This window comes from Coffea arabica, chromosome 11c, assembly GCF_036785885.1.
Source record: "Coffea arabica cultivar ET-39 chromosome 11c, Coffea Arabica ET-39 HiFi, whole genome shotgun sequence".
NCBI classification, from domain to species: domain Eukaryota; kingdom Viridiplantae; phylum Streptophyta; class Magnoliopsida; order Gentianales; family Rubiaceae; genus Coffea; species Coffea arabica.
The window spans coordinates 42,592,928-42,732,132 of record NC_092330.1 but is presented as its reverse complement, the minus strand read 5'-3'; the positions used below and the strand labels follow the sequence as shown (position 1 = coordinate 42,732,132).

General features: G+C 36.5%; 19 protein-coding genes and 1 long non-coding RNA gene across 31 annotated transcripts in view; 11 read left to right on the top strand and 9 right to left on the bottom strand.

The window, feature by feature from the left end:
* LOC113716558 (uncharacterized) overlaps window positions 1-1,258 on the top strand; it is a 2,032-nt gene extending 774 nt beyond the window's left edge. The window contains exons 3-8 of the mRNA XM_072070170.1: window positions 58-144; window positions 233-283; window positions 461-580; window positions 677-739; window positions 840-902; window positions 984-1,258. Coding sequence (XP_071926271.1) covers window positions 58-144; window positions 233-283; window positions 461-580; window positions 677-739; window positions 840-902; window positions 984-1,069 — 470 coding nt within the window. The 3' untranslated portion in view covers window positions 1,070-1,258. The remainder of the gene's footprint in view (window positions 1-57; window positions 145-232; window positions 284-460; window positions 581-676; window positions 740-839; window positions 903-983) is intronic.
* A 6,765-nt stretch (window positions 1,259-8,023) lies between these two features.
* Window positions 8,024-13,295, top strand: LOC140016833 (hydroxyproline O-galactosyltransferase GALT6-like). The gene is made up of 7 exons (XM_072070821.1): window positions 8,024-9,279; window positions 9,914-10,146; window positions 10,226-10,516; window positions 10,603-10,731; window positions 10,834-11,007; window positions 12,561-12,668; window positions 12,754-13,295. Exons 1-7 carry the CDS (start codon window positions 8,457-8,459, stop codon window positions 12,961-12,963), a joined length of 1,968 nt encoding a protein of 655 aa, XP_071926922.1. The 5' UTR covers window positions 8,024-8,456; the 3' UTR covers window positions 12,964-13,295.
* A 765-nt stretch (window positions 13,296-14,060) lies between these two features.
* On the bottom strand, window positions 14,061-15,537 carry LOC113715804 (wall-associated receptor kinase-like 20). The gene is made up of 2 exons (XM_027240107.2): window positions 14,488-15,537; window positions 14,061-14,380 (listed from the first exon to the last, which is right to left on the bottom strand). The coding sequence occupies exons 1-2, from the start codon at window positions 15,338-15,340 to the stop codon at window positions 14,328-14,330; spliced, it is 906 nt and encodes a 301-aa protein (XP_027095908.2). The 5' UTR covers window positions 15,341-15,537; the 3' UTR covers window positions 14,061-14,327.
* A 1,678-nt stretch (window positions 15,538-17,215) lies between these two features.
* Window positions 17,216-22,199, top strand: LOC140016856 (uncharacterized). 3 transcript variants are annotated; one of them, XM_072070896.1, is made up of 4 exons: window positions 17,216-17,347; window positions 18,495-20,939; window positions 21,317-21,516; window positions 21,845-22,199. In XM_072070896.1, the coding sequence occupies exon 2, from the start codon at window positions 18,591-18,593 to the stop codon at window positions 20,847-20,849; it is 2,259 nt and encodes a 752-aa protein (XP_071926997.1). In that variant the 5' UTR covers window positions 17,216-17,347; window positions 18,495-18,590; the 3' UTR covers window positions 20,850-20,939; window positions 21,317-21,516; window positions 21,845-22,199. The 3 variants fall into 3 exon arrangements, with proteins under 3 accessions (XP_071926997.1, XP_071926998.1, XP_071926996.1); XM_072070897.1 differs by having other exon boundaries at window positions 17,244-17,347; window positions 18,504-20,939; XM_072070895.1 differs by having other exon boundaries at window positions 17,263-20,939.
* A 1,114-nt stretch (window positions 22,200-23,313) lies between these two features.
* On the bottom strand, window positions 23,314-26,796 carry LOC113715606 (HIPL1 protein). The gene is made up of 7 exons (XM_027239849.2): window positions 26,442-26,796; window positions 26,192-26,349; window positions 25,026-25,823; window positions 24,659-24,875; window positions 24,286-24,464; window positions 23,904-24,145; window positions 23,314-23,801 (listed from the first exon to the last, which is right to left on the bottom strand). Exons 1-7 carry the CDS (start codon window positions 26,530-26,532, stop codon window positions 23,408-23,410), a joined length of 2,079 nt encoding a protein of 692 aa, XP_027095650.1. The 5' UTR covers window positions 26,533-26,796; the 3' UTR covers window positions 23,314-23,407.
* Window positions 26,797-30,803: 4,007 nt separating this feature from the next.
* On the top strand, window positions 30,804-32,074 carry LOC140016757 (glutathione S-transferase U17-like). Its single transcript, XM_072070501.1, has 2 exons — window positions 30,804-31,398; window positions 31,574-32,074. Exons 1-2 carry the CDS (start codon window positions 31,081-31,083, stop codon window positions 31,943-31,945), a joined length of 690 nt encoding a protein of 229 aa, XP_071926602.1. The 5' UTR covers window positions 30,804-31,080; the 3' UTR covers window positions 31,946-32,074.
* A 2,656-nt stretch (window positions 32,075-34,730) lies between these two features.
* LOC113716400 (glutathione S-transferase U17) lies at window positions 34,731-35,966 on the top strand. The gene is made up of 2 exons (XM_027240717.2): window positions 34,731-35,162; window positions 35,323-35,966. The coding sequence occupies exons 1-2, from the start codon at window positions 34,845-34,847 to the stop codon at window positions 35,707-35,709; spliced, it is 705 nt and encodes a 234-aa protein (XP_027096518.1). The 5' UTR covers window positions 34,731-34,844; the 3' UTR covers window positions 35,710-35,966.
* Window positions 35,967-36,469: 503 nt separating this feature from the next.
* Window positions 36,470-40,611, top strand: LOC140016782 (uncharacterized). 3 transcript variants are annotated; one of them, XM_072070602.1, is made up of 14 exons: window positions 36,470-36,697; window positions 36,812-36,964; window positions 37,060-37,158; window positions 37,852-37,953; window positions 38,145-38,288; window positions 38,787-38,881; window positions 38,956-39,085; window positions 39,160-39,264; window positions 39,546-39,652; window positions 39,736-39,787; window positions 39,923-40,012; window positions 40,086-40,170; window positions 40,239-40,303; window positions 40,425-40,611. In XM_072070602.1, exons 1-14 carry the CDS (start codon window positions 36,608-36,610, stop codon window positions 40,509-40,511), a joined length of 1,404 nt encoding a protein of 467 aa, XP_071926703.1. In that variant the 5' UTR covers window positions 36,470-36,607; the 3' UTR covers window positions 40,512-40,611. The 3 variants fall into 3 exon arrangements, with proteins under 3 accessions (XP_071926703.1, XP_071926702.1, XP_071926704.1); XM_072070601.1 differs by having other exon boundaries at window positions 40,224-40,303; XM_072070603.1 differs by lacking the exon at window positions 39,546-39,652 and having other exon boundaries at window positions 39,930-40,012; window positions 40,224-40,303.
* Window positions 40,612-52,876: 12,265 nt separating this feature from the next.
* LOC113716397 (uncharacterized) lies at window positions 52,877-57,084 on the top strand. Of its 3 annotated transcripts, none has more exons than XM_027240712.2 (14): window positions 52,877-53,171; window positions 53,308-53,460; window positions 53,556-53,654; window positions 54,316-54,417; window positions 54,610-54,753; window positions 55,208-55,302; window positions 55,377-55,506; window positions 55,581-55,685; window positions 55,928-56,034; window positions 56,118-56,169; window positions 56,305-56,394; window positions 56,468-56,552; window positions 56,621-56,685; window positions 56,807-57,084. In XM_027240712.2, the coding sequence occupies exons 1-14, from the start codon at window positions 53,082-53,084 to the stop codon at window positions 56,891-56,893; spliced, it is 1,404 nt and encodes a 467-aa protein (XP_027096513.1). In that variant the 5' UTR covers window positions 52,877-53,081; the 3' UTR covers window positions 56,894-57,084. The 3 variants fall into 3 exon arrangements, 2 of the variants coding, with proteins under 2 accessions (XP_027096513.1, XP_027096512.1); XM_027240711.2 differs by having other exon boundaries at window positions 52,905-53,171; window positions 56,606-56,685; XR_011822929.1 differs by lacking the exons at window positions 56,621-56,685; window positions 56,807-57,084 and having other exon boundaries at window positions 52,905-53,171; window positions 55,928-56,169; window positions 56,312-56,394; window positions 56,468-56,510.
* Window positions 57,085-57,318: 234 nt separating this feature from the next.
* Window positions 57,319-59,683, bottom strand: LOC113716396 (LEAF RUST 10 DISEASE-RESISTANCE LOCUS RECEPTOR-LIKE PROTEIN KINASE-like 1.5). The gene has a single exon (XM_027240710.2). It carries the CDS (start codon window positions 59,502-59,504, stop codon window positions 57,504-57,506), a length of 2,001 nt encoding a protein of 666 aa, XP_027096511.1. The 5' UTR covers window positions 59,505-59,683; the 3' UTR covers window positions 57,319-57,503.
* Window positions 59,684-65,367: 5,684 nt separating this feature from the next.
* LOC113717010 (uncharacterized) lies at window positions 65,368-70,103 on the top strand. Of its 3 annotated transcripts, none has more exons than XM_027241624.2 (4): window positions 65,368-66,145; window positions 68,153-68,746; window positions 69,046-69,337; window positions 69,727-70,103. In XM_027241624.2, exons 1-4 carry the CDS (start codon window positions 65,540-65,542, stop codon window positions 69,762-69,764), a joined length of 1,530 nt encoding a protein of 509 aa, XP_027097425.1. In that variant the 5' UTR covers window positions 65,368-65,539; the 3' UTR covers window positions 69,765-70,103. The 3 variants fall into 3 exon arrangements, with proteins under 3 accessions (XP_027097425.1, XP_027097424.1, XP_027097426.1); XM_027241623.2 differs by having other exon boundaries at window positions 69,724-70,103; XM_027241625.2 differs by lacking the exon at window positions 65,368-66,145 and adding an exon at window positions 67,871-68,028 and having other exon boundaries at window positions 69,724-70,103.
* Window positions 70,104-70,289: 186 nt separating this feature from the next.
* LOC113717009 (pentatricopeptide repeat-containing protein At1g59720, chloroplastic/mitochondrial) lies at window positions 70,290-72,706 on the bottom strand. Its single transcript, XM_027241622.2, has one exon. It carries the CDS (start codon window positions 72,603-72,605, stop codon window positions 70,776-70,778), a length of 1,830 nt encoding a protein of 609 aa, XP_027097423.1. The 5' UTR covers window positions 72,606-72,706; the 3' UTR covers window positions 70,290-70,775.
* A 1,799-nt stretch (window positions 72,707-74,505) lies between these two features.
* On the top strand, window positions 74,506-78,039 carry LOC113716752 (uncharacterized). The gene is made up of 2 exons (XM_027241173.2): window positions 74,506-75,509; window positions 77,268-78,039. The coding sequence occupies exons 1-2, from the start codon at window positions 75,022-75,024 to the stop codon at window positions 77,713-77,715; spliced, it is 936 nt and encodes a 311-aa protein (XP_027096974.1). The 5' UTR covers window positions 74,506-75,021; the 3' UTR covers window positions 77,716-78,039.
* Window positions 78,040-84,529: 6,490 nt separating this feature from the next.
* On the bottom strand, window positions 84,530-85,321 carry LOC113717150 (thioredoxin H2). Its single transcript, XM_027241818.2, has 3 exons — window positions 85,155-85,321; window positions 84,901-85,023; window positions 84,530-84,811 (listed from the first exon to the last, which is right to left on the bottom strand). The coding sequence occupies exons 1-3, from the start codon at window positions 85,260-85,262 to the stop codon at window positions 84,680-84,682; spliced, it is 363 nt and encodes a 120-aa protein (XP_027097619.1). The 5' UTR covers window positions 85,263-85,321; the 3' UTR covers window positions 84,530-84,679.
* Window positions 85,322-93,693: 8,372 nt separating this feature from the next.
* LOC113715442 (uncharacterized) lies at window positions 93,694-96,120 on the top strand. Its single transcript, XR_003453973.2, has 4 exons — window positions 93,694-93,901; window positions 94,014-94,118; window positions 95,671-95,748; window positions 95,853-96,120. It is a non-coding gene; the product is annotated as an uncharacterized lncRNA (long non-coding RNA).
* Window positions 96,121-96,808: 688 nt separating this feature from the next.
* On the top strand, window positions 96,809-98,163 carry LOC113716254 (F-box protein At4g00755-like; the record flags this gene model as incomplete). Its single annotated transcript, XM_072069917.1, has 2 exons — window positions 96,809-97,334; window positions 97,444-98,163. Coding segments are annotated over 2 exons (657 nt in total), but the record flags the coding sequence as incomplete, so codon positions are not given.
* A 4,964-nt stretch (window positions 98,164-103,127) lies between these two features.
* Window positions 103,128-104,193, bottom strand: LOC113717245 (thioredoxin H2). The gene is made up of 3 exons (XM_027241973.2): window positions 103,955-104,193; window positions 103,730-103,852; window positions 103,128-103,594 (listed from the first exon to the last, which is right to left on the bottom strand). The coding sequence occupies exons 1-3, from the start codon at window positions 104,090-104,092 to the stop codon at window positions 103,463-103,465; spliced, it is 393 nt and encodes a 130-aa protein (XP_027097774.1). The 5' UTR covers window positions 104,093-104,193; the 3' UTR covers window positions 103,128-103,462.
* Window positions 104,194-107,063: 2,870 nt separating this feature from the next.
* On the bottom strand, window positions 107,064-109,279 carry LOC113716338 (uncharacterized). Its single transcript, XM_027240631.2, has 4 exons — window positions 108,955-109,279; window positions 108,479-108,663; window positions 107,750-107,824; window positions 107,064-107,673 (listed from the first exon to the last, which is right to left on the bottom strand). The coding sequence occupies exons 1-4, from the start codon at window positions 109,262-109,264 to the stop codon at window positions 107,323-107,325; spliced, it is 921 nt and encodes a 306-aa protein (XP_027096432.1). The 5' UTR covers window positions 109,265-109,279; the 3' UTR covers window positions 107,064-107,322.
* Window positions 109,280-117,132: 7,853 nt separating this feature from the next.
* Window positions 117,133-123,223, bottom strand: LOC113717132 (uncharacterized). Of its 2 annotated transcripts, none has more exons than XM_027241794.2 (4): window positions 122,274-123,223; window positions 118,561-118,745; window positions 117,820-117,894; window positions 117,133-117,743 (listed from the first exon to the last, which is right to left on the bottom strand). In XM_027241794.2, the coding sequence occupies exons 1-4, from the start codon at window positions 123,007-123,009 to the stop codon at window positions 117,393-117,395; spliced, it is 1,347 nt and encodes a 448-aa protein (XP_027097595.1). In that variant the 5' UTR covers window positions 123,010-123,223; the 3' UTR covers window positions 117,133-117,392. The 2 variants fall into 2 exon arrangements, with proteins under 2 accessions (XP_027097595.1, XP_071927074.1); XM_072070973.1 differs by lacking the exon at window positions 122,274-123,223 and adding an exon at window positions 119,037-122,253.
* Window positions 123,224-123,575: 352 nt separating this feature from the next.
* On the bottom strand, window positions 123,576-132,239 carry LOC113716645 (probable AMP deaminase). 3 transcript variants are annotated; one of them, XM_027241036.2, is made up of 19 exons: window positions 131,586-132,238; window positions 130,680-130,852; window positions 129,621-129,834; window positions 129,208-129,383; window positions 129,021-129,072; window positions 128,759-128,886; window positions 128,462-128,641; window positions 128,233-128,300; window positions 128,017-128,159; window positions 127,496-127,557; window positions 127,059-127,172; window positions 126,459-126,599; window positions 126,143-126,295; window positions 125,637-125,690; window positions 125,439-125,549; window positions 125,019-125,192; window positions 124,870-124,950; window positions 124,242-124,340; window positions 123,576-124,082 (listed from the first exon to the last, which is right to left on the bottom strand). In XM_027241036.2, exons 1-19 carry the CDS (start codon window positions 132,067-132,069, stop codon window positions 124,014-124,016), a joined length of 2,676 nt encoding a protein of 891 aa, XP_027096837.2. In that variant the 5' UTR covers window positions 132,070-132,238; the 3' UTR covers window positions 123,576-124,013. The 3 variants fall into 3 exon arrangements, with proteins under 3 accessions (XP_027096837.2, XP_027096838.2, XP_071927073.1); XM_027241037.2 differs by having other exon boundaries at window positions 130,680-130,849; XM_072070972.1 differs by lacking the exon at window positions 126,459-126,599 and having other exon boundaries at window positions 131,586-132,239.
* Between the last annotated feature and the right edge of the window lie 6,966 nt (window positions 132,240-139,205).

Here is a 139,205-nt window from a genome sequence, read left to right as displayed (position 1 = left end):
ATGCCCATAGTATGTTCACGATAACCTGTCTATTTCTTTTACTTTGTTCATGGTTAGGTTTCAATGATAAACTCAGCCAGCCCATTGCTTCTCAAATTTCCAAACACAACCACAATGTTCATGGAATTATTGGTTGTAATCAAGGTTAGTCACAGTATTTACCAACTTTTCTTACAATTTAACCACTAGCTTTATGTATAGTGAACTGAAAATTTTACTGGATGACCTTCAGCTCATTCATGGAACGAAGTCTCATGCTCTCATTTTACAAAACACTTTATAGGTACCAATTCTATGTATCATGAATCAATAAATTCAGCGAAGCTTAGTTGTGTATATATCTGTGTTTCCTGCTACATTATAGTCATTTAGACTCTCCACTGTTTCTTATCCTATTTCAATTCCATTTGCTTTTTTATAATATTCATATCACCAGTTTCAACTCTATTTATTGTAATAGGTGCCTCAAAAGCTGGTATTCGAATTTCTCCCTCTTCAAACAACAATACTCAATTATCTTGTGCTAAGTTGGGTAAAAAATTAAAGCAACCGATTTCTTCATTCTCAAGCTATGAGAAAGGTACATGGTCTGCTTTGTTTTTAATATATCCCTCCTACTCAAATTATAAACTCTATTCTATTGATACAATGGTCCACCCCTAATTTTTATACACAGGATCTTCTTCTAACTCTGTTACACAACACACATGTGTAGCTATTGACATGATACAAAATGCAGGTGATTTAAGCTTCAAAGTTGATCATTGATTCTTGTTCATAATATATAACTATCAACATCATCACCATCAACTATATTAATATTCTTCTTTGCTTTTCAGATAAATCATTCATATGCATGAACTGCTACAAATTCCTGACAGAAATAGCTGAAGAAACTTCAGGTCATAAATCTTTTTTCAACTTTTTCAAAAAACTCCTGATCTTATTGTGTCTAACAATTTCATGAACTTTATCTCCAATAGATTTGTCAGCTATCCTTCCAACATACGAGGTGTATGAAGTTCCTCATAATCGTTCTGCTAGAAGAAGGAGAAATGCAGGTTACTAGCTTTGATGTGAATTTATTACCTTGGGCATAGAACAACTGATATCAGCATATCAGCTATTTGACAATTATCATAAGATTGTCATTTTATTCTCAATTTTGTTGTGTACCTAGAAATTGCTTATTTCTGACCATAGTTCTTTTATCACATCATAACCATAAATCCTAATCATTTTAAATATTGTTCTTCTACCCTCATACAATCTATTCCCCCAATACTACATTCTCTGACTAGTTGATAACATCAGCTTCACATGTCTAACTAACACTTCCATTATATAACCTCAAACCACTTCTGTTCATGCAAATAGCTTGATCATATTGGTAACAGTACGTATATAAAGCTTATGGTTTCTGCTTCTAATTATATATACTTGAATCATTCAAGGAAAAGCCATTAATCAGCCAAACAAGTGAAAGTTGTTAATAACAAAAAGAAAAAAAACAGAGGTACACATTACAAACCACTGATCGTTCCTCTTCTACTCCCTTATTTTCACTTCCAACCTTTACTTTACCTAAACTAATTGGTAATTCTATAGGTAACCAAGCTGTTGATGGAGTTCATGCACTCCAATTTATTAATGGTCAAGCAGATAGATTACCTTCAAAAGCTGATTGCCAATACTGTGGAGCAAAAAAACTGCACTCTGAGACACCTAATTTCTGTTGCTCTGATGGACAAGTAGTTCTACATGAAAATAAATTACCAGATATTCTTGTGGAATTGTTCACTGGTCACTCTGATAATATAATTGAACAGTAGGAAATCTTGCGCTTCCACTCGCCATCTGCGCACACTAACTATCTACAGACAAGTACTAAATATACTACTTCACACTATATAAGCTCCAACTACTTAAGCAAGAAAGAGTACTACAAACCCATGAATTTTCTGTACTTTTTACCTTGTTTTCAGCCCCTAAATTTCACGTCTCACACCACCTGCACACGCAAACAACTAGCTGCCACGCAAATGTCAACACCAGATATATTCTAACACCGTGAACAGAGATGAACATTCTGATACATCTATGCCATTTTACGGTAATAAAATTTAACATACCACCATTGGTTAATAAATTCAATAAATGTAATAAAGATATAATAATTGAAACTATATATAATATAAATAGTAATACTAATATATACTAATACTAATATATATAATAGTAATTTACTTATAATTTAATAATTCACAAATACACAATATTAATTCATAATTTATACTAATACCAATATATACACATACAAATTAAGCATTAATAACCCCCCTCCACGTACAAATAATTAACTATTAATCTTCCATCCATCTAAATCAAACCATTTTATTCAAATAATTCCACCAGCATTATACTCTCCCATCCAGCGCCTAAAAATATAATAATTGAAACTATATGTAATATAAATAGTAATACATAGTAATACTAATATATATAATACTAATATATATAATAGTAATTTACTTATAATTTGATAATTCACAAATACACAATATTAATTCATAATATATACTAATACCAATATATACACATACAAATTAAGCATTAATAATCCCCCCCTCCACGTACAAATTATTAACTATTAATCTTCTATCCATCTAAATCAAACCATTTTATTCAAATAATTCCACCAACATTATACTCTCCCACCCAGCGCCCGCGCATTGCGCAGGCCAGTCCCCTAGTATATATATATAAAGGGCAGGGAGAGATGGGGTCTGGGTAAACATTTTTTATCACTTTATATATTTTCCAATTTTATTCTCATGAATTGAAAATCATTTATTATTTACATAAATTGCTAAAATAACTGTCTATAACTATTTTTAACCATAACTCATCTAAACCCATGTTGAAAAAATGACTGACTCTAAGTATTATAACTACTAAAGCAGCCTTTCTTTGATAAAAAAAAAAGTTAAAATACCACAATTTGCTTTAGTAATGAAAATTTTATATAAAATTGATTCGCAAAAATGAGTTTTTGAATTACACACCACTCGTCGCATCACATGTGCCTTTAGGGTAGGGATGTAATCGAACCGAGCTGCTCGCGAGCTCGGTCAAAAGTTTGACTCGAACTCGGTCAAACCGAATTTGAGTCGAGTTCGAGCAGCTCGATAAGGCTGTCGAGTCGAGTTCGAGCATCCAGAAGCGATGCTCAAAGGCTTGACCGAGTTCGAGTAGCTCGATAAGGCTGTCGAGTCGAGTTCGAGCATCCAGAAGCGATGCTCGAAGGGTTGACGAGCCTTATCGAGCATTTTAATTTTAATTATTTAATATTTTTAATTTTAATTATTCAATATTTTTAATTTTAATTATTTAATATATTATTATTATAAAATTACCCTTATATCCAAAAGAATTATCGAATTTACGAAATGTTTCAAGTCATATAAAAATTTTAAAAGGGCAATAATGTCTTTTTGCTTAAAAAATATTAAGAAAATAAAATTTAATAACTCGAGCTCGAACGAGCTCGAGCGAACTAGATAAGGCTCGAATGGACTCAAGCCCATGCGAGTCGAGCTCGAGTACTGCGAGCAAGCTTCGAGCTCGAGCTCGAGCTCCAATAATACTACTCGCTCGAGCTCGAGCACTCCTAACTGTATGTCGAGTTGAGCTCGAGTATGGCGATACTCGAGCTCGACTCGACTCGATTACAACCCTACTTTAGGAGAGGCTGGCTCTGTTATGCATAGCCGTTGCCCCGTAACTTGATCTAAATTTTGCTTCTTAAACACATTGCCATTTAATTAGATAAAGTCATGGAAGTTAGGTCAATGGCAATCAGAGAATTAACTAGTAGAGAGATTATCAAGATTACTTTATTATATGCAGATAGCCAAAGTAGTTGATATTGTACTTTGAAACTTTTTAAAATGTTGCTTATAACCTAATTTTTTTCCCCTTCCAATTCTGTTAATTTGTTGGTAATAAAATAAGTATTTATTAGTTATTATATTGCAAATATTAATATTATGTTAGTGTCCTGCATCTATAAATGTTTCAAAAATCTCAATAGTGACTGAGTGTTAGGTAAAACCCATCTGTATAACATATTTGACTTACTAATATTAAAATGATTGAAGTGCATTTTGAGAAAATTACGTTGAATGAAATATGACTTTGCTATTCATAGTCTATAGTCCACAACCAAATTCAAGATTCATTTACAACCTCTAAACAAATGTCAATTTGGTCCCTAAATACATACAAAATATAATTAGAGAAAGTTTAGAAGACATATGGAATATTTTTTCACACCCTACACTCCTAGCCTCCTAAATTCCATTACTCATCATCATGAGGTCACCTCTATCTACACATTAAGAAATTGTAATTGTATTAATTGAAGGGACCTCGTCACCTAAAGCTTAACCTGGAACTAGAACTAATGCTTTAGTTAATCAAACTAACACCAAAATTATTGAACTGTTCGAATGGTTTTTGAAGTGTACTGGACAACTGGTTCTATCCTTTTTATTGAACTGAAATTTGGGATGCAACCCCCAACATCAAGGAAATCAAAGAAAGATAATCAGGGCTCAGAAAATAGAAAAAAAAATGTAGAAAACTAAAAGAAAATGGTATTGCTTGACTTATGAATATTATATAGTTCTAATCATTGCACTAAAACAAATGCGCTGAAAGGAAATCAAATTAGAAATATATACCGAATTTACAATACAATCCATGAACAGTAAGGAACTATTTGACAAAGCTACTTCTATCTCAAGGGAGCAAATTAAAATAGACTTTTGGAAAGTTTCCCTCTGAATTCTCGTCTAATAAAAGGATTTATTATTTTACAGTTGTATCCCTAAACAATAACCTGCTATTTATTAATATAGTTGAAAGACAGAGGATATTATATAGTTGAAAGAAACTTTTAATTGAACTTTTATCTGGTTTCACTATAGGAGAATCTGGTTCAAGGCTTCTCCATTTGAACTTCTATCTAGTTTTGTCCAATTATATAATTCTTACAACATTTGGTGCAAAATGGTACGATTTTGGTGTAAACATAAATTTTTGTTAACTCGTACATCTAATTCACGATCACACCAAAGATGTACAATTTTATGTTTAAAGTCCTAAGAATTACAATAATTGGACCAAACCAAACAAAATCAACTGAAGCAGGGTACGGCTATAATCGAGTCAAGTTGAATTCGAGTAGGATACTAGAGTTCGACTCGACTAACAAATAGAAGTATTTGAGTACGAGTTCAAGCTCATCGAGCACCTATTTTTTTTTTTTTTTTTTTTGAAGCTAAATAAAACTCAAATCTTGTCTTCTATTCCATTTTGCGAGATTTTTTTTATACATTACTAATTGTTGTGATGACCATATTTAGTTAGTGTAACATTTTTTATATTAGCACCTATTTATTGTTAATGACACGCCATCTATTTTTTACAAAAGAATATGAAGGAATAAGAGCGTCATTAACGAAACATTGGAGTAATCAGTAAACTTGCCTTATTTAGCTCCAAAGTTAAAAAGGTACCCAAATGATAACGGGCACTGAATCAGCCGAAAGCCTAAATCGCCTACTTAAATGATGGCCTCTTGATCTCGGTACATGCCCAAAGAATTTTTGGGCTAATCTACCCAGAGCTTACACCATGATCCAAATAAACCCAACCTCTCCGTCGGAGTTTAAGAACTCAACTCCCCGACGCCAAAATACCAAATCCTGTCCAAAGCCCAACTGTGGGCCAAAACTTTCACCACCGGCGTCAAAATTTTCTTTTAGAAATGCCTCTGTTTCTATTTAGTTCTTTACATGTTTTGGCTAGATTGCGAGCGGCTCGAATACGAGCTCGTCAATATCGAGTTCGAGCCAATTAAGTCGATCTCGAGCTCGAGTTCAAAAACATTAAACTCGTTGGCTCGCGAGCTCAATTATATTTTTATTTTTTATTTTAATAGTAAAATTACATATATATCCCTAATATTTTATTATTTGTTAAAAAAAATTATAATTTTATTTATTTTTAAAAATAAATAATTTAAAAAAAAATAAAATAATAATAATTTTTTTTTAAGCTTAAGGTTGATATTTTGAGCTCGTCGAGCTCGAGTTTCACAAAATTAACTCGAGCTCGGCTCGATTAGTCAAAGCTCGACTCGAGTTCGGCTCGTTTGCACCCCTAGTTTTGGCTAACAAATCATAAAACATGCTCATTGTAATACCTTCTTCGTTACTTTCACTCGTGGCGAAGGAAATAACTAGTCCCCAGCATTTTAGATCCCAAAGGGTTTCTATTATTGAGGTGAGTCCATTTATAAAAAGACCATTGAAAATTATAATATTTATAAGCGATAGACACAAATATGAAGTCTCTAAAATCAAAGAGATGGATAATTTTTTTGGTTTATCTCTATCGCTGAATCATATCATCGACTAGTATAAAATATTTTTTTTATTACAAGAATGACATTGTGGCGTGTTTGATAAAAAAAAAAAAAAAAAAAAAGAAGAAGAAGAAGAAAGAAAGAAAAAAGGCACAAGAATCGTTGCTAAAAGTCTTTAACATTTCAATTCCTAAAAAACGAGAAGATATAGGCTTCTAATGATTAAAATTTTAAAACGCCCTAAACCAAACGTCAATTGGCATGTGACGACTCGGTCCATGATTTTTCTCCAGTCTTCACTCCGTTTGGAAGTTGGAACAACCACACGTTTCCCAACCGTCTTCACACAATTCACCAACCCCCAGTTCCTGACACACCAAATTGAGAAGTGGATAAGCAACACGCCCGCTTAAAAGTTTCCAGTTCTAGTTACTTAGCGCATCATATACTACTACTCTTTAATCAATGTTGTTAAATTTGGACCGAAAAGTGATCCGCTAAACTGCTGAATCAAGGGTCAACTAGTCGAATCGATCGGACCGTTCTAAAAAATTCACTGACATCAGCATGATATTATAATTATTTTATATTTTTAGAAGGTTCAGAAATATTGAAATTAAGTTCTTGGTTATGTTTGGCCAATCATGAAAAATGTTTTAAAAATATTATACTTGCAATCAAATATAAACCTAATAAATATATATAAAAATATAAATTCATGGTTAAAATATGTCCATTCTCCAAAACTACTTGAAAAACTAAATTAAGACAAAATAATGCAAGTTGGAAACACTGATGCTAAATTAATGAGATCACAAGGATGAAAAACATATTGATTTAGAAATCATTTAGAAAAGCGAATGATTTTGATATTTACACTAAATGGGTGACATTCTCTTATTCCTATTAATAAATAAAAATATTACAATTTAGGTAACTCAAATTATGTTTGTGAAAAAGGAGAAAGGCAAGTTTGATAATCGGGGTCAATCAGTTGAATCGGGTCCTGGTCTAACCAATTTTTTATGATTTTAACTGATTTTTGATTAAAACGATGCTATACTACAAATCAATTTGAAAAGAAGGTGAGTTCACGATCGGTCCGGTCCAGGTATAATAACACGGCTCGTCTTTCATTTCCTCCTGAAGAAAATGGGATTCACCTGAATCAAGAAAAAGGGATTCACCTGAAGGCCACAGATGAGACCACGTGGGCACCCATTATTCCTCCCAAAAGGACCAAAACACCCTCCTCTTTCTCCAGCTCACACTTCAAAGTTCAAACAAAATAATTAACGTGGTCTCCTTGTATTCAAAATAAAAAAAGAAAAACAATAATTTGTCTCAACCGTCCAGCAGCCTGCCCAAAAAAGAGAAATGGGCCGTAAAAGTTACACCACGTCAAATTGATTGTATTAACAAAATGAATCTACTTAAAATTCAAAGAAATTAATCTCTTGCAAGATTCTTATGGGTAGATAATCTTATGTACTGGCATTTATGAAGTTACGACATCCAATTGATTTGCAACGCCGAACATGGAGGAGCGTAACCGGAAAAGCTCAAAATTGCTTCAGTTTACGAGCACAGTTATATGGTAGTGACAGGAGTGGGCCCCAAGTTGCCCTTTTCGGCAATTATTAACGCTTTCCACGTACAATACTAAAAACGCTTTCCTTTTCGTTCTTTTTTCTCTTTCTCATTCTTTCCGTTCCGAACTGCTGTCATGCATTTGATATGCATGTTTTTAAATCTCCCAGGACGTCCAGATACCAGTTCATCCCAGCTAGCCTGGTAAACTAACCCCATTTTCCCTCTTCGTTCGACTAAAATCTAGGGTTCATTCGGGTTTTTCGAGGGAAAGAAGAGACAACGCTAAATAAAGAAAGCAGCAGCTTCTTTTTTCCTTTTTATTTTTATTTTTTAAATATATATATCTCTCCCCTCTTGAATCTGACTCGAACCCAGAAAAAACCAGATAGCATTGGGGCTTTTTAACCATTTTTGGGGGATTTGGGAGAAAATGAAGCGAGGTAAGTTCGACTCACTGATCCCAGTGAGTCGAATCAGATCGATTCAAATTCTGATGGGTTTCTTGTTTCTTTATCTTGTGTTAATGAGCCTTGAAATTCCATTAGTTTTACGAAATGGGTTAGGCTTAGAATCGCCCGAGCCCGACTCTACGATCTCCATCAACACTTTGCCCATTAGAAGCCCTGATGCCAGTGAATATTTCGTCAAGGAAAACCCAGTTTTCAACTTTCAGGAGAGGAAAAAGGAACAGTTTAAGAAAGTTTCAGGGCTTACTTTCGACGAAATTGCTTTTGATAGTGTAAGCAAAGATGACTTTTCTGAGCTTCATACGACTGTTAGGGACGCATTTGTGATGGGGAAGAAAATATTGGAAGAAATTGAATCGGGAAATGTTAAGGCCGAGTTGCAAAATCGAACTCAAAACCGGACAGAGTCTTGTCCCAGTTCCGTGTCTTTATCAGGGGTAGAGATGCAAAAGAAGGGCAAGTTAATGGTTATACCTTGCGGATTGACACTGGGGTCCCACATAACGGTGGTGGCTCGGCCGCAGTGGGCCCACCCAGAGCGGGATCCGAAGATAGGATTGTTAAGGGAGGGGGATGAGACTTTGATGGTGTCTCAGTTCATGATGGAATTGCAAGGATTGAGAGTTGTGGATGGTGAGGACCCTCCTAAGATTCTGCATTTTAATCCCCGGATTAAAGGGGATTGGCGTGGAAGGCCTGTCATCGAGCAGAATACGTGTTACCGAATGCAATGGGGATCAGCATTGAGGTGTGAAGGGTGGAAGTCTAACGCTGATGAAGAAACGGGTAAGGGATTGCAATACTGTTATCGAGTATTTGATTAAGTGTTGATTGATGAGTATCTAGCTGCATCATTATTTTGCCATGTTGGTTGCAGGGAGTTAATTTTGGTACCTTTCTGTTTGTGACTTTTCAAACCTGGTGCTATGCTGGAGTGTACTGAATTAATTATTTAAGATTTTATTTGTGTTGACGTATTTGAGAAAGGGAGTCATTGTGGGCTATAATGTTTTGAATTGAATGTTAAGTTTACTTTTCAACGAATAGGAACAGTAGGAGAAGCCAGAAACAATGGTGTCTCCCTTTTAAAGATATATAGCGGCAAAGTAGGATTGTCAGAACCAGATACTACTGTACAATCATTGGTCGATTGCAATGGCATCTTTTTTGTCCCTTTTTTTGTGTCTTATAAGGTTTTCTCTCCGTTTCTGACTCAACAAAATCAGACTTTTGAATATGGAGGAAACTGGATGTGGAATATGTAGGCTTGTCTCGTTGTGTGAGTTCTTAGTTGTCAGTAGTTATATACTTGTATTTAGTTGCTTGTGGGTTTTGTTTATACAATGTGGCTTAGGGTGAGCATCGAGCTTTTGAGGATTGTTAGAGCTATTTATGTGTACAATCTTTGGATTGTCTGAAGTTGATGGACAGGTGAAATGTGAAAAGTGGATTCGAGATGATGATGATCGCACTGAAGAATCCAAAGCCACATGGTGGTTAAAAAGGCTGATTGGGAGGACAAGAAAGGTGACAGTTGACTGGCCTTACCCTTTTGTTGAGGGCAAGTTATTTGTTCTTACACTTAGTGCTGGTTTGGAAGGTTATCATATTAATGTGGATGGGAGGCATATTACCTCATTCCCTTATCGCCCTGTGAGTATTTATTGTTACAGCTGTTGAGAAGTAAAATCAAATGAAGTGCTTGGCTGAGGAAAGTTTTAAATATTGACAGGGTTTCACTCTAGAGGATGCGACTGGACTATATATTAATGGAAACATTGATGTTCATTCAATATTAGCTGCATCACTACCAACTACGCATCCAAGTTTTGCTCCACAGCAGCATCTGGAGATGCTGACTAAGTGGCAGGCTCCGCCTCTCCATGATGGACCCGTGGAACTCTTCATTGGCATCCTTTCTGCCGGCAATCATTTTTCTGAGCGGATGGCAGTAAGGAAATCATGGATGCAGTATAAATCAATCAAATCTTCGGAATATATAGCTCGATTTTTTGTGGCAATGGTAAAGATTAGGCATTAACTTGTAAAGAATGTTCCTATCAAGAATTTCTTGGAAGCTCTGATGCTTGAAATTTTGAATTTTGGCAGCACAGAAGAAAGGAAATAAATGTGGAGCTAATGAAAGAAGCAGAGTTTTTCGGTGATATTGTCATAGTGCCTTACATGGATCATTATGATCTTGTTGTTTTAAAGACCATAGCAATCTGTGAATATGGGGTGAGCCATGAATTATAGCAAATTTAGAACTTATTTTGCTGTTCCATAATTGTTAAATTGCTTTTCTTTTTCCTTTTGCTTATATAAGCTGGATGTTTATAGGTTCGGACGGTTGCTGCAAAGTACATAATGAAGTGTGATGATGACACGTTTGTAAGGGTGGATGCTGTCATGAAAGAAGTGAAGAAAGTCCACCGTGGTAGAAGCCTGTATATTGGAAATATTAATTACTATCACATACCCTTGCGACATGGTAAATGGGCAGTGACATATGAGGTATACTTTCTTTATATTTGGTTTAGTTCTGCAATCCTTACAATGTTACAATCTCTATGGCTGTGCTTCAATAATCTTTGCATCAACTTGAGGTGGATTCTCTTGCATTCCTCAAGAAGCTGCATGGCACTTGTAACTTTTTTTCTCCTTATTGTTTCAATGGTTGAAGTGCATTCAATTAAAGCTTAGCAATTTATACTTTTCCTTCTTTTGATTGGAATGTGCTAAAACACATTCCAGATTTAATTTCTACATACTGCTGGATTGGTCATGTTACTTGATGTAGGAAATTCAACTTAGTTAGTATATGTGATTTGTTACTTGGGCGACCATATGACTTGCAATACGTATCCAAAAACAGCAATTTGATGTGTTTGTACTCCTACATTTTGATTCCTTGAGTGAAAGTCACATGCTTTAGATTATATTGGTAAATTTATTACGATCTGAAGAAAATAATAGTATGTTTTCTTTTGTTCTCTTCTTGTTTAATGGAACTGTGCTGCTACAAAAGTCTTCCGGTGTTGTTATTTGTGAAACTAGACCTTTATTCTTTTGCATACAAATTGGACATAATGATGTCATAGAATTGTTCTGCCGTGGAGCTGAAAGCGTCTATGCCTTTGGTGGAGACATGGGGAAATGAAAGAGTTGGGAAGAAAATATTGTAGTTGTCAATTATCTGGGAGTTTTAGAAGGCAAGGGAAGGAGAAGAAATGGATTCTTCTAATGCTCATTGTATTTTCCTTCCAGATCTTAGAAGAAACAGAAAGATAGATTAACTTGGTAAATAAAATCTTTTATTTGTCAAATTGTCCGATATCGAAGAATTTGTATCCACACGAAAATGGGTGCATGTGTAACAAATAAAATAGACTTAATCTTCTGCTAAGTTATCTGTGATTCCCACCTTTCAAACTAAGTAAAAAAAGCTTAATTATTTCTTCTCTCCTATGCTCCCGGCCAGAGGAATAAAAAGCCTCTCATTTTTTTTTGTTGTATTTATTTTGCTCCTTGATAAATTTTCTTCGCTTCTTTCTTTCTACTGAATTCTTACACAAGTATTACTTTTCTGATTGTGGCTTAATAATGTCATTCAGTGAAATCAGTAACATATTTGCTAAGAATTAACTTTTTGGACACTTGGTAAAGTTTCTGAACATCTAATTGGCTACCTCAAGCACAAACAAAATTTGCATCTCTTTATGTTCTCATATTTTGTTTAAAGCAACAATTTTTCGTTTTTTCATTCGTTAGTAGCTGAATCATCAGATAAAAAGATTTTTTCATCCTTTAATTTTGCATAATTTGTCTTCCGGATGCATATCAAATGGGAAGTTGATTGAATTGATGGTACTTTTACATTTTAAGCAAATCAGCTTTTAGCTCTACTAGCCTCCCCCACAACCAAACCCCCCCCCCCAACAACAACCCACAAACAAAAAAAAAAGTCATTTCCTCTTTCCTTTTCTGTGGGTGAATCTATGTCAATTGTTGATAGCATGATCAAATGCTTATTTATCTTTTCATTCTGTTTTCCTTGGGAAATGCAGGAATGGCCAGAAGAAGAGTATCCTCCCTATGCAAACGGGCCTGGTTATGTCATGTCATCTGACATAGCAAACTCTATAGTGACGGATTTTGAGAAACATAGGTTGAGGGTGCGTTATAATACTTTTATTTTCTTCAGAACCTCTCTCTCTCTCTCTCTGTTTAATGCCTATTGACATAAACACTGTGCTGCAGTTGTTTAAGATGGAAGATGTGAGCATGGGAATGTGGGTGGAACGGTTTAATAGCTCAAAGCAAGTTGAGTATGTGCACAGCTTGAAGTTCTGTCAATTTGGATGCATTGATGATTATTATACTGCACATTACCAGTCTCCGAGACAGATGATCTGCTTGTGGGATAAATTACAACTGAAGGGAAAACCTCGCTGCTGCAACATGAGATGATGAGTCTCAGTCTCTCCTGATTAGATTTTAATGGTTAGACCCTGAGGATTTGCACAGAGAGAAGTGAGAGAAGGCTTTGCGGCTATAGCCTGTACATACGTGAGTAGATTTTGACTGTCAAAATGGAGCTGCTATCTTAAATCCTCCTAATCCATTGCTTATTCACTTTCTTTTTGGGGGCCTTGTCTCATGAGTTCTGATGTCTTTGAGATCTCATGTCAGTTGGACATTGAACTCGATGAGAATAGTTTTTGCAATTTCAGGTCCTGTAATGTAGACTAAAATGATACAGTTTATACGAGTAAAATCAACGAGCGAGTAGTTCCTGCTTATATCAGAATCCAATCTTTGAGGTAGGAGCACATGCTTTTGCACTTGCTCTTGTCTAATCTACTGCATAGCCTGTGCTAATTATTATTACGGTCCAAGCAGTCGGTGGGACTGGCTAGGCATCATTGGAAGGTCTTTTGTTGTTAGAGATCTTGCTCCAGGCGGTCAAATAGGCTTAGGGTTCATCATAATGTCGATGAACTCGGAACCCTTACAGCTTGATGGACACAATAGAAAAAACTTCGTCCTAAGTCCTAACTAAACTAAAAGGTTCCTTTATGCTATACTATACCGAACAGCACAGACATGGAAAACTTTAGCATCAACCTCCGGGGCCTAGCTAAAGCTAATGCAGTGGGTATCCCAATCCTTCCAGAAGCTGTGGGCGGAAAGCAGAATATATATATTCAATTGCTCTTTCACGTCCGGAGCTTTCCATGGAATTTGAGATAAAAGAAGAACAGTCACAACCAAAGTGATCCTCTGTTGGTGGAGGACCAGAGTTGCTCAAAAGCTGGGTGGGAACTTATTCCGTTAGAATTCCCCATTTATAGCCTTTAAATACTTGTATGATCGATTCCTCAAAACCCTACAAGCTCAACTTTCCAAGCTGTATCACATAGTACCCTACATTGGGATTGGGTGGTCGAGCTTTAATAAGGGGATTAACACTAAATTCCAGACTCTGGCGTGTTGCATTGCGGTTGGAATTAACACAAGGGGGATGCTGTTCTCTCGACCGTTGATCTAATTTTTGAACTAAGATGAAAACAGAATAATAATTACTGGTTTACTGATTTCAATTGCGTTCAGGCACTAAAAGCTTCTGGAGCACAAAAGGGAGACAGTGGGAAGAAAAAGGGTTCGCAATAAACATCTATCAACTAAGAATTATTGGTCGTATTTTCGATTCGCATCGAGGCACAATATGAAGAACTTTCTCTTGGAGAAATTTCGACAAGAAAACATGTTCCAATTAATTACATAAAGTGCTCAAATCGATCATTGGTACTCCGCTGCATCATCACTCGAGCTTAAGCAGCGCAAAGTATGGCAAACCATGCCAAAGAATACACCAAAACAATCCCTGCAGCAAAAAACGAAAAGGTTCGGAACTTATAATCAACTCACCAAGATTATATGCTAAATGACAGAAATTTGAAGCAAATGAGACGGAGAGAATTTTAGGGGTACCTGTCTGCCACGGATAAAACCTTAAACCATTGCTCCAAGCAGCCCCATAAAAACAATCAGTTGATGTGTTGAATCCGCTAGGACAGTTGCAGACGTAAGAATTGTAAGGTCCACCGTATCCACAGACTCCATTGCTCTTTTCACAACTAGCACACATTGCTGGATAATCATTATTTAAATTGAACTTGTAGTTCAGAGCTACCCCATATTTCCAAGCATCCGGATTAGATTCTTGGCCATTGAATCCATACAAGCCAGAATACGCTGTGCACTGCAATTTCTGCAAATCCATCTCAAAAGACGGCCCAAGATCCACAGGTGTATAAACACAACAAGTAGAAACTGGGATGTTTAGTCTACTTATGGCTTGACAAGAATACAGAACGCTGCAGACACTTGCACCCTGAGGATCACACAGTGGAAAAGTAGTCGAGTTGCTTGCACGAATGGATTTGTATATTGGAGAAGCAGAAGTTGAGCAGTCAAGAAGAGCAAAAACCACGTCGTCGCGAAAGCTGAAGGGAGCATTCCAATCCAGGCTGAAGCCTTTACTTGGTTGTGAACAAGAGCAAGTTGACATGGAGGGATCAGTGATGTACAAAACTTGGTTGTTGTAGTCAATGGATGTTACGGGGTAGCAGCCTGTGTGAGTGGAGAAAGTGAGTTGTTGCTGATTGCAAGTTACATAAGATTGGAAACGGGGATCACCACATCCAGGACCTGTGCCAAATGGGTATTTGATTGGTATACTGCCACAGGTTTTCTGGCAAGCTTGTCCCAAGGCTGGCTGGACATATACGATCAGCATAGTGAATGTTATGATAGAATTAACAGAAATTTTGTTGATCTTCATGTTGATCAATTGATTGACTAGGAAATATGACAGAAATAACCAGATAGGCAGACACACACACAAGACGACAGAGGCTTAAAGGAGGGGAGAAAGGAGGGGGTATATGCTGATTGTGGTGGAACACTAAATATAAGGATGTGCAGCCAGTGCTTTAAGTTGAAGTTTTTTATGTGCTTTTTTATTGCACGGAGATTGGTTCTTGGTAACTCTGGCAATAGTAACTAATTAGCTTTAGCCCTTGTGAACATTAAACTATTGATGCCCTGATTTTATGTCTCGGCTGTAAGATTTCTAGCTCCAAAAGTAGAATATTAGAAATAAAAAGCATACTGAGCTGACTTGCGGAAGCCTCCTAATCTTCATTCAACCGCATGCTGATGCTGCTGTAATTGAATAATTAGTTGAGGGCAATTAAGGGCCGTACCATGATTGATTTATAGGATTTTGATCTGCTATTCTATAATCGCTTTTCCTTTCCTCTCATATATGGGATGAAAAAGATATCAAAATAATAACTGCGTATGTGGAGAAATTTGCGCTTTTCTGTTTGGAATCTATGCTTAGAAGTTGGCTTATTAGTAGTGCTATGTATATTGGACTATTGAGCATGTGCAGTAAAGCAGGATCGGATGCATAAACCGCCGTGCATGCCTTCCGGATCTCGTTCTCCATTTCTTTACACTGGGAAAAATCCCAATGTAAGGCATATGCATGCACGGCTGGAAAAAATTCAAGAAAGTGAGTACCATAAGATAACCAAAATAGCCTTGAGGTCTAGGTCAAAGGATCAAATCCTTTAGTTTACATTCCAATATCCAAGATTTCCTTAATGTATGGGGTGTGGACCGAAATTCATCCCTAATATTTCAATAAAAACACATTTCATCCCTAAAGCATCAAATTTGGACAAATTTAGGACACTTGATCTTTAATTAGAAAATTTGGTCGGGAGTTAAAAGATGTGGCTCACATGCGCCATTAGAGCAATAGAGAAGAGACGCAAGTGTTCAATTAAGTATCCGGCCTTAGGGGTACAAACGAATCGAACCGCTCGCGAGCCGCTCGAGTCAAAGCTCGACTCGAGATCGATCAATATTGAACTCGAGTCGAGCTCGAACTGGCTAAATTGAACTTGAGTTCGACTCAAGCTCAAAATATCAAACTCATTAACTCGCGAATTGGCTTACAAACTCGAGTGTATATATACATTTTTATTATTTTTTATTTTAATAGTAAAATTATAAATATATCCCTAATTTTTAATTATTTATTTTAAAAAAATTATTTGATTCATTTTTAAAAAATAAATTTTTTATTTTTTATTTTTTCAAGCTCGAACTCGAGTTCGAGCTTTAGATTAGCAACTCGTCGAGTTTGAGTTTAATAAAACTAAATCAAGAGTCAACTCGTTTGCAGCCCTATCCGATCTAATACAGTAATAGCACGTGTGGGCTACCATTTTCACTCCTAACCAAAATTTTTAATTAAAGATCAATTGACATAAATTGATCCAAATTTGATGCTTTAGGGATGAAATGTGTTTTTATTGAAATATTAGGGATGAATTTCGGTCCACACCGCATACCTTATGGATCAATATGTATTTTTCCAAGCTTCAAAGCTGCAGAAAAATAAAAAACTTTCCTATTTATCAAGATGCAAATAAATCTAGGCTACGAAGCATGGGGCCGGGCATCTGAAATCTACAGCCTTCAAGTATCTATTATCCTTAGAACTATTATTTCAGTTTCTACCCAAAAATTAAAAAAAAAATAGGGGGTTCCAAATCGCAATTTAATTTCACCGCGGTGCCCAGTTGGATCATATGCGTTCTCTGTTGAAATGGACTAAGGCCCAAAGGAGTTTAAACTGAATGTCTAAGTTGGCCCAAAAACACTAACTTGGACTTACTTTCTACATGCCCAAGGATCAAACGCACCCAAAAAGCCTTCTCCTATGCTCCTTAGTCCTTGCTCCATGCTTCAACCTTCATCTCCATTACCACTGGTGAGGTTCTGAGTTCATCATCTTCATACCAAACATTTGTTAATTTTCTTTTCCCCATTTTCCATTAATTTATTAGGGCACTCATCATTTCCAGTTTGGCTGTTGATATTTCTTTCCTCTCTGGAATGTGTAAAAGGTTTATGCCATTAGCTTTAACTCATGTTACGTGAACGACAGCAGTTACCATATCCATTTTATCGCTTTAGTCTGCTTCTTCTTTGAAAATTTAGTATCTTGGCAACCTGTTCTAGTTGTGACGTTTTATGTTTTAATGAGAACACGGTAACATCTGTAATTGCTTGGTTGCTGTTTGATGAAATGCCTCAAAGAATTCTAAATTTCAGTTGAATTGCAGTTTATCGTTGCTTTGTGAATTTTTTTACTCGTAAAATATTTGACCTGCTTAAATCATTTCTTGAAATTTCAGGAACTAGAACGGACATAACTTTGGATTAGTGCTGGTTGTTACTGAAATGTATTTTTGTATGATTAGTCCCAAAAAGAAAAACATAGAAAGGGGAAAATACGTGAAAATGTGTTTGATGAAGTAAAATTACCCGGTACATAGTGTTCTTGCAAGCCGCACTTATTGATAAAAAGATAATAATAACTGGCCCAAGTTTTAGTTTTAATAGTATTAAGTCGGAACATCTTATTGTATGTGAACGGATGCTGGTTTTCTTAAGCAATAAACTTCTAGAATAAGTAATAGTGAACATGTAGGCAGAGCAAAATTTTGAATGGCCACTGAGTCAATGGTGAGGAAGTAAGGGATGCCTTTTTATACTGGGTTTGGGGCTACATAGCCAAAGTTTGCTTGTCGATACAAACTTTATGCATTTAGTGACACAACTATCCACTTTGCTCGTTAGCCATATTAGACTTTAGTCAAACTAACTACATCAAGAAGTATCAGAACCTGATCACCAACTGGTCAAATTCATAATATGGTTGTATTTGTAAGCAAAAAGAAAAAATTAATGTTGATAAAATTCTCACTGTAATTTATCATAAGAGCGTGAAGAGATCATCGACATGTACATGTATGTCTGGCTGTTGTTCTGGCAGAAAATTTTGAGCATCCGGATATATAAATCATTTTGTGCTTGAGCAAACTTGTTTAGAACCTTGTGTAATACTCTTCCAGGTGATGCAGTGATGAAGGGACTCATCTGCCTGGGTTTTTTCTAGATGGAGATTGGTGTATGCTGGGCATCTGTTTTGATGGAATTCTATTATAGATATGAATAAGTATTCCATCTTCCTGTCAGCTCATCGTTGTCAGGTCTTCTCATTTCATTTACACTTCGGTTCTGCAAAAAGCAGCTGCTCGTTCATCTTTTATGTTAATAGATTTTTTATCCGAAAGTTGTCTGCTTTTCGCTCCAGTACTGCAAGACCATTCCCTGACTATTGTCCAAAGAAACCTTCTATTAAAGACAGCAAGCTCATTCATCAAATCTCCATGACTCTTAAGCAGCGCCGATCTGAACAGCTTCGCCGTACTCTGAGACCCTTTGAATCCAAATTCAGGCCTGATCATCTCATTTGGGTTCTCATGAATGTAAAGAATGATTATAGATTAGTTTTGGACTTCTTTGATTGGTCTTGCTTGCGGAGAGACCCATCATTGGAAGCTCGTTGCATTGTTATTCAGATTGCTGTTGCTGCAAAAGATTCTGCAATGGCTCACAGACTTATGCATGATTATTGGACAAACCCCAATCTAGATGTAGATCTCTCTTTTCCACAATTCCTTGAAAAATTAATATACACATATAAGGATTGGGGTTCTAGTCCTCATGTTTTTGATATTTTTTTTCAAGTGCTTGTTGAAGTTGGGATTTTGGACAATGCAAGAAAGCTTTTTGATAAAATGTTATATTATGGGTTGATTTTATCTGTTGATTCATGTAATTTGTATCTATCCCATCTGTCGAATAGTAATCACGGGATACAAAAGGTACTAAGGACTTATGGTGAATTATCTGGACTGGGTGTTTGCTGGAACACTGCTTCATATAATATGGTGATCCATTGTCTCTGTCAATTAAATAAAGTGAAAGAAGCTCACGGTTTACTTTTGCAAATGGAGTTTAGGGGTTGTATACCTGATGTTATAAGCTATAGTACTGTAATTGATGGCTATTCTAAAGCTGGGGAACTTAAAATTGTTTTGAAGATTATTGAAGCAATGCAGGTAAAAGGGTTGAAGCCAAATGTGTTCACCTTCAATAGCATCATCCTAATTCTGTGTAAGGCTGGTAAAGTACTGGATGCTGAGAGAATATTGAGGGAGATGATTTCCCAGGGGGTTGCTCCAGATAATGTAGTTTATGCTACTCTTATTGATGGTTTCTGTAAAGCTGGAAATATTTCTGCTGCATATAGATTGTTTGATGAAATGCAAATTCAGAAACTTATTCCTGATTATGTGGTATATACATCTCTCATCTATGGTCTTTGTCAGAGTGGAAAAGTTGTTGAAGCCAATAAGCTCTTCCAGGAAATGCTTAGAAGAGGATTGGAAGCAGATGAGGTCACTTATACAACACTTATTGATGGATATTGCAAAGCTGGTGAAATTAAATTTGCATTTTCTCTACACAACCAAATGGTGCAACAGGGACTGATACCAAACGTTGTTACTTATACTGCACTTGCTGATGGGCTTTGTAAACAAGGTGAATTAGATGCAGCAAATGAGCTGCTTCATGAGATGCGTCAAAAAGGTCTGGAACTGAATATTGTCACCTATAACTCACTGGTCAATGGTTTTTGTAAATCTGGAAATATAGTGCAAGCAGTTAGTTTAATGCAAGATATGGAGGTCTCTGGAATTCGGCCTGATACATATACTTACACCACATTGATGGATGCATACTGTAAATCTGGAGAGTTGATCAGGGCTCATGAGCTTCTGCATGAGATGTTGAGTAAAGGACTTCAACCAACTGTTGTTACATTTAATGTACTGATAAATGGATTTTGTATGTCTGGGTTGCTAGAAGATGGTGAAAAGTTGCTACAGTGGATGTTAGAGAAAGGTGTAATGCCAAATGCAGCCACATATAATTCTCTCATGAAGCAATACAGCATTAGGAAAAATATGCGTGCAACGACTCACATTTACCGGAGAATGTGTGATCAAGGAATTGAGCCAGATGGAAATACCTATAATATATTAATACGAGGGCATTGCAAGGCAAGGAACATGAAAGAGGCATGGTTTGTGCATCGACAAATGGTTGAAAAGGGTCTTAGCCTTGCAGTTGATGCATATATAAGTCTCATCAAAGGCTTTATCAAGAAGAAGAAATATTTGGAAGCAAGACAACTTTTTGAAGACATGAGAATGGAAGGGCTGCATGGAGATCAAGAATTATATGGCATCTTTCTAGATATAAGGTACAAGGAAGGAGATATTAATTCAACGCTTGAGCTTTGTGATGAATCAATAGAACATTGCCTTCTGAATAAGAGCAGTGGTGGAGTTACATGATTTTAGTTGCAATGCTGGAAACATTCATGAAGCTAAACTTTTGGCTGCCATCTCATGTCATCCAAGAAAATGCCTATCCTCCATATGACGGTATGGGTTTTTTTATTGTTGTTTGTAGAGGGCAAAAAAAAACTTTGGAGATTTTGCATCCTTTATGGATCCTGCAAATGGTGCCTTCTCGTCTAATAGCCATTGGGAGTTTGCATGTTTGAATGTGTATATAGCCGTGATTTAGTTAACTGCTTATGCAGCTGTGTTTGTAAACTTGCTCGACTGCATCTCTATATCATATATGGACAAAGACTTGCAATTACAGTTTGTTTTCCTTTTGATATGAAATCTGGTTCCTTTTCCATTTGATCGGTCTTCTTTTTCTAAGTGACTTACTTTGCATAATGATAAAATTAGCATTCCATGGCAAGATGCTTCTGAAATTTTGCTGACGAACTCTGATGTCATTTTCTCAGGGTTGGCCAAGAATAGCGGCTGAAGGTTGGCGATATCTACTGGAAATTGAGTATGAAATTTTACTCAACGTGTCCCTTAAAAGAATCTGATGCTTCCAAGTGCCCTATAAAGGCAGACAATTTAAGAGACACAGGGATCTAAAATGTCATTCAAAGGTCTTGACCACTGAATTTTGGTTAAACCCTTTTTGCGGCTAAAGGTTTGTCTTGCAATTGGGGTTTGATTATGAACTTTTTCCTTCATTGTCAATCTTACCAATTATAGACAACAGTAAATGAAAAAATTGCACACATTCTATTGTTTAAAATATGCGGAAACGCAAGCAGTTTAAAACTTGTGATGATATCAGGTGTGATGCAAAAGTAGTTATCCCAGCTTGGAGTTTTAAATTGGTGATGAGGGAATTAAATCGAGAACATGCAAAGGAATCTTTTTTCCCTCTTTTGCCACCATGAATGGACAGTGGCCAATGTTGCAATATTGCTACGCCCCTTTACATAACGTAATTTCTTTTATTAACCTTGCAGGAAGTGAGCGCATGCAGAAGGAAGAGCTAGCAACTCTGCGGATGGAAATTCTGTCGCGCAAAGATATATTTATTTCTTTTCACACGTTGTATGTTGCTGTCCTCAGTGTTAGAAGTTTATGGCGCACAAGGCAGTCCTGTTCTTCGAGTACATAGAGAGCTTGACTTGGACGCTCTTCGAGTTTTTGTACAACAGTTTTTTTTTTTTTTGTTGGTGGTTTCAACATTTGTAGATAGGCATTTTTTTTGGGCAGAAAAATGGTCGGGCAAGATCTCCTGCATGTATGTATCTGTTATCACTTTTAATAAATCTTGTCAAAAGTTTTATATAGATAAAATGATAGCCTTTCTTTAAAGTCTCTCTTGTGTTCAAGTTTTCAACATCAAACAAACAATTATCGGAATATCCTTCTCTGCAATGGAAGTTATATAACAAAGGGTATAATTTACCTCCCTGTGATTTGGTGTTTTACTACATAATTAGAATTTTACTCGTGCCTTAGCACGGTCTTTTTTTATTTATTGTGAATTTATACAAATAAGAATAATTTAAATATAAAAATTAACAACAGTTCTACATGCTCATTCATATTAATTTAAAAAAATTATGTATTTTAAATGTTCAATTATTTACTAATTTTTAAAAATTTATTTACATTCTTTCACTATAATATGATAATATACATCAAATAATGTACCACATATCCAAAATTTGGTAGATATTCTCGTTAAAATGTTCTTTTTGCTACTTGACAACTCGCAATGGAAGTTATGTAACAAAGGGTATAATTTATCTTCTGTGATTTGGTGTTTTACTACATAATTCCCTTGTAATCTAAAAACTAATATATAACCCTCTCATGATTTGGATTAAAGTGTCACCAATAGTTTTTTCTGTTAAAACTAACGATTCATAATGAAAAACCAAAGTCAAACTAATAAATTAACAAATTCATCCTTTTACTACTCTTTTCTTTCTCTCTTTTATATGACAAATTCATCTATACTTTGGTTTACAAAATCTTAATTTTCTCCAAATACAAAAGAGATGGAAGGGAAATAAAAATAAATAAATAAGAAACAAAAAGATGGAAGAGAAATATAAAACAAATAAATAAGAAATAAAAAATACCAAATCTTTTTATATTATAAATATCGTTATAGGTTTTTAAACCAAATTAATTTTTAATGGTATTTTCTAGTTCTTATTCATCTATTTTTTTTATTTCAATTTCTTCTTTTTTATGTTTGGAGGAAAATAAAAGAGAAGTAATGAAAGGATAAATTTAACAATTTATTATTTTGATTTTGATCTTTTATTATTAACCTTTAGTTTTAACAAAAAAAAAAAATTAACGGTGACGCTTTAACCAAATCACCAGGGGTTGTGTATAGGACAGGAACAAGAGGTTTTTTCATCCCATGAATATTTAGACCTTCTCACCTTACATGCTAAAATGTTCAAGCCTCTGCAAGAAAAGGTAATTCCAGAATACATTAATCAATGAAGACTAATTAGATGTTGCCAAGTTCTCAAGATTTATCCAAGATATTCGTAATTATGTTACAAGATCAGACCTACAAAAAGCACAAAAAAAGACAGAGAAGGCACCAACTTTGATAGTGGAACAAGAAGATGACTGCATGAAGGAGGAGGAGGAGGACGAGGGGGTACGGCCACCTCTTTTTCCTTGGAGCAAGTGTAATTACAGCGACTTGGTCGAACTACTCTGTATACACCACTCTGAGTAAGGATGAAAACATCATTCCTATTATCCTGTCCAAAAGAGAATACATAACCTAAAGCAGGAAGAGGACTGTTGGGCACCGAGCTGCATGGAAGTGGGGAATCAGCAGCACAAGTGAAAGGAATATCTGTAGTTGAAAAGTTGCCGCTATTCTTGGGGTTTTCTGCAGCTGCCCAAATGTTTTTAGCATACAAATCTCCATACAGGTAACTGCACAGGCATTTTGGAATATCAGTTGACTGCTTTTAATCAGCTTCTATAGAGAAATCTATTAATGGTTTTTTTTTTTTTTTTTTTTTGGCAAAAACTTACCTTCCATACAGGCATGGATCAGTCTTGGAGCGATAAACGTAGCCACCTGATATTGCTGCTGATCCTTCCTTCTTGTTTACGTCAGAGTGACTGTATCCCACCACAGGGAAAATGGGATTAATTGAATCAATTGAAGTATTCCCTCCTGGAGTCTGTTGAGGTTGAAAAGGAATAGGCCCTTCAAAAACGCGCCATCCATAATTTCCTCCCTTTGTGATGATATCCACCTCCTCGTATTGATCCTAGAGAATTTTTTGCGAGCGCAGCATGGTCAGTGATGGGGATAATTGAAATATTCTACCAAAGTGGCTTACATTTACATGAAGTGAAGCAAGAAAGTGTAGAGAAAGAGCGAAAGCAAGACAATGTTTCAAGTTTGAACCTCCCCAGTATCTGCACAAAGGAAATAAGAAGGCCTTTCTACATCAAAGCTGCAGCGCCAAGGATCCCTCAAACCCAGGGCCCAAATTTCTGGCTCCAATTCTTTATCTTCAGAGAATGGATTATCGTGAGGTACAGAATAGTTTCCCCATAGACCAAGATCAACTATTTCTTCCTGACCTATTAACAATCATGCATTCAAAAGAAGAATAAGCAAGTAAAATTGTTTATTCCTTTATAATAAAGATTCATGGAACAAGAAGGAAGTCAATTAAGCTAATCTTTTTTTTTTTTTTTTAGGATTTTTTGTGACCCCATCTTAAACTAAGAAAACCAAAGGAAACTAGTGCGGATAGAGTTAGGAGAAGACTTACTAGGTATGTTATTTACATCAAGCCTGAGAATCTTTCCTAGCAAAGACTTCTTATTTTGGGCGAAATTGTAAGGATCACCCTTACTACCGCCATCTCCCATCATATAGTACAGATATCCATCTTCTGGGCCGAAAAGAATCTGGCCACCATGATTAGATCCAAAAGGTAGTCCCATTGTGAAAATTCTTCTAACTTCAAAAGGATTGGCATTTTTCGCCTGAAAATATATAGAAAACTCAGATAAGCAGGAAGATACTAATAATCATTTTACCCCCATTTCATGGCCTAAAATTGTAGTCCTCCAGAAACAACCTTAAGCGAAAGCCATATTTATGGTCTGTCATCCGAAAGTGAAGATTATTCATACCATTGAGGGGTTTGATGCAGTCCCATTAGCACTGAACTCTGCAACCACAACATAATCCTGGCATGGCTGAGTTCCCTCCGAAGAACCTATCTTTGAAGGATCACAACCAACATCAGAGTTACAGGCACACCTTCCGGTACAATCTGGCGACTTGGTCTTATCACAGTTATATGAGGCAAAAAAACGTCCATTCTGTGAAAAGTTTGGATGAAATGCCATTCCCATCATTCCAAATTTGGTATCAAAGTAAACTTCATCTGTTAAATCAACAAATGGGCTAGATACATCTAGTCCTAAAGCTTCCCCTGAGTCTTGCTCGGGAATTGTAGCCAACCAAACTCTACCAGGTTGATCAGAAAAAAATGCACGGTTAGATCCATCAGGATGTGCTGCCATGTTGAGGTATGATTTTTCACCAACTTTCTCCAGACACATGCCTCTTGGAGGAAGCAATGTTTCGGTTTTGTCCAGTGAAACTTGCTTACCACTAAAACAAATTGAATCTTCATTGGAGACGCCACCAAATGCATTACAAAACTCTGTTTTTGATTGCCAGAGATCAGTTAGCTTCGATTCAGTCGAATTCTGCGGCACTTCAGTCTTGGTTTTTAATGAAGGAGCAAAAGGGGAATCCAATATTGATATGTTTTGACAAACATCCCACACATTTGAGCAAAAACTACCATCCGTCTGGCTTTTGGATGATGAGCCTCCATCAGTCGTGGAGTTACAAAGAACAGGAACAGGCCGCGGCCCCAGTTTAACCTCAAATAGATCTGCTGAGAACTGATCACAGGTCTGCAAAGATAATGATCCAAAACTAAGCTTGAAGCAAGCTACCATGATGTAAAACATAGTCCAGCAAATCTAGTTGAATAATCATTTGCTGGCCAACTTTTAACAGCATACTAAGAGTCTAAGATCTGCAAGTCGAACATGTACAACTCGAGGATAATAGAAAAATTGGTTTCAGATGTAGACATGCCAGGGAAAACGTACTTTGTCTCAGTATTTGTCAAGGGGTTGAACAAAAATAACTAACATTCCATCCATGATGACTCGTACTATTCAACATTCATGTACTTTGCGAACTTCAGTTCACCCACAAATGAATGTGAAAGAGTGATAATGCAGATAAAAGAAAATTAGAAAAAGCAAACACTCACTGCACATAAAATGGATTTCACTGCAGATGCACAGGCAGCATCAGTTACGTTCATTGCATCAAAACGCTTCTGTAGTTGCAAATCCTCAGATGAGTCACAGCAGAGACTGCCATTGTATGGGCAAAAAGCCAAAGGCTTTTTTGGAGTGACTGGTGCCCCTGTTTATAATGATATCTCATTTTCAAAACAGAACCATATAAAATAAGCAAATCACAAATATGCAAACAAAGAAAGATAAAGGGAGGCTTACTCAAGTCTGTACACAAGGGGAGTGTGGATGACGGATGAGGTAACGAGAGAAGAAGACAAAAGAATGAGAGCACATGAAGGACATCAGCCATTGGCAGATAAGAAGAGAGGACAAGAACGTGCAACAAAGGGAGCTACCTTATTTTATATCTTCCACCTCAGAAAAGAAGGACTCGCATATGCGCACAAAGCTTATCATTTTCCAGTTTCCACTGAAGAGTCAACACTGCAAATGGGGTTAGAAATGTATCAAAGGCTTCCAGAAGGAGATGACTATTCCAATTTCCTGGGACCATTTTCAGTTGGCGAATGTTTGCTCAGTAAATTTGAACTTGTTACACGCTTGATTGAGTAAAGTACCCTCCAACTAGAAAGCTAAAAAGTTGATAAATGTGAGAAGACTTGAGGCAACCAAGTTGAGCAATAATTCAGGTCCTAATTTGACTTGTCCACCTGCAAATCTCAGTGGAAAGGGCGGTAGTTGAAAAGGATAGGAAAGCAACTTCTTCTTGTGAAAAAAAAAATGACAAAAATATAATACAGGCAAAAGTTGGCTAAAAGTCTTGGACACTAGTACTGGTGATATCTGTACACATTTCTTCTTGTTTTTGTTGCTCATTTGAACATCCAGATTGCAAGGAATCTAAACAAGAAGGGGTGTTGTGTTCTCCACTAGCGTACTGATCTGCGCTTACAGCAAAATTCGAAGATAACGGCTTCTCAGTGGAGAAATTTTAATCTGAAACAAGTGAATCGCTTGAGGATTTGGATCCTTGAATTGCTTTTTTGGCATGCATAAACAACTGAGCATAGTGGGCTGTTTCGTTGGGAGATAGATTTGGTTCATTGGATCAGAAAAACGTTAAAGGACATGGAGGGCCCTGATCACATGGTCACGTTCTTGTCAGAAAGCTGTTAGTATTATATAAACTGCTTTAAATATTAGGCGAAAATCAGAAGTGGATGGCTAGGCGCTAATGCTATCCATTGTGAGTAATTAGCATTCGAAACGCTATGTTAAAGAAATGATTCACGACACGATAATCACCACCAAACTTTTGGAATCACCGCCAAAAGAAGGGTAGAATAAATATAAAAAAAAAGCAAATTATTTTATGGCCACAAAACTTTTGGAATCGTTGAGTTTTGACCATTAAACAATTAAAAGTCTGGTTTTGACTATTAAACTATCTAATGTTTAGATTTTTAGATCATTTCATTAGATTTCATCGTTAAACATGACAAATCTGAGTACTCGCACGATTCACGAGACAAAAGAAAAAGGCATAGTTAATGATTAAATTTGATAAAATGGTTCGAACTCTAAGGCTTTGTTTGGACTACAATTTTTCAAAAAAAAATATTGCATTTATCGTGAACACATTTTTCAATCACTCTTTTATCTCATATATATCAACTCGTTACAATAGTCTTTCGATAGAAAATCCAGAAAACTACAATCACTAAAAGGTCTCTATGTTTTCATGAACACATTTTCAATCGTCTTTTTATCTCACATATATCAAATGGTTACAGTACATTTTCTACAAAAACTCCAAAAAATTACAATCCAAGCACGACCTAAACATTAGATAGTTCAGTGGCTAAAATGAGACGTTTAATAATTCAGTGATTAAAATTTTATGATTCTAAAAATTTAATGACCATTAGGATAATTTGCTCAATAAAAAATAGCGTTGAGTTGTTGAATAGTGACTAGCAGCAACGCTGTAGGAGCGATTCAGGGCCAGACCAATTATCATTTAGGATGATTTGGGGTTGCATTCCAAATCGGCCGATTCGATGTCGTTAAGTTCAACTTAGCTGGCCAAGACCGTACAAGGATTTGAAATTTTGTACATTGGGCATTTACAAGGGTTGCCCACAAGAAGATAACTTATGGGATGGGGTAGCGACTTTTTCAGTTTGGTTTTGGGCCCATTTCTTAAAGGAGGAATTTATGTAGCAAAGTTAGCTAGCAGCGGGGCGTTAATTAGGGTGCTAGCCTTATTCATTAAGTATCGTTGGACGAGGGTCGAGGAATTATTAATGGTCCAACATTTAATCTTGAAGTTTGACTGTATTGTACCCCAAAAAAAAAAAAAAAACTCTTGACATATTATCTTTCATATATATGTCATATGATCCAGGTTAAATATTAGTCTCAAATTGTGCACATGTAACATATATGATATATCCAAACCTATTTAATAAAGATTATTTGATAAGATAATGCATGATAAAAGCGAAATTCTCCACAATATACCAAAAAATCATAGAATTCTACTCAAATTAAACCAAAAAATATCAATAATAAAATATAACTGTACGCAATTTTACTAATCAAGTACTCAACAATACATGAAGATTTTTTCTTATCTCTCAAAAAAATTATTACACGATCCATGTGCATCAATTAATAGCACTAATATTAATTGTTGATCATCAAGCAATAAGAATAGTCATATCTTGTCTAGTGGGTAGTAAACAAAAACAAAATATGATCCACCCCCATAAAATAGAATTCCTCCCTCCGTCTCAATTATTTCATCCTGTTTCGAAAATCTAACTTTGTAATAATAGTGATTTGATATGCATATGGATGGTAACATACATATATATATATATATATATGCATATAATTAAAGAAAAGAAGTGTACCGGCAAAGGAGCTTAAAAGATATTTTTGACTTTTTTAATAAAAAAATATTTTAAAATAGAAAGTAGGGGACGTGGGTCCCTCACAAGATAACGTTTGAATTAATTTGCTTGGGAATCGAGCGACCGTAAAATGGTTGTCGTGGAAGGGTGCTTTCCACCAAACTAGCAAAATATTTTTGAATATGCCCAGTAAAAGTTAATAATGATAAAAAATTGGGCTTAGTTAGTTGTTAATTTCTTAAGGAGAATACTTTTTAATAGTATAATTCAGTAGTTGAAAATAAATTGCATACATGTTTTAGGCGTTAGGAAAGAATGAAGCGGTACTATAATGAAGCATCTTAGCAAAAGATGGATGCAACCCCTGGAAGCCAACAAATGGGTAAATGGTGGTATAGGCAAACGATTAACAAGAATGAAACTTGTCTAAATCCCTGTAACGTTCAATGGATCATTCTACATAACACAATTGAGCCATTGGATCTGGAATTAAATTGCCCTGTAACGTTGAATGGATCATTCTCCATTAACACAATTGAGCCATTGGTACTGCACACAACTCCACTGTTGCCGTAGTTGCCTCCATTTTCACCAGCTCTAGGCAGGATTTACCTTCAAACCTTTTCGCCATAACCACTCTATAAGCTTGCCTTAACAATCACATCAATCCCACAGTTAATAAGTACAGCAATACCCAAATCCGGACTGTATTAATTTGCTGAGACCACTGCTGACACATTCCACCAGTTCCACTCGCTTTCGTTAATTCTCCAAGTAACCTAATTCCGAAAGGAAACAGTCGCAAAGGATCCTTAGAGATGATGATCATGGCAGTGGGTCATAACAATTGTCTGGGGTTTTTAGAGAGGGAAAAATGGAGAGGCGTGAAGGGGGTTGAGTTGCATATGGTGATTTTTGAATTTTGACAAGTGAGAAAAGAAAGAGAAGATGCAAATGGCAAGAGAGGAATAAAACGAGGCTTTTGCCTCGGGCCCCTTAAAGCTAAAGCATCGTTCCTGTTTTTATGCATTTCATATAGACACACTTGATTTCTTTTGGTTTCCAAGACACAAAAAAGAGCTCCAAGACACAAAAGAATTTTACCTAAAAAAAAAACAAATTCTTACAAAATATGCATGTGCACTGCACATGGGAGGACCACCATGTTTTGGCAATCTCCATTCCCACTTTATATACATTCTTTAAATTTAAATAAAACACAGGAGAAAGAAATTAGAAAATGGGAGGAGGAGTCTGAGCCATACATTTTACCAACAACCTCGAGTTCTTCTTGACTGCTTCACTTATTACAATGGCTTCATTACCACTTACCAACCTCAAATTTGGCGGCTTTAGTTGGACGGTTTCCGATGTCAATATCTGGTTTTGATACCCTTTGACGTTGTAGTTCCGATTGACTTGCTAAATACATCTTGAACAAACTACACATTAAAACCTTGCAGACTATACATCTCAATTCAGAATGCAAAGATTTTGGAAATACAAAAATTTTAAAAGAAAAACAAAAGCAATTGGTGTTGCTGGTGGAATCAGAATCTATTTTCCTCGTTGAAGCATCTTTTTCTTTTCTTTGTTTTCTTGGTGAATAAACATCTATTAAGGAACATCTAGATTCCATAATATTTGCTACAAAAATAAAAAAGTGATTCGTGAATTAGCGTACCAATCAGCCTACCTCCCCCTTTCAAGTTTCAACCCCCTCAAAGGACCGGAAATCATCCTTCCGAGTACCCATTCAAACCTGACAAATGACCTTGCTTGGATGAAATTACACCGACTCTTCCGGCTTTAATGCTTCGCCGTCTTTCCTATGCCTTCTTGCCCAAGGACCTCAACTATAAATACAGCGCACATCAAGGACGACCACATCCTCTATTTCTTTCATATTACAGTCTAGAGGCCAGCCACTTCTAACCTCATCTCTTTTTTTTCCCCCTCCAATTCACAATTTTTGTCCCATGGCTAAGGATGATGTGAAATTGATTGGTGCATGGCCTAGCCCCTTTGTGAATAGGGCTCAAATTGCACTAAACATTAAGTCCGTTAAATACGAGTTTCTTGAGGAAAAATTTGGTTCCAAGAGTGAGCTCTTGCTCAAATCAAATCCTGTTCACAAAAAAATTCCTGTTATGATTCATAATGACCAGCCCATCTGTGAATCTTTGGTCATTGTCGAATATATTGATGAGGTCTGGAGCTCAGGCCCTTCAATCCTTCCCTCAGATCCTTATGATCGTGCCACTGGTCGCTTCTGGGCCGCTTACATCGATGACAAGGTATCCTGTTCTTGCCCTGCTTTCTCTGTTTTATATAAGACTGCGTTCAGCTCTGATCATGCCTGTCATCGTGATATTACAATTCCCTTTTAAATCGACAAATAGAAAGATGTAAAATTGTCCTTTTGTCTTGTTATATTTCACAAGATGACACTGTTTGGAATGGCTGATGCAGTTGTTTCCGGCTATCAGAGGCATAGGAACGGCTGACGGGGAGGAAGCCAAAAAAGCTGCGATAGAGCCAGTGATCGAAGGGTTGGCGTACTTGGAAGAGGAATTTATTAAGAGCAGCAAAGGCAAGAATTTCTTTGGTGGAGATAAAATTGGATATCTGGACATCGCGTTCGGCAGTTTCTTGGGGTGGATAAGGGTGACGGAGAAGATGAATAGTGTGAAGTTAATTGATGAAAGCAAGACACCAAATTTGTTCAAATGGGCCGAGAAATTCTGTGCTGATAATTCTGTCAAGGATGTTATTCCAGACACTGATAAGCTCTCGGAGTTTGCTAAGGTTCTGATGGCCAAACTCAGAAATCCTCAGAACTGAAAGTAGCAACTGCATCTGCATCTGCATGTGGTTGAGAATTGAGATGTGTCTGGATTTTATGTTATGTTTTCTTGTCGCGAGTCCAATTGATCAATAAGAAAGTGATGTAATAGTTAATTCCTCTTAAAACTTCCAAGTGAATTTCATTTTCAACCAAACAAACAATCTATATCTATATATGTATTAGAGAACAGGTTTTTGAGGAGGAGCTTCCACAAACGACAGAAATCTAAATCCCCTTTTACTATAATTTTAGATTTATTTTAATTCAATAACTCTTATCTTCTCCTTATCCCTTCTTGCTCTTCAATTCACGTGATCCACTAATTTACAAAATCAAAACTCCTAAATTTTAACTAATAGGCAATAATCACCCCTATAAAATGATATCTGCACAAACATATATAAACTCTTATAATATAAACTAAAATTGTAAAAAATTAAGATGACCAACTTTATTTTACACAAATATTTACACAATATGAATTAAAATTTTAAAAACGTAGGGGGGGCTATGGCCCCTATTAGCCCTCCTTAGTTCCATCATTGATTTTAATGGCATCTCAGTTTCAAACTTGCATAATTACAAAGTAAAAAACAACTAATCACAAAACAAATCCTACACTGTAGTGATCCCACTGAAATATTTTAAAAGGTTCAGCAAGTTCACTTCCAAGAAATACAAGTTTCGCTGAACATTTTTTTATAGTACGAACTCCACGAAATTCAATAAAATTAATTAAACCACCAATATTAATTTTCATACTAAAAGTTAATTAGTGTAAAAAATGTTCGCATCTTTGTACAGGATTATCAAATCAAATGCATAATATTTGTAAGTACGTCATTTTGAAATCAAATAAAATATGCAATTACATTTATTTCTATCCATATATCATTTATTTTCTAATATAAATTTTTATTATTATTTCAAGATCCATCTTTTATAAAAACGCAATTCTTGAATGATCTACACATTTTGTCATACTTTGAACTATTGTTAGACAAATTTTATATTTTAATAATGTTGGTACAATTTTTTTTTAACTTTTTTCAAAATTATCATTTCTTTTAATTTCTTTCAATAACGTGAGTATCGTGCATAGGTATTCATACTAGTTATTCATGTACGTGAAATATATAACACACATGGGCCTCGAAAATCAAAGCACAAATTAAGCTTCCCACAAGTACAAGCACCTATTACACTTTGCGTCGTATAATTAGCCATAGTTCGAACAACATTTTGGGTTAGAAAACATCATCAAGACATCTTAAAACCCGCAGAAAAATATGAGAGAGTGCTTGAGACATCTTCGAACAGCTTGCTAAATAAAAGAGAGAGAGAGAGAGAGAGAGAGGCCACTCTGCGTATAGCATGCAATTAAAAAAAATGGGATTCTTTCGTTTAAGAATCCATGGCATGGGAAGCAACCTCTTCAAGAAAGAATGAACAATGAAGGGATTCCCCCAGCTGCAGCCGAAAATGCAGGATCAACTTTGCGCCTGAAAGAAAAAGATTCCCCCAGCGGGAATGGGGGCAGGTTTTTTTGGAGGAGTTAACCGGCGTCGTCAAAGAGAGCACCCCAGTTGTCGCATCGCCTTCGACTTAGAATCTTCTCGCGGCTGACCCTACCATCCCCAGTCCCCACACTGAAGAAAACAGAACTGATAAAAAGGGCTGCCGCTTAGTTCTAACGAAAATGGTGAGTTGTCGTTCTCTCTGTCCGACATCAGTTACGACGGCGTAGAACCAGACACTCAAAAAATCCAAAAAAATATATAAATACATATATTAGCCACACGACCCAACTTTTTTTTTTTTAGAAAAAATAATGATGAGACTTTCACTATTATAAATAAAAATAATACGATGAAAATGATAATTGAAGTGGTCATTATATATTTTAAAAAAAGTGTGATTAACATCTGGAAGAAAAGAGAGAATTGGATCCTTAATTCACATACATGACCTGTATGCATACGTGACAAGTTTTCTTCTTTCAAAAGAAAAGAGAAAATTGGATCCTTAATTCACATGACATATATGCATACGTGCGTATCAAACTAATGATGATCTTACACGTAGAAATTCTTTATTCTTTTTTTTTTTATCGCAACGATAGGGTTTTTATAACCTAAACTAATCTATTTTAAGGGTAGGCGAAGGGAACTCAATGTGAATAAAAATTCTATCGAAAATGATTCAATAAGACCGTCACATATTATGATAATTTTTTGTGATAATTTTTCGTGAGAGACAAAGTTCAAACTCTTAGTCCTCGAAATTCTCCGTTCAAAGTTCCGCAATTTTCGACATGAAAAGCTGGTTTTACTAGATTCCAATCTTTTGGGCACGGTGCCGTACTGGTGATCAAACCAACCAAAAAAAAAAAAACAAAAGTGACATAAACTTCTCTGCCTTTTTGATATGATGAATAAAAATGAAAAAAAAAAAAAAAGAACCTGGGGAAGAAGCATCTCCGTTTTTTCTGTAGTACTACTACTCATCGTCATTGTCAACCGTGACATAAACGTAATTGCATTCGCATCCGCCAGCTCCTGATACCAATCGTCATTGCTGACACAATAGCATCCCAAAAAAAAAATTGACTGACCAAATCTTGACTTAAATAATACCAATACAATATGCCATGCCATCAGTAGTTGTTGTCCAGCAGGAAAGTCAAAATTTTCCTGAAACTTTAAAGAACAGTTACTCATCACCAATCCGACGTCTCTTGCAAGCTTCGTAGCTACTAGTATAAATATTACTATTATACTTCAGGAACTTCACCCCTAAATATTCTGCAAAGTGAAATTTTCAGCTTATTTTTGTGTTTGAAGGAGATTTGAAAAAAAAACAAAAAAAAAAAAAAGGCTCTAAAGAAAACTAGCCATGGCAGCAAGTGATGTAAAGCTTCTTGGTGCACGTCCGAGCCCATTCGTGAACCGGGTTCAGTTTGCCCTCAACCTCAAGTCAATAGACCATGAATTCATCCCACAAAACTTGGCAGAGAAAAGCGAGCTCCTTCTTAAATCTAATCCTGTTCACAAGAAGGTCCCAGTACTCATCCATGGTGATCAGCCCATCTCCGAGTCACTTGTGATTGTGCAGTACATTGATGAGGTCTGGTCTGGTCCTCCCTCTCTCCTTCCTTCTGATCCCTATGACCGCGCCACAGCTCGCTTTTGGGCCGCTTACATTGATGAAAAGGTACCGCTATAAGTTCTCTTGCTTCATCACTCACTCCCCTCCCTCTTTTCAACATCACATATATATATACACACGCGACTTTTTCTGCATATTCGTCAGTTGTCATGTACTTCTACTACATTCTAAGAAAAAGAGTCAATGGGTTTAATAAATGTGGCAGTGGTTTCCATTGGTGCGGGATCTTAGAAATGCAACGGACGAGCAGTCAAAAGCAGCTGCAGTGGAGAAATTATTTGAAGGCTTAAAATTGTTGGAGGATGCATTTGTGAATTCAAGCAACGGGAAGGGCTTCTTCGGTGGAGAAAAATTAGGTTATCTTGATATTGTTCTGGGTTGCTACCTGGGATGGGTAAGGGCTGGAGAAATATTTACAGGTTTGAAAATACTGGACGAAACCAAGACACCAGCCCTGGTGGGATGGGCTGAGAGGTTTGCTTCTCATAAAGCTGTGGATGGTGTTATACCCGAGCCTGAGGAACTCGTTAACCTTATCAAAATGTTCCAAGCTAGGGCCGCCGCTGCTGCTGCTGATGCTTCGACAAAGTGAAAAAGGCCCATCTTTTAATGAGCCCATGAATAAGGCCCAAGTGGTCATCATTTTTTCTTTTTCTTCCCTTGTTTTTGTTGTTGTTTGGATTGTGCGAGAATAATTGTAAGGGGGAAGCTTCCTTTCCCAAATGCAAGTTGTAATGGGCGAGCTTCCTTTCATAAATGGAAGTTCTCTCCTTTTTTTTAAAAAAATATTATTTCTTCTGATTCCAATTTTGTGGGATGACCTATGAAAAAGTTTTTTTCCTTTGGTTACATTGCTCCTTGCTGAAAGTTAAAATCAAATTATTTCCTTTCTTTTCTTTTTATAAATTGATAATCCAATCTGGAGGAAGATCAGAAAGGAAATTTGATTAAAGTGGGGAGGGGCTCAAGAACTCAGCACAGGGCATTAAGTGTAACTTCAAGTAGAAATTTGCAAGTAAACTGGCGTTGCTGCACTTTGTGGCCCAATTCCCACATTTGACGGTGTCCAACCGCTTTATGAGCCCTCTTCTGGGTTATTCTGCTCAATGTAACGCATTTGTCCATTAACCAATAACTGGTACAATAAAAGTTATAGCTTTGGATTCCTGAACGTCCACATCTTTAACATATGCTTTATTCCAAATTGCCAAGACTGGACAAATGAACAGGCGAAGTCTCGCGCCTTTTAAAACTAGGAACTAGGATAAAATGGGGACCCGGTCAAATATCACACGACAAAGATAACTGGCACGGGAACAAGGATACAAGGACAGCTTACGTTGTTGGAGTCCGCTCGCCGCTTCCACCTGTACCTAAGCTCCTTTTCCATAACTGTAACCCAACCCATCCAAACTGAAACTGGAACCACGCTACCCTGTTACCTTTCTAAGTCAAGCTGGCAGAGGAGAAAGATCCTCACAGATAAAGAAATGGAAGGTGTGAAACTGGATCAGTGGGGTTATGAAGTGAAGACTAGTTCGGATGCCTGTATAGCTGCTATCAACTCTTATTATCATCAGGTCCTTTGATTTTGTTTTTTTCCTATCTGGGTTTTTTCTCCTGGCAATTTTACATAGTGGGTTCTGCATATGTTTTACTATGCCATGATATGAAAGGTTGAACTGAATCTTTAGGTACTTAGCTATGGAAGAAGAAGGGATGTGATTTTGGAAGCTCCTAAAGCCGACCCGGATTGTGTTTTGGGAAATATTTTGGCAGCTAGTTTTCTCTGTTCCTTTGATCCTTCTAGAGTTCCTACTTTCCTTGATGCTGCAAATTCTTGTTTAGTATGACTTTCCTTAATTTATTTACTCTTTTATTTCTTTTTATCTTTCTTGGTTTTTCGTCAAAATTTGCATAGTTGTTGTTGATAATGTCGTAGGACAATGCTAGTGGATACGAGAAAGCAGTTTTTGATGCTGTTAGTTATTTCATTTCGCCAGATAGAGATGATGATGTTGCTGTTGATTTACATTCTACGGTACACTCCTTTTTCCTCAATCAGGTTCATTTTTTCTTTTAAGGCCTGGTTTCAGTATGATTGGTTGCAAATTATTGACGCAGGCCGTTGTAATTGTTCCTGTAAACGTAACTATTGAGCTAATGGGACTTTGCTTTTGAGTTTTTCATGAATGGACAATTCCTCTCCTAAGGGTGATTTTTGACATGCTAAATTTTGCAAGGAGATATTTGACTAAACTAAAGAGATGCTCTGCAACTTTTTGCTTGCATAATTTAGATCAGAAAGAATAAATCCAAATAATCAAATGTATGGAGTTCTTTTTACGTAGTGGTTACTTAGGAAGCTTATTTACCAGTTGGAAATGTTATTTGCTCTTCTTGAAACTGCAGTTTCTATGATTTGAAGTGGTTTCAATCTTTTCTCTGCCTGTACCTTTTCCAAAATGGAATGGTGTTTTAAAGTTATGCTCTTGTAGTTAAATCACATGTCTTGCATATTTTTATTGCTTGAATGGCTGTGCTGTAATGCATTTGTAAGAATCCATTCTGTACATAAAGAAGCAACGTTGTACAGGATGAAGGCTCATCAATTAAGTTTGCCTTTGATCAATTTAATATCTGGTATATGTGTGTATAGCACATATACCACGTTTGGTAAATAGCACGTTTGGTAAATACACGTTTGGTAAATACAGTCGATGTTGTTTTGCAGTTTTTGAAAGATTATCCAAGAGATCTATTATCTCTGAAGAGGGCACAGGTGCTGTGCTTCTATATGGGTCGACCTGATCTATCTCTGCAACTTGTTCAACAGGTTGTGCCCAATCAGCTTCTCTATTTTCTTTTACCAATGATAGTCATCAAGAATACCTTATCAACTTTGTACATAGAAATTATCACACACGTTTGAAAACATTGTTGCCAAACACGGGAAACATGGAAGGTGATTGAATATTTTGTAATGTCCATGTGTTGATTGAAACTTATCTCTTGTACGGTTAACAGGTTCTATCAAAAAATGAAAAAGCAAATTTCATTTATGGCATGCTTGCTTTCCCTCTGCTAGAGCTTGGTCAAATGGTAGATGCTGAGAAAGCTGCTAAAGAGGGATTTGAAATCAACAAGGAGGATCCTTGGACTCAACATGCTGTAAATAAAATATAATACATCTTTCTCTTTTCAGTCTTTCGCATGCATCAATGAGAAATCTACTGCCTTTAACATCTTGAATCCTCATATTCTATTTCCATTAATAATAAATTTTTTAATGAGTATCATTTTCACATCGTTGGCCTATTTTGCATTGCCAATCTTCATTAAACAGAAAGTTTCAATTTTCTGTCAGCTCCTTCCTGGTAAACTCCCATCTTTCCATTATGTTTTGATGGTAACTATTTCTAATTTTTGTTAATCATATGATTATTGACTCATATTTTAGTGCTCTTGCTGAATTGGGAAAGAATAAAAAATATACTGGTTTGGAGGCTAATATAATTTTAAAACTCTATAAACTAATAGTTTATTCAAGTGGTGTAGTATTTTGTTTAAGAGTTTCCATTTGTTATCATTTGCTTGAAGTTTGTTTTGTTGACATCAGACTTGACTAGTTCTTTTAATATGAACCTTGCTATATGGACTTTGCTGCAGCTCTGCCATGTTTATCAATATGAATGTCATTTCAAGGAAGCAGTGATATTCATGAAAGAATGTTCACAATCATGGAGTCCTTTGTCGTCGTTTATGTAAGTATGATACGACAGAATTCTCTACTTCATTGCTACGATTCTTTAGATGCCTGAAGAAAGTTGTTTGTCAGGCGCACTCACAATTGGTGGCATGTTGCTCTTTGTTACTTGGAAGGTAATTCCCCAATTGACAAGGTAGCAGAGGTCTATGATGAATGTATTTGGAAAGAATTGGAAAGAAGTGATGCCAGTCCAGTCGAGGTATGTTGAATGTATTTTCCTCCCCAAGCCTCTTCAATGTTTCCCAGATTCTAACTCTGATTTCATGCATGCAGGTCTACCTTAATGCTGTCAGTTTATTGTTGCGGATATATGTAAGAGGTTATATAAAAGTTTTTGAAGATCGTCTGAAGGTCTTAGCAAAATGTCTGACTAATAAAGTAAGGAAAAGTTTTCTGTAATCAATTTTCTTTTTGACTTGTGATTAAGTGCTTTTTTTTGCCCCCCTCAAATTCATGGGTGTTCAATATTTCGTTGTCAGTTATCCATCTTTATTTGCTTGATTTATCATCTCAGTTGTTAACTTAATTCATTTTGTCTGTTTCTCCTCTACTTAAATACGCATGTTCATTTTTGTCTGTTTCTCCTCTACTTAAATACACATGTTAACCTTCGAGTGGTTTGAACAACGTGTTATGATGTACTCCTGCGATTTATTTAGGCCTACTGGTATCTCGAGTGGCACCTTGATGTGTTGATAGTGTGGGCTTTAGCTTATACTAGAGAGATTTCTAAAGCAGAAGATCTTTTAACAGGATTGAAATCCAGGTTTAGGATTTCCTCTGATGATTTCTTGCATATAGTTTGTCAATCACTTCACTGCAACATCATTTGTTGCTTCTATTCTGCAGGCTCTCTCTGATGTCAAAGAAGAAGCAACAGCGGATGCAAAAAGGGATGCTGGTTTGTTCCCATTTCCTCCTCCATTTCACTCTCCGATTTGCTATGGTCTTTTTTATGTACATGCATTTGGAATCATGTACTTTTTGTCATATTCCTCTTTCAACTTTCATTTGTGATTTAATTCTCCTACTCTAGCTTGCAGAAGCACTTTACGAGTATGGGAAGGGTGAAAACGAAAAGGCCCTAGAATTGCTTGGACTTCAATTTGATGCAATTGACTGTAAGGTAATGTGGAGAGGGGGAGCCATTTGGGCTTAGCTTCATCTCTATGTACTTACAAAAACTTATTTATGATTAGGCTATTGGAGCATCAGATGAACAACTTGATGTTTTCAACGAAATTTGGATCATCTTGTTGATCAATGGAGGAGAAACTACCAGAGGTATGCCAATTTCTGACTGATCAATGTTTGTGGTGCCTCATTTCTTTAATTAGTGTTGTCAATTGCAGCAACTGAAGCAATTGAGAAGCAGTTAAAGAAGAGAGAAGGAGCCCCATTCTTGTGGCGCCTCTTGGTACGCCTCTGTTCACCACTTAAACCATCCGCTTGAGCAAAATTTTACCGAGTTGTGAGCATTCTCAATTCAATACACATACTGATCTTACTGTCTTTTTGGTGTTGCCTTGTTTTTCCAGGAAAAATGTTACCATACATTAGGAAGGCCAGAAGCTGCGAGCGTTGGAGAGAAAGCCAGTGCATTAGCGGTCGCGTACTTCACATAGATGGTTTAGATGGACGTACATCCTTAAATGCTTAGCATTGGCTGTTGAATATTGTCTTGGACAATTTTTTAAATGAATGCCCAAAAATGCTCTTGTGGAATGAGTTTGAATTTATTTCTATACAATTATAAGATTATTTAGTATAATTATAAGAAAAATGTGTCAAAATTTTCATATCCATATCTATTATTTGATAAAAAATTATAATAATAATTTTATTACTATGATATGATATTTTTTATAGTATTTTATTATATATTTAGATTTATAAGATAGAAAGGAAAATGTTGAAATAATTCATTTAAAATTTATAAGTTTTTGAAATAGTTAGATTATCATAATTTAGTAGTGCTTTTGGGTCATTTCTTTTTTATTTTGGGTAAAATACAAAAAAGTCCACTGTAGTAAATCTAATACAAAGAAAAGTTTCTCGTGATTTTAAAATATACAACACGACATCCCGTACTTTGAATTAAATTGTAAAGGTGACGGAATCCATTAAATTTAACGGAAATGACATATTGAAACTTAAAAAAAAAAATTATAACTAATTTATAACAAATATACATGTTCTATCTCTTAATTCTCAATTCTCTTTATCTAGAGAATAAAACAAATGGTTTTTTTGAGCTGTCTTTTACTTAATTATATCAAGGCATTTTGATCATTATGTCCATTTTCGTTAAGTTTAACAGATTTTGTCACCTTTACAATTTAATTCAAAATATGAAGTGTTGTTGTGACGCCCCCGCTTCTCTCAAGGGCAAACCCTAGGGTATCGGCGGGACGCCTGCTTAACTCGCGCCAGGACTCGAAATTTCAAAATAATAAAAATTAGATAAACCAAAAGCATACTATTCGCAATATAGTCAACTCCAAAAGAGTTCTATTTACATCCCCAAAAGCAGCTAGTCAACCCACTATATTACATTATGATAACAACCAGTAGAAAGTAGACCCTAAGGAGGGTCCTTATACAAACCACCAAAACAAAAACAACCATCTTAATTGTCCAACTATTACAAGTACACCTAACTATACTAGTGAATGTGCCAAGGAGTTCCCCGTGTCGTCCCCTGTTAAGGAAAACAAAGGAAACGGGGTAAGGTATATGCTTAGTAAGTAAATAGGGGTAAAAATATAAATTGTACATTCGAATAAACATTTAAATCCAAATATTTCACATCGGTACAGAAGTGTAACATCACAATGGTAGGATACGGATTGGCTCCAAATCCAAGTCGTTTGCCATGCGTGACCTCCTGCCGACGCTCCGTCGACCACAAATAAGGTCCGTAGAACTCCACTTGTACTCCCACCTAACACCTTATCACCCTCACTGGCCAGTTACCTCACAAACTTGCTTGAGCGAACAAAACGAAATTGAACTTGCTTCGCAAGCTCGGTTCACAAATTTGGTTCACAACTTGAACCTACAAACTTGGTGACCTCAACTAAGTTGGACTGGTTTCGACCAAACCCCGACTGACTCGAATAGTCCATCTAGGTCGGAAGATCGACCCCAACTCACAAACGTCACCCCGAGCTACAAGCTCAAGGGGTTCAAATCCAAAATAATTCATTTAGACATGTCATGTACAAATATACATGTAAATTAGGGTTTAAATCAAGTGCGATGAAATACACCCTCGCCTAGGTACCCTTTCATTCACCTTAAACACATAAGCAAGTTATATACAAAACGGCTCGAATACTTACTCAAAGAACCAAGATAGCAAAAGTACGAAAATAGCATTGCGAAGGATAGCTAGTAGTAGGCCCCACCGGTTCCGTTTAACTCACCACCGTTTGAAATAGAAGATTGTATCACATTATATCACAAACGGCTACTAACATGTCTAAAACAAGCAAAACGGCAAAATTGGCACATGCAAGTGCTGAAACGGCAAACGAAAACATGAACGGCCGACAACGGAAACGGCAGATTTGGCACCTAGAACCGTTTTAGTCAAATTTCAGGTTACGGTTATCGGATCGAAGTACATGAGGTACTGTTACGAAACTAAGAAGAAGGGCTACAACTTTCATGAAGACACCTCAAGCCAGATCTCAATGAAATTAGGACAAAAATATGCAAAACAGTTCCAGCCATTTTATTTCGGGTTACCAAACAGGCCCTGTTTGAAAAACCATAACTCACGACTTAGAGATCGAAATCAAGAAATTCCAAATGCGTTAGAAAAATTATTTATAAGGCTATAACTTTTGTGTTTTAAACAAAAGCTGAATCAGTACGGAGCATAGGAAAAAATGGGTTCAAAGTTCCTGTCAGAACTGTCCAAATTCAAAAGCAGTTCTGACAACCGATCTTGTTTTGGTCATAACTGAAGCTACGGAACTCGGATTTGGATGCACTTTATACCGTTTTGAAACTAAGACCAAGATCTATATTTCTCATTAAAGGATCAACACCCAATTCACACATTATCAAGACGGACAGAGCATGGTCAGAAGCAAAATTAAAAAACGTAACACAATCCAGTGTTCAAAATAGGAGTGAGTGTTTTGGCTATAACTCGGGTTACACTGATCCGTTTGAGCTAAAATTTTGCAGGCACCTTAAGGACTTAAGAGGCTACAACTTTTGTGTTTTGAAAAACTTCTGAATCAGCACGCAGCATAAAGAAAAACAGAACTTAATTTCGGATTTGTGGACTGCCCTGTTTCCAGTTTTGTCGGGTTCAAACGTCACAACCGCATGGTCCGTTTCCAAGGTTTCCATGCAGGTCTTCCAACCACTTTCATATCAAATAAATACACATATACTAACTTCTAAATGACCTACAAATGGTCCGAAACTTTCCCTCTAAGTCACTACAAAATTGCCAAAAACTAACCATAATCCCTAACATAACTTTATTTGCATCACTAAACTTAATCCAACAACCTACTAACCAAACCCTAATTAATTAAACATTAACCAAGCTAAACTAATCTAAGGAAGTCTAGGGTTTCTTAACCCAAATCAGTTTTTACCATTCACTCACCAAACCAATGAAACCAATCATCAAACATAACCACTACAAGTTCAATAACACAAGATTAGAGTTAACCAAAATGTTTAACAAGAAACCCTAATTAGGGTTCAATTAGGGTTCATATAGCCGAACATCAAGGCCCCAAATTTTATCAAATTAATCCATAAAAACAAGTGGGAAACATAAAAGGCACCATACTCAATCACAACTAACATCCTTTACCACAATAACCACTAGTTCATGAATCATTAACCAAGTTAAACCTTCAACTAGACTTTCTTACCTCAAAATAATGTATGTATGATGGCTAATGACCTTAGGCCAACTCCAAGATGGATTCTTTATACTTCAAGATGAAGATTTATGGAAAAATTTTGGTTGACCTTTGCAAACTTTCCCTTGTTTTCTTCTTCTTCTCCCACGGCTCCCTCTCTCTATCTCCCTCTCTTGTTTTGCTTTGTTTTGTCTTACTAAAGACTTGGTTAGATCTCTTGTGACTAATATGTGGTGCAAGACCACTTAGAAAAGATATTTCTTATGGCTAACCAATCACATAAAAGTACCTTATTTGCTTCTTAACTCTTGCACTTCAACTTAGCTTTTGTTCCACTCTTGCTCTCAAACATTTGGAACTCTTTCAATTTACTCCATAGGACTTAAACCTAATCTAGTCCAAAACATGTAATCACACTTAATTGCTTCACTAATTACTTTCCTATCCTAATCACCTATATTTAAACATACTTTCTTCATAATAAAAATAATTAAACAACAACCTTTATAACATTGGCAAAATTAAGGTTTTAACCCCAACTTAAACTTTCTAATCTATTGTAATACTAGAGAGTTTACTCATTTAGGGTTTTTAACCTTCTTAAACCTACTTAACCTTGATAAAAAAAATATATTCCTATACTTACCTGTACCAAAACACACACTAAAACACCAAACATGCAATACAACCCAAACTTATGAATAATACAAAACTAGGGTTTCAATCCTAACCCCAACTCAAGGTTTTCTAATTAACCCTAAAATCTCAAATTTTATCGCACAAATAATGAATATCACCTAATATCAAACTTAATAACTGATCGGGGTCTCACAACCTCCCCCACTTAGAATAATTTTGTCTTCAAAATTAATGCATTTATTCATGAACTATAATTGCAGGGTTTACAAGAATATGTGCCGTCAAGGTCTATTAAACACTTGCGGTGTGCCGATAAGAAAGGGCGTACCTTCGATGCCCGCCGAAGGGTCAATCACCTCTTGTTGACCATTGCATATACTCTAGCTGGTCCTCTGGATCGATTTTTCCTTGCATTTGATAGCTTAGTTGTGGTCCCTTCAGTCGGTGGTTTAGGTCTCTCTTTTTGCATCTTAGGGCATTGGGGCAATCAGATATTCTGTACTACCACATTTATAGCATTTTTGGGTCGAAATGTTCTTCCAACAGTTCTCGTCGGTGTGATTGGCCCCGCAGAAATCACAGGTTGCCCTAGTTCCTGCAGTCAATATTGCACGCTGAACACCCCTCTGGGGCCCTTACCCTACTCGACCTCTCCCAAAATTATCCTAGTCTAGGGTTCCAGCGGGTCGGGGACCATCTGTTTCTCGACCCCTCTTAGAAGGTAGCTCACTTCTCGAACTCTGTCTGATCGCAAAATTGCTCGAATCGGGTTGTCTCCTTTCCCGATCATGAAAGGCTTTTACCTGTCCCCTAACTGTCTTTTTCGATCATGAATCCGTTGTGTTTTTTCTAGTGTCTGGCTAAACGTGTCCAACTGAGCAGCTGCTAGTGCCTCCTGAATCTCCACATTCAAGCATTGGATAAAGCGGCGAATTCGCTTTTGCTCCGTTAGCACCAATTTCGGAGCGAAGCGAGAGAGTTTTGTAAACTGGATTTCATACTCTGCCACACTGGATGCCCCTGGGCGCAGGCGAATAAAATCATCCTCACGTCTCTCTTGTACAATGGGAGGTAAATATTTTTCATTAAATTCTCGTATAAAGTTAACCCATGTCCAGGGGGTATGTTCCCGCTCCCACTTGGCTCTAATCACATTCCACCAGGGTCGAGCTGCCCCCTCAAATTGAAAAACAGCAAAAGATATCTGTCGTTCCTCCGAATACCCAAGTGCGGCAAATATATCCATCATACGGTCCATCCAACCCTCTGCTAGGTCAGGATTAGGTCCACCTATAAACTTGGGAGGTGCAAATTTTTGAAACCGTTCTAAAGCACGGTCCTCTCCCTCATGATTGTTTGGATTATTTCCAAGATTTCCTATAGTATTCCCATGGCCCTAACCTTGTTGGTCAACCATACGTTCTAGCAGGTCAGCCATTCGCTGGATGGCTGTAACTACCTGATCTGGCTCATGTTCATTTTCCCTTTCAGGGTTTCGTTCTTACCCTCTACCTCTACCTCGAGTACCAGAGTCCATTTAGGTGCAAAAGTCTATAAATCCAAACATAACGTGTGATTAGTATTCAAACTAGAAACAAAATAAAGAACACAAAGTAAATGCACAAAAGACACGCAAAGAATAAGTGCAAAAGATTACACTCAAATATATACATTTATTTACAAAATCACACCAAAAAATATACAAGTTATCCGACATCCGGTCGGTACAAAACCCTTTAAATACATGAGCATTCGGGCTCCACAAATCTAGTTAGCTAGCAGATAACCAAAGAACCAACTATACTGGGTAGAACAAAAACATGTCAGATAGGCAAAATAGAATCCAAATAATGGCCCTACGCGCCTCCTCTAGGGCCCCAATCCCCAACGGAACCTAGAGTATCTATCTCGCCTATCAAATCGGGGCCGATAGCTCGTGGTGGTGCCTCCGCGGCCATATCTAATAGGAACTCACAGTCCAACGTAATACTCCGGACCCTCTCCCTAAACTGCTTCTTCAGAGTGAAGAGGTGCTGGTGTGTGTCTCGGAGGCCCTGCTCCAATTCTCTAACACGCATAGCCTGCCCGTGGGCAATTTCTCGAGCCTCCTCTAACTGTTGAGTCATGCGATCCCAAACCTTCCTCAGGCGGAATCATTCGTCGTCCACTGCCAAGACAACCTCATCAGGGTAGCCATACGTATAGCAACACTCACAGGGTCGGCGCAACACCTGACCAAAGGGAAAATACAAAATGTAGGGCTCCCTAAGCCCCTTCCGATATCGGATCACCCGCCTACGCATCACCCGGTCCTCCGGACCCCTCGTACTCGGAGGTCTCTATCCCGGGCCCACGCTGCTGGGTCCCGCACCGCTAGAACAGTGAGTGTCCATACCTACAACACAGTCATTCGTCAGTTCACCGGCATTTCAGCTCAAAATATACCATTCATTTTAAAGAAATCATAAGGGATCAAATATGCCTAGTGCCTATTACGAATATTCCAATTGCCCAAATTCTCTAACTTATGCGCTCTGATACCACCTGTGACGCCCCCACTTCTCTCAAGGGAGAACCCTAGGGTATCGGCGGGACACCTGCCTAACTCGCGCCAGGACTCGAAATTTAAAACAATAAAAACTAGATAAATCAAAAGCATACTATTCGCAATATAGTCAACTCCAAAAGAGTTCTATTTACATCCCCAAAAGCAGCTAGTTAACCCACTATATTACATTATAATAACAACCAGCAGAAAATAAACCCTAAGGAGGGTCCTTATACAAACCACCAAAACAAAAATAACCATTTTAATTGTCCAACTATTACAAGCAAACCTAACTATACTAGTGAATGTGCCAAGTAGTTCTCCGTGTCGTTTCCTGCTAAGGAAAACAAAGGAAACGGAGTAAGTTATATGTTTAGTAAATAAATATTGTGACAGCCCCACCTCACCCTAAGGCGAACCAAAGGGGTCGGCGGACTGCCTGCCCAACTCTCGCCAGGACTACTGAGTCGACTTTCACAAACCACGTATTACACGCGTTATGACCCAAAGAAAACGAACAGATGAAACCACCAAGCTCCAATATCACTTACCGAATCAAGCGGTAAAACAGGACATCGATTAAACACTCACCAAAGCCATAGAAGCGTAACATCTCACTGAATACACTTAATAGACAGGATTACATACTTATACATGTATTTACATCGGAGTCTTCAGCATTTTAACTTGAATTACAAGCCAAAGTGTTCATACTGGACAAAATACAGTTGGGGTTTCAGTTACAAAGGAGCTTATCAAAATAATATAGACATTAGCTCGACCCCTTTCTTCCGAAACCGTGGTTTCAAAATTTGTCCCCTGTAAGTAAAACAAAGATAACGGGAAGGGGTGAGTTTACGCTCAATGACGTACCAAAATAATAGCAAGTAAGAATCATGGAACTTCATTTTCAATTAGTTATATATACAAATCAAATAAAAAAATGAACAAACACCATAGATAGAAAGGATACGGGTGGCTCTCAAGAGCCAAATTTTCACTTGCTTCACCGAAATTTGATCGAAATAATAGTTGACACTCTGTCAACTTTCAAATAAAGTAACCGGTCCCGTCCAGTAGAGCACTACTTTACACCAAAATTCGTCCACCAAACTTACCCCTACCTGACCCGAACTCCAAACAGAAATAAAAATGATAATACTCGAGTATACCGGAATCAAGAGTTTCAATACCTAAAAATTCAAAGAACAAACTACCGTGGTTCGTTATCTAATCAACCAGACCCTTGCCGACTCGAGTCGAATAACTTAGTCACAAGATTTGAGCTCATACGTCATAGAAAAGTCGTTGGATACAGCTTCCAAACGACGTCAGAACAGATACAGATACAGATAACAGATTCAGATTCGCACCAAAAATTGACATACGAACAGACAAGAGAACGAGTGTGATAAAATACACCTTCATCTCAAACAGAGTAAACAGATAGTACAGTCATTCATATCACAGATTGCATGTACAGAAACTAAATTAAACAACAAGTGAGGGGAGTGGTACACTCACCAGTTCAAATACAGATATTTCAAAAATTTTCACGCCAAAGTGGCTTTAATCGCCAAGAAACCCTAAAAGAACCACAGTAAAACATTGAAGGTTCCACATCCAAAATCGAGTAAACAGAATGCACAAGTGAGACTCGACTACTAGTCGTATGCCTCGCCAAATAATTACTAATGCAAGGGTGCAAAACATAATTTTTGGGAACGAAAAGGTAACATGAAAACCTAGGGCTCAAACAACCCAAAAACCCTTTAGTTCTACCAAAAGGCAACTCAAATTTAAAGGAACCAAACGGTCTAGAAAATTGGACAGCATTCCCCCTAATTTTGCTTACTTTTCTGGCCATCAAGGCTTCCTTTTTTCCTCAATCAATCCCAAAGTCACACACAAATTAATCTCATTTCAATAGCCGTTCAATAGACTCCAAATAGTATAAGTACAAATTCAAGTTAGAGAAAAGTCCGAAAAGGAAAACAGGTTTGACATTGTTTTGCGTAACAGACACAAATGAGGCTACGCTTATCGGATTGGAATACAATTTATACTGTTTCGAAGCTAAAACAGAGAGCTACAACTTTGGTGAAGACCACTTAGTCCAGTTCACAATGTATCTAGGTAAAATTTATCAAAACAACCCCAAATTTTCCAGTTCGAAGTTTACTGTGGCAGTCCTGATTCATTCAATCATATCTCAGCACATACGACTCCAATTCAAGTGATTTCAAAGCCATCTGAAAGCTAAGATACAAGGCTATAATTCTTCAGAAGACATCGACAACCAAATCAGTAGTATTCTCCGTCAAACTAACCAATTACAGAAGCTGATTATCAATTTCGGACAGAAACAGGGCAGCAGGGGTATTTCGGTCTTTTCATAGGCTATGTTGCTCCGATTGGGCTGAAATTTTACAGGCTACTATGAAGCATCATTTTCTACAACTTTTATGTTTTAACCTAAGTCTGATTCAGTCTCTAACATGCCCAAATAAATCCGATCAGAACAGGGCAAAATTGAAACCTCAACCTGAAATTTTTCGTGCAAGCTGAAATTTTTCGCAAATAACCGCAATTGATTCACAAGAGAGCTATTTAACACCATTTAGAACCATCAATTCAAGACTAACCATATCCATCATACGAAAACAGAAAAATCCCAAAAAAATCAGAAATTTAACTAAATTCAGTTTAATCCAAGAAATCTTCTAATAAATCACCTCTTAAGCCAACACAAGTCACTAATATACCATCATTAAGAACAAAGAATGGATTGCTAGACATGATACCTTGAAATCTCAAGAAAGGTGATGGCTTAGAGTTCTTCTTCCCAAATTAGCTCCACAAACACCTTGGAATCTCCCTAGTAAACAACTTTTATGGAGAAATTTGTAATTCTATCAGTTAGAATTCAAGATTGGAGTAAGAAATTGGAGTGAAAGATGAAAGTTTTTCTCTCTCTCTTGCTCTCAAAGTTTCGGCTATAAGAAGGAGAAAATGGCTTGATTTTTTATCAAATTTTGATTTTAGTAAAGTTGAGGTAAGATGGTCAAAAGTCCAACTTGCAATAGGGTCATGACACTTGGCACCTTCTTAAGTTATTCTTATCCCTTTGTCTCTCCAAGATTAATCCATCTAAGCACTTCTAATTATCGCTTAACACTTAATATATTAATTTCGGTATACAAAACGTAATCTAATTGGTCGAATTTATCGCACTTAACGTCACTAGTGGGTCCTACGTCCAATATACACTCTTTATTTTTCATGAACTAACGTATACTAGAAAAATGATTTAAAAACTATGTTTACTTATAAAATCTCTGGAGAAATCGAGACGGTGGGTTATAATGAAGAAAAATGCAGGCGAAAAAATAAGATAAATAATATAAAATTAGAAAAATTTACGGATTCTCACACTCTCTCCCCCTTAAAGAAATTTCGTTCTCGAAATTTTCTTCTCTACGGAATCTAGCAAAATTTAAGGTAACCAACGGATCGTACCTTCCATTGGTCTAAACAATCTAGAGTCAAAGTGGAAATATGACATTAAAGATAATTATAGGCATCAGCACGTATCATGAGGGACACACAGATCAAAATATATATACATAGCACAACTGCACCAAGCAAGTCACACAGTAGTAGTCAACTAGATACAAACAAAAGATACCCATGAAGGTAGCAGGGTTATCCAAAATACTATAGACGAACTAGGTCAAAAGCACAAAAGCAACTAACGAGAACTATTATCCTCTAGACCTCCATCCATAATCTACGAAAATACCATAATGTATATCTCAATCCAGGTTGATCATGCTTAATGACACCCAAACAAATCACACGAAATTCCATAGAATCACATTTCTAATTCGCCTAGGTTCTTTCTAATCTAGACTCTCATCTCTTTCGTATCCAGGTACAAGAATCCCAATTACGATAATTCACCACTCGAGCCGGCCGGTCCCAAGCGTAAATCATCCATAGTAAAGATTCCTACCCAACATACATATCTATCTTCCTCAAGTCCCATGATAAAGATTTTTACACTTATGCCATGCACAGTTCATAGCTTACGCCCAAAAAGAGTACTTAATCCTTTAAACACATTCACAAAATCAGGACCATAACACCACTTGGTCCAAACTCACTCAGCGCAGAGACCACGTGAAGCAGCTCTGATACCACCTGTGACAACCCCACCTCACCCTAAGACGAACCAAAGGAGTCGGCGGATTGCCTGCCCAACTCTCGCCAGGACTACTGAGTCGACTTTCACAAACCGTGTATTACACGCGATAGGACCCAAAGAAAATGAACATATGAAACCACCAAACTCCAATATCACTTACCGAATCAAGCGGTGAAACAGGACATCGATTAAACACTCACCAAAGCCGTAAAAGCGTAACATCTCACTGAATACACTTAATAGACAGGATTACATACTTATACATGTATTTAAATCGGAGTCTTCAGCATTTTAACTTGAATTACAAGTCAAAGTGTTCATACTGGTCAAAATATAGTTAGGGTTTCAGTTACAAAGGAGCTTATCAAAATAACATATACATTAGCTCGACTCCTTTCTTCCAAAACCGTGGTTTCAAAATTTGTCCCCTGTAAGGAAAACAAAGATAACAGGAAGGGGTGAGTTTACGCTCAATGAGGTACCAAAATAATAGCAAGTAAGAATCATGGAATTTCATATTCAATTAGTCACATATACAAATCAAATAAAAAAATGAACAAACACCATAGATAGAAAGGATACGGGTGGCTCTCAGGAGTCAAATTCCCACTTGCTTCACCGAAGTTATGGCCCAAACTAGGACATTTAACGGTGTCCAATCGTTCTGTGAGCCTTCTTTGAGGTAATTCTGCGCAATGTAACGCATTTGCCCATTAACCAATAACTGATACAATAAAAGGTACAGTTTTGGATTCCTGAACGTTCACATCTTTAACATATGCTTTAATCCAAATTGCCAAGATTGGACAAATGAACAAGCGAAGGCTCAACCACGGAGCTTGGCTCAGTGGCTACTAAGGTAGGATTTAAGTTCCGAGGTTCCAATTTTACCTACAGCTAATAAAATTTAAGAATGGTGTCAAAACACCTCTTTGATCTAGTAAAATCCGTGTACCTGTTAGTGCCTAACACATACGGTTGTCAACGGGTTGAGTCCGAGTCAAAACTAATAAATTTGGATCTGAACCCGGACCCGACATACTATACCAGTTCTGAATTCGACCCGAATACCTGACGGGTCTTCTACCTAGATCCGGGTCAGGCCTACTCGAAAAGGGCCCATCAAAAGCCTATTTTTGCAACAACACTTGTCTTTGGTGTATTTGACTATATGGATAATAGTCAGAGAAGTAAATTTTGGGGTATTATATTAATAAATATTTTTTTAAAATTATTAATCAATTTATACCCGGATTCGGGTTCAATACGGGTCGAAATACCATATTTCTTATCCGACAGTGTGTTTGGATTATTAATTATTTGAGATATTTTTATTGTAGCACTTTTTGTAATGTGATGTATATGAGATAAAAAGTAATTGAGAAGATAGAAAGATGTATTAAAAATTGTAATGATGATGTAAGCAAATAAATTTGGATAAATAATTTCCTGTCCAAACACACTTATTTGTTTGACAAAACGGATTCGGATCCGAGTAACAGAATTATATTCCTACCCGCACTCAAAATTATTTGACGGATCGGATCCGAGCCCGGTCAAGACAACCCAGATCGTTGACAAGTCTACTGACACAAACCTCTTTAGATTTCTCCTCACTTCTTAAAAAAAAAAAAAAAAAAAACAGGCGAAGGCTTGCGCTTATTAAAACCAGGAATTTGGATAAATCGGGACCATCAAATATCACACGGCAGGGATAACTGGCACGGGAACAAGGATACAAGGACAGCTTACATTGTTGGAGCCCGCTTGCCGCTTCCACCTGTACCTAAGGTCCTTTTCCATAACTGTAACCCAACCCATCCAAACTGAAATTGGAACCACGCTACCTTGTTACCTTTCTAAGTCAAACTGGCAGAGGAGAAAGATCCTCACGGACGAAGAAATGGAAGGTGTGAAACTGGATCAGTGGGGTTATGAAGTGAAGACTAGTTCGGATGCCTGTATAGCTGCTATCAACTCTTATTATCATCAGGTCATTTGATTTTGTTTTTTTCCTATCTGGGTTTCTTACGTTCTTCTCCTGGCAATTTTACATAGTGGGTTTTGCATATGTTTTACTATGCCATATGTTTTATGCCATGATATGAAAGGTTGAACTGAATCTTTAGGTACTTAGCTATGGAAGAAGAAGGGATGTGATTTTGGAAGCTCCTAAAGCCGACCCGGATTGTGTTTTGGGAAATATTTTGGCAGCTAGTTTTCTCTGTTCCTTTGATCCTTCTAGAGTTCCTACTTTCCTTGATGCTGCAAATTCTTGTCTAGTATGACATTCCTTAATTTATTTACTCTTTTATTTCTTTTCATCTTTCTTGATTTTTCGTCAAAATTTGCATAGTTGTTGTTGATAATGTCGTAGGACAATGCTAGTGGATACGAGAAAGCAGTTTTTGATGCTGTTAGTTATTTCATTTCGCCAGATAGAGATGATGATGTTGCTGTTGATTTACATTCTACGGTACACTCCTTTTTCCTCACTCAGGTTCATTTTTTCTTTTTAAGGCCTGGTTTCAGTATGATTGGTTGCAAATTATTGACGCAGGCCGTTGTAATTGTTCCTGTAAACGTAACTATTGAGCTAATGGGACTTTGCTTTTGAGTTTTTCATGAATGGACAATTCCTCTCCTAAGGGTGATTTTTGACATGCTAAATTTTGCAAGGAGATATTTGACTAAACTAAAGAGATGCTCTGCAACTTTTTGCTTGCATAATTTAGATCAGAAAGAATAAATCCAAATAATCAAATGTTATGGAGTTCTCTTTATGTGGTGGTTACTTAGGAAGCTTATTTACCAGTTGGAAATGTTATTTGCTCTACTTGAAACTGCAGTTTCTATGATTTGAAGTGGTTTCCATCTTTTCTCTGCCCGTACCTGTTCCAAAATGGAATGGTTTTTTAAAGTTATGTTCGTGTAGTTAAATCACATGTCTTACATATTTTTATTGCTTGAATGGCTGTGCTGTAATGCGTTTGTAAGAATCCATTCTGTACATAAAGAAGCAACGTTGTACAGGATGAAGGCTTCATCAATTAAGCTTTACCTTTGATCAATTTAATATCTGGTATCTGTGTGAGAATATAGCACGTTTGGTAAATACAGTCGATGTTGTTTTGCAGTTTTTGAAAGATTATCCAAGAGATCTAGTATCTCTGACGAGGGCACAGGTGCTGTGCTTCTATATGGGTCGACCTGATCTATCTCTGCAACTTGTTCAACAGGTTGTGCCCAATCAGCTTCTCTATTTTCTTTTACCAATGATAGTCATCAAGAATACCTTATCAACTTTGTACATAGAAATTATCACACACGTTTGAAAACATTGTTGCCAAACTCGGGAAACATGGAAGGGTGATTGAATATTTTGTAATGTCCATGTTTTGATTGAAACTTATCTCTTGTATGGTTAACAGGTTCTATCAAAAAATGAAAAAGCAAATTTCATTTATGGCATGCTTGCTTTCCCTCTGCTAGAGCTTGGTCGAATGGTAGATGCTGAGAAAGCTGCTAAAGAGGGATTTGAAATCAACAAGGAGGATCCTTGGACTCAACATGCTGTAAATAAAATATAATACATCTTTCTCTTTTCAGTCTTTCGCATGCATCAATGAGAAATCTGCCACCTTTAACATCTTGAATCTTCATATTCTATTTCCATTAATAATAAATTTTTTAATGAGTATCATTTTAACATCGTTGGCCTATTTTGTATTGCCAATCTTCATTAAACAGAAAGTTCCAATTTTCTGTCAGCTCCTTCCTGGTAAACCCCCATCTTTCCATTATGCTTTGATCATAACTATTTCTAATTTTTGTTAATCATATGATTATTGACTCAGATTTTAGTGCTCTTGCTGAATTGGGAAAGAATAAAAAATATACTGGTTTGTAGGCTAATGTAATTTTAAAACTCTATAACTAATAGCTTATTCAAGTGACGTAGTATTTTGCTTGAAGTTTGCTTTGTTGACATCAGACTTGACTAGTCCTTTAATATGGACTTTGTTGCAGCTCTGCCATGTTTATCAATATGAATGTCATTTCAAGGAAGCAGTGATATTCATGGAAGAATGTTCACAATCATGGAGTCCTTTGTCATCGTTTATGTAAGTATGATATGACAGAATCCTCAACTTCATTGCTACAATTCTTTAGATGGCTGAAGAAGGTTGTTTGTCAGGCACACTCACAATTGGTGGCATGTTGCTCTTTGTTACTTGGAAGGTAATTCCCCAATTGACAAGGTAGCAGAGGTCTATGATGAATGTATTTGGAAAGAATTGGAAAGAAGTGATGCCAGTCCAGTCGAGGTATGTTGAATGTATTTTCCTCCCCAAGCCTCTTCAATGTTTCCCAGATTCTAACTCTGATTTCATGCATGCAGGTCTACCTTAATGCTGTCAGTTTATTGTTGCGGATATATGTAAGAGGTTATATAAAAGTCTTTGAAGATCGTCTGAAGGTCTTAGCAAAATGTCTGACTAATAAAGTAAGGAAAAGTTTTCTGTAATCAATTTTCTTTTTGACTTGTGATTAAGTGCTTTTTTTTGCCCTCCTCAAATTCATGGGTGTTCAATATTTCGTTGTCAGTTATCCATCTTTATTTGCTTAATTTATCATCTCAGTTGTTAACTTAATTCATTTTGTCTGTTTCTCCTCTACTTAAATACACATGTTAACCTTCGAGTGGTTTGAACAACGTGTTATGATGTACTCCTGCGATTTATTTAGGCCTTCTGGTGTCTCGAGTGGCACTTTGATGTGTTGATAGTGTGGGCTTTAGCTTATACTGGAGAGATTTCTAAAGCAGAAGATCTTTTAACAGGATTGAAATCCAGGTTTAGGGTTTCCTCTGATGATTTCTTGCATATAGTTTGTCAATCACATCACTGCAACATCATTTGTTGCTTCTATTCTGCAGGCTCTCTCAGATGTCAAAGAAGAAGCAACAGCGGATGCAAAAAGGGATGCTGGTTTGTTCCCATTTCCTCCTCCATTTCACTCTCCGATTTGCTATGGTGTTTTTTATGTACATGCATTTGGAATCATGTACTTTTTGTCATATTCCTCTTTCAACTTTCATTTGTGATTTAATTCTCCTACTCTAGCTTGCAGAAGCACTTTACAAGTATGGGAAGGGTGAAAACGAAAAGGCCCTAGAATTGCTTGGACTTCAATTTGATGCAATTGACTGTAAGGTAATGTGGAGAGGGGGAGCCATTTGGGCTTAGCTTCATCTCTATGTACTTACAAAAACTTATTTATGATTAGGCTATTGGAGCATCAGATGAACAACTTGATGTTTTCAACGAAATTTGGATCATCTTGTTGATCAATGGAGGAGAAACTACCAGAGGTATGCCAATTTCTGACTGATCAATGTTTGTGGTGCCTCATTTCTTTAATTAGTGTTGTCAATTGCAGCAACTGAAGCAATTGAGAAGCAGTTAAAGAAGAGAGAAGGAGCCCCATTCTTGTGGCGCCTCTTGGTACGCCTCTGTTCACCACTTAAACCATCCGCTTGAGCAAAATTTTACCGAGTTGTGAGTATTCTCAATTCAATACACACACCGATCTTACTGTCTTTTTGGTGTTGCCTTGTTTTTCCAGGAAAAATGTTACCATACATTAGGAAGGCCAGAAGCTGCAAACGTTGGAGAGAGAGCCAGTGCATTAGCGGTCGCGTACTTCACATAGATGGTTTAGATGGACGTACATCCTTAAATGCTTAGCATTGGCTGTTGAATATTTTACTTGTAAGTCCCGCATTTCTGTACCCTAATGATCTCCTAGTCATTCAAGTAAATGCTGCACGTTAAACAAAGTCATGAACATTTACGGGCATTCGCCGGACCTAAACTGCTATATTTGAGTATTTGTTGTTGGTATATTGGTTTACTAGTAGACAAGCAATCATTCAAACGACTCAGTAGCTTCAAACTGAAATGGAAGTGGAAGTGAAGCACGTGAAAAACTCGGGATATGATCCAAACTGGGTGAATATTTGGGTAGCCAAGTCCTTCTGAAGGGAAAAAAATGGAACACCAGTTAGCTTGTGGCTGTCACTGTGAGCAGGTAAATATGAAAAGTCACCAGGAGAGGGAGCATAAGCCAAATAGCACTAATCTGAAGGTAAAATTTTCTTACCGAAGCAAAGGAAGTAATTTAATCTATTAACAATAATATCTTTACCAATACCAAACAAAACGTCTGCCTACTTTTCTAGTCAGATATCCTCCCGTGCACGTACAAATACAATTTGATCAATCTCTCAACTCCACAATAGTCATAGCTCACGTGTCTTGTTTTAGCTCGTTAATCCAATACTATCTGGAACAACAACATTACTGGAGTTGGACGATCTGAAAACCCCAGCACCACCGCCAGCAACCACACGGGGGCGGCCCCTAATTCGCCTCAGTTCCGCCACCACTTCCCTAGCATCAGGCCTGTCATCCTTATCTGCTGCCACACATCGAAAAGCCAGCTCCGCAACAGCACCAACACCCTCCATTGCCTCAGCATCTACGACCAAATCAGGGTCCACAACCTGATGCAACACTCCCATTTGTATCCTTGACACGACCAAATCAGCCAGTGCCATTTCCCTCTTTTCCCTCCTCTGGTCCACGGCCCTCATCCCAGTTATTAACTCCAACAACACTACTCCAAAGCTATATATATCACTCTTCTCATTCAACAAAAAGGACCTATGATAATCAGGATCCAAGTATCCTGGTGTACCTTGTGGACCAGTCCAAACACCCCCCGAAGAATTATCCCTCTCCGTCGTGGTTTCTGAGCAAATCAGTAGCCTTGATAGCCCAAAATCACCAACTTTGACTCTCATATCCTTCTCTACAAAAATGTTTGATGAGGTAACGTCTCTATGAACAATTGGTGGCACTAATGAGAAATGCAAATATTCGATGGCCATTGCAGTTTGTAGCGCGATATCAACTCTTAGATTCCATGGTAACGTGCCCTTTGCATATAAATCCGTCGCTCCATGGAGATGGTCCGCGAGACTACCATTTGGTACATATTCATACACTAAAAGCAACCCTCTCGGATCGCTACAATAGCCGTGAAGCTTAACTAAATTGGGATGGTTGAGTGAAGATAAGATCAAGATCTCATTGCAAAATGACTTTGTCGAAAATGCTTTTTCCCCAGCTGCTCTGCCTGAATTGTGCTTGTGAAGATGCTTTACTGCCACTCTCCGGCCATCGTTAAGCTGGCCCAAATAGACAGAACCAAATCCTCCGTCGCCAATTTTGCGTTTTGGGTCGAAATGATTTGTGGAAGACTCGAGCTCCTCATAAGTAAACACTGGTGGAAGGAGACTAGCTGAGCGGTGTCTCCGAAGGAAGACAATAGTGGGATCTTCTTCTGAGGCCAATCCTTTTTGCCTAGACCGGAAAATAACAGTACCAACAAAAAATATGATCAAGAAACACATAAACAACAAAAGAATGCACAGGATTGCAATCCTGTTGGCCCCTTTTTCACGAATTTGTGCAGCTGGGGATTTGAAACAGAGGAATGGCATTCCAGGGTCCGAAGAATTGAACCCACAAAAGCCATTTTTAGCCCTGCAGGTTTTGCAGCTCGTAAAGTAGCTATCTTGGTCTTCATCCCACTCAACTTCAACTCCAAGTTTCAAGAAATTGTCAAGAAATCCCAGAACATCACCTCGGCATCCCTGTTGAGAGTCTTCTTGGTGTTCTGATCTACATTCAGGAAGAAGGTTTACGGGGTTCTTGATAAGTTTGCATTCCCAAGAACAATGGCTGCAGTTTGGAAGGTTTGGAGGTGGACAAGGTTTGACGACTGAAAGTCTAGAGCAATACGAGTCAGATAACCGAAATGGGGTGCCAACAAGGGAGATTGGTTTGCTGGGGATGGAAAACAGAGTATGCTGAACAGAGCAATTTTGTTTGGAGTGTGAAGATGGCGGCGGAACTGTTGCAGGGGAGAGGACGAGAGAAGGGGAGTTGGGCTCATAGTGGAGGAGGGAAAAGGTGAGGTTATTGATGGAAATGATGGCATGTGGAAGTGAGCATTTGACTTGGAAGGATGGATGACCACAGCCAGGATGCGAGGAGAAAGGAAAAGACGGGGCGTAAGTGAAAGGTGGACATGAATATTTGGCTGTTTCGGAGGGAAGTTCTGAGCAAATATGAGCTGCTGTCGAGGAGGGCAGGCGGAGGAGGAAGAGCAGAAAGAGAGAGATAGTGGTGGCGGCGGCCGAACGGGGTTGCAGAGAGAGTGGCTTTGGTGGTTTTAATGGTGGCGCGGGTGACATTGTGGAGCCCAACTGCGAAGCACAGTCATGAATGAGGAGAGGAAGATCTAAATCTTGATCTAGTTTTGGCCTTTTGGGTTGACTGCATAGGTAGTTTGTGGTGGCACCACCGATGTGAGAACAAGAAGAGAAGTGGGGAGGTCTCGAGGAAGGGAAGAGAGAGGAGTCGAGTGTCCTGAGTCACGTGAAGAGAATGGGGTGAAGACAAAACCCCAAAAGGAATGGTCACTAGCTAAGGAGACCAAAACCGTGAAAATTTGGCCAAAGTTGAAAATTTAACCTTTTCGCTTGTATTCTATTCTATTCTACGTGGAAGGAATCACAAATATGATAATAAAATGCTTCTTTGCGAGATTGTGCGCTTCACTTTGGAATGTACAATGGCTCAATAGGGGCAGAGAAGGATGAAGATGGGAGTGAAGCGACAGTTCTTTCATCACTCTATCTATTCAGATACTACTACTGTTCTTTCTGGTCATAAAGATCTAGTAGTAACAATTCCGTTGTGAGTAAATTCATCTGACTGAAAAAGCAAGAGCCTTTTAACTAGAGCATTATATTCCAGCAACAGTAGTGATCATTTCTACAGAAAACTGCTTAATCTGACAATAATATCTGTATCTGAAATCCGTATGATGTATTCAAGAATTAGCAGTAGTGTGTTCAAATCCTAGTTTTCTGCCCATCCAAGAAGACAAAAGCATAAAAGAAAACTACTCTTGTGAGCTCAAAGCATCAGCGTTAAGCAGACTATGCATCATTCATCATTTCGAATTTGGGTAAGATACAGATTACAGAGATTTGGACCTTGCATTAGCTTTGGAGCAGAGTCAGCAGACACATACTAATACTACTATGAAGCCATTTTGCTCAGTGGGATGTGCAAGGATGCAAATTTTCAACTCCACCAATCTAAAAGGCACTGGGGAGTGCGGAATGGTTGGGCACTGTGGTGAAAGACTTGCAAGCAAGAGTGGTGATTGTTTCATTATGTTATGAGAGCGACGGCTTGGTGTGAATAACTTTTCAGCCATATGATGATGGGATGAACATCTCTGTCACATAGATGGTTCATTCTCAGTGGCCATTTACATCTTAATTCCACAAGCTTTGGTCAGCAAATGGTTGGGTTTTCCATGCTGTAGCCGGGCCATTTCCCATTTCGTTTTCCACCCTTTTTCTCCCGAGGCAGCAGAGCTATATAATAATAATAATAATATCTGCAAAATTGCTTTCAAGAAGCTTATTAGATCAATTTTGAAGAAGCTGTCTTCGGCTTCCTTCTTTTTTTTCTTTTCTTCTTTATTTATTTTTTTTTTTCGAAACACTTTTCAGGGCTTCAGAAATGCTGGATTGAGTGAAATTTTCGGCTTGTGCTCTTCTCAAATCTCGAGGATAACGTGGAATCTTAAAGTGAGATTATCAAAATTTTATTTAGGAAAAAAAACATCGGTATCAGTTTGAAGCCTAGAATGTTGAAATCATCTTTTTCCCATTTATCTCTGTTATCTCAGTAGTCATATAATCAACCTTTTCCCATTTGCCTCTGTGGCTCTCTGTTTGTTTTATCACACTCCAATCTCAGGCTGCGTACTAAATCAAGAAAAATCACTTAACTGTTCCATCACTTTCACATAGAGCTGTTAAACGAACCGAGCTGTTCGTTAGCTCGCTTCGTTTTGGCTCGTTCGTGTTCGTTAAAGGCTCGTTCGAAAGCCTTAAACGAACGAACACGAACGAATTTTTGTGTTCGTTTAATAATCGAGCGAACACGAACATGTTCGCGAATTTTAACGAGCGTTCGCGAACAAGGACATAATTGTTATTTGACAAATTTTAGGGTTACTCATAAGAAATTCTAAAACTTTCCCCTTCCCTTTCCAACCTTACTTTTGTTTTCCTTCCCCATTGGCTACTGCCGAAAATTTGTACTTGTCTTATGGCTGAATTTTTATATTTGAAGGACAAATTACTTTGTTTTATTTGTTGTTTTTATGTTAATGTTGGTTATGCAGTTATTGAATAATGGAATTTAGTCATTTAGTATTTAATTATTTTTTAGGATGATTAATGATTTGTGTGGCATATTTAAGGTCTAGAATAATCTGGATTCGAACTTTTCGAGCGTGTTCGCGAACGGCTCGTTTATGTTAAACGAGTCGAACACAAACACGAACACGAACACGAACTTTACTTAACGAGTCGAACACGAACACAGATTTAGAGTTCGAAAGTTAACGAACGAACACGAACGGAGTTCGAATCGCTTAACGAACAGAGCTCAAACATGAGATACTCGATTCATTTCGGTTCGTTTACAGCTCTACTTTCACACTCTTTAGAATCCGATGAAATCAAATTTAAAAAAAAAAAAAAAGATTGACGGCACTTAGGGCTGCCTCTCGTTTGTACTTTTAGCAACTCGTATATTTCCATTCAAATTAGTGTATGACACATGTTCATTAATCATTTTTTTGGCACTTATCACTCCTTAATATAAAATGACTCGTGTTTGTTGATAAAAATATACATTAAATATGGACGTATTAGTAAATTAATAAATTAACTATCCTTTTGAATGAAAAATATGTTTATCTTTATTAAATGGACAGAGTAAGAAACATCAACAATCACTGCTAATACACCTGGCGGCGCTTTTACATCAAAAACATGTTTGTTTTTCAATAACTTCTTTTTTTTTATATTTTTAATTATCTTTCTATCTCACATATATCACATCATAATAATAAGTGCTACAATAATTAATCTTAAATAATATTTCCAACATCATTCTGTATCCCATTATTACTCAATGGTATTATGTTCATCATCTCATAGTATTTGTTATCAACATCCTAAGGTTGTGTTTGGATTGCATTTTCCGTCATTTTTTATGAAAAAATTACTGTAGCGATTTGATATATGTGAGGGCAAAATGTGATAGGGAAATGTGATTACGGAAAATAACAATATTTTTCGACGGAAACAAGCAATCCAAGCAAGGCCTAAGTTCACTTAGACGGGCCACACGCACATATAGCGGTGAGCGTGGGAGTTGAACTAATTTAGCAATTTTCATGTTTGTTAATTAGAGCTAATTGGCTGATTGCACTATTTAATTAAGATTAAGATACAATAATGCGAATGGTGGTTGCAAACATCGAAACCCGCTCTTGGCGCCTGGGAAAATCAGTAGTGTGAATTGCGTGCAATTTGGCAACAAACAATACGCATCATCAAGCATCCAATTCAATAGTCTGAACGCTACGACTCTCATTTGTTGAATTGTGGGCTCCTTCTAGAAAATTAGAATGCGTTCCAGAAATCTCAGCGTTCGACTGGGTCTCACGCGCATTATTTGCCCGTATTATTGCCTGGGCCTCAAGTTTCCAGCGCTCACCCACCAGGGCCGCAGAAGCAACAATATATATATATATATATCATTTTTATTTTTTAATAAAAAATATGGGTGAATTTGATTCTAATTGCCATCCATCACGGATTAGGACATGATTCTTTATTAATCGAGTCAACTTGAATTATCTTTTGTACTCTCTCCGTCCCACTTTGATAGTGCTGTTTGTTTCTTTTTTCGTCTATCCTAAATTGTCGTCCATTTTTCAATTGAACAATATAGTTATTTTTTAATTTCTCTAAAATACCCTTATTCAATGTAGGTTATTACTAGGATAAACTATCCTATTTAATGTAGATTGTTTCTTAACCATCAATTCAAGTTCTCATAAACCATTAATTTAAGTTTCTATGAATAATTAATATAAAATTGTACTCTATTTAATGTAATCGTATTTTAGGAAAATATCAATCTAAATTTATTTTTTTCAATAAAGTAGATTATTTTTTCTTAAATTGTGTGAAAAAAAAATTAAGATTATCAAAATGGATGAGAAAGAAGGAGTATCATTCATTATTTGATACCTACTCTGAGGCACTTGGGCCTTTTAAATGCAATTGCTCCAAAATGTCCTTTGCATTCATCATTAGTCTAGGAGGTTCAGTGCCTTATTCGTCGAGCAATCAATTCACAGCGGACTCTAGCCAGAAAAAGCATCAAGGAGATTTGCAATTTAGGAGCCCGTTTCTCCGTTAATTACTTTGACAAACTAACAATTACTACTGGAGAAAATATCCGCCTCACTCAGATTCTATCATCCTGATTTAATTAGCGAAGAAAATAAATGATTTGTTAATGCGGGGATAGCCAACCTTATTTGATTACAAGTCTAGAGATATTATACGAGGTCTATGAATTTATGAGAAGGATTATGCTATCTTCATTACCACGAAAAGCCATGAGAAAGCAATTAGACTCGTGTGCAGTGTTGTTGTTTTTTTTTTTTTTTTGTATATATCCCAAACTTTATAAAGAGAGAGGGGAAGGAGAGAGTTTGATAATCAAATCATAAATCTTATAATCAATTGACTAATATTCCTATTAATCAAAATGAGTCTTGGAAGGGACATGTGGAGCCTACTTGTATCTTCAACTGCTATTACGCTTCATGCTATAGACTGTAACCTAGGACGGCAAGGGGACAAGTGCTCGCGGGGTAGGCCTGGGTCAGGGCGGGGGTACGGGGAGAAAATTTCCCCCGGCTTGAAATGGGCCGGGGGTGAGGTAACAGACATCCGCTCCATTTCCCGTCCCTTCCCCGCATATGAAAAAAAAAAATGTATATATGTTTAAATTTATAAATATATATACATAATATAATAATTTAGTTATAATTCAATTTTTTATATTTAATAATATAATTAATAACGTAATTGAGATCATGTAAGGAGATCAACCGACTTTTACAACGTTTTCTTTAGTTTAGAAATTGAGTAATCAATCTAGTGGAAACCAAATCCATCACGTAAATGGCCAATCCATGTGAGTTTAGCCAAAGGAGGGGAATGGTAACTAATATGAATTTATTTGCTATCTAATTATTGGGGTTTGGAGCATATATTGTGAAAGATACAGCTGATGAGCTGTGCTTACCAACAAACAAAGTCTTATATATTTTATTATTTTCAAAGTCTTATATAATAAAGTTGTATTTTCCGTTAAAATTTTCAATCAATAAAGAGCAACTAGTGTTTTTACCTACAAAGATGGAAAAAAAAGTCCCCTTTTTCAAATATAACACTAACTTGATAACATGTATCCTAATGATGATCGGAGTTAAATTCATCTATACTTCTCCTTCAAAAAATATTCCTCAATGATATTAAGTTTGTTTGGATAGTGTATTATTTGAAATATTATTTGGAATAATTACTGTAGCACTTTTTGTGATGTGATGTATGTGAGATAAAAAGGTGGTTGGGAATATAAAAAGATGTGTTGGAAAATGTATCTATGATACAAGCGAAATATTATTTGGGATAATTGGGGTATCCAAACACACTCATTATTATTTGATTATGATTTATCATAAAAAATTTTTAAAAAAATACTAATACGATTATATATACATGTCACCCACACCCCAAAAAAAAAAAAAAAAGAAATCCACCTGCAGCCATAAATGAATTTACTCGCAGGATACATCTCGTATCAAAACAAAAAGACTTTTAAGACCTCGCACGCTTATTAGGGCGTGATCTTTGAGATTAGACGATGATGCCACCTCGAAATTTCCTTGTCAACTCCTAAATCTTCTTGGTCCTTCTTCCACCATGGATTTTTCTTTTTTTTCCTGGTAAAGCCAAGGAAATCCTTTCACTAATCACACCTCCAATAATTTCATTCACACCTTTTCCCAACCTTACGTATTAAGCTACTACAAAAATATATGACTATAAAATAGAGTACCATACTAGTATCTATCTATATATATATACTAAATTATTTTCTTAGCCTATTTCTTCATCACCAGTACTTTGGCAAGGGTACAAATACCATCCGACAAAGCCCTCTTTTCCACCAGTCTAATAGTACTTGGTTAATTAAAACCATCTTCAACTTCTCACCATCACTATATAGCAACACGCTTTAAGCTTCTGGTTCTTTGGAAAATTTTCTCATGGTCATGGAGTTCTTTCATAACACGAAAGCTGTTAGACTCAGAAGTCATCTGGACAAATATTTAGTGGCGGATGATGATCAAGAAAGCACAAGACAGAGCCGGAACGGTGGCTCGAAAAAAGCCCGTTGGCTAGTGGAGGTTGTCGACCGCGGTACTAGTGATATTATTCGCCTCAAAAGTTGCCACGGGAAGTATTTGACCGCCTCGAACGACCCTTTTCTTCTGGGGATGACCGGTAACAGAGTCCAACAAACCGTGCCGGAAAACGTGAAGGACTTGAGAATTGAATGGGAGCCGGTTAGAGATGGATTTCAGGTGAAGTTAAGGGCCTATGGAGGTACATATTTGCGGGCTAATGGAGGCACTCCGCCGTGGAGAAACTCGATAACTCATGATAAACCTCAGACGGGTTCAACTTATAATTGGATTCTGTGGGAGGTGGAGGCTGTGGATGTCCCGGAAGATGAGCATCTGAATGATTACTTGTCGATTGTTTCGAGTTTTTCATCTGTCTCTGATGAACTCTCCGGCTTGGAGCTCGGGTCCCCCATGTCAATACGTTCTAGTTTTAACTCTCCAAGGGCATCTACAACTCCAAGAAAGGTACGTTTCCAACTTCCCAAAATTACGTGGATTTGTTTGGATTGAGTATTATTTATCTAATTTTATTTGTTTATATCATCGTTACAATTTTTAACACACCTTTTTATCTTCTCGATTACCTTTTTATCTCACATATATTACATCACAAAAAATGCTACAGTAAAATATCCCAAATAACTTGCAATCCAAACAAACCCGGCCATTATTTTTCTTCCCAAAGAATCTTTTAAGAGTTGAGATTAAAAAATGTTATCATCTTAAAATGAGAAGTTTACAGCTTGATTGGGTGTTAATATGGTGATTTGCATTGAGGGTCAATTCAGTTGCATTAAGGGTCAATATGGTTGCAGTGCGTTGACGGTGGCCGGTTGCCTCCTAGACACTCATTAGATTTTTTCCCCCCTTTAAAGAGGTCGGTGGAGCAGTGGAGTTGAGTACAAGGCCTGAGGCCACTATGAGTGGGTCACAAAAAAGTTAGGAGCGCATATCGTCCGTGAGTACGTGGAGCAATTAGGAAAAATGGATAGAGGAAAAAAAAAACAACGAAACGGGATGCTGCTGAACATTTAGGACCATACCACCGTCTTTTTTTGTGCATAAAAAGGATAATTAAATTGACAACAAAAAGTTTAGGACCAATGTCGATACTATTTGTCATGACTCATGAGAACTACCGGAATGGATACCCCCAAACACAAAAAAAAAAAAAAAACACTTAAACCGGTCCGTCTTGTCTTTCCTTTCCCATTTTTTTTTTTTTTTGTGTCAAGGAAATGATGATGATAAGGTTTGACTCCAAAGTTGAATCTGAAAAGGAAAAGGCGCGTTTGCGTTTAAAGATTGCATACCGGGGAAATTCAGCATTTGATTACCAGATTCATTCGATAGTAGAAGACTAGGGAACGAATATGCAGAGAACCTTCTGCTTGACTTGTAAAAGTCGTGAGATTATATATATTCTTTCCTAGTCAGCGAAACTGAATATCACCTGATCTATCTAACACCCAAATTTCCACCTCTTCAATCTGACCTGCCAAATGGCAATTATGGGTGAAAGCATGTTTTATAGTATACGGTAATCCTCCTTTCTTTTTAAAATAATTGTCGTTCTGGGGAAGTAAATAAGAACAACATTACGCAACCACACATGTAAATCATGCAACCGCACCATAATATGCTTCTGAACCCAAGACTTCCTTCTTTCTTTGGCGTGTGATGATCAAAGATTGGTTCTTTAACAATAAACATATACTCATGCTACTTAGTTTCTTTTGTTATGAAACCTAAAATCTCACTCACTACTGATGTTTAGGCACGAGAAAGAAAGAAAGAGATCATCATTTTAAAGGCGTTGTTTGGATTGTCAATTTTTTTTTAAAATATATTTTATTTTATATATATCAAATCGTTATAATATTTTTTTTATATACATAAATTTCAGACCCAAACGAATTAGTCCATAAGAAAACGAGACTATTAGAGCAAGACTCAGCAGCAGCACAAAACTCGGGTACTACTATTTTGCCTTACTTGTATATTAGGCCAGGTGCCAAAATAGAATGGAGTCCAGGATTTTGTCAAACTTGGTCTAAGCCACGGGAAGGAAGAAAGATGAACGCGTTAGATTAACCATTGCTATTATTAGAGCTAGCTGGCGCCGACTTTTCTTGCGGAAATTTCCAGTAAGCCCACCCACCCCCAAATCAGACCAAGTACTAGTTGCTTTGAACAACGTATATGCTCGTAGTTATCCCCCCTTTCCCGATTAAAAACATGCTAGTAGTATTATTCATTTCCCACCCGCTTGTATTTAGCCACCTACAAAAGCAACCCTTCAGCCACCATTCTCCAGGACAGACACCAAAAATTCCAAGCATTCATTTGTTCGTCATTCTTTCTCAAGTTTCGATCCCATTAAACGTTTAAAAAATTTTTTTTTTTGATTTTTCGAGACCATTTTTTTACTCCAGTTCATAACTTATTTTGCTTTTTGGTGACGAAAAGCAGAGTCCTCTGCTCAAGATTACAGCGATGGAACTCTTTCACAACGCCAAGGCAGTGCGGCTGAAGAGCGCGCACAACAAGTACTTGACAGCTGAAGAAGACGAAGAATCAGTTACTCAAGGCCGTAACGGCTCATCCAAGGCGGCGAGGTGGACGGTTGAGTTTGTCGATAACGCAGAGAATATTATCCGTTTAAGGAGCTGTTACAACGCGTACTTAACCGCCTCTAACCAGCCCTTTTTGTTGGGATGGACGGGGCGTAAGGCGGTTCAAACGCACCCCAAGCGGCTTGATTCCTCGGTTGAGTGGGAACCCATTAAGGATGGGAATCAAGTGAAGCTGAAAACGAGGTACGGGCAGTTCTTGAGAGCTAATGGCGGGCTGCCCCCTTGGAGAAATTCGGTTACTCATGATATTCCTCATCGTACTTCTACTCAAGATTGGATTTTGTGGGATGTTCATGTCGTCGATATTGTGGTTAAGTCTCCCGCTCCTAGACCCCCTCCGCCTTTGGTAACTCATGTGGATTCCGTTGCTTCCGAATCGTCTTCTCCCTCCACACATTCCCCCAAATCTGCAAGCTTTTCTAGACAAGAGGTACTTTAATCTTTTCATTTCCTCAGTAGCTTGATTTATTTCACGCTAATTAATCAATCTCTGTGACTTTATCAACGGGATTCTTTGGTAATTCTAGCAAAGATGGAGGAGAAATTTCATACTATTGATTTTGGGGCCGTCGGACTAGTAGCTCTGTAGTCAAATGCCTGCTCAGTCGTACAGGCGAACGGAGTCCTAGTCCTGCCAATCCCCTGACCAATGATAAAATAAGTAATTATTATAAGATGAGAGAATTTCAGTATGAAATTTAACAGCAGTATTCTGTGAATTTTGTGCAGTCTGGTGATTCTTTGGGAAGTTCGCCACCTAAGGGAGGTGAAGGCAGGTTGATATATTATGGTGTTGCTGATGGATATGGAGAAGTTGACGAGGGAGTGGAGGAGCTTTGTATCTCGTTCAAAGGCAATGGCGTGGAGGAGTTGACAAAAAGATTGGAAGAAGAGACCGGGCTTGAGGATATTGTGGTGTGTACAAGGAGTCCGTTGAATGGGAAGCTTTATCCTCTTCGTTTGCAGCTTCCTCCAAATAATGCAACTATGCGCGTCATTGTAGCCCAATCCTCATCCAAAGGTGAGAACTTTGTTTAAACTTTATAACAATAATTTGTTAATCTTTCTGCATCCAATGTGCTTCTTTTCCGTCGCTGATTGCTTATATCAAAAATTTCTGACACTCAATTGAATCGAATTCTTGGTTTTAGATGTTATGATCTTGCATAATGTGATCTGAAGTTCCAAGCGTGGCTAAGTAAATTAGATAATTTTGATGGTTCCAAGTTGTGAGTGGTAGTTCAGATGTGCTGATCCTGTTAAATTTGTTCATCCTCCATGATCAGATCATTGGGCCGGCTGCATTCCTTTCAAAACTTGGTTTTAGATCATGCATCTACATATTATCTGTTAATGTATGCATAATCAAGGCATTTATTGACTTCTTCTCCTCTTATATTTGTGCAGCAGTGGCTAGAAGTTTCCCAAAACCAGTCCTGTCATCGTAGAACAAATTAGAGAGAAATACAATACTGGCTTAAACAGAAATGCCACTCCATACGTTTATGCCTGCTATTGCTGTAAGTTCGCCCAATGTTTGGGAGCCTTGGAGAGGATATATTTTTGAATTCTTAAAGCGTCTGTAAATATGTTAGACGTCATAAATTGTGCCTGCTAGGCTGTCCTTTCTGTTATTTATGGAGGAATGGAGGGAATTAATTTTGTAGTTTTTTCTTTTTTTTTTGTCAAAAGGGAATTAATTTTGTAGCAGTGGCACGTTTTAGTGATCTTTTTCTTTTTTTTTTGGGATTTTTTTAAAAAAGCTATAGAGGTTTTGTTCTGCTGGAGTTTTTATTCTTATTATTGTATTTGTATCCTATTCGTTCTACAAATATTTTGCTGTAAACGTCTTTGAGGTTAAAACTGAAATTTGATCTTTGGTAATCTCCAATACTTGTTTGTTTCGTTGATGAAGTTAGTGGAAGAAATGCAGAGAACAAAATGCCAAACGAGCTAGTAAACTTCAATGTCAATTTGATAAAAGCACTCACCTAACATTATTGCCATATACTCACGGAACATCCACGAGGATACAATTAAATAACGGGTCATGTCTTGTCTTCACTCTTCGTACGCATACCTTAGAGAAACATTTCCTTGACCCCTGTTACTCGTTTCATGTTCCCAGCTGAAAGGTCCCATGGAGTGATGGATCCTCCTCGTAGGAGTAGATAGGGTTCAATGAAACAAACAATAATGACATCGATTATGCCTGCCACAACTTTTTGTTTGTTCGAAATGCTACCTAATCTTGACTATCAGAGGAGGTCACTACAGCGCCATGACATCAATACATTGCCAGTTCCAGCAGCACGCGCGGGTCCTAAAGCGGTAGCAGCACCAGGGAGAGTACGAACAGAGCAATAAATGGTTAACCTCTCTACCGGCGGAATGCTATGCTAATGGCCTTGAGAATTCATCAGTGAGGTTTAGAATGTGAGTGCGCATTACAAAGCCAATTACCAATAATCCATGCACGAACACGACCCATTAAGAAAATGATGGAACCTTAAACGATCTCTAACAATTACTTCTACATTGAAAATTTTGGATATTAGCTTGATCACATTGTGGCAGTCACTGCAGAAACGGAGATTTTTAAATATGCGAATAGGCACTCCTGGTTTTTGGTTCAGAAGGCCGAATGCAACCGCTAGTCTCTCGCTGTGCAACCGAAGAGACCGCCCTTTTCCATCACCATCTTCATCTACCATAGCTGCCTGTGAAATATCAGGACTATAACCCATAGAAGTCAACTTTTCTTCAATCACATCTAAATGCTGGTAAATCTCCGTAGTTTGAGGATGAGATGTATCCCCAGCGAAAAATTCGTGAGCAATGCCATCAATTTCGACTATACTACAGCCAGGCTCTTTGTTAACACCCTTTTCTCCCATCAGTTTCCTGACCAAGCCAACCTCGTTCCAGCGATTAGCCAAGGCATACAACCTTGACAATAAGACATACGCACCACTGCAATCGCTGCCTTCACATTCAATCATATGCCTGGCCATTTCTTCACTAAGCTCTAGTCCTGCATCTTTCTTGCAACAAGCATCAAGAAGACTCCTCCAAATCACCGAATCGGGTTTCATTGGCATGCTGAATACAGTATCAAGTGCTTCGTTAATGAGGCCAGCGTGAGATAGAAGATCAATAAGACAACCATAGTGTTCCAAAACAGGGGTAATGTCAAACTCGTTAACCATCTTATGAATGTATTTGCGACCCTCGTCAACCAAACCTCTATGATTACATGCGCTTAAAACACCAAGAAATGTTATCGAACTAGGAACAAATCCATCCTCATTAACCATTCTTTCAAAGTATTCTATAGCAGCCTCAAACTTCCCGTGCATGGCAAATCCGAGAATAATTGAATTCCATGAATTTACATCACGATTCCTCATTCCCTCGAAAACCTGCACAGCCAAATTTACTGATCCACATTTACCGTACATATCCACCAACGAATTATTTACTAAAATTTCAAGATTTGCATCAAATTTACACTTCCGCAAAACATAAACATGAGCCCAAATGCCCAAAGACAACGCCCCTAAACCAGCACAAGCAGCTATTACACTCTGTACCGTATATCCATCTGGTTCAAACAGCATCTGCATTTCAGAAAACATTCTCAACGCACCCTCCAATTCCCCCACCTCAACTAGAGCATTTATCATAGCATTCCACGACACGACACTTCTATCCGGCATTTCCTCGAACACTTTCCTCGCATACTCCAAACATCCACAAGAAGCATAAAAATGAATTAAGCTGTTGTTAATATATACATCTGAACCAAACCCCCGTTTCAAAACCTGTCCGTGAACTTGCGTGCCTTCGAATAGAGCAAATAAATACGCACAAGCTTTTAGCACAAACGGGAAAGTATACTTGTCAGGTAAAACATTTTCCACGTTTAACATTTGATAAAATAGCATAATTGCTTGTTCTTTGCGGTCTGCACTATGAGCATGGGCTCTAATAAGAGTGTTCCAAGTGAACGAGTCACGATCTGGGAGCCGTTTAAACACGTTTATAGTGTATCTGAGGTCATGTAAAGACGAGAATTGGAGAATTTTTTTAAAGAGGCGGGATATGTCTGGGTCGGATTGTGGGGGAGTGGTGCGGAGGGCGTGAGCATGGATTTGTTTGAGCTGAGAAACGGTGGTGCATTGGGTTAACAGGTGGAGGAGATGGGCAGGGGAGCTGACCGAAAGGCTGGTTGGGATGATGGCGCCGGTGACAGAAGGTGGCGGACCGGGTGCGGCGGCAAGAATCATTGAAGCCTTTCTGGCGCGAACCAAAACTTCGATTAAACTGTGAACCCGAACCCGACCTTTTCTTGGTCGGCAGACAAATTGAACAACAGTTGGCAAAAGAGTTGGGCTTCTTCCAACTGATATGCACACGACCATTGATGAAGAGAGGAATGTGGGCCATTGAAATGAAAGGCAGATTAGAGGATAAGAGGACTGCATGACCACCGGCCCACACAAGCAATTGGCTAACACATACCCAAAGCAAAAAAAAAAAAAAAAAGAGTAAGAGATTATTTATTCCAATTTCCTCTTCAAAGCTCAGAGTTTTGATTATCATGTTTCAGTGTGGTCTTCTGTTATAATGTTAATTTTTGTTTATTATTAAAAAAAAGAAAAAAGTACAACTCTTATGTGTTGAAAAGAATGAATAAAAATCGGTCCCAAATTAATTTTTTAAAAAATCATTTCTTACTACAAAGTAGAATGTGTAGATTGTTGACAATTAAAACAAAGAGCTACATATTTGCATACGTGTGAAATTCTTTAGTGTGGTGGGTTTTTTTTTTTTTTTTTTTGGGGTAAGGAGAAAAGGTGCGTAGCAATAAGTCACAGACACATCTTCTAGACCATCAACTTTCCAACAATTCATATTACATATTCTTGTGTCTGTCCAGTGAGCTTACTTCCTATCTGCCTTTTTCAGTTTGTTGATCCCTTGGGTTCCAACTTGAACTAGACTGGCACTACTGGGTTTCATGTGGGCCTAGTACTATAATAATAACAATCATGAATCAATTGGCCCACTGGTTTGAACCGAATCATGCAGGTGGAGCTTTTTCCAACGCTGCCCATGGGCCTCCTCATGCTTCCTCGAGATAATGGAAATTTTAAAAAATATATATATCAAAAAAATCAATAGTAGGGTCTAAAGCCAAGAAAATTTTTTTTTCCATCGTCATTATTTTATCCACGTATCCTTATGGATTTTTCAGATAAATCATGTGTTGTGACAATTGATAGAAAACAAGGTTTAAACCATCAAATAGCTCAATATTTGATTTGTACTCATTTCGAATATTTGCTCGTCAACTAAGATAAGATTTCAAATTCATCTCAAACTTAACTCAATTAGTACTATCATATTTCAATTTTATATTTAAAATTGTCAAACTTTATTTAGTGAAATATCATCTGAGTTCAACTCAATAATTAAATAAAAATAAACTTTGAGTACTATTTTGAACCCGTTAAAACAAACAAACAAAATTCAACTCTAGAGTGTTGGATTTTACGTCCTATATTTGAGTGATTTTAACGCACTTCTTCTGGTTGAATTACTATTTTGAAGACTTTTTGTAAAAAAAAAATATATATATATATACCGTAATAATTTGATATATATATAAAATAAAAAATGATGGAGAAATGTATTCATAGAAAACATAAAAAAAATTTTTCTTGTGCGAAACCACAATCCAACGCAAGGACGGCAGAAGATTCATGATCTGGTTTACAAAGAGACGACGTCGTAAGAGGGCCCGGCTTCCAGTCGCCAAGTTGCCAACCAGCGACGCCAAAACAGATTCCGTAACGACCGCACACGCTTGAAATTGAAGATACTCTGTCGGCCCCACCCCACGCCTCCGTCTACGCGCCTGCACGTTCTCCACAGTCCATTCCTTTGCCTTACCACTCACTCGCCTTTCTTTATCATTTTCTTCCACCCCCACCCCTTCCCCACATTTCCCGTCCCTCACAGCCCCGTCACCCACTCCCCCCGCTCACCCACGCCCACACCCAACCCCCACGTGTCTGACGTCATCATGGATGGAGGGGCTAAAACACCATCCAAAGGTGGGACAAATCAAATGCGCCAATCAGAAGACATGTTTATCTATCTACTCATCACATAATCGCAATTAACCCACAAAAAGCAAAAGAAGTTCACAGCAACACACACAATTTACTGATTGATCTGAATCCCCTCTCACTCAGTCACTTGTCCTGTCCCCCCAGACATCTTGTTCCACTATCTCTCGCGTCGCGGCGCCACCTTCACTCACCACCTCCTCACCCACACAAATTCCCATTAAAAATATCTCGCTCTCTGCGTATCTTAGCGCATCATCCGCCGTTTAGCTAGTCTGCGCATTCGCGTACCTTCAGCGTTGACGACCGGCCGACTCGCCGGAGCTCTCCTCCTCCTCCTCTATTCTTTATCCAATCCAACCAATCATCGATATTCCCTCCCCTATATCTCTCCACATTCTTCTCGGATTTCTCAAGCCCAAATTTTTTAATTTACCCTATTACTACTACATTCCCAACCGACTCCCAGCAGCATCGAAGTTCAGCGACCTCGCTTTTTAAAACCCAGCGATCATTTCTCCAAGAACATTACCCAAAAAAAAAAAAAAACAAACAAGCACACAAAACAATGGGCATTGATTACTACCATTTATTGAAAGTACCGAAAAATGCAAGCGAAGAGGACCTGAAGAAGTCGTATAAGCGGCTCGCGATGAAGTGGCATCCGGATAAGAACAGCGAGAACAAGAAAGAAGCGGAGGCCAAGTTCAAGACGATTTCAGAAGCGTATGATGTCTTAAGCGATCCCCAAAAGCGGCAGATCTATGATTTGTACGGCGAGGAAGGCCTCAAGTCCGGTCAGTTTTCTACTGCTTCACCTACTAGTGCTGGTGGCGCTGCTAGTGGGAGAGGATTTAAGTTTAGCCCTCGGAATGCGGATGATATTTTTGCTGAGTTTTTCGGTGGATTCGACGGGAATTATGCTGTTAGCGGCGGCAATGGAGAGCTGAAGAAGGCTGCGCCGATGGAGAATAAGCTTCCGTGTAGCTTGGAGGAGCTGTATAAAGGATCTAAAAGGAAGATGCAGATTTCCAGGATCGTCCTTGATGACTATGGGTCCGTAATAATCTCTGATTCTCTAATTCTACATTTTAATTTTAAAATTTTACCATTTTTTGTTGGTCTTTTTTTATTGGAAAATGGCTGGAATTGGATGAATTCTCCAGAGAAATAGACGTTACTTTAGATGTTAGTTTTGGCACTTTTCTTTTTTCCTTTTTCATGCTATAGTTTTCTCTTTACTAAAGATTGCTTTTTGATGAAATCGAGTGTTGAAGAATTTGGAATTGATGGATGGGAGTTGAATTCTGTAATTTGCTAAATGTAGCTGGATTCCAACTTGTTAATATTAGCTTGACAGGCTATGGGCTGAGGGCCTCGACAATCGTGGAGAGAAATGTAAAACCAATTAGCATTTTGATGCCAACAAATCTTGACCCTTCGTTTTCAACTTAATCCTCGTCGAGGTGACAAATTATCTCTCATGGTTGAACTGTGATAGTTGAGGCTAGTCGCCCATCCCTAAGTAGACCTGATCCTTTTTGTTGTGCTGAAATCTTGTGATTGGTTGTGTCCTCAAATGTCTACAGTTGGAACAAGTTCTGGTGACTTTGTCGGTTCATTATCATGGTAAGGGTAAGACTTGAAAGTCCCTCGTCTGCACGAAGGCATGACTTGTGGAGAGAGATGAGATTAAAGTTAGTGTATTTGGAATGTGCAATGACCATGTGAAATGCTGCAGGAAGAAAAAATGATAATCAGTTTCCATGGTAGTCAGCACGGGTTTGTAAAAGATGTCTTATGGGTGATATCTAGTAATAGGAATCTTCCACATTATGAGTGGAAAGTGGATCTTTCTTATTTGTGCCTTGGAGGAGTGCAATACTGCAATATGTTAAGAGAGGCCTCACGAGGGCTGTAACTTGTTAGCTAAAAGCATATTTATGCATTGTTCTATTTTTATCCCTGGGAAGATTTTCACTTGCTGCTTTCTACGTTATTTACCAACAAACAACAGACCAAACTGTAGTTCCGGAGGTGATAATGTCCTTTGCCAGTGACGTTAAGTCCAAACCTGGTTTGCTGAATATGGCCCGTGCACTTCCTTGGAAAATTGCTAATCCTTTAGCTGCACTCTGTATTCACTTGAATATAGAAGTCTATTGATGATGTTGTACTGTATATCTCCATATAAAAATGACTTGATAGATAACAAGTGAATGTTAACAACACAATGGGTTGAAAGGCTTTTTCTAGAATATGTAAATATGATGATTCTATAAGGATATATAAATATGATAAAGTCCAACGATAATGAATTAAGGATGCCTTTAGTGATTGTGACAGGCTGGTAGTAATCATGGTAAGAATGGTCTCTACTTCCAATGCTTCATCATGTAATTTTCATTTCATTATTTGTTCTGTGTATGTAAGTTTTTCAGAACCATATGGCACAAGATAATTCACATTTCACCTACAGTGTTCTAACATATGGGCCATACCTTTTATTTTATTTTATTTTATTTTATAAACTTAATGTTGGGGATCCATATCCCCTTCTCTTGTAGAGTGATGCTTCATGCCTCTATGGGGAAGCATCCCTGACTCCATGTGTCAAATGTTATGAGTCCATAAACTAGTATTTGTCAGAGGTATGTTTGTGTCTGAAATGTGCCTGCACTGGAAAAGCTGTCCGTAAATTGGTTCTGTGAATTTTGACTCTCTCTGGTATACTTAATATCTTATATTAGAATAAAAACCACCAATGTTTGTTGTACTATTCAGTTTGGCCTGATGTTGTAGTTATCATTGCAGCAAGCCTGTGACCGTGGAAGAGGTGTTGTCAATACATATTAAACCAGGTTGGAAGAAGGGTACAAAGATTACATTCCCTGAGAAAGGGAACTACGAACTTGGTCGTGCTCCTGGGGATCTGATATTTGTAGTTGATGAAAAACCTCATGCTGTTTTCAAGAGGGATGGCAATGATCTTGTCATGAATCAGAGGATTTCCTTGCTGGACGCTCTCACTGGGAAGACTCTCAGCTTGACAACCTTGGATGGAAGAGAGCTGAGCATCCCAGTCAAAGATATTGTCAAACCTGGCCATGAGCTGAGGATCCCAAATGAAGGGATGCCCATATCAAAAGAACCTGGTAAGAAAGGAAATTTGAGGATTAAGTTTGATATAAAATTCCCATCCAGGCTCAGCTCAGAACAAAAATCTGAACTGCGGAGGGTACTTGGGAGGACTGCTGATTAGTCCAAAATGAAGCACTGAAGAATATAGCTAACCAGTTATAGTGGAAACGCACCTGGATGTAAATACATCGTGACTTTGCTTGGACTAGTAGGAAACACTGTGCATAATAGGAGTATAGTTTAATTCGGTCGCGTGCAATATATTTGAGTTGTGTCTGGCCCCAAGTGTAGCATATTGAGCTGGTGTTCTAGTGATCGATGTTAATTTTGGTGTTCAATGTTCAAATCTGTGGAATAGAAACCGAATAATGGTATTTTGGATTTGGTGGAGGTTGTCTGCCTCGTATTTTGTTGGCATAAATATCTTGATCCAGTTGTGTGAAAACTTGTGTTGACTTGGTTTCTGGGATATCTATCATCTGTGTTTCATAGGTGAAGACTTGGCTTTCCATTGCTTGATGGCGTTAAATAATCTTTAGGTCATTTCGCTGAGATTCACTTTGATTGAATACAAGCGCATCTGCATAATGGCTAATTTTATTATCACAGGTATTGAATTGCCAGCATAACGGGGATTGCAAAATCAAATCCTCCTCTAGTTGTTGCCCTTTATTCAGGTCATACAACTATGCTGCCCAGCCTGCCCCTAGGGTACTGATTCCATCGAAATGAGTTTTTCAATCTTCCTTTCTAGTTTTTTCCACAAGCCGATCAACTTCTTGTCCATCCTTCACAAGTATGCACATTGGCGGCGTCTGTATTCCAAATTGCGGAACTGCATCCTGTTGGATATAATATCCGATTGTTAAGCATATTGTGCAAAGTCTATATATATATATATATATAGGGAGAGACATACAGCCATCTCATCAACATTCATTCGCAACGTCCTTGTACTTGTCAGCAAGATCATTGAAAGGTGAATCCGTGACTTCACCAGCTCCACTCGATGATGCTGAGTAGAAGACCATCTTACAGCACAAAAGGATCCACTTAGAGATAGATTACAGCAATAATTTGTAGCATATACATATGTGGGTGTGTATATATATGCATAGCAGTCATTCAAAAAAGGAAACCAGTTTGTCAGTTTTCTGGGTGTTCTGCCCATTTGCTGCACATCAGTGCCGAATCGGGTTCGGACATAATCATCATCGCTTGCTTGCAGAACAACTCAAATTCAAAGGCAACGCGAATAGGGGTGGCAATGGGGCGGGGGATCCCTCCCCCACCCCCCGCCCTGTTGCCTATTAATTCCCCCGCCCCGCTCTATCTCGTCCCATTTCCCTCGCGGGGCACCCTTGGGATTAAAAAAAAATTTGTTATATAATTTCAATATAATTAAATTTGAGCAAATAATCAAGTACTAAAATATCAACATATCGTCAAATTATTATTCATTATAACTTCACAATTGAAACTCATAAAAATAATTAAATAAAAATTATTTGAATACAATCTAATATGATAAAACAAATATAACTAAAATAATTAAGTTTTTACTTTTGATACAAATACAATCATTAAATTATTATTTTATTTTTTTAGAAAAAAATGTTATTGTATTAAGTGTAGTTAGAAATTTAATATAAATGTATTAATAAATTTAGTATAAATAATTAATAATTTTTATTAATAGACATGTATAATTGATAATATCATGATATATATAATTATGCACATGTATATATATACATATATATTTGGAAAAATCGTCCAAAACGTCCCTCACATTTTGTAAAATGACTTTTTCGTCCCTCACTTTTAAAAGTGTAATTTTATATCCCTTACATATTCACATCGGTCAAATTTAGTCCCTAACTAGGTTTCCGATCATTTTTTGGCCGGAATCCATCACGTGTAAGGCACGTGATCATTTTTGAAGGGTAAATTTGTCAAATTATATTTTACATAATCTGATCTATAGTCCTCCACATTTTATAAAACAAATTTTTTCGTCCCTCACATTTTATAAAATGATTTTTTCATCCCTCACATTTCACAAAATGAATTTCTCCATCCCTCACATTTCAAAAAATGAATATTTCCATCCCTCACTAATTATGTATGTGAGGGAAACCCTCAAAAAAATGTGTGTGAATACATTTTGTTTAAACACATGTATATGTCTATTTGATTTTGCTTAATAATACAAATAGCATAAATATATATATGTGTCTATTTGATTTCACTTAACAATACGAATACCATATATTATACGTGATCATTTGATTTCATCCGATATTAGCTAGTAAATAATCTTACATTCATTGTCAAGTTGGCCAATAAAGCTATTTTCGGTCAAAATACAATAAGAATATGCAAATTAAGGTTCTATTGGTAAATATTAGTCATAATCATACAAAAAGAGAAGATAGCCCACAAGTTGGGCTCAATTACATACATGTGTTTATGCTATTATTATTAAGCAAAATCAAATAAACATATACATGTGTTTTAAAAAATGTATTCACACACATAATTAGTGAGAAATGAAAAATTCATTTTTTGAAATGTGAGGGATGGAGAAATTCATTTTGTGAAATGTGAGGGACGTAAAAATTTATTTTATAAAATGTAGAGGACTATAGATGAGGTTATGTAAAATATAATTTGACAAATTTATCCTTAAAAAATGATCACGTGCCTTGCACATGATGGATTCCGGCCAAAAAATGATCGGAAACCTAGTTAGGGACTAAATTTGTCCGATGTGAATATGTAAGGGATATAAAGTTACACTTTTAGAAGTGAGGGACGAACAAAGTTATTTTACAAAATGTGAGAAACATTTTGGACGATTTTCCCTATATATTTTTCCAAACCGCCCCAATAGACCCCGTAGGGCAGGTGCCTGCCGGCACCCGCACCTGTTGCCATCCCTAACGCGAACCCTCATTCAAGGCCTGCGCCTTGTTGACCCTCGGTTTCCCATCTTCTAATTTTTCTGAATAATAATTTGCAACTTCTTTGGAACAATAAGCCCCCTAAAATCACTCACTGTGGATCACTCTTGGATGGGGATCCTTATACACACACACACACACACACACAAACAAACAACTAGTCAATGTAGCAAGAGGATTTAAAAAAGAAATGTTGCAAAAGGTAATTATCCTAGTAAAATTTTCAAAATAAAACTTCTAGCAATTGGACGAGGATTATATTCCATGGAGCCTTTATCAATGTAGACCGTTGGCGTTGAGTTAGAATCAGGATTGATGCTTATGCATTCACAGGAGGAATCTATTTTTATTTTATTTTATTATGCTCCTTGAATTGTATTCCATCCATCCATCCATCCTATTTACCAGCGCCCCGTCTAAAGTCTAAAGATAACTTTTGCTTTGCACATATATATTCTACTGCCTTGGGCCGCAAAACAGAAGAATTTTCATTCTTAATCCTCTGTACCTCACTTTAGATGCCATAAATAATCCTCAATCTAACTGACTGAAACTTGTTGATAGGTGGTGGTTTGGGCTAGAATAATCTCCATGGGTTTTCCCGCTTGGCATTACTTATTCATCCAGACTCAGTTAATTATATATATATATATATACCCGTCTACATACATTGCCGCTAAGAATTTATTAACTAGTCCTTCACCGTCCATTCAAGAAAAACCTTTGAGCTTGAGCATTATTGGCAACTTTTTCATTCCATTAGATTTTTCTTACAACAGAAAGAGGGTGTGCAAAGGTTAAGACGATCAAAATGAGAAAATACCTCATTAATTAAAGCCAAGAAAATACTTAACGATGAGTAATGAACTTTTTTTTGTTTGGAAATATATGCTTGTAGTTCAACAAGCTTGTTTCTGGATATTTTAGTCTCAGAAATCAATTACGAAAAAATTGTTCCTTTTTGTTTTGGGTAAAAAACAAAAAAGCCCCTTGTGGTAAACCTAATATACAGAAAAACCCCCCATACTTTCAAAATTTACAACACGACACCCCGTATTTTGAACTAAATTATAAAGGTGACGGAATCCGTTAAACTTAACGGAAATAGATGAAATGACCAAAATGTCCTGATATAATTAAGCAAAAGATAGATAAAAAATCATTTGTTTTATTCTCTAGATAGAGATAATTGAGGGTTAAGGGGTAGAATAGGTATACTTATTAAAAATTAGGTATAAAATTTTTTTTTAGGTTCCAATAAATCATTTCCGTTAAGTTTAATGGATTTCGTCACCTTTACAATTTAGTTCAAAATACGGAGTGTCGTGTTATATATTTTGAAACTATGGAGAGCTTTTCTGTATATTAAGTTTACCACGGGGTTTTTTTTTGTAGTTTACCCTAAAAAATATAAAGTATAACTAATTCATTTTCCTCAATTTTAGAAAAATTTTCTCTCATTTTGTAATCCTAAAATTGTTGAGTGCATATAGAATAATGTTCTTCATAAATTTTAATATATATTTAAAATAATCTTTGTAAGATGTGTTTCAAAATTTTCAAAATTATTAAAACTATCACCTTTTATATTCTCTCTTACCTGCTAATTAGCTATTCGTTACCTTCTATGACTTTCAGATCTCTTACCACAGTGTCATCTTTCCTGTCATATCTTTACAATCTCATTCTTTCTTCTCCCATCTCTTCGTCCATTCTTGTAGTAATTTATCTTTATTTTTCAACTTTTCCCACCACTCTTTAACTTCTTATTATTCTCTTTCTCTCGTTTATAGCTAATCTCTAACTTTCTATTTTTGCTACCCAATTTTCTATTCTTTTCCCTTCACCATTCTCTCAAACCCTATAAATTCATCATTTGTTTTTTAGGCTAGTGGTACTTTGTTTTCTATTTAGTAATTTCATAATTTAGGATTCACAAATGGTGCTATTATTGATATTTTAAATCCATGACCAGTGAATAATATTTTCTTTTTGTTTTCTATATAATTTGCCCTTTTAATTAGGATTACTGAGTTGAGGAGTAAAATATTGTTATTTACTTTTTTACTTTTAGTAAGATTGGTGGTTTTCCTCTTTATTTACCCTTACATTAATAGATTTCAAATCAAATTCCTATATAAGTGAGCCATTTCTTACTTTTAAATTCAAAAGAAATGAAAAAATATATAACAATTAAAAAAATTTAAAAATTCATAAAAAAAATAATGAGGAGTTATAAGCATTTTGATTTAATCATCCAAAAAACCCTCCCCACAATACATATAGATATAGATTTTTATAGTATTATTTGACTCATTCCCTCTCCATATCTCCACACTTCAGTGTCCCGTTCCTCATTCTCTCTAGAAGAAAGTTGAAAAAGATGGTAAATTGCAGTTTTTTGTGAAATTATATTGTTATCTCTTATTATTGGGTTGGAGGAGTTTTAATTAGAATGGAATTGTTAATTGGAGGAGTATTAATTGGAGTGAGAAGGTGTGTGAGAGGAGGAGTGTTAGTTGGAATGGTATTCTTATTTGATGAAACTAGAAAAATGGAATTGAGAGTGGGAAGGTGTGCAGAACCTTGTTGCTAAAAACCCCTTCTCAAATTTATATAAATATAGATATCTTTAGCCCATGGTGCAAAAAAGAAAATAAAAGAAAATTGAAAGTTAGTGGTTGGGTGAGGATCGAATTGGATTATTTCCTCCACTCCTTTTACAATTTCGTGCCTTGCTGCTTTATTCTTACGTTCTTCTTTTTGTCACGTCGTTTACTGTTTTTGTCCCCCTACTAGTCACAAATTAAAGGCTCCACACACACACACACACACGAAAAAAAAATAGAAAAAGAAGAGAGTTACATTTATTGGATCATCAGAATGGGTAAATTGTCAGGTGAGAATAGTGGGGCTATTAAGATAATTGAGATTCTTGCTACGCCGTATTGGTAGAATTTTCTTGATAAATTATTCTATTTTCTAGGTTAATTATTGTGAACTAGAGTAAATATTACTAATTTTGATCGATGGACAACTGGAAATTAAGAACAAAGATAAGAGTACTAGGTTAATAAGATCGTTTTACACGCTATGATACAACTTCAGAAGCACAGCCAATAGGAGAATAAATTTTCCCTAATGGAGGAAGAACAAGTTGGAATTTGATAGAGAATAATAATTGTACTCTTTACACTTGAGTAGAAAATTCGATCGGTTGAGACCTGAAAGATACAGCTAATGAAAAAAAAAAAGGCCTTTCTAAAATTGTTTGCTCCATGTTTGCCAATATATATATATATATATATATATATATATATATATATATATATATATATTCAGGAGAAACGAGGAGTTTCTTGAAATCAACTCTGAGATTAACAGAGTTGAGTTGTTCATTTTGGCTACGTGGGTATATTCATATTACCTCTGTTCTCTGCCAGTATTGCTTTAACAGGCTAATTATTCTTCTTTCTTCAAGTTGTGAAGTGGATGACATTTTAACAGCAAAACATAGCTTTTATTCAAAACTTAAAACTAGCTTTTGTCTCCTTAATTTGGTAAAAATTTCGTGAAGTACTGGCATTTACATAGCACTCGAAATACTGGATGCTCCTACTCGATCATTACTGTCAGCAGTCTTTTGTTCGTTTCTGGATTTTTGGATAACTTTAGAGTGGGGACTGAGAATTTTCTAAAGCGTACAAGTTTCGATTTCAAAATGTCATAAATGAAAAACATGGAAGTGTTTGAAGTGCTCGTTAGTCACCAATATCTGTTATTTTGTTGCGCATATATACATACATATATATATATATATATATGTGTGTGTGTGTGTATATATTTACGTTTTTGTTGGAAAATCTGTTTTCGTGAAAAATATATAGGAAACCATAGAGGGGCCATTTTATTATGGATTTTTTTTTAAAAAAAAAATTGTGCTTTAAAGCAGTAAAAAGAAAAATTGGATTCACGGAACACGCTGGAAACACCCTTCTATTATTCATTCAACTTTTTACAACCTTACAATATTCATTCATCTGTCCACAGCCTTACGAAAGGTGATCTGTAGAACTAACTATAGGTACCTGAACCCGTTGGTTAAAAATCAATGAAGGGTCAAAACCTGTATTTATGGATCATCCTCTCTAGTTCTTCCCTGTCGGCTCCCACAAGCTTATCGACTTCTTTTCCATTCTTCATGAACACGAAAGTTGGCATAGCCTGTACCCCGAACTCTTTGGCCACATCCTGTAGTTGCAATAAATTTTCATGTCAGTAGACTAGCAGTATAAATGTACTTTTCTATCCGAAATTTTGTAGTAAGAAAGGCAACATACAGCTAGCTCGTCGACATCAATCTTGAAGAACACAACATCTGTATATGTTGTAGAAAACTCTTTGACAATTGGTTCCATATATCCACAAGGTCCACACCATGAAGCTGAGAAATCAATCACCATCTTCAAACAATATTCAACTACTACCCATCAGTTAATGAAGGACGTACTAGCTAGTGTTACAAAACAAATATGAGCAACCATAAAGAAAGCTGTATTAGATCATACATAAATTGTATTGCAGAAGAATTTACCAGTTTGTCAGTTCCTTTGGATTCTTCATAGTGGACCCTCCATTTTTTGGTGGAATGGATTTCGATGACCTTAGACCTGTTAGCTCCTGTAGACCAATAGGCTCCCATTTTCTCTTTCCCAAAGTACCAGCCTAAACTCACTTCTTTTGTTTAACTTGGTACTTGAATGGGGCTGCTCCTCTATATATATTACTTGATGATGAAGGAAAAGGAAAAAAATAAATAAAAAAGAACCTCTTTGATGATCAATTGTGTTAGGAATATGTTCTAAGATGCAGCGGAACATTTTTGGTGTAAATCACTGAGTTAAAAATAGGAAGATCTGATGCTTATGCAAATCCTTTTCTAAATCAAAACATTTCACTCGACATAAAGATAGAAGCACTCTTAACCTTCTACTTTTTCAATGCATTGTACATCACTTCTTTATTCTAATATTCTCCCTTTCTGCATATCTTTTACCGTCACTAACTAGTTGTGAACAAGAGAAGAATTATAAGTACAATTCGAACGACTGAGAAATATATATAAGAATTCTTGCAGTGGATACCATATTGGTTCCTATGCTATTCGCGTTCTCTTGCTAAGTGGGAGGAAAAGGGATGCTTTTTATGTTCCTATCTCGCATTCGATTCCATCTAAGACCATATGATTTTCATGCTGTAATGTTGACATTTTCAAAAAATATACTAGATTCGATTTTCATGCTGTAATGTTGACATTTTTAAAATATGCTAGATTTGAAGGAGATTACCAGTATGCTAGGGAAAAACGCCTCGACAGAGTCCATCAAACAGTTCAATATGTAAGTCAAAAACTCAATTCTGATCCAAAAGTTTAACCTATTAGGTTTTAAACCCTTACTTACATATTAAGTGCTATTTTTTCATCTCTCAAATTAATGTGGGACATAATTATTTACTCATGAATCTAACAAATCTCCCCCTTTATGGGTAACCCCTCCTATTAAACCCAAGTGAACCTAACAAATCTCTCCTCCCTTCATGAATAACCCCTCTCATTAAATCCTAATTTATAATTTCTTCTCCGAACCCACTTTAATACTCAACGCCACTTTAACACCTAAGGTTAGCTAACTGGATTACTGGGTTTTATTGGACCCTTGCCCACCAATTTACAAGCTCTTCTCACCTTGTCAACTAATTTACAAGTTTTTTTTTTTAAACTCACTTTAATACTCAATACAAACCCATCTTAACATCTAAGGTCACCTCTACTCCTAATTATGGACCCACTCTTTTTTGAAATCCAAACTGAATTTTTTGAATCCTTGCTAACTCTTGACTTCTTGGTCTAACACCAATCGGATCCTTGTCAAACCCATGGCGCACTTGGTCCAACAGAAGCCAAACTCCCCAGCACTTTGACATTTTAGTCCGCCATCAAGAAAAAATTTTCACCGGTTCAGCTTCGAGAAGAATCCACTTGTCCATGAGTAACCCAATATATAAGAAAAAAGTGTCTCAAAAGAGTCTACCAAAGATCTCAATATGTAAATTAGGAACCCAACTCTGACCCAAAAACTAAAGTTATTAGGTCTCGAACCTTTACTTACATATTAAGTGCTCTTTTTCCATCTCTCAAATCAATGTGGACATAATCTAATACAGTAAATAATGGTGCATTGCTAATTCTTAGGGATGGCAACGGGGCAGGTTTGGGGCGGGAGATCACTCCCTCGTCCCTCATCCCTCGTCCCGTTGCCAAAAAACTCCCCCTGCCCCTGCCTCTGTCCTCCCACCCCTCGCCTCGCCATACTTCCCCCATGGGTGCTTGCAGGTGATAATTTGATTTTTTTTCTAGAAGCATTTATTCAACATATCGAAGCTAAATTCAAAAAATAAAATAAAATAAGGAGTTGAAAAAAGTGAAATATGAAATATGAAACAAGAAAAGTGTTGATATAATTATATAAAACACCAAAAAAATTTAGAAACTCAATCGAATTCTATAGATAACATTGGGAAATACTCATAAAATGAGTAACATACTTGTGCCAAATATCAACTAAGAATTTGGATAGAAATTGGATAAAGGTTATATTTAGTTGTCAAATATTCTAAATTTATTATTATTAGATTATATAATATATTATATTTATTTATATTAATAAATTGAAGTGGAGGATAAGACGGGGGATGGGGCGGGAGCATTGTCCCCCATCCCTCCCCCCGTCCCATTTAAAACGGGAGAGAAAAATTCCCCCATCCCCGTCCCATTATTTCCCCGCAGGACGAGCACCCACCCCCATTGCCATCTCTACTAATTCCATGCATAATAATACTTGAATGAGGTACGCGGTTATCTGGCAAATTAGACGACACCATCTTCGAACAAAATAATGAGAGGATACCATGGAAATATATATTATGAATACTACAATGTTTATTGTTTAACGGGAGCCACTTCTCAATGGAGTTGAGGTAAAACTTTTGTCCCAAGAAAAAAGGTCTTTAGAAAGTAAAACCAACTTCGGAAGATATCATCAACCATCAGTGAAAAAATTAATCTTTGGAATATTTGTACATCACAAAACTACCCAACTAATATTATTTAGTCACTCAAAAAATGCCTATTTTATCGAGAAAATTAATAAAATTTCTCTGCCAATATAGAATGTTAGTGAATTATCTGCAAGATGATAGTTTTTCATTTTTATTTCCTGATTTCAATAGTTTTATGAGTATTGTGATATATCAATTTTGAAAGTTTTTCATTTTCATTTACAGATTTTATTATTTATATGAGTATTGTGGCATCCAACTTTCACCCTGGATGATATTGTTAATATGGTCACTAAAAGTTTTATCCTTATATTTCGCTCTCAAAAATTTCCAAGATATAAGGTTGAAATCTAGCTCAAAATGATGCAATTTTCTCTAGAATTCAAAGTTGAAATAGTGAAGATAACTTTAGAACAAGCATTTGTGCCTAGCGTAGGAAAGATTAATTCTCATCTATATTCATACTTCTTTTTGAGGGAAAGAAACAAGTTTTTTCGAGAGGAAAATGGAAGGGACAAAAAAAATAAAATACGAAAATATTTGTGCCTAGCGTCAGAGCGTGCTCAGCTCCTTCCTTTGTTCATGCAAATTCACATATTTTCTCCGATCTCAATTCAATATTGTCCAAAAAATAAACAGCGTTGTGATTAAATTTGTAAATTTCCGTAATCCAGGACTACTCCTAGTCCAAATTAATCTAGCTATTAGTATCCGAGTCGTATTGCAGTAGCTACATACAATTTTAGATCAGTTCGAAATCAAGAGATAAAGATGGAACCCCAACAAAATCTTGAAAAAATCTCGAAATTTTCTCTCGTCACGGACCCTATATTAACCAAAATTCGTAAACCCTTTTTGTTTCCAAATACAACCCTTCTTCCCTGACTATCGCCCCACACTTCTCTGATCAAAAGAGTCTTGAGAAATCATGGCATCTGGCCACGAAAGCTTCCCGCAAATAGAGGCCTCAGCCGATACGTCGACTGCTGTTAACGTTATTACCAGTCCCGGTGCCCATGCCTGCGCCCATCATCTGAGGAAAGACCATGAAAATGTCTTGTCTGGACTGAACAACACTAGCACGACATTGTCCAGCCCTAGTGATTCAAGACTCGTGGACAATGGTAACAAAAACCACAATGTCGTCAAGGACGATGATGATGCTTACAACAACGACGCTATAGATCGTGACAAGGACTACTTTGATACTTTTCCACCGGGGTATCGCTTCTGTCCGATGGATAGTGAACTCATTGTTTGTTACCTGAAGAAAAAGATTCTGGGCGAGCTTTTACCCAGGAATCAGATTAGAGAAGTTAATCTTTATCGCCAGAACCCTGATACAATATCAGGTTTTTCTTTTTCGTTCTTTTTTAATAATTTTTCTATTTTTCCTCAAGTACGCTTTTTTACTATATAATTGATTTCGCCATAACCCTGATTGTTATGCATGCATCAGGTTGGTCTAAATCGAAGTTCATTCGATTGACATGCACTTACTTTTGTGATGATATCTGGCATGGGGTTTTAGGGGTTTTACTTTAAGGGTTTTAGGGTTTCTGTTTTAATTAAGTTTTTACAGTGGATAATTATTAGTGCTTATTTATACATGTGTCCAACTTTACTTGTTCGTAGGCCTTGTTTATCACTGGCATGTTTGCTGCTGTATCTGGTCTAGCGACGTTGTATTCGCATTAACTACTATTCCTGTTCAATAAATAAATACATGCGTTTAATTCCCTCCTATCAAAGTTTTGAATTCTTGCAAACATGCATTACTATTTTGTTATTATACCCGAGAGAGTACTAGGGAAGTTGTGGACCATTAGTTCTCCGGCAGATTTATTTAGTCCCCTTTTTAGTCTATTTACGTGCTTTACTATATATCTTAATCCCTTTCTCTTTTCCACTTTAGGTCACAATCCTTGTTTGCTTCTGAGGTTTCTGACCGTGTTAAGAGCTTACTACATTCACGTTTAGTTTTAGATGTTGTCTTCTAAATTATTTCACTGACAAGAAAAGTGAAGATTTTTCCTTTTTTCTTTTAGGTGTTTGAAATTTTATCCCTGACAGTTACACACTTAATTACCTGATTTTTTTTTTTTTTTGTTTTGCGAGAGTGATCATGCACTTTACTTGTATACCACACTAAGAAAAATACAGATTTCTCTTCCATGTGGACCTTTTTATGCTACCAATTGTGTATGATAGGAAGATTTTCTACCGCAATTTTCTTTTTTAAAAATCTTTCTTGTTTTATCTTCTCTATTTTAGGGAGATATCCAAGCATGGGCGATAATCAATGGTTCTTTTTCACACCGAGGGATAAAAAGTATTTGAACGGTAGTCGTCCAAATCGGGCTGCCGGTACCGGTTATTGGAAGGCCACTGGGGCAGACAAGAATATCCACTGCAATGGTGTCACTGTTGGTGTTAGGAAGACATTGGTTTTTTATGAAGGCAGACCTCCCAAAGGTGTGAAGACAAGTTGGATTATGCACGAATACAGGGTTTTAGGACATCATAAAAGCAAGAGTGCAAATGACATGAGGGTAGGTAACATTTACATAATTCTTAATCTTTTCCTTGAGTAAGTACTTATTAACCTTCCTTTTCTAATGTTATATATATATGTCGTACGTAATTGTTCTTCATTGATACTATTGTTTATTCTTTGGATCTAACGTGTTATTCTTGTAGCTTGATGATTATGTCCTGTGCAAGATTTATAAAAAGAATCACAAATCTTTCAAAGCTCGGCAAAGGAATGATGAAAATCCTGGTTCATTTAATCAAAGCAATGATGGAAATCCTGATGATGAACTAGTCCAACAAGATGAACTTGGAGAAGAAAAGGGCAGTTTATTTGATCCTCCTCCCGGTAGCAATGAACAAAGTGGCTGCCCTTACACTTACCAAGCTAACTACACCTATCCTCATTTGGAATCTTTTTATCAATATCCGCCATCAGAGCAATTTCCAATGCTTGCGGGCATTCAACCACTATCCATCGAACCTGCAACAAATCCAGACATTGCCAAATACATCAGTAATTTTCCACCGCACTACTATCATCACGGGGCCAAACCGATCAGCAGTTTTATACATCCATCTTTGTTCCTTCCAATACCTCCTGTCAATCCAGCTTCGTACCCTCCCACACTTACCATCAATGCCCCAAACTTAAAAGGCGGTACATCAGTTTTTAATCCTGTTGGAGGAGGAAATATTGGTGATATGGTGGTACAAGATAATTTGGATTTACCGATGGACTTCACTGATTATGGTAATACAAATTCTGTGGATCCTTACCTTGACTTGGACAAACTCTCCTCGCATGGCTTTGAAAGTCCTTCGATGCCTCAAGATTCGCGTGGCTCCCAAGATTCTTGAAGCAATATAGATCATCTTTATATTGACGATATATTGGTTAGGAGTATATATGGCTACTATTAGCAAACATTATCATTATTGACTCTATTTTCAGTTATTTTTACTTTGTTTTTCAGTTGCCACATTTTTTTTCATGGACAGTGCTGTAGTGCCTATCTATATCTATATGTATTGAGGAAGGGGTTTTTATCAGAGACCCTCTAAATGGCTTCTAAACTTCTCATTCTTTTTTCTAGATTTTTGTATTTATTTTAATACATAAAGTGGGTTATAACTAACCCTATCACCAATCAAATTTAAAATTTAAAACATTTCCACTATCTACTTCATAAACTGTTTATACTTTGTTATTTATACTTTAAATCCTTTTTACTCCATAATTAAAGACAAATGCTTATTCGTATGCTATTTTAATACAATGTTACATTTTTATAATTAAAAAATATTTATCCCCAAACTAACCCTATAACCACCCCTACAAATGAGTTTTGCAAATTACAATCACGTTTCAAAAAAATCACAAATGTACAACTAAATGTAAAGTTGAAGGGTAAAGTGCAGCTAAATATAAAGTTAAGGGGGTGTTGAACTTCAACCCATCACGTTTTCGATTGCCTTGTGTTATTTATAATTTTACAACAATTAAAACTTCCATAAGACCATAAGAAAAGATAACAAATATAACATCCATTCATGCTTTCTTATTAATTTAAATAAGTAAGATTATTTACACTCAATTTTTGTTATTCACACTCCAATAATCATTTTGATCATATAAGTTTCAATAATTAGACTATATGATAAAATAAATGATGGAATTACAAATAATAAAAAATTGAGTGCAAATAACATTTTCTTAAGTAAGAAGTGGCTCCCATGCCTTTCTAATTTAAAAAAGTAGTAGCTCCGCTTATATAGGAATTTGGTTTGAAGTTTATTAGTGGGAGGGTAAATAAAAATAAAATATTGCCAAACTTAGTAAAAGTAAAAAAGTAAATGATAATATTTTTTCTTTAAACTTAGCATTCCTAAGTAAAAGGGCAAAATTAAATAGAAAACAAAAAGGAAATAATGTCGTGGATTTAAAAAATCAAGAATGGTACCATTCATGAAATCTAAATTATGAAATCACTAAATAAAAAACAAAGTACCACTGGCCTTTTGAAATATTCATTTTTGATAAAAAATAATGATAATAACAACACCAGTTCTACCAAAAAATTTTAAAAAAGTAATATTATAGTTTAAGAGAAAGATGTAGAACATTCAACCTTAAAATACTACTTAATTTGTAATTTAACATTAGATTTGAATAAGAGTGTAAAACCCAAACACTAATGATAACTTTTGATATCATTAGTTATTTTATGTATTCTTATTACTGTCTTCATATATAAATATGTATTTGCTATGTTAAAATATATATATATATATATATATATATATATATGAATTGATTGTAGTACTTGAGGATATTATAGATATTGTCAGTTTTTCGTTTCCATTTTTAGATACTAATAATTGCAACCATTGTAATTAATTTTTAATTTTATATTTTTATTATGATAGGTAAAGTTAAATATATTGAATCGTAGGAATATGAATTTATATGTTAGGTATAGGGGGAGGAGCGAGGGAAGAAAATGGTGAGGTGTTAAAAAGTAGCAGGAAAGGTTGAAGAAGAAATATGGATTACAGGGATTGCAGGGATATGACAGAGATGACAAAAAAATAATAATAATAGAAAGGGTGGTACCATGGTAGAAGGTATAAAAGTCGTAGGAGGCATCTGATGACTAACTGGCGTATAAGAAAAGAGAGAAATGATAGTGATTTTTAATAATTTTAAGAACACTAAAAACACATAGTACGGAGAATTTTCTTTAAAATATACGTTAAAGTTTATGAAAAATGTTAATCGAAATACATTCAACAAATTTAGGGGCACAAGATAGGAGAAAGATCTTTTTTTTTTTCTAAAAATGGAAGAAAATAAATTGGTTATAATTTATTTTTTTGTATTACAAGTTTTGATATATGGGTATAACATAGTAATATGTTTTGTTGGATATTGATAAATTGACTTTTTTTTAGAAAACTCTTCTCACCTTACCACCCAACCTAACTCTCTCCTTAAATGCGTTAACAATTCTTTTATCATGTAAATCATTATAAATTATAATTTTTTTCAAGATATTAAGCATGCATTTCTTTAAAAATTTTATTATATATATTTATTATTTTGTAACACAATATATAAATATATAAAATATTATTTTGATTTGAAATATAACCCGTGCATAGCACGGGTCAAAACACTAGTAGTTATGGTAACGATGTTAGGGAAACCTACTATTACAGGTTTCTATTACCTTTAGTGACAAATCGAATTTTTTAGTGACTTTTTAAATATTATATTAAAATAATTAATATTAACTTTAGTAAGTTTTTAATTAAAACGAGTAAGTATATACCTAAAAGATAAGTTTTAGTCAAAAATAGAAATTTACCCTTTCAGTAATTTAATTTACTTATTATTTGACAAATGTTACTTTTGTTTAATTAAAACTTATTAATACTAAAAGTAAAAAAATTACATATTAAAATAAGAAAATAATCGATTTCTAAAACGGTTTGGGTTTCCACATCTCTCTAAAGTTGCTTCCCTTCTTTTTATTATCTTCTCACCTCACGGAAAATTGTAGAAATTTTTCCCTGGAAAAGGAAGGAGTACGATCATCATCTTATGGAACGGGATTAGCTTTTGCTAAAATTTAGAAAATTGATCAAGCGGGCTAAGCAATTCTATCTTCAGGCTAAACTCTTCTGGTAGGTTTCATGCCTCAGTCTCTATTTCTGCCTTCTACTAAGCATTGATTCTCATTTCGGTCAATCAATTGGCCTACCTAGGCGTGGAGGAAAAGCTAAATATGCTTTATAGATAGCACAGGTTCAGGAGAAAGGGTTTCCCCTCTATCAGACACAACAAAAGGGTTAGCAACGGTGGTAGCCAACCAAAGAGCATATGAAAAATAGCGGTGACGAGGTTAGACCATCATGTTCTCTTGAAATCGTTTGTTTATATTGCTGTAATTTATTTATATTTCATTTGTTTTGTTTGTCAAGATTTTCTTGTGAAATCAGGGCTGAGAATTTGAAGAATTTATTGCAATTTTGGGGTTGAAATTGTCCATTGAAACATCTAGGAAATGGTTGTAGTTTTGATTGTTTACGAGTAAAATATGCTTAATAGCCATATGAAACATCTAGGAAAGGACTTGAGACTAGGTGTTTAAGTTAAATGTGATTAATTTGGGAATGCATATAAGATGTTCGGTGAAATGTCAAAGAGAAATTTGACTTGGTGGTTTTGATTTTCAGTTTGGCGGACAAAATACAATTGATTCTTAAACATTTTAATATTTTTGATGATAATAAGCTTTTTGATAACTACCATTGACTTTGTCTCTAATAATTTCGTAAGCACGTTCCTGGCATATATACATAATCATAATTTATAGTCTTTTAGGGTCAACTTTCAGAAGCAGTCAAATGGTTCGATATCTGTAAGAACATTCATAAAAGAGCATGAAGGCAAAATACGCAATGACATAATCAATTTTGTCTTCTTGAATTCCTCTAAAAGAAGGAATTTTGTCTTCTTTAATGAACGGAAAACTGATGTTGCAGACAAGTTTTTGCTGCTTATAGGTTTCCTTTGCATAAGAACTAGGCAATCTCTTTCAGGCATTTGTAGGTTGTACTAGGCTCTCTTCTGCAACTTTCGACCAATCCTATTTGCAAAAATTTTTTTTTGAGTCGCATGTTCTTTGAGAAAATCAACTTTGTTCAATATTTGAGAAGCTCACTTATATATTTCCTAAGACAGGAAACGCATGGTACAAAGTACATCTTGCTAAACAAATACGCAATCAATGTGCCTACTTGTACTTTCATTTATTTCATCTTCAGTATAGAAGAACAAACAAATAAAAAAAATGACATAATCAATCTTATGCAATAATGAAACATTTTGAAATGTATTTACTTCCAGTTGAATTATTCCGTGGATGACCATACAAAATAACCCTTAACATTTACTTCATCACTACAAAAGGATGAAAAATACCATAAATAATTACCTGAAGGAAGAATAGCACATATTCTGCTATTGTTCTATTGTTATGTAGTTGTTCTTGGCTATCCAACCTAACAGCTTCATAATAATTCTTCCAAAATTTAAATGAAAGGAGCAGTCTATCTTTGAGAGCCACAATTTTGCTTACTCAATTGTTAATCGAGTATTCAAAAGGTGATTTTGAATATATCTTATTCTGGTAGTATCCACTCGAGATTTTAGGAGTGTTAAACTTGTATCATTTTTTTAAACAACAGCAGCAGAACAAGGTGAAATTATTGTCAGATACAATAGCTAGAGTTGTAAGACTTTCTTTGCCTTATCTTGTAAAGGGGCCAAAAAGGAGTTAATGGATAGTAACTGGTTTCAGATCATTCCTCCTGGTCAGTTAATATATAGCTTGTTTTTATTTTTGTCTCGAGACATGCAATATAATTGTGCTGTATTTGCATTTGAATAGGCATTAATGTGGGCATGCAATCCTTCATTAATTCAAAGTCATGTACGAAACACTAGCTTGTTAGGAGACGAAAATCAGGTACATTTTTTTCTTCTTCACGCCTAAGTTTTATGTTACCTATTTGCTATGATTATGTGTTGTTGTGGCCTTTTTTTAATACAAATCTTGTGATGGTTTTGTAGTGAATGAACCAGATTTCAGCCAAGACCATTAAGAAATTTTATTCTTGAGAGGGTACAGATTTTTCAGATGGACTTTGCTAAAAAATTTTAGGATGATTTACGTTTCTCCGAAGGTAGTGTAATGCGTTTTGATTGTAAATCTGAACACAATCTCCTTAGTTTGCAATGATTGGTGTTTACTTGTTTTAATGTGAATACTTTCAACATCCAAGTGCTCTTGGGTTTGTAAACGAGAAATTTCAATTCAAACCGAAGCTTTTGATAGTGATTTCAGAGCCCTTGATTTGCAGGTGATCATAGTCTCAAATCAAGTTACTAGCCTCTTGATTGTTTCAGTTTTCTGAACCCAAAGTCTTTGTGCTCTAAATTCAGTTCTTGGCCATGTAATCTTGTCATGCTTAGATATCCATATCTAGTAACCTGCCGCCTTAATTCTGGTGCGTAAGTATCAGTTATTAAAAGTTAGTAAATTATATAAGATCTGAGGTTGCCATTCTTTGTTTCGGCCAATTTGCATTAGATGGACCTTTGTTTAGTCCAAGTACTAAATAAATTGGTGAGTAGATTATTACTGATGCTCAAAATGAGCCGTTTCATCCTATTTTGAAATACCAGTTTTATATAAAATGTCGTGAGACATGTAGAATTTTGTTGTTTACTTCAAATTGGACTGGCTTACTTGATTTAAGTGCCGTGATTTCCTCAGTAAGCCATTAGTAGAGGTCCAAACAAAATGACAATGGAAGTTTTGAATATGGTTCCCGTGTTGCTCAATATGACTTTTGATATGCTTCACTTTTGTACAAGTTACTGAGCAATGTATGCCTTGATCAGGGAAAAGAAAAGAGTTTGAGCACTTGTCTGTCAACTCTTCTCTCTGTGTGATCAAAGTAAAGAAGTTTATGTGCAGGGCGGCAATCTGTGCCTTATGGTGGGGGAAAAATAAAAGAATTTGAGGACGTGTCTGTCAATCTTTTCTGTGTTTGATCAAACTAGAGAAATTGAGGTGCTTCACAGCTGTCTGTACTTTTATCTCTGTTTCTTTTAAGGGCTTTGAACCTTATGCAGTGATTGTGAATGGAATATGCAAGCAACTCTGTTTAAAGGTGTTCCCTGAGATGTCCACTGTTACTCGTGCTATTGAAATTAGTAACATTGTAGAACCTGTGGAATCCAGGACCAATGAGCCTATTGAATGGGCATGTCTGAAACGGGACCATAAAGTATATGCATTTTTGGCTCAAGGTATTGCCTCCTTCCCAAGAAAAGAATGCTTGTCTGAGGCACTTGGTGCTTCAAGCACTGACAATTACCCAGATGAAAGCATTCAGAATACCCCGGAACCAAGTGACAGGATTGGTCAGAGACCTTCTTACTGGTCGAGCAAGGGTGAAATTGATTCTGCAGTCCCTGAGACATTAACGTATAAATTGATGGCCAAACTCTGTGTGATTACTGAAATCCATATTCAACCATTTCAAGGTTATTTTAGAAGACTTTTCATTTTTGTTTGGGGAGGAGGGGGTTGACGGTGACTTCTTGTTTAAAACCTGTCTCTTTATTGGTAGAAAAACTTGATTTGCATTATCAGTGTACTTTCAGTTTGGTTCCCCCATATATCCAGCAAAGGCTGTAAGATTTTTGATGGGGGATTTGTATTGCTGGTATGGAAGCACAAATGGAGGGAGAAGTGTCTTCAGCTGCACAAGAATCTTGTCATGAAATATTGCTGGTCCAGATTCAGTATTACTAATTAACTGCGTTATAGGAGAATTGTTTGCAAAAGTTCAAGCTGCCAGAACCTGTCCTCTGCATTGGAGGGATTCTGCAAGTCCAGCTATTGGGTAGAGTGCAGAAACAAGAAATAGATAGTTTGTATTACATATGGTGAGTCCTACTTTATTATGATTTTTGTCGCTTGTGTTTGGTGCACAAGCGAGAGGGATTTTTCTCGCATTCACAGGTTTGGTGCAAGTATAAGAGGTTGGGAGCACATGATCCTCAACACATTACCCGGTGCTAGAGGGATTATGGTAAATGACTACGACTACGACGGCGAGGACGATGATTCAGATGACCAGTATAACTAAGTGCTTCTGCTTCTTGCTACGCTTTCTGGTTTTCTTATGCTCTGTTCCTGCTGCCCTTCTGTAAGCTCTGAAGCACAAGATAGAATTTTGGAATTTTGGATTTGTTGGTGGGAACTAGTTTCGACTTTCTTTGTCCATTCATCGTAACCGAGGAAACAATAGTTGTGGGGGTCTCGTAAATACCTTCAATGAATCCGGAAAAAGGCTACCAGCTTTAGGTACTATGAATTCTTTGGCATAAAGAAATCCAAGCGTTACTAGTGCATCAACCTTTCCTACTCTAACTATAATTAATGGCTAATAAAAGTCACCTTGGTACTTATCTCTTGAATTCTTAACTGTTTCAAAATTTAATAAAGAATTTTATCACAACCACAACACTTTTGAATTCAAAACTACAAACAAGCCTATCCTTTTTTTTTTAAATTTTGGGTTAAAGTTAGCAAAAGTTCTACTTATTTGCACCTTTCCTGTTAAAATTAATTTTTGTTGCAATTTCCTATTTTAGTTATCCATTCGACACTAGTACGGGCATAGATACGGATTAAGCAACCAGTTTGAGGAATAATATTTTTTATTAAAAAAAATTAATTTGAATTGAATTAACAATTTGATATTTTCACAAAAAAGTGTCATTTTTTTTGTCCTTTTTCAAAAAAATTTAAGACAACTATATTTTAGTAATTGTTGTCATTGACACTTAATTGAAGTTCATTAAGAATAATTGAAGTTCCGATATCAATACTCTATTCAAATGTAAAAATTCAACCTAAGTAACAAAATAAATGATAGCTAAACAAATGAAATATGCGTTCAATTGATCGTGTTCAAACTACATCTTCTGTTAATAGTTAGTATATATGAAATTGTATTTTCCATTTGTAGAAAATTAATATGCATTTTATATCTACTAACGAATAAATTACCTATGTTTTGAACAAATCAAACCTAAACTTATGGTGTGATATGTATATAGTTGCTTACATTTATACGTATGCCATCATCCTTTCTTTATGATGGAAATTTCTTTTGATTATATTTAGGGGTGGCAATTTGCGATACGACCTGAAAAAATGATATGAACCTAGCACGATATATATTGATTCGGATTGAGGTTTTGCGGGGTCGGGTCAGAATCGAGTCGAATGCGACGAACCCGAAAAGAAAATGGGTCTTATTCGGGTCAAACCGTGGGTGATCCGATACGACCCCCCGATCACCTGTTTATGAATTAAAAATTATTTTACCTAACTAAACTACGTTATTCTTTTTGTTTCAAAGGCATTAATCACTTAATCCTAAATGAATTTATTTAACTTATTTGAAGTTGAAATTATTATATTTAGAAAAATAATTTATTATATTATTTTTTACTTTTATACTGCTTTTATTTATTTTATATTTGGTTTGGAACAAAACACTTTTACGATGTTTTTAATTTATTTTTGATTTGGTTGGGATTATTTATTTAAATTTTTATTACTTGATTATGTAATTAGTCTTGTGTGAATTACAAATTACAGTGGTAAATTAATAAATTAAAATTAAGTTTTGGGTCATTCGGGTCGTCCCGCCAACCCGACAACCTGGAATTTTCAGATTCGGGTCAGATATCCTGACCCGTTTCGGGTTGGGGGGTCAAGTTCGGGTCAGCCAGTTTTCTATTATACCTGGGTCTCAACCCGACCTGTCACTCCGATTTGGACCCGATTGCCACCCCTAATTATATTGTCAAAAAAATAACATATTTTACAAATTATTCCAATTTATTTAGAAAATGTTACTAATTTCATTAGAAATTATGAAATGTAATCATGGTTTATTAATTTTTTACTAAATATAAATACAACATACAAAAGGAAAATATATTTGACTTTGTTTTACTTTGATCAGAAAAACTTGTGGTACAAATAACGAAATAGTGACAAGGGTGCAAATTTCAAATCAACAACCAACGTACACTTAATTACGCTAATTTTTTAGTTGACCAAACTAATATATGCCATAAAGTAACTAGATTTTAGCATTTATAAATTGGCAATTTTAGCAGTTTATGTACCATTCACCTATAAAAATTATGATTATTATAAAATGACATTTTATAATAATTTACATACTATTTGCCAATTAAAAGTAAGTTCGATAAAAAAAATATATGCATATAAATCCATATTGTAAATGATACAAAATATATTTGAATCTCACGAAACTTAATCTATGGGTAAATTTACTATAGTTTTCAAAGATTATGCCACATTAGTACAAATTTAACTTTTATGCTTGTGACCTAGAAAATAAATTTATTAGAACACATAACCTTTGTAAATGATACATACATTTATTAAAATGCTTAAAACACATAACATTGATGAATGATACATACAATCATATATTATACATTTACGTTACCAACAATTACTAACTATAATATTAAGTTTCAATCATTAATAAAAAAATCTTAGCATTATTTTAAATAAACTTTCTACTACTTGTTTCATATAAGTTTCTTTAAGTAAAATAGTAAATTTATGCCATAAACTAGTAAGTCTTGATGATTAACCAAATTTACTATTCTATCAACAGGATTTACTATTAATCCGTGAAAACTTACTATTACTTGAACTAAACTTACTCTCCAAGAAGAAAGTTTCGAATATAGAGTAGTAATTTATTTTTTTTAAAAAAAGTAACTTTCATTTTTATTTCAATTTACTTTTTAAGACATAAATAGGATAACAGATTTCGTTACCATTTTCGATTTATTTTTTATTTGCTTTTAGCGACCATTTGATTATTTGATCGGTCTATCCACTTAAATAGGATAACACTTAAAAATAAGAAAGTAAGTTTTCTATCTAAAATAATAAGTTAACAGTAATAAATTAGTAACTTTTATACTTCAAAAGGTAAGTTGGAATAAATATTAAACTTACTTTTTAAATAAATAATTACTACTTTATTTCCCAAACTTACTTTTTAGAGAGTAAGTTTAATTCAAGTAATAGTAAGCTTTTATACATAAATAGTAACTCTTACTAATAACATGGTAAATTGATTAATAATCCAAACTTACTGATTTATGGGACACATGTGCTATTTTATTTTAAAACATATTTCAAACTAGTATTAGGAAGTTTATTTGAAATAATGATAAGATGTTTTATTAATAATTAATTCTTAGTACCTTAGTTAGTAAGTACTCATAATATACCTATATGATACCTGATTATAGGTATAATTTAAAAAAATTATTTATATATTTTAAAATACTATGAAAAATAGTTTGACTTTTCACATAATCTTGTAAAATATGAAATAAAATTTTGTCGTATTATAAGCTTTTAATCATTTTCAATTTTTGAAAGGTTTGAAAGTTCGAATAACAATAACAACAAATCTTACTAGTTATATATAGAATATTACTTGTTTATATATCAAAATTTTTATAATTTAACACCTATGAATATAATAAGATGATAAAGTTTTAATAAATTTACATCTGAGACACAAGAAATAATAAGAGTAAAAGCCTAAACAAAATGAGAAATAATATAATAATAAAAATGACAAAACTAGTATAACAATTAATATAAGAAAATCAGCATGATCTTGATTTTTTTCCTTGGGAGATTGTTCATAAGAATGGGATCCAATAATTATAAATGAAAATCACATGCATGTATAATCTATTGTATAATTTAAATTAAATTTAGTTCACCTATAAAATGGTCCTAAAATAATTAGTACACTATGATAAATGTTATTTTAACAAAAAAAAATTTTTTAACTCAAAATTTTTTTTTAACTAAAAGTCTGAAATATCCATGACATATGTATGAGAGATATTTTACCATATTTGTATCTCACATCTAATCATGAAAGTTAATTTGAGAAAAACTAATTTTGACAATAGAATTATTTTGAATTTAACCAACAAGTTGAGATTTTTTAAACAATAAAAGTGAAATATTTTGGGAACTTAGTTGTTTATTTTCCCGTAATAAAAAATTTAATATATGACAAATTATTCTTACATATTTTATAAGGTCATATGCAAAAAAAAAGTTTTCATAGTATATTTAAAATGCTTCAAACATATAACATTTATAAATGATACGTACAATTGTAAGTTTCTTTAAGTAAAATAGTAAATTTATGCCACAAACTATTAAGTTTTGATGATTAACCAAATTTACTATTCTATCAACAATATTTACTATTAATCTATAAAAACTTACTATTACTTGAACTAAACTTACCCTCCAAAAACTAAGTTTCAGATATAGAGTAATATTTTACTTCATAAAAAACAAAGTTAGTTCCATATTTATTCAAGTTTACTTTTTGAGACATAAAAGTTACTAATATATCGAGTTAACTTACTATTTTTTATGCAAAACTTACTAACCAGCATTTTATGTACTATTTCATTTAGATGACCAGTACAACAGGTCATCAAATGGTCGCTAAAAGTATTTTTACCTGTTATATCAGGTAAAAATAGTTTTGTTACCATAACTATCGTTACTTCAGACTTTTCCTCTTGAAATTTTTGTAATTGATTACAATTTTCGTTGCAATTTTTGGTGCAATTTTTGTATTTTTAAAATTATTTTTTGAAAAAATATATATGCAATAGGTTTGATACATTTAAAAAAATTCGGAGACCAATAATAGTAAGGTCAATAATGGTAAAATTTATTTCAGATAATTATAAGGAAATTATAAAAGTTATGCAATCTTCTTGTGCCTCTATAATAAAAAAAATTAAAATTTTAGTTAATGTTAGAAACTATAATCTGGATTAGAACTTTCCTTTCTTGTTATTCTACATGGCAATCAGGATAATTAGATGGGAACAATAATATCATTATGGTAATAAAATTTGAAAGTGAATCACGTTGGAAATATTTTTTAGTAAGAGTGTTATTTTGGCAAAAAACTCTGTACATATAGGGATTGGATGAATTTGACCGTTCTTGACTTGCCGTGGGGCGCATTTGTTTCGAGTTACATTTAGCTAATATATGTCAGCAAAACATACCACTAGGCACCTTGAGGTTTGCTTCCATCTTAATTCGTTTTCATTCTTGTACTAAATTTGCATTTTTAAAGCAAATGTAGAACTGGCAATTTGAGGAGCATTTAGTTGACTTCATTCATGAATTTGTGGATAAAAGGGCGGTGAAATGAAATCACATGATACTGTGGTAGCCTTTTATTCTCATCCGTAAAGTTTTAAAATGAAGGGCACACTGAGATGAAATTACAGATTCAACACAACTTAGTATGAGCTGAAAGCGCATTGAAATGAGATTACAGATTGAACACAATTTATTACTACTCTTGAGAAGATTCGGTTGGCTTTAGACTATGTGTTTTTTCAATCTTAAGATGATTTGAGCTAAAATCGCAGTGACATGAAACTACAGATTGAGCATAATTTATTTATTACTCTTGAGAAGATCCGATTGGCTGCAGACTCGGTGTTTTTTCAAACTTGAGATGATTTGATTGGCGTTAGAATCTGTGCTTTTCAATCTTCTTCTGGAGTTCCTCCTTTTTGGCTCCAACAATCTTGTCTATCGCTTTTCCTTTCTTTAGTAGTATGAAAGTCGGCATTGCTTGAACTCCATATTCCTCAGCCACGTCCTGTTTACAGCTTCCAAAATTAGTAGTATCATATTGTACTTTCTGAAACTTGTACTATTCCCAACACCTATGAATTATTCTGGAAAAAAAATGGCAATATATTAATACTATTGATTATGAGAAGTGTGAACATACATCCAGCTCGTCCACATCAATCTTGACAAACTCCACATCGGTGTATTTAGCAGCTAACTCGTTAATGGATGGTTCGATGTATTGACAAGGGCCGCACCAGGAAGCTGTGAAGTCTATGACAATCTTCAATTTGGGGTTTGGAAACAAAAACAACAGGATCAGTAATCAAGAATATGTAGACCCTAAGCAAAACGGGAACAGATGGAAGAGGTTTTCAATGCTTACCAGCTTGTTAGTTTCTTTGGAAGCTTCAAAATGGATCTTCCATTTTGCTGAGGAATGGAATGCAACGACCGGAGACTTCTTGAGTGCCATAGATGAATCAATATTAGCTTCTTGCCATGCAGAGACGTTGGCTCCCATGTCTCTTCTTTCCAAAAGTAGATGACTGAGAAATTACAAGCGTGTGAAATTCTTTTCTTTCCACTTGGGTCTATGAAAGGCCTTCTTTGGATGGATTTGGGACTGTGGTGAGAGGTGCATTTTATATTTGGTCATGGAACATATTCTTCCAGCTGATCGAGAGCCCTTATTAGTACCTAGTATTATGCCCACCGTTCAAATTAGACAAGGAATAAATATATAAACTAACATTGATAAAATTAAGCTTTCATCTCAAGCGCTCTTAATTCTCAAAACTAACATCAAGTGGTGAAAAGTGGATTACCACTTTATGCTCATATTCTTCTTGATGTATGCTCTGTTTCTCTCCGTTAATTAATAATATGTCAGTGGAATTTCGAGGTTCTGTTCTTCCTAAGTAGGAAGTTCCATATATCTAAAAATGGTTGGTACTCTGTTCCTGAGTCTATAACTATGAATGAGACATGATAATGTAAGTGGAAGTAAAAAGGAGGTATTAGCAATCCCATGCAGCTATTAGCCTTAAGGAATGTCAAAGAATTCATTTCACCTTCGAGAGTATTTGATTCTTAGACACGCACACAATCTACACAAAATTAAAGTATGCATGGTCATGGTGAATGTCGAATATAAGAATGAAAAAACTAAACTTGATTATTATTTCTCCACTCCCCCCCCCACCCCACCCCACCCCACCAAGCTAAGAAAAAAATTGTCTGTGATTTTTAATCCTGGCATATATGCCATTCATTCTCGCATACAAATTAATCAGGTGTATGTAAGTGCCTCAAGGTAATTGAGTTCTTTTTTTTTTTTTTTTTAAAAGGCTGAAATAATTAAGTTAAGTGATGCTCATATGGTAGTTGTACCTAAAATAAAATGATGCTACTTTTTATATCAGAAAGCAACGTCGATCATCCTGATACACAGATTGTGCGCCAGCCGAAATTCCGGCCGCCCGAAAGCGAGATCCTCAGTGATGTCTCGTTTAAGTCGTATCTTGGGTTCCCATCACCCTTTCTTTTGACGCCAGCCACCACCAAAAATTCAACCGCTAAAAGGTAAGGTACCCTTGGACGGCATTCTCCTAAAAACGACGGCTTTGGACTCTCCTAATATGCTCTAAGTCACTATTCACACCTAGCACGAATAACTTCATAAGGACGTTATGGTATAGATTGAGTCTCATTTGAAAATTTTTTTGAAATAATTATTGTATCCTTTTTGTGGTGTGTGAAAGGAAAAAAAATAGTTAAAAATGTTATTGCAGCACAAATATTTTAATCATTTCAAATAATTACATATCCAAACGCTCCCACTATACTAACGACAAAATCACATAGGTCAAAGAATGCAGAAGGGAAATCAGACTTTGGATTGGAAAATTTTTTTTTTTTCTTTTTTGGGTCCTTTCGCCATGGGGAAGTAAAGGTCATTAAAATTTTTTCTTTAGGAAGAAAAAGCATGGGCTAAGGGAGGTATAACATATATGGAAGTCGCAATGTAGTGACCATGAATACATTTTTTTTTTTTTTTTTTAGGTGTGTCCCGCAGGGAGTGGACCCCGCAGACTATTCACCACCCTCAGCAACTTGCTGGCAGCAAGGTTCGAACCAGGGACCTGAGGCTCCATTTTCAGCAATCTCAACCACCAGACCAAGCCCCTGAGGGCTTAGTGACCATGAATACCTTCTTTTAGTTTATCCAAAAAACAAATTTACGTTATTTCATATTTTACTACACAGAAAAAAGTTTGTAGATATACGCAGATACTATTGTTTGAATTAGTTATTTTTGGAAATATTTTTTGAAAAATTTTACTATAACAATATATACGAAATTTTTTTTTGAAATATTTAATAGATTGTATGAATGAAATATTTCTGAGTTATTGTGTATTATTATAATATTATATTTAAAAATTTTATTTTTAAAAAAATGGTCAATCCAAACGAACCAGGCTCTGTTTGAATCCAACATCTCCAAGATTGTGTATTATTATAACATTTTTCCTTTCGTTTTGTTAGCATGAGGGATGACTGGTGCACGAAAAGGCATCATAACTAGGAAGCGAAACCTTTATCCTTGTGCCCAACTCGTACACAGGGCAGGGCACAAGAGGTCTGAAAGGCATACATACAAGTTCCAAATAACTTTCCAATTTGCCAGCAAATTCATGGCATCGTTTCGTTTTATGTGCAAGTAAAAAAATTAAAGAAGAAGCTATTCTGAGTCGAGAAGCTGAAAAAGAAGTTTCAATCTACACATGAAGAGCAAGTGGCTTGCACGACTTGAAATCACCACCATTCATTCCCCTAGGAAGTCAAATTGCAAAATCAATGCTATGGCATCCACCTTCCGTATCCAATAACTTGTGCTAGAACATCACGTAATGCACAATGCCATCCAAGTCCGTGTGCAAAACCGCAGTCTGCTGCTACTAATATTCCGCATTACGCAACCAATCAAAATTACGAATGGGAACATTACTACTCGGTCTTTCTAAAACCTACCACATGAACTTCCATGAAAAATGTGTGAAACTGAACTACGACATCTTAGAATGCTTTGCATTACTTCCTACAGAAGACCAATAAAATAGAACAAAGAAAGGTGAAAGAATAAATCTGGACAGTAATGGCCAAGTATATTTGGTCAGTTGTACTGGTTTTATCTCTCAATTCACTTGAAAAAAAGTCCTAAACTTGAGACTGTATCAAGGGATCCACAAGCTTCCTTGCAATTTATCAGCATTATTGTAAGCATGCCACCTCCGATCAGTATCACTAACAACAAATTTCTAGGTCCCTGCCTCCTTCGACTCGACAGCATTTAACAAGTACTTCACATGCCTCTAAACAAGAATAGACTGAGAAGAATGACAAAGTGAAATGCACCAGAATACCAAGAAATTAGCCAAAACAAGGGGAACACACACACACACACAAGGCGAGATGCAAATATATAGCAGTTGGAGAAGCTAAAGTTGACCTTTCTATTTTAAACCCCATAAATAATCTGTTTATCATACTACAAAAACAGGGTTCTGGATGGCATTCAAGGGAACAACATCCAAATAGTCCTTGAAGTCCAGACAAGTTTCATAACAGCCCCAACCCACCCACCACCCACACACACACCCCCCCTCCCAAAAAAAAAAAAAAAAAAAAGAAAAAAGAAAAAGAAAGAAGGAAATGAAAGGAGACTACCAGACCCTTGAAGCATCAGCCTCATGAATCTGCTACAACATAGCCAGCTTGACTGGCATGATAGTTGTAGTTCCCATTGAAACCCCTACCCCCTCTTCCTCTGTAATAGTTGTTCCTGGGATAGTAAGTACCAGGCTGGTCATAGTGCTGGTTGCGGCCATTCTGATAGGCCCCTCCCCTGCCGCGCCCTCCACGGCCATTAGCATATCCCCTACGGCCGCTTGCACCCACAGTACGACCACCTCTGTAATTTGGATACGATCTTCGAGGAGCATAATTTTGCTCCTTGGGCTCATACTCCTGCAAATTTTGTGCTTGATGTGTGGTGGGCTCATTTTGTACGGGAAGTTCAGAATAGTTTTCAGTCTCCCCCTGCCAAGCACGATTATTAAACGTACCATCAAGGAACAAACAAAAGGTAAAAAAAATCTTTGGGAGGAAAGACTACCTGATGAAATTCTTCTGCAGGGCTCAACTGATTATCATATGATTCATCTTCTTCAGCATTTGCTGTCTCTTCTTCCTGTATAATCCATAGAGATTTGAAAAGAGCAAATTCAATTCATATTTATTGAGCAAGGGCATGTAGACAAAGTGAATTCACCCCCACAAACAACCCCCCCCCCCCCCCCCCCCAAAAATAGAAAAACACAGGAAAAGGTGAAAAAGGTACAGCATAACCGAAATAAAATAGTAGGCTCACTAAAATGCTGGAACCTCTTATCATGTTGTGTGAGAGAGAGAGAGAGAGAGTCATATTTTTAAATATATAATCCAGTAATCTAAACGAAATATGCAATGAAATTGCAGATGTTGAACGTTCATGGGCTAGACCACACATTATAGGTTGTACCTCCATGTAGCAGAACTATGATAGGCAACAAAAATGCATCCCATGCAAATAGTAGTATAAACAAAGTGTGAACAACCAAGCCCATGCAACAGCAAAAGGATGCTTGTGCCTTTCATTGAAGAGCAGTTTAAGCCAAAATAAACTAAGCATCCAGGGTATAACACCCCAGCCTCCATTACAATACTAAGGAAAGCATAGGCCAGTCTAACAACCGTACCTGAGTCACAATTCGCAGCACTCTATTACACAATCCATGCATGCTAAAAATGAAAAAACAACAAATTTCAGAGTATCAACCCAATCAAGCATAACCACATCTCTTACCTTCTGTTGATACTGCACCACAGAACCTTCGACTTGGACTGGCATGACAGATCCATGCGCTGGCACTTGAAAGGAACCATAGCTGCCAGCAGCAGCTGCCACCTCAACAGGAGCCTTCATCTCTGGTGTTGTAGTGAAATAGTCTGATGCCATGATCTTGTTTAGTTTCTCCCTCAATCCAGAATCTGCAAAAATTCCAAAAAAGCCATTACAACAAACAGAAGTGAAATGCGAACCAGTAATTATAAAAGTATATAACTAAAATTAAACAAAAAATTGGAGCAAAAAGGGGAAGAATTGTAACTTCATTCAATAGCCTAGAATCACCAAGCAATATAACAATAAATGAAATGCACAAAACACAAAACCAAAACTCATTAAAGCAATAAGCAGGATAACAGCATTGAAAACAGATAAGCTAGACACACACATATTACATGTTCATTCCACAGAAAAATGAGAAAAATTCATCATACATGTCAAATAAGGGTTAGATCCAATGGGCTGATCAGACTTAGCAAGCCAGAGCCTGGCATGCTTAACGCACAGTTGCAGTGCATTCTGATGGGACAAAGTCCAATTCACAGGCCTTGATATTAGCAGGCTCCCAAGCATAGATATGAGGGTTAGATCCATCTCACTAACAACCTCCCGCGCATTACTGTCATTGACATTAGTATATGCCAAACATCGCTCCCTCTCACTCCTAGTTGCCCAAAAATCAGGTCTACGCGGAAAGCTAAACACCGTCGCAAAGTACAACAGCCTTATAATTTCCTCAACCATGGAAAATTTTTTTTCAACCTCCGATTCCTTTAATTCCTTTTGAAGGCCAGCACAGACTGGTGATTTGAGCTTTAATACTCAACGCCACTTTAATACTCCTAATTTATAATTTCTTCTACGAACCCACCTTAATACTCAACGCCACTTTAACACCTAAGGTCAGCTAACTGGATTACTGGGTTTTATTGGACCCTTGCCCACCAATTTACAAGCTCTTTTCACCTTGTCAATGATAGGTCATGATTTATTGTTAAATTAATAACTATTTTTCCCTTGATTTTAGCCAAATAGTATTTTAATTGATAGATACTACTTATATTTGGTTAATAGTGCTAATTGTAGGAAAATAATCAAAACATGATTAAAAGGGACAATTTCTAGCTAATTTGGTGGTGACACATTCAAGTTCAGAAGGTTTGGGATTCGAGCGTGGAAGTTTCCAAGTCCGAGTAGAAGTCAACAAGAGCACAAGGAGATTTCCTAGCTTGATTGGGGCGGATGAAGAGCAAAGTGGAGTCAAAGTGGGGCTCTTTCCTTTAGTCTTCACACGGCCGTATAAGACAAGGAAATAATTAGAAGAAAAAGGAAGTAGACTTAGCTTAGGAGATTTATTCCTTACTTTTAGCAGGTTGCCCGTAGCTTTAAAACATGGAGGGGACTTTTTCTTTGAGGGCTGATTTTTACTTTTCTTCCTTGAACGAATTTGGGAGGCAACAATTGTAACCTTCAAATACCTTTTCCGTGGGGGTTGTTCTCCATTAATGGAGGACTAATCTCCTACTGCTAGTCAAGGGGACAACTGAAGATTTGGTTCAACAATTACTGTGAGATCTAATTTATTTTAATTGCTTCCTTAATTTATTGGTATTTATATGTTTCCTGCTTTTAATTGCTATAGCTCGTGTGAGTGATTGAATAGATACGCAATATTTAATTATTCACATAGGCTATTTTGCCAAATAGGGATAATTGAATCCGTAATTGTTCGTTATCTTTATCTCAGTAGCAACTGGCGTAATCGGGTTTATGTCAGGGAAACATACAATCTAATTTAAACAAACCCTCTTAGCGTGTTTGTTAGTTAGGATTGGGCCTTTCTAATTATTAATCCAATCTAGAAATTAAATCCTACGGTCGTATCTAGAATTGTTTTTGGGTTAGAGAAATAGTAACCGGTCGTACCTTAACTATCGAGAAAGTAAGGAAATGTTGGTTGTTTATTGCGTGTATGACAACTATAACCAATCTATTAATAAATGTGGAATTATCTGTGAATCGATTATCAGTGCATGAACCATTTCTGAAGTGTACCCTTGGTTAGAGTTTTCCCTTAATTATTTCTCTTAATCAATTATTTTCTGCAGTTAATTTATTTAGTTAGCGTTTAATCCAAAACCCCCACCCATACTTTGGACTCTAGAAGAAACGAATCATCCCCAATCCCTGTGGATTCGACCCTACTCACCGCTATATACAAAATCTGTATTTTTCTCAATAGCCTAGAATCACCAAGCAATATAACAATAAATGAAATGCACAAAACACAAAACCAAAACTCATTAAAGCAATAAGCAGGATAACAGCATTGAAAACAGATAAGCTAGACACACACATATTACATGTTCATTCCACAGAAAAATGAGAAAAATTCATCATACATGTCAAATAAGGGTTAGATCCAATGGGCTGATCAGACTTAGCAAGCCAGAGCCTGTCATGCTTAACGCACAGTTGCAGTGCATTCTGATGGGACAAAGTCCAATTCACAGGCCTTGAAATTAGCAGGCTCCCAAGCATAGATATGAGGGTTAGATCCATCTCACTAACAGCCTCCCGCGCATTACTGTCATTGACATTAGTATATGCCAAACGTCACTCCCTCTCACTCCTAGTTGCCCAAAAATCAGGTCTACGCGGAAAGCTAAACACCGTCGCAAAGTACAACAGCCTTATAATTTCCTCAACCATGGAAAATTTTTTTTCAACCTCCGATTCCTTTAATTCCTTTTGAAGGGCAGCACAGACTGGTGATTTGAGCTTTAATACTCAACGCCACTTTAATACTCCTAATTTATAATTTCTTCTCCGAACCCACTTTAATACTCAACGCCCCTTTAACACCTAAGGTCAGCTAACTGGATTACTGGGTTTTATTGGACCCTTGCCCACCAATTTACAAGCTCTTCTCACCTTGTCAACTAATTTACAAGTTTTTTTTTTAACTCACTTTAATACTCAATACAAACCTATCTTAACATCTAAGGTCACCTCTACTCCTAATTATGGACCCACTCTTTTTTGAAATCCAAACTGAATTTTTTGAATCCTTGCCAACCCTCGACTTCTTGGTCTAACACCAATCGGATCCTTGTCAAACCCTTGGCGCACTTGGTCCAACAGAAGCCAAACTCCCCAGCACTTTGACATTTTAGTCCACCATCAAGAAAAAAATTTTCACCGGTCCAACTTCGAGAAGAACCCACTTACCCATGAATAGCCCAATATATAAGGAAAAAGTGTCTCGAAAGAGTCTACCAAAGATCTCAATATGTAAATTAGGAATCCAACTCTGACCCAAAAACTAAAGTTATTAGATCTCGAACCTTTACTTACATATTACCCTTTCCTTTCCATCTCTCAAATCAATGTGGACATAATCTAATATGGTAAATAATGGTGCATTGCTAATTCTTAGGGATGGCAACGGGGCAGGTTTGGGGCTTGAGATCACTCCCCCGTCCCTCGTCCCGTTGCCCAAAAATTCCCCCTGCCCCTGTCCCCGCCTCTGTCCTCCCACCCCTCGCCTCGCCCTACTTCCCCCATGAGTGCTTGCGGGTGATAATTTGATTTTTTTTCTAGAAGCATTTATTCAATATATCGAAGCCAAATTCAAAAAATAAAATAAAATAAGGAGTTGAAAAAGTGAAAAATGAAATATGAAACAAGAAAAGTGTTGATATAAAACACCAAAAAAATTTAGAAACTCAATCGAATTCTATAGATAACATTGGGAAATACTCATAAAATGAGTAACATACTTGTGCCAAATATCAACTAAGAATTTGGATAGAAATTGGATAAAGGTTATATTTAGTTGTCAAATATTCTAAATTTATTATTATTAGATTATATAATATATTATATTTATTTATATTAATAAATTGAAGTGGAGGATAAGACGGGGGATGGGGCGGGAGCATTGTCCCCCATCCCTCCCCCCGTCCCATTTAAAACGGGAGAGAAAAATTCCCCCATCCCCGTCCCATTATTTCCCCGCGGGACGAGCACCCACCCCCATTGTCATCTCTACTAATTCCATGCATAATAATACTTGAATGAGGTACGCGGTTATCTGGCAAATTAGACGACACCATCTTCGAACAAAATAATGAGAGGATACCATGGAAATATATATTATGAATACTACAATGTTTATTGTTTAACGGGAGCCACTTCTCAATGGAGTTGAGGTAAAACTTTTGTCCCAAGAAAAAAGGTCTTTAGAAAGTAAAACCAACTTCGGAAGATATCATCAACCATCAGTGAAAAAATTAATCTTTGGAATATTTGTACATCACAAAACTACCCAACTAATATTATTTAGTCACTCAAAAAATGCCTATTTTATCGAGAAAATTAATAAAATTTCTCTGCCAATATAGAATGTTAGTGAATTATCTGCAAGATGATAGTTTTTCATTTTTATTTCCTGATTTCAATAGTTTTATGAGTATTGTGATATATCAATTTTGAAAGTTTTTCATTTTCATTTACAGATTTTATTATTTATATGAGTATTGTGGCATCCAACTTTCACCCTGGATGATATTGTTAATATGGTCACTAAAAGTTTTATCCTTATATTTCGCTCTCAAAAATTTCCAAGATATAAGGTTGAAATCTAGCTCAAAATGATGCAATTTTCTCTAGAATTCAAAGTTGAAATAGTGAAGATAACTTTAGAACAAGCATTTGTGCCTAGCGTAGGAAAGATTAATTCTCATCTATATTCATACTTCTTTTTGAGGGAAAGAAACAAGTTTTTTCGAGAGGAAAATGGAAGGGACAAAAAAATAAAATACGAAAATATTTGTGCCTAGCGTCAGAGCGTGCTCAGCTCCTTCCTTTGTTCATGCAAATTCACATATTTTCTCCGATCTCAATTCAATATTGTCCAAAAAATAAACAGCGTTGTGATTAAATTTGTAAATTTCCGTAATCCAGGACTACTCCTAGTCCAAATTAATCTAGCTATTAGTATCCGAGTCGTATTGCAGTAGCTACATACAATTTTAGATCAGTTCGAAATCAAGAGATAAAGATGGAACCCCAACAAAATCTTGAAAAAATCTCGAAATTTTCTCTCGTCACGGACCCTATATTAACCAAAATTCGTAAACCCTTTTTGTTTCCAAATACAACCCTTCTTCCCTGACTATCGCCCCACACTTCTCTGATCAAAAGAGTCTTGAGAAATCATGGCATCTGGCCACGAAAGCTTCCCGCAAATAGAGGCCTCAGCCGATACGTCGACTGCTGTTAACGTTATTACCAGTCCCGGTGCCCATGCCTGCGCCCATCATCTGAGGAAAGACCATGAAAATGTCTTGTCTGGACTGAACAACACTAGCACGACATTGTCCAGCCCTAGTGATTCAAGACTCGTGGACAATGGTAACAAAAACCACAATGTCGTCAAGGACGATGATGATGCTTACAACAACGACGCTATAGATCGTGACAAGGACTACTTTGATACTTTTCCACCGGGGTATCGCTTCTGTCCGATGGATAGTGAACTCATTGTTTGTTACCTGAAGAAAAAGATTCTGGGCGAGCTTTTACCCAGGAATCAGATTAGAGAAGTTAATCTTTATCGCCAGAACCCTGATACAATATCAGGTTTTTCTTTTTCGTTCTTTTTTAATAATTTTTCTATTTTTCCTCAAGTACGCTTTTTTACTATATAATTGATTTCGCCATAACCCTGATTGTTATGCATGCATCAGGTTGGTCTAAATCGAAGTTCATTCGATTGACATGCACTTACTTTTGTGATGATATCTGGCATGGGGTTTTAGGGGTTTTACTTTAAGGGTTTTAGGGTTTCTGTTTTAATTAAGTTTTTACAGTGGATAATTATTAGTGCTTATTTATACATGTGTCCAACTTTACTTGTTCGTAGGCCTTGTTTATCACTGGCATGTTTGCTGCTGTATCTGGTCTAGCGACGTTGTATTCGCATTAACTACTATTCCTGTTCAATAAATAAATACATGCGTTTAATTCCCTCCTATCAAAGTTTTGAATTCTTGCAAACATGCATTACTATTTTGTTATTATACCCGAGAGAGTACTAGGGAAGTTGTGGACCATTAGTTCTCCGGCAGATTTATTTAGTCCCCTTTTTAGTCTATTTACGTGCTTTACTATATATCTTAATCCCTTTCTCTTTTCCACTTTAGGTCACAATCCTTGTTTGCTTCTGAGGTTTCTGACCGTGTTAAGAGCTTACTACATTCACGTTTAGTTTTAGATGTTGTCTTCTAAATTATTTCACTGACAAGAAAAGTGAAGATTTTTCCTTTTTTCTTTTAGGTGTTTGAAATTTTATCCCTGACAGTTACACACTTAATTACCTGATTTTTTTTTTTTTTTTTTTTGTTTTGCGAGAGTGATCATGCACTTTACTTGTATACCACACTAAGAAAAATACAGATTTCTCTTCCATGTGGACCTTTTTATGCTACCAATTGTGTATGATAGGAAGATTTTCTACCGCAATTTTCTTTTTTAAAAATCTTTCTTGTTTTATCTTCTCTATTTTAGGGAGATATCCAAGCATGGGCGATAATCAATGGTTCTTTTTCACACCGAGGGATAAAAAGTATTTGAACGGTAGTCGCCCAAATCGGGCTGCCGGTACCGGTTATTGGAAGGCCACTGGGGCAGACAAGAATATCCACTGCAATGGTGTCACTGTTGGTGTTAGGAAGACATTGGTTTTTTATGAAGGCAGACCTCCCAAAGGTGTGAAGACAAGTTGGATTATGCACGAATACAGGGTTTTAGGACATCATAAAAGCAAGAGTGCAAATGACATGAGGGTAGGTAACATTTACATAATTCTTAATCTTTTCCTTGAGTAAGTACTTATTAACCTTCCTTTTCTAATGTTATATATATATGTCGTACGTAATTGTTCTTCATTGATACTATTGTTTATTCTTTGGATCTAACGTGTTATTCTTGTAGCTTGATGATTATGTCCTGTGCAAGATTTATAAAAAGAATCACAAATCTTTCAAAGCTCGGCAAAGGAATGATGAAAATCCTGGTTCATTTAATCAAAGCAATGATGGAAATCCTGATGATGAACTTGGAGAAGAAAAGGGCAGTTTATTTGATCCTCCTCCCGGTAGCAATGAACAAAGTGGCTGCCCTTACACTTACCAAGCTAACTACACCTATCCTCATTTGGAATCTTTTTATCAATATCCGCCATCAGAGCAATTTCCAATGCTTGCGGGCATTCAACCACTATCCATCGAACCTGCAACAAACCCAGACATTGCCAAATACATCAGTAATTTTCCACCGCACTACTATCATCACGGGGCCAAACCTATCAGCAGTTTTATGCATCCATCTTCGTTCCTTCCAATACCTCCTGTCAATCCAGCTTTGTACCCTCCCACACTTACCATCAATGCCCCAAACTTAAAAGGGGGTACATCAGTTTTTAATCCTGTTGGAGGAGGAAATATTGGTGATATGGTGGTACAAGATTATTTGGATTTACCGATGGACTTCATTGATTATGGTAATACAAATTCTGTGGATCCTTACCTTGACTTGGACAAACTCTCCTCGCATGGCTTTGAAAGTCCTTCGATGCCTCAAGATTCGCATGGCTCCCAAGATTCTTGAAGCAACATAGATCATCTTTATACTGACGATATATTGGTTAGGAGTATATATAGCTACTATTAGCAAACATTATCATTATTGACTCTATTTTCAGTTATTTTTACTTTGTTTTTCAGTTGCCACATTTTTCTTCATATGTACATATAGGGATTGGATGAATTTGACCGTTCTTGACTTGGACGTGGGGGGCATTTGTGTCGAGAAGCTGAAAAAGAAGTTTCAATCTATACATGAAGAGCAAGTGGCTTGCACGACTTGAAATCACCACCATTCATTCCCCTAAGAAGTCAAATTGCAAAATCAATGCTATGGCATCCACCTTCCGTATCCAATAACTTGTGCTAGAACATCACGTAATTCACAATGCCATCCAAGTCCGTGCGCAAAACCGCAGTCTGCTGCTACTAATATTCCGCATTACCCAACAAATCAAAATTACGAATGGGAACATTACTACTCGGTCTTTCTAAAACCTACCACATGAACTTCCATGAAAAATGTGTGAAACTGAAATACGACATCTTAGAATGCTTTGCATTACTTCCTACAGAAGACCAATAAAATAGAACAAAGAAAGGTGAAGAATAAATCTGGACAGTAATGGCCAAGTATATTTGGTCAGTTGTACTGGTTTTATCTCTCAATTCACTTGAAAAAAAGTCCTAAACTTGAGACTGTATCAAGGGATCCACAAGCTTCCTTGCAATTTATCAGCATTATTGTAAGCATGCCACCTCCGATCAGTATCACTAACAACAAATTTCTAGGTCCCTGCCTCCTTCGACTCGACAGCATTTAACAAGTACTTCACATGCCTCTAAACAAGAATAGACTGAGAAGAATGACAAAGTGAAATGCACCAGAATACCAAGAAATTAGCCAAAACAAGGGGAACACACACACACACACACACAAGGCGAGATGCAAATATATAGCAGTTGGAGAAGCTAAAGTTGACCTTTCTATTTTAAACCCCATAAATAATCTGTTTATCATACTACAAAAACAGGGTTCTGGATGGCATTCAAGGGAACAACATCCAAATAGTCCTTGAAGTCCAGACAAGTTTCATAACAGCCCCAACCCACCCACCACCCACACACACACCCCCCCCTCCCAAAAAAAAAAAAAAAAAAAAGAAAAAAGAAAAAGAAAGAAGGAAATGAAAGGAGACTACCAGACCCTTGAAGCATCAGCCTCATGAATCTGCTACAACATAGCCAGCTTGACTGGCATGATAGTTGTAGTTCCCATTGAAACCCCTACCCCCTCTTCCTCTGTAATAGTTGTTCCTGGGATAGTAAGTACCAGGCTGGTCATAGTGCTGGTTGCGGCCATTCTGATAGGCCCCTCCCCTGCCGCGCCCTCCACGGCCATTAGCATATCCCCTACGGCCGCTTGCACCCACAGTACGACCACCTCTGTAATTTGGATACGATCTTCGAGGAGCATAATTTTGCTCCTTGGGCTCATACTCCTGCAAATTTTGTGCTTGATGTGTGGTGGGCTCATTTTGTACGGGAAGTTCAGAATAGTTTTCAGTCTCCCCCTGCCAAGCACGATTATTAAACGTACCATCAAGGAACAAACAAAAGGTAAAAAAAATCTTTGGGAGGAAAGACTACCTGATGAAATTCTTCTGCAGGGCTCAACTGATTATCATATGATTCATCTTCTTCAGCATTTGCTGTCTCTTCTTCCTGTATAATCCATAGAGATTTGAAAAGAGCAAATTCAATTCATATTTATTGAGCAAGGGCATGTAGACAAAGTGAATTCACCCCCACAAACAACCCCCCCCCCCCCCCCCCCCCCCCCCCCCCCCAAAAATAGAAAAACACAGGAAAAGGTGAAAAAGGTACAGCATAACCGAAATAAAATAGTAGGCTCACTAAAATGCTGGAACCTCTTATCATGTTGTGTGTGAGAGAGAGAGAGAGAGTCATATTTTTAAATATATAATCCAGTAATCTAAACGAAATATGCAATGAAATTGCAGATGTTGAACGTTCATGGGCTAGACCACACATTATAGGTTGTACCTCCATGTAGCAGAACTATGATAGGCAACAAAAATGCATCCCATGCAAATAGTAGTATAAACAAAGTGTGAACAACCAAGCCCATGCAACAGCAAAAGGATGCTTGTGCCTTTCATTGAAGAGCAGTTTAAGCCAAAATAAACTAAGCATCCAGGGTATAACACCCCAGCCTCCATTACAATACTAAGGAAAGCATAGGCCAGTCTAACAACCGTACCTGAGTCACAATTCGCAGCACTCTATTACACAATCCATGCATGCTAAAAATGAAAAAACAACAAATTTCAGAGTACCAACCCAATCAAGCATAACCACATCTCTTACCTTCTGTTGATACTGCACCACAGAACCTTCGACTTGGACTGGCATGACAGATCCATGCGCTGGCACTTGAAAGGAACCATAGCTGCCAGCAGCAGCTGCCACCTCAACAGGAGCCTTCATCTCTGGTGTTGTAGTGAAATAGTCTGATGCCATGATCTTGTTTAGTTTCTCCCTCAATCCAGAATCTGCAAAAATTCCAAAAAAGCCATTACAACAAACAGAAGTGAAATGCGAACCAGTAATTATAAAAGTATATAACTAAAATTAAACAAAAAATTGGAGCAAAAAGGGGAAGAATTGTAACTTCATTCAATAGCCTAGAATCACCAAGCAATATAACAATAAATGAAATGCACAAAACACAAAACCAAAACTCATTAAAGCAATAAGCAGGATAACAGCATTGAAAACAGATAAGCTAGACACACACATATTACATGTTCATTCCACAGAAAAATGAGAAAAATTCATCATACATGTCAAATAAGGGTTAGATCCAATGGGCTGATCAGACTTAGCAAGCCAGAGCCTGGCATGCTTAACGCACAGTTGCAGTGCATTCTGATGGGACAAAGTCCAATTCACAGGCCTTGATATTAGCAGGCTCCCAAGCATAGATATGAGGGTTAGATCCATCTCACTAACAACCTCCCGCGCATTACTGTCATTGACATTAGTATATGCCAAACATCGCTCCCTCTCACTCCTAGTTGCCCAAAAATCAGGTCTACGCGGAAAGCTAAACACCGTCGCAAAGTACAACAGCCTTATAATTTCCTCAACCATGGAAAATTTTTTTTCAACCTCCGATTCCTTTAATTCCTTTTGAACGGCAGCACAGACTGGTAATTTGAGCTTTTCAAGCTCATTGATGCAGCCCATCACAGAGGCTTTGGAATGAAGGGTTTCTTCCTGCTCTTTATTGAGGGTCTTGCCCTGTGAAAGGACCTCTTCCATTTGAAGAATGCGGTTGTATTTCTTGCGGAGGGCACGAAGGCGCTTGTTGATGACGCTCAGGACAGGCCCATCACTAACACTAGATGCCCCAATTGCAGCCATTGATGGGTGATTGATCTAATTGGTATTAAACAGGAAGGTAATTGAAGGGTATATGTTGTTGAGAAAACAAACTGGGGAAAGGGGGATTGACGGAGTATTCGAGGACGAAATTGAGGGTTTAAAGAGAGAGTATGGCAGGGGTGGTGCTGTCACACAGTAAATTGGAGTTCACGGTGCATGTGTGTACGGTCACAGGGGGTATTTATAATTCACAGCATATTACTTGATACAAAAAAGTCTCAATAATTGCACCGATTAATTGCATCCATGACATTTATTGGAAATACCTATTACAGCTTTTAAAGATTGACTTCCTATAAATGCCTTAACAACCGTGATAATGACACTGCTGTGACGTTCATGATGTCAAATCAAAGCATAAGTTAAGAATATAAAATGTGATAACACGTATTTGTACACTACTCATTACAGTCTCTGATTAATGCAGTGGTATTACATTTTACTTTGGTCCCTCACAATTTCATTTGAACTCCTAGAAAACTATAAGATTTTCAAGTTGCCCCAAATTTTCTAGAAATTTAAAGAACAGCACATGAGAGATCTAATTTGCGTTTGCACATCAACTGTAGATGAAAGATAAGGATGTAAAAATCTTTTTGCACACCATATAGGAGTTTGTTCAAGCATATCTAAGTTAAGGTGTTTTAAAACCACCTGCTCTAGCTTACACATTTAGCAGATGGTCATGGCTACACAAGATATTATGCTAGAGCCCTATTTGAATCCAGATATCTAAGACGATACCCTGACTGTTACCCTTTTTCAGCCCACAGACAATGCATGTGGATCTTTCCATCTTTATATACAGATTCTGTTGTTTATTGACTAGATAGGAACCAGTAAGAATGTCCAGGGCTTATTTATCAAAAGCAAAGTTTAAGGAACCAAACTAGAGAAGGCTATAGATGCTAGGGACCATTGGAGCAAGTACCCTCAAAATAATTTATATACATGACACTTACGGTAACAAGATCAAGAAAGCATCTTTAATCATTGTGTTATGAGTAACCACCACTTATATCAGTATAGAGGTCGAATGCTATCTGTTTCAGCCATTAGCCATAAATTTTATTTATTTATTTATTTTTAAGAAGATTCTTTTTCACCTCCAGTTATCATTATTTCAGAACAGCACTTTAGGATTGGCTAAGCAGGTAGAGCAGGCACAATAGAGTAACAGTCAGATAGCATCCACATCTAAGGAACTCTACACTTCATTTTGGTGGGAAAAAAATGTTTTATACAGAAAGTTCAAGTGTTCTCTCGTTTGGGAGAATAAGACAAAGAGAGGAGAAGTAAAATAGGGAGATTTCACTAACTCCAAATAACCTATATATGGAGAGAGATTCTTCATTAAAATGCTAATTTTGCCCATGAAACAATCATCAATGTAATTGAGATGTAACCCATTTTTTCTCTCCTAATAGTGATTTCTGTTCATTTCTTTTCTTTCCTGAATTCGCAAACTAGGCCAAAAAGTATATGTAGTTAACGTACTATGCTTGTACCAAATTCATGCACTTCAACGGATGAGTAGACATAAAAATAAGTTGAAAATATATGCATGACCTGATGATATTGAAATTGAATGTATTTGCAAAACAGAAGAGTAGACTGAGCTTCCAAGCAGGACAGAAATTAGGAAATTATTCCTTAGGCCTTCATAACAATATATCTAATTTCCAGTATGACACAAACTAAACACGGTAACGGAGACTAATAGTAATAACTTAAAACATCAAAGGAGAACTTTACTCCGCGGCCACATATCCAGAATGTTAGTGTTATTTAATCTCAGCAACTTATCTTAAAAATTTCAGCAATTTGGAAAAATCTAGTAAATTTTAAATCACAGCATTGATCCATTACAATTCTCATTGATTTTCTTCTAGCACTTGATAGGAAAAGTACCATTTTAAAGCCAGTTTAGCTGATGATTGATTATGATCACTAGCTTCTTGAATGATTCCAAGTGTAAAACAAGACCAAGAAGTAATGAGAGAGCTTAATTGCCCACATATTAAAAGAACACAATTCTGAACATAATAAACAAGAAATTGAGAAGCTATAGAATCCCATTGAGACACCAAATAATGAGTACTCCGCTCAATGTGAGAAACGTGAACTGGAGAAAATCAATTAGAACTCCCTACATGATGCTTTCTTAACCTTGGATGAATAATCATAACATATTAAGCTTGATTTTGAGGTTAATACTTTTGTATTCCCTAGATAATCCTTTCTAGATCTTGGATTGAGAATGATACAAATAGTAAGCTTTAACTTCAAAATTAACACTTTCTGTGCTATCATCAACAATAATAGCCTGACTTTATCACAGCAGCACAGCCATGGCATGTTAAGCTAGACTTTGAGATTAAAACTTTTTTATTCCCTTGATAGTCCTTTCTACGTCTTGAATTGACGATCATAAAACTAATAAGTTTAACTTCAACAACAGTCATCCCAATTTTATTGTAACAGCAGAGTTATGACCTCTGCCAAAGACAAATATAACACAAACGACACATAGAGACACGTATGAACATACACATGGAGAGAAACAGTAAAAAAAGGATAACTCAACAATGATTAAGTTCCCAAACAAGCAAATGGATGTTTAGCATTCATACAAGTGACGTTAGAAGCCGGTTCAACGAGCTGATCAGACTTGGCTAACCAAAGCTTGGCATGCTCAATGCACTTCTGCAAGGCATTCTTATGGGACAAACTCGAATTCACTGGTCGCGAAATCAGTAACCCTCCAAGCATTGAAATCAAGTCCAAGTCTCTCTCCCCCAACAACAGATCCGCAGCATCATCATCCGTGACATAATCATAAGTTAAACAACACCCCCTCTCATGAGTCCTAGTTAGCATTGTCGCGGTAAAATCATTCTGATTTTTCACATCAAACATACTCCCAAAATACAATAAGTTTAACAGATCCTCAGCCACCCCATGTTCCCCACTTTCCGCCTTATCCTTGAGGTCTCCTCCAATATTAGGATTATTATTCTCATTACTACCATTGTCATTACTGGGTTTTTCCACTACAGTAGTACTATCGGTGGTTGTCGGGCTATTTTCGCTGTGGCTCTGGATGGCAGCGTTGATTTCTTCGGAAACGGCAACGGCCAGGGGTTGTTTAAGCTTTTCGAGCTCATCGATGGCGGCGATGACGTAGGGTTTAGAACGGAGGGTTTCTTCTTGCTCTTTATTGAGGGCTTTGCCCAGGGAAAGGGATTCTTCCATTTGGAGAATGCGGTTGTGCTTCTTGCGGAGAGCGCGGAGGCGTTTGTTGATCAAGCTGAGGACTGGGCCATCGGTGGCGTCAGAAGAGGAGGAGGCGACGGTGGCCGCTGCCATATTTGACAGTGGTTTGTGAGGCGGCGGTGGTGGAGGGGTTTGGTGAAGTAGGTTCTGCCGCCGTGCAAGGCGGAGGTGGAGGGGATTTAAGGGAGGGTTTTGGGAGAGCTGCTGAGGCGAAGGAGTAAAGCCCGAGAGAGAGAAAAGAAAAGTGAAGCGGCTGCTTGTGGTGATGGACCTGACAGAAGATTTTCACAAGTGTGGTGTTGGGGAAATTTATATATAATTCTATTATATTTGGTGGGAAAAAATTGAAATGATATCAACTCACGATCATTGGTACCAACCATTTCCAGTGATGAATTTTCTTTAGGGGTAATAAATTGATGAATTTTCTTGTTGATGAAAATTTTTGGGTTTCGATCTATTAATTCTTTTATTGTAATTCAAGCAATCTGCTCAAAAAACTTTAGGTGAAGAAGGTTCCCATCAGTGGCTATCTATAATGAAGAAAAGTAGCGTTGCAAAAATGGATTTATAATGCGTGAGATAATAACACTCACTTTATATTATATATTATATTATTAAAGAAAATTAATTGTATAATTTGTTGCAAGTCCCATGTATGTTAAAAATCGATGAACATTTTGTAATATTATTGAGCCATGCAACTTTTTTCCTGACCAATCGAGGCCAATAACAGTTCAGTTCAGTTCAGTTCTTGATTGTCAAAAGAATGGGAGAACAGCAGAATCTGAAGTCGCACATCCAGTATAGACAATCACAGTAGCAACTAGCATTGCTGTCATAATCCTCACATCTCAACTCTGTTGGTAAGCTGAATTCAAGCAATGAGATTTAGGCCGTGCTAGGTCACTAACGGGCTCCATTTTTTATTGCAACACTGGGATTTCTTCTGGGCCATCTTCATTTTTTCCCTATATGGGTGATGCATAGGAAAAAGTGTCAGTAGTGTTCGAAGACTATCCTTGCAGCAAGTAGCAAGGACGCAGTCACTGAGAACACATTGCTGGTTTCCCCCATAGCCAGTCTTAAAATTTCTTTCAGTGTTCAATGTCTCTGGGAAGTTTGGCTTTTCGTGCATAGACGTGCTGCATCTCCTCCTCCCAGGTCTGTAAGAGATCCAGGTGAGTAATTCGACACATGAAGGCAAGTAAATGTAAGTCATATGAGGTACATCTAAAGTCATGGTCCCGGAAGCAAAAGTTGCGCATGGTAGATCCATTCTTCACTGACCGGAGACCACAAGCAATGAGGGTGTCAAATCTTACCTCATATCTAAAGGAAATCCTTATATTTGGCACGTTTGTCTTGTGAATGTCATTTGCTTCAGGGCCTCTTCTGAAATACTGACTTCCAAGCCAATGCAACTAAAACCAAGACAAGAATCTAGTCAATGCGATCTTGCCTTGTTCATGATTTTTAGGAACAATTGAAATTCAAAGACTTGATCAAACAGCAACAACTCTAGTGACAGCTTCTAATTGACTATGATAGGAATCCCGTGCAAAAAGGAAACTTCAAATGCTCCACGAACAAAAGAATGAGCAATTGCATTACAAGTTTAGAATTAAGAGTTTCATTTCCCTCCTGTCAACTAATGTTTGAGTTCATGCAAATTGCATGCAGAAAGGTTACTGTGATGGAAGTAAATGTGGAAGGTAAGGTGTACTAAATGCTCATACAACAAGTTTTCTGCTGCGCATTGTAGAGAATAGGATTATTGTCAATTAGATACCAATTTCAACAATCTATAATTAGCTGACTAAGCCACATCAGTTAACAAGCATAAAGGATCTTCATTCAAGATCCATGGTGTAATTAAAATGCTGTTAACCTATATGTGATTGTTAACCAACGACAAAAACACTGATACCGCTGCATTCTGAAATTGCTTACCTTTGCAACATGTGAGAATCCAGATTGATAAACAGAATTTCTAGCTATCTCACACAGGTCACATGAACTGAGCTTCCACACCTGAGGGAGAATAATTATGTGATTTATATGACCTTGATGGGACAATGATAAAGATAAAATTCAAAAACCTTTGCAGCAACACTGTATTCTTCCACAAGTGGCTCTTTGGTCAAATGGATTTGCAGAGGATCGTCAGTTGACAGTGAGACATTTAAACCTCGCTGGAAGAACACAGGAAATGGGTTGCGATGATAGTCAAGGAAAAGTGAATTATTGCTAAGTGGAGACATTGCCAAACCAATCTGCAAAAATCATGAGTAGCAAACTACATTACACCATTCACATGACAAATTAACTAAATAAAGGTAGTATGGGTTTTACTCTTCCTATCAAAACACTAGAGATATCTAGATAGCATAGGGTGAACCCGTTTTAAAGAAAATTGCAAAGCAACTTTGTCTGCAATCTAGAAAACTGATTATGCTTTCTAGACATGGCCTTTTGTGCATGGAGACTACATAATTGTGCAATCCTAGCATGTGACAGACCTGCGCAAGGTAGTACAGGTACTGCAGGACAGGCGATTTCCTCAAATTGATCCCATGAGAAATATTGTGGCATAAAAGAAACCCAGCAGCTAAATGGTCTATCTCACCTGCCTGTGAAAATATACACATTTAAATAGCAAATCACAAATCTTGTAGCAGGTAAAGATAGGATAGGATTATGGGAAATAAGAAAACAACCTCCCCACAGTGAGGGCGGAACCTAATTGTCGGCAGTCCTTTCGATTCCCGAAGCTGAAAATGAAGAAGACATGATAAGCTTAAACTTAAGACAAATATGTCGTCAATGAAGCAAAAGTTATGCTCCATTCCTCTCTGAGAGAGAGAGAGAGAGAGAGAGAGAGAGAGAGATGAAAAACAATATGAGGAAGGTATTTGAAGATGGTTATACATATTCTAGAAAGAAAGAGACCAATCTACTATCAGCTTCAATTGACTCTGACTTTTGCAATAGTGTATTAGGTTTTAGGTGCCATTTTGGCATATGAAATAAACATCTTCACCTCAATATTTACACTCTTGCAAGATAATCTCACTTGACCCTTTTCCGCTATGTTTTCTGGACGAGCACCCAATTACATTAACCACACGCATAAGAGATGAAATAATCATTCATTAGCTTCTAGCTGATAGAAGTTCAGATAGTGCTATGAGCTGTATAAACTCATTAGCAAAAATGTTCTCACCTTATTCAGTGTATACAAGTTTGCATAGCAGTAATAGGCATAATAAGAGAAGGCAGGGTTGAATTCATTAGTCCATTCAGCTGGCTTAGGCATGTGTTTGGTCGGGCGCCTCTCTGGTTTACTTTCATCATCTACAATGTCAAATCCTACAACCTGGGCCAAGAAAGAACATTAGGCATTTGTACAAGAGAGGAAAGAAAAGGATAATATATCAACAATAAACGTTGACCAAACATGAAGATCGTTTAAAGAAATGTTGGAAGTATCAGCACAAAGAGATGAAAACTATGCCACATTTTTAGGAGTGAGTGAGGACCTGCATTAGGAACAGATGTAAATGAGGGTGAGAACGTGGGTCGACAGTAACTTCAAAAAGTGGTATGAATACGTTATCTAATATGGTCTGGAAGGATGTAACAGTGCCCATACTCCGGTAGACGTTGTACAGCCGTGGAAGCTGCAAATAGTGCACTTAGAAATTTGTCAACCAAAAGAAACAAGGCCCAAAAACTTGAGAAAATATACACTGATAAAAAACTTACATGAATGGAAGCAACATGAATAGTAGACAACTATTTCTAAGTAATTTCTCACAAATGAATTGCAAATCGAACTATGTTCTGTCCGAAGGAAAGCACCATGATAAAACCAGAGCAGGCTTGTTAAGAATGATTAAGAACTTGTTCAGTTATTTCCTGTGCTATGAATTATATAATTGAAGGTTTCAGGTGATCCCACTAATCCTGTAGATCATTCCATGTAATTCTAGTTTTGCAACTACAAACAGCTCAATTACACATAAAGCTTCCTCTTCAAGCAAACAAAATTAGAAACCCTGTCAAGTTAAGAACATCAACGACATGAAGCTACAATGCCAATGAAGGACTAGAAGCACATCAGAGGAACATCACAATACCTGAATTAACCACACAGCATTTTCACTATATAGTGCATTGTTAACAAACCAACTTGCAAGCTGATCCCATTCACTTTGTTTCCTTCCATAGATTGAAATTCGGTACTCAGCCATCTGAAAAGGAATAGACAAACAAAAAAAGAGAAATTTAACGTTGCACCCTCCATTAGGCAGAAGAGGAATGCCTTTCCATAGCTCAACCATACGAACAAGGCGCAAGGGAATTATCATATAATCCAATCCAAATAGAAATGAGAACTATTGTTTTTCCCGTACACATGTTTAGCTAAAAGCCCAAAAAACCAAGGGAAAAGATATCAGATTTATGGTGGTGAAGCTTTAGAAATTTCAAAAGAGAAAACTCCTATACACCACATAAGAACAACAGATGCAAAAGTCCTGATGTATGCGAATGTTGAAAGATTAGATGGCTCTACCTGGTATTTACTAGCTTCAAGATCCGATAACACTTCCTTTGTTACTTCAGCCAGAAAACGCCCTGACATCACAAAATGATAAAACCCTAGAATAATCTTGTAACTAGTTCTCAAATCAGAGTGGCACATTCAATAATACATGCCTGAAGGAGGTTAGACAGTTGTGAGGAACTAAAGTGCTAGGCAATAAATTCTTCAAGTTTTTCTTTTCTTGCAAAAGAGAAGCATCATCTAGCTAGGCACTGCACAAGAATTTATATTTCTGTCTGAAGCTCCAGAGGTCTCTAGGCATTACTCCCTCACTCTTAAATGATAAAAAGCTTCAAGAAAAAATATTGAAATGAAAAAATATAGAAGGAATCAAACTACATAGATGGATAACCAACAACAGTCATTTCAATTATGTACAATGATTTTGACATGGCCATTAAAGTTTCGTATCATTTTTAGGAAACCACAGCAGCATTTGTTTTACAAGAGCAATCCTAATCCAGCCAAAGAAAGGTCCTCGTATATCACACCTTGGATGAGATTGTCCTGCTTTAGAAAGATCTCCCTGAGTCTGCTTTGCCCGCAAGGATTATACTTGAGATTGAATTTGTCAAAGCGATGGAAGGTACTCTTATCAGCATGCACATCTAGCAAATCAACGTTAAGGTCATACCTGCAGAACAAACCTGTGTAAAATGCAGTAAAGGAAAAAAAATCTGGCATTAATATTCAAAATTTAGGCAGACCCTGTCAAGTCCAAACTCTCAAAGACTTCCTTCAAAGTAAGATACTGTCCATCACGGAATATGACAACCTGTATAACAATAGGCAATTGTATGATTAGAGATCATCAAACAGATACACGGAAAGTGCATTTGCAATAAAAGCCCTGACACAAAAAAGTTGTTCAATTGAAGAAACCATACTGAAAGAATGCACAAAGAAACTAAATGCACAGGGAAACTTATGCTCTACCTCATCTGGTTCTTTTTTTAATTTTGATTTGATGAACCGGAGAAGATGCTTCTGGTTCATACAAGCAGAATGATGTACATGAGTATCAACTTTTCTGATATTATATAGATCACGATGAGGAGCACTCTTTTGAGCCAGAAATTCCCTATCAGCATTTACTAGTAGGTGAAGACGGAATTTCTGTAAAACATTCAGAAGTCAGGAACAAACAGGATACAACAGCTGAGCACAAGCAGGAGACAATACGAAAGGTGCTGGGCATGGGAATACAGATGAAGAGACCAGAGATTCCGCTACCTCCTCAAGGAACCGCAATCGATGATGGCATGCAGAGCGAACATTTCCAACAGACATCACTTTCAAGATATGATGCATATCAGTGAAAAATGATGTTGCATTTGCAACAGGGAAAAGGTCTTCAGTATCTAGAGAGTTCGGCACATTTAGAAGATTTATTAGATGTCATCATGCAAGACGCCAAAAAAAAAAGTAATCAACAAAATTTCTTCATAGTTGTTGTCTTCAATCATCACTATTCTCCATTGCAGCCTCAACTTACCACTTTCATTGGCATAGACATGTACAACTCCATCTTCCATTTTAAAGTGGTGCTGATCTCAAATAGAAACAGAACATCAGTCAAAAGTTATCGAGTTTGAGCAAAAACAAATGGTTTCATCCATGTAACTCTAGATGCATAACCTAAAAGCCCAATGACAATTAACACATAAAGCGATATGACTCACTGCAGTGGCTTCAACGGGAGCAGAGTTAAATGGATTCTGTTTTACATCTGATGTGGCAGATTCCTGGACTACTTTAGTCCATGGAGGAACTTTTTCCCTGAAAACATATTTTTCCCTCAAATCTAAACATTCCCGAATCATCTTCAGTACTTCTTCCTCTTCAATGTTCAGTGATTCTGAATTTCATATTTTTAGCAAGCATCAGAGAAAGAATATGGAACTTAAAACCCCATTGACAAACACAATCCTACTATACAATTAGATTTCTTAGCAAAAACTAAAACTACCACTATTTTAGTGAAAAGACATAATGCCGTCTACAAACTATTATTGGTAGGGTGGCAAGTTAAGTAGGAGGGCACCTAAAAGCCACTAAAACATTTGAGATTACCAGGATGAGGAGTTGAGAATACCATGAACTGTAGCCCTCACAGGTAAATATTTGCTAGTACTGGTGCAAGAACTTCTCATTGTGTGCATTGAAGCCTTTTCAACCTTTGCATCCTCATCATTTCCATTAGCTTTTGATTCATGTGCGATTTCTTTGCATCGTTGAGCTTGGATGTAGTTGGCATTTTCAGCATTTGATGGAGCCATGTGTAGATTTGGGATATTAATATTTATTTCCTGCAGATGAATTGATGAAAAACGCACTAGTAACTTTACCACTAAAATTTTTCCCTTTAATTCCTCTAGAATTACCCAAAAATGTAACCTGGCTTCAGGCTCAGGCAAGGAAACATTTCTACAAATGCTTATCTATGCCATTTGATAAAGAAATACAAGATGACAGATGGCAAATTGATATGGGGATATTTTAATGGGAAAGACAAATATGTTGTCAACAAATAAAGTCCTTTTACTCCTGCAAATGAGAACAGAAGAAGTGACTAAATCAGCAAATTCTCATTAGACAAGTTACACGATTGCATCTCCAAAACAGCTGCAGATTACATAAGGTAGATAGTAAATGATATACTTAAAACCAGCAAGAAGCCATTACCTTCATAACTCCTAAGCCCTTTACAAATTCCAACGTTACTTTTTTCAATCAGCAAGAGCAATGCATAAAAACCTAAACTAATCACAATTGAGGTATTAACCTGACAAGCATATTTTGGTTTGGTCCAGAATTTTCAATAGCATTGATGACTCTTATACTTAAATTGTTGCAAAAGTATCAAAAGTATGAAGCATTATCTCACAAAAAAGGGCCAGGAAACACAAAGCATTTTCCCAAAAGTATAAAAAAATAATTAAACACCAGAACTGAATATCAATATTTGGGTAGAGAGGTGTTCATTTTTCTTTAACTCTAAAGGCCATTGAAATAGACCAGAACATGTTGATGAAAAATTTTGTTAGAGCTATGCTTGAAGATGTTTTAAATGATCAAAAAGACTTTCTCTTGGTCAAAGCCATCAACTGTACACGTCACAACTCTTTAGAAATAAAAATTACACAACTCTTACCTTGTTGTAAGACAAAAGAGTGGCACCCATAGTTGTACGCTCAGTTTCTTCCTCATCAGAATCTCCTGCACTATCAACAGTATAACCAGCAGATGATCTTGGAGTAACTAAACGACCAATTGATCCTACCATAAGCTGTGGGCCCAAGTGGTCAACATATTGATCATCTCCTGCTAAAGAGAAAATGAGATACTTGAAGTGATCTTTTGTTATATATTTTTCTGTTAACATAGATTTTTGTCATCTTCAAAAATCAACATCAGACCAGGGACAACAGAATCAATTAATCAAAGAACCCTATCATCAAGCTCCTCATCTGCTGTTTCAGGTCCCTCAGAAAACAACCAAAATGCTTTCGGTCCTCAAAATTGTACTGCATTAGTAAAGATTCACCATTTTACTTAGCATATCCTCCTATCCTCATCTTTTCGTTCAGAGCTCTCGTGATCAAAACTATTATCAATACTATCTCCATGTTGAAAAGAATGAAATACATGTCATAGTAATGGCAGCGGAGTTTAGGAGTTACAGGTGGCAAAATCATTAAAACTTCCAGCAAAATCGATAAAACTACCAATTTATTTAACTTTCAGTTAAAGATTTTAAAATTTAACGAAATAACCCTTCACATACAAATCATCTCTGACTTACAATTTGTGATTGGATAATTCAGCCATCTTTGATTCCATGATGATTAACTTTCGCTGATCTAAAGTCAAATATAGGTTTAAAGGTTAAAATATTGATTATCTCAGGATTAGTTCAAGATAGCCTATCCACATTCTATGCACAGTTAATTAACCAAGCATACAACAAAAAAATACTGACATAAACGCATTTCTAATTCATAAACTTACACTAAAAAGAGGAAGAAACTATTTTGATTTGTAAATGCAGAAAAAATACCATCTCTCTGCTGAGTTCGAAGAGGAGGCAAGTCAGATGAAATAATATCAAGATTATGATCCAATAAATTTGACAAAGCTTTCTTCTCCTCCTCATCAATCCACTCATTGGATGTTCTCACATTCGGCATCGACGACCAAACTCTATAAAGTCCAACCCGCGCTTTTTCCTCCTCCTCCACACCATCCCCAATAATTCCATCGATATTGTCAAATGATGTCGATAACTTATCCCGCCTACCTCTATTAATGCATTCCTCACTATATGCAGCAGCCGAGTAATCAGCATCTTCTTCATCGGCGTCGGAGACGATATGGCAGTTGTAGTGGTTTCTGAGGGTGGAGGAGGGCAGATGTTTGCGGCGGAGCTTAATAAGACGGTCGAGGACTTGGTCGACACTGCGTTTATGAATGTAGAAAGCGGAGATAGCCATGACCGAGGCTCCCAATAGAGCTGCTAACGCGAGCTGTACTGGTGACTCCATTGCTCCCTGGCGCTGGCAGTGGCGGGATTCTGGTGTGTGTTTTTAGTGCGTGCCCGTGAGTGTGTGCTGCCGTGCTGGGTTTTAGGCATTTGTATTTAGGCAGCGTTTGGATGGAAGGAATTGGAAGAAAGGAAAGAAGAACGGAAGAGAAAAGAAAGAAGAGTAAAGTGAGTGAAAGGAAACTATCATCCATTTAGTTATTTTTCTCTCCATAATTTTAGAAAATTTTAAAATTTTTATTAATTTTGATATCCTACCCCTCTTTCTGGTCACTTTTGGATGGAAAGCAGGCTAACAGAAAAGAAAAAAAAAAATCAAACCTTTATCCCACCATTTCTTTTCCAATCTTTTTCTTTCTCTCTGTAAAGATCATTTCAAACATCAAAAACTTTATCCCTTCTTTTTGTTTCTCTCCCATTCCCTCAAAACAAATAGTCCTTGGTATTTGAGGTTATTGATTTTATTTTTGTAATTTAACTGAACTAACTATTTATTGAGTTCATATTGAGTTACTTATTAGTTAACCAGCGTGGTTTTGAGGCAAGTTCAATTTGTCCGAATTCATACCAAATTCAATAAGAATGTGATAAAAAAAATTTTGGTGCTTATATAGATATATATATATATATATATATATATATATATATATATATATATATATCTTATAGAAGATATTACTATAACACATTCAAAATAATAGAAAATTCCATTTAATCAACTAAATCAACATAACATATATGTCTAACATTTTGAAGCATGATAAATTAAGAAATTAGACATTTTAAACATGAAAAGAGCTCACAGTTCACGGAGGTTAAAACGCTCATGATGCATTTAATTGTTAGTAAAAATAAAAAATTACGTAAATTACACTAAGAATGATAGAATAAGTTAACAAATCATAATTTTATTTTGAAACATTCACGTATCAAAGGGGAAAAATAAGAGACAACGGTGGCATTAAAAAATGAAGAAGAAAATTACAAAGAAGAAAGAAATAAGAAAAGAAAAAAAATAAGTGAAACTTAATAAGAAAAAATATATAATTACATGATCGTATTTGTCCAATAGAATAGTAAATCAAATGTGGAGTGAGAAAAGTGTTGTTCATTGGTTAAATGTATAAATGATAATGATTAATAATAGGTATTAGATTCAAATCCCCTTTCTTCCTCCCTAATTCTAAAATCACACCTTCCTTGCTAAAAAAGACTTTAAATAAAAAAAAATAAAAAAAGAATTGCTGTCGACTCCGAATTGTGGGGGACAAATCTATAATTAAGCCTATGGAAATCTTCCTCCCATCCGCTCAGATTCTAAAATTTTCTCTGTTTCTCCTCATCCTCCATTTTCATCCAGGAAAAAGCTCTGTTAAACTCCAAGTACATCTAAAACATGAAAGAGAAAATTGCTATGAGATGTAAGTTTCAAAGTAAAAATTTTATTACTACATTCTTGCTCCGATACTCAAATGAGAAATTACAACAGGGAGCAAGAATTGATTCGCTGCCTTCCCAGAAAATGAGATCGGTGCAAGAAGATGTTGGATTAGCCGAGGCATTAATCCTTGTCCCCGTTCTGCACTCTGTAACTAGTGTACTTGCACTAAAACTTACATCTTCGGTCGGGAGGAACTGACCAACCTTACAACCTTACACCAGGGTATGAACTGACCAACCTCCCAGCCCTAATCTAATATGTGGAAGCCCTAATCTAATATGTGGAACATAGTAGGTTAAATCGTTGCAGGAATCAATTTGACACCCAAGATAAAACGCACAGATGGCTTGCGTGCCATGCTATGTTTCTTGTGATATTCTTCACAGCACATTGCCTTTGACATAAGCTGTCTTTTGAATTTCCCCTTGAATTTGACCATCTGCAGCAACATAAATCAAGGTAAATGAGATCAATCTGCAATGCTAGATGCAGATGCAAGCCAAAGCAGGAAGGACAAACCAGCGAGCTTAACAGCCAACTTTGCCTGTTTATCAGCCTCAGAGTTCAAGTCCTTCAAAATTATAAACCAGATATCAGGCCAAGGTATATTACGGTTTTTTTTTTTTTTTTTTTTTTTGCCTCTCTAGCGGACAGATAAAGAGAATCGTTGTTAAATGCCAAACCTATAGCTCGAAGTTAAGCTAAGCTTATCTACCAATCTTAGCATGGCAAACGAGAGAGATGGAATAGGGAGACCGGACTTAATGAACTTACCTTTTGCACATGAATGATCCGGAATGACGTGAACTTATGCTTCAAACTTTTTGCCTTCTCACACAAGATGGAGATCTTTTTGTCTTTCACCTTCCATAAGCCTTGAATCTATTTCGTCGAAATATGAACTTTTGGAGCAGATAAATCGAGAACGAATCCGTGTACTATTATTCTAGGAACAAGATACTACCATGCAGCAAAAGTCATATTCCTAAATGCCCCATAAAGGAAATAAACCAAAATAACCAGCCCCATTACACACAAGTATAATGTTTCAAGCTCTTATACCTACTATAATAGAATACTTTTCTAACTTTTTATCAGTAAATTACCAGTCTACCACATGAAACATTTAAAAGAACAGCTCTATTTACAGCAATTTTTACAGGGAGAAACATAGCCTGGTATATACATGAAAAAATGGTCAAAAAAAAAGGGGGTCACATTGATAGATTATTGAATACGATGCCAGGAGCCCTATTCTGGCAAATGACCCGAGGTGCGTACTAGCTCTATGTCCAGACAAACTTATTCCTGAAAATAATTAAGAGATTCTATAGATTAAATTACGAAAAAGAGGAAGAAAAGAAAATGTGGAAAAAGGTGTGCTAAATGATTGGAAGGTAAACAAACTTATCCAGGGGATTACTTGCCTAACTGAATAAAAATGAATTTGATAAGATGCAAATAATATGGCATAGACCCATTATAGTCTAATGTGTTTTCAGAACAATGCTTTAGCCTTATGCAAGTGAGTGGAGCAAACTAAATCCTTCCTTAGCTCATGACTGAAGATGGACACATAGAACATTGGTGTAAATATATGCTACTCACCCTCTAGACATTACCAATTTAAGGTTCTTTGCTTTGAACCATTGGTGGAATGGAACTTCAAACCAGATTTTTGAACCACGATGCAGCAAAAAATGGACCACATGGAAAATGGAAGAAAGGAAACAAAGTCATATGAAATTGAGAAATTTAACAAGAAGAGAGCCAAGCAGGTCAGCACCAAATGAATAATTGCAGAGTGAATGGGGAAAAAGCGGATCCAAAGCATATGCCCATGGGTGTGACAAACCTGCATGCAAACAAGGTCAGAGTCACCCTGAACATGGATGCTTCTAAACCCTTTATCCAGTGCATATTGCAGCCCTAAAATTATAGCTTGATATTGAGAAGCATAAGCGGTTTCTATGCCCAGACCTTCACGCAACCTACAAATCTTTAGAGGAAAAGGTAAGGCGCGTGCATGAATCAAGAAGCCAAATGCTTGAAATAGAGCAAGATGTTTACCCAACTTCCATCAGCAGCTCGAAGCACAACTCCCGCACCAGATTGCCCAGGATTTCCTTTTGAAGAACCATCAAATTCTAGAGTGCAAGAATGCTGACAAGAAGTAAACGATCAACTAATAACCTCCAATTCAAAACAGTCTAGCTACCAGAAGAACAACTTGGAAAGTATAATAAGTCAGTTTTCTAAAATGAGAGCACCTACATACAAGAATATTAAACAAGTTCTATGCAGTGTAAATAAAAGTAGTAATAAGAATATAGAGATCTGTAATATTTGCTGGAATAATAAGTTGAGTGAGTTTAGCTTATTCATGTGTCCAACAGCATCAGGAAATGGGACTCAGGAGATAGGACAATCTTAAAGATTAAGTATAGCCAGTCAACAGCTTAATGATAATATGCTATTGAAACTTACCCCAGATAAAGAAGATAACACTTCCTGTGGCCACTTCTTTGGCCCAAGCTTGATGGATATTTCGTCTCTACAAGAAGAAGGGAGCTGCAAGAAAATGAGATATTAGGTAGATGCTGATGAAATGGCGAAAAGTAACAAGGACATTTCAATGTTATCTAAGCACCAAAATCCACAGCAATTCAAACAATGAGCTATAATGCACATTTAATTTCACCTTAGACAGATAAGTAAGCCCACCTTTACAAATTCATGGACGGTTGGTTCAACAAGCAAAATTTTTAGTAACATTACCTAGCAGTTGCAAAAGGTTCATCAAAGTTTTTATTCATGATACATCAGCTAAAAAAGAAAAGAACATACAAACACTTTCAGAAGAAAAGAACAGACAAACACTCCCCGAAAGTCAAGCTCCTGACATATTACTGATGATCTTTGATGATTTCTACATTAATAGGTTCACCAAACAGAAGAACCATGTACATACTTAGACAGCATAAGGTACCAAACTAAGGAAAGAAAACGTGTTTTGCTTCTTTTTCTTCTAATTAGTGTTTCCAAAACATTACATTTAAAAGCTGTTAGTCTTGCTGATTTTGAAACATGTTATTGAATCAAGAATTGATATGATAAATTTTGTTTTCTTAACAACTCAACACTTTGTCCTGACCAATGAGGTTCATACATCACAACACATTTCACTTCCTGATCAGACTATCAAACTGGAGGCAGTTCTGCAAAGAATATCTAGCTGAGCAAGCCACAGCTCAAGTTCATATCACACTCATCATGATAGTTGCATTTTGATAATTCTTAATGGCAAGGGTTGATACTGTACAAGCAAAACTTTCTCTGATGCAAATATTACAAGCATCACTTTATGCAATCTGATAACTCAATAAACTGTTGGTTTATGTGAATCACCTTGAATGAAAATCATAAGATTTAAGTAATTGGAACATCAAAGACAACGAAACAAAAAAAGAAAGCACATCCCAAACTTTACAGAACCATGAAATCACAGGTCACCTGATATGAATGGCAAGGCAAAAGAGTACCAAAAAGCCGTTCAGTTAGATCATCAGCCTTAAAAGAATAAAGAGCACCTTTAAGGCCACAAGAAAGAAGATATTTCTCTACACCCTTCGGCATAGCATGACCTTTATACACACTGACAGGAGGATCACGTACCTATGAGAAAATGAAAGAGGAGAATCATTTAATCCATCCATCAAAATTAACTACAAGTTCCATGCCAACATGGAAAAATCACCAAAGTTTCAATGATTGTTCTTGAGCAGAGACATAGCTGGAATAGTGTATAGAAGATACTACTGCAGATCTAGACATCTAAGACAACCCAAGTGACATTCAAAATGTGTACTACGCACATAATCCACTTTGACCAAAAGCCTATTACATGCCACATATGAAGTCAAACAATTATACCAGGCAGAAGTAAAGATGAAATCAGATAACACTTCAGGAAACAAATCTCACTCCTTTTCTCTGCCTTTTATAACACTGACAGTCTCACATTACGTAGACCTCAACTGGTGTGTGAAGCTCAAGTGTTCCTGGAGATGGAACACATATATCATTTAGTTTAGATTTGAATTCGAAAAATATTATGCACCACACTACATCATACTATCCCATGTATCAGAAAGATGACTGGCTGAAGGTGAAAATTTTCACAGTAAAATTTCAGTTCAATATAACAATTTTGCGGTTCTCTCATCCATTCGCCTGGAGCTCTACAGCAAAAAGAAACGGGTAATATATACAGAGATAAATTTGGATGCCAATACAAAATCAATGGCCTATTTCGCCGGTAATTTAAAGTGGCCTATTTTGTGAAAAAAGGTTCATATATCAATCAGTAGAGTTACAGAAAACATAGGGAATCGGATTAGTTACCGACGATCCAACTTGAGCCTGACAATCACTTAAACTCTTGTAAACACCAATAATATCCCCTTTTCTAACCACAAAGAATGCATCCTTCTCGTCCTTCAGCATCGCTTGAGTCCCAGTGTCCTTATGTCCAATAGGCCACTCAGATGAATAGCACTGACAGCTAATTCGCGTCGAGCAAAGTCCCAAATTAGCAGCTCTACTACTATCTACATCCTGAAAACTTCTACTCCATGACAGAGAATAAGCTCCATGCATTGCACTCCTCACAACACCACTGGTCCTGGGTAACAAAGCCCAAAAGCAAGCCGAAACCATCTCTCTTAATCATCATAAGAAGCAATTTGTGAGTGTTTTTAGTGTGTGCCCGCGAGTGTGTGCAGTGTGCTGCTGTGCCGGGTTTCAACTTTCAATTTCACAGAGACTGAAATCAATTTAAATTATGAAAAGAAGCCTCATTACCATAATTTAAATTACACGTCTGCTGACCAATTGACTAGGGACAATAATAAATGTAAAATTCATCATTTATTTACGTTCATCATGTCATGTGCTCCTAAATTAGGAACCGCGGGAACCAGAGTTTCCTAACCATATCCCAATTCGTTTCATTCGAACCATTTCTATCGATGCTAAAGGCCCATACTAAGACCACTGAGGTTTGGCCTTTTATTTCTGACCTTCCATGGGCCATGACTTCCTGGACTAAAATTGGGTCTGGGAAGCTGGGGATGGTAGGATGGTTTTATAGCGCAACGGATCTTCTGTCCTATATTTTGTGTCATTCTCTGTCCCACTTTATATTATATTGTTATTTTTCCTTCATAAATATCATGTTTTAGTTCTTTTTTGTTTCCTTATGATTCAATAACTATTAATTCAGTAAAAAATAAATACAACAACTTCAAAAAAGCAATATATAATAGAAAATTAAAAAATACAGCAGAAAATGCATCAAAGATCTCATTTTTTATGCATTTTGATTTTTTGAGTTTGTTAAATTTTGTGTATTACTGAATTAGTAGTTATTGGATCTTAAGGAAATAAAAAAGAACTAAAACATGATATTTATGAAGGAGAAATAACAATATAATAAAAAGTGTGACAGAGAATGGCACAGAGTGTAGGACAGAAGATCCGTTGCGGTTTTATAGTCTCTTTACATCACTCGTATCTTTATACAGATGAATGGACCTAATTAATCAGCATTGAAGTGACTGTTACCACAATAACTGTAGCATGTTTGAAAGTTCAGCCTTTTTGCCTACTTCCATTACTCTTTCTGGCGGTTTTGT

Bases quoted from the DNA above. Each gene is read 5' to 3' on its own strand.
- LOC113717010 (XM_027241623.2), top strand. From the start codon at position 65,540: ATGGTCATGGAGTTCTTTCATAACACGAAAGCTGTTAGACTCAGAAGT. The intron at 68,747-69,045 runs GTACTTTAATCT...AATTTTGTGCAG, and splicing joins CAAGCTTTTCTAGACAAGAG to TCTGGTGATTCTTTGGGAAG. The intron at 69,338-69,723 runs GTGAGAACTTTG...ATATTTGTGCAG, and splicing joins AGCCCAATCCTCATCCAAAG to CAGTGGCTAGAAGTTTCCCA.
- LOC140016782 (XM_072070601.1), top strand. From the start codon at position 36,608: ATGGAAGGTGTGAAACTGGATCAGTGGGGTTATGAAGTGAAGACTAGT. The intron at 38,289-38,786 runs GTAAATAAAATA...ACTTTGCTGCAG, and splicing joins ATCCTTGGACTCAACATGCT to CTCTGCCATGTTTATCAATA. The intron at 40,013-40,085 runs GTAATGTGGAGA...ATTTATGATTAG, and splicing joins TTGATGCAATTGACTGTAAG to GCTATTGGAGCATCAGATGA.
- LOC113716752 (XM_027241173.2), top strand. From the start codon at position 75,022: ATGGGCATTGATTACTACCATTTATTGAAAGTACCGAAAAATGCAAGC. The intron at 75,510-77,267 runs GTCCGTAATAAT...TTATCATTGCAG, and splicing joins ATCGTCCTTGATGACTATGG to CAAGCCTGTGACCGTGGAAG.
- LOC113716645 (XM_027241036.2), bottom strand. From the start codon at position 132,069: ATGGAGTCACCAGTACAGCTCGCGTTAGCAGCTCTATTGGGAGCCTCG. The intron at 128,160-128,232 runs GTCTGCCTAAAT...TTTGTTCTGCAG, and splicing joins GAGAGTTTGGACTTGACAGG to GTATGACCTTAACGTTGATT. The intron at 124,951-125,018 runs GTTTTTGAATTT...ATTCTCCCTCAG, and splicing joins AATACAGTGTTGCTGCAAAG to GTGTGGAAGCTCAGTTCATG.
- LOC113716397 (XM_027240711.2), top strand. From the start codon at position 53,082: ATGGAAGGTGTGAAACTGGATCAGTGGGGTTATGAAGTGAAGACTAGT. The intron at 54,418-54,609 runs GTTGTGCCCAAT...TATGGTTAACAG, and splicing joins CTCTGCAACTTGTTCAACAG to GTTCTATCAAAAAATGAAAA. The intron at 56,553-56,605 runs GTATGCCAATTT...TTCTTTAATTAG, and splicing joins TGGAGGAGAAACTACCAGAG to TGTTGTCAATTGCAGCAACT.
- LOC113717245 (XM_027241973.2), bottom strand. From the start codon at position 104,092: ATGGGAGCCAACGTCTCTGCATGGCAAGAAGCTAATATTGATTCATCT. The intron at 103,853-103,954 runs GTAAGCATTGAA...CCCAAATTGAAG, and splicing joins CCAAAGAAACTAACAAGCTG to ATTGTCATAGACTTCACAGC. The intron at 103,595-103,729 runs GTATGTTCACAC...AGCTGTAAACAG, and splicing joins TTGATGTGGACGAGCTGGAT to GACGTGGCTGAGGAATATGG.
- LOC113717150 (XM_027241818.2), bottom strand. From the start codon at position 85,262: ATGGGAGCCTATTGGTCTACAGGAGCTAACAGGTCTAAGGTCATCGAA. The intron at 85,024-85,154 runs GTAAATTCTTCT...TATTGTTTGAAG, and splicing joins CCAAAGGAACTGACAAACTG to ATGGTGATTGATTTCTCAGC. The intron at 84,812-84,900 runs GTATGTTGCCTT...TTGCAACTACAG, and splicing joins TTGATGTCGACGAGCTAGCT to GATGTGGCCAAAGAGTTCGG.
- LOC113716396 (XM_027240710.2), bottom strand. From the start codon at position 59,504: ATGTCACCCGCGCCACCATTAAAACCACCAAAGCCACTCTCTCTGCAA.
- LOC113715606 (XM_027239849.2), bottom strand. From the start codon at position 26,532: ATGGCTGATGTCCTTCATGTGCTCTCATTCTTTTGTCTTCTTCTCTCG. The intron at 25,824-26,191 runs GTGAGTGTTTGC...TTATCTTTGCAG, and splicing joins TGAAATCCATTTTATGTGCA to ACCTGTGATCAGTTCTCAGC. The intron at 24,146-24,285 runs GTTCAAACTTGA...AAAATTCTCTAG, and splicing joins TTTGTGCAGATACTGGGGAG to GATCAATACGAGGAGGTGGA.
- LOC113716400 (XM_027240717.2), top strand. From the start codon at position 34,845: ATGGCAGCAAGTGATGTAAAGCTTCTTGGTGCACGTCCGAGCCCATTC. The intron at 35,163-35,322 runs GTACCGCTATAA...TAAATGTGGCAG, and splicing joins CCGCTTACATTGATGAAAAG to TGGTTTCCATTGGTGCGGGA.
- LOC113716338 (XM_027240631.2), bottom strand. From the start codon at position 109,264: ATGGTTGAGGAAATTATAAGGCTGTTGTACTTTGCGACGGTGTTTAGC. The intron at 107,825-108,478 runs GTAAGAGATGTG...TGGATTATACAG, and splicing joins TGGTGCAGTATCAACAGAAG to GAAGAAGAGACAGCAAATGC. The intron at 107,674-107,749 runs GTAGTCTTTCCT...CGTGCTTGGCAG, and splicing joins CTGCAGAAGAATTTCATCAG to GGGGAGACTGAAAACTATTC.
- LOC113717132 (XM_027241794.2), bottom strand. From the start codon at position 123,009: ATGGCAGCGGCCACCGTCGCCTCCTCCTCTTCTGACGCCACCGATGGC. The intron at 118,746-122,273 runs GTATGAATGCTA...GAATTTTTGCAG, and splicing joins ACCGGCTTCTAACGTCACTT to ATTCTGGATTGAGGGAGAAA. The intron at 117,895-118,560 runs GTAAGAGATGTG...TGGATTATACAG, and splicing joins TGGTGCAGTATCAACAGAAG to GAAGAAGAGACAGCAAATGC.
- LOC113715804 (XM_027240107.2), bottom strand. From the start codon at position 15,340: ATGAAGATCAACAAAATTTCTGTTAATTCTATCATAACATTCACTATG. The intron at 14,381-14,487 runs GTACCCCTAAAA...TTTTTGCTGCAG, and splicing joins GTTTTATCCGTGGCAGACAG to GGATTGTTTTGGTGTATTCT.
- LOC113717009 (XM_027241622.2), bottom strand. From the start codon at position 72,605: ATGATTCTTGCCGCCGCACCCGGTCCGCCACCTTCTGTCACCGGCGCC.
- LOC140016856 (XM_072070896.1), top strand. From the start codon at position 18,591: ATGAATAAGTATTCCATCTTCCTGTCAGCTCATCGTTGTCAGGTCTTC.
- LOC140016757 (XM_072070501.1), top strand. From the start codon at position 31,081: ATGGCTAAGGATGATGTGAAATTGATTGGTGCATGGCCTAGCCCCTTT. The intron at 31,399-31,573 runs GTATCCTGTTCT...TGGCTGATGCAG, and splicing joins CCGCTTACATCGATGACAAG to TTGTTTCCGGCTATCAGAGG.
- LOC140016833 (XM_072070821.1), top strand. From the start codon at position 8,457: ATGAAGCGAGGTAAGTTCGACTCACTGATCCCAGTGAGTCGAATCAGA. The intron at 10,517-10,602 runs GTAAAGATTAGG...GAATTTTGGCAG, and splicing joins CTCGATTTTTTGTGGCAATG to CACAGAAGAAAGGAAATAAA. The intron at 10,732-10,833 runs GTGAGCCATGAA...GGATGTTTATAG, and splicing joins TAGCAATCTGTGAATATGGG to GTTCGGACGGTTGCTGCAAA.